At 40.4% G+C, this 139,324-nt stretch overlaps 5 protein-coding genes and 1 long non-coding RNA gene across 9 annotated transcripts; 5 read left to right on the forward strand and 1 right to left on the reverse strand.

The window, feature by feature from the left end:
• The first annotated feature begins 679 nt into the window (after positions 1-679).
• Positions 680-14,473, forward strand: LOC133102184 (UL16-binding protein 3-like). Its single transcript, XM_061207191.1, is given in 9 exon segments — positions 680-736; positions 6,765-6,849; positions 7,545-7,717; positions 7,719-7,809; positions 8,047-8,076; positions 8,079-8,321; positions 8,961-9,095; positions 9,754-9,944; positions 14,303-14,473. Coding segments are annotated over 9 exon segments (1,176 nt in total).
• Positions 14,474-14,762: 289 nt separating this feature from the next.
• LOC133102185 (uncharacterized) lies at positions 14,763-19,152 on the forward strand. The gene is given in 6 exon segments (XM_061207192.1): positions 14,763-14,912; positions 15,010-15,262; positions 15,319-15,447; positions 16,576-16,756; positions 17,402-17,631; positions 18,824-19,152. Coding segments are annotated over 6 exon segments (1,272 nt in total).
• Positions 19,153-19,266: 114 nt separating this feature from the next.
• Positions 19,267-23,102, forward strand: LOC133102589 (uncharacterized). The gene is made up of 3 exons (XR_009703002.1): positions 19,267-19,506; positions 21,037-21,125; positions 22,154-23,102. It is a non-coding gene; the product is annotated as an uncharacterized LOC133102589 (long non-coding RNA).
• A 2,713-nt stretch (positions 23,103-25,815) lies between these two features.
• On the forward strand, positions 25,816-78,113 carry LRP11 (LDL receptor related protein 11). Of its 3 annotated transcripts, none has more exons than XM_061207614.1 (7): positions 25,816-26,531; positions 32,204-32,361; positions 45,363-45,504; positions 49,860-49,985; positions 50,841-51,047; positions 63,249-63,344; positions 67,451-69,188. In XM_061207614.1, the coding sequence occupies exons 1-7, from the start codon at positions 25,898-25,900 to the stop codon at positions 67,603-67,605; spliced, it is 1,518 nt and encodes a 505-aa protein (XP_061063597.1). In that variant the 5' UTR covers positions 25,816-25,897; the 3' UTR covers positions 67,606-69,188. The 3 variants fall into 3 exon arrangements, with proteins under 3 accessions (XP_061063597.1, XP_061063598.1, XP_061063599.1); XM_061207615.1 differs by lacking the exon at positions 67,451-69,188 and adding an exon at positions 66,281-66,346; XM_061207616.1 differs by lacking the exons at positions 63,249-63,344; positions 67,451-69,188 and adding an exon at positions 77,424-78,113.
• On the reverse strand, positions 72,328-119,793 carry PCMT1 (protein-L-isoaspartate (D-aspartate) O-methyltransferase). 2 transcript variants are annotated; one of them, XM_061207618.1, is made up of 8 exons: positions 119,547-119,793; positions 101,036-101,140; positions 99,783-99,814; positions 89,842-89,946; positions 87,885-88,005; positions 85,743-85,828; positions 81,363-81,532; positions 72,328-73,372 (listed from the first exon to the last, which is right to left on the reverse strand). In XM_061207618.1, exons 1-8 carry the CDS (start codon positions 119,773-119,775, stop codon positions 73,360-73,362), a joined length of 861 nt encoding a protein of 286 aa, XP_061063601.1. In that variant the 5' UTR covers positions 119,776-119,793; the 3' UTR covers positions 72,328-73,359. The 2 variants fall into 2 exon arrangements, with proteins under 2 accessions (XP_061063601.1, XP_061063602.1); XM_061207619.1 differs by having other exon boundaries at positions 81,316-81,532.
• A 2,354-nt stretch (positions 119,794-122,147) lies between these two features.
• On the forward strand, positions 122,148-134,208 carry NUP43 (nucleoporin 43). Its single transcript, XM_061206913.1, has 8 exons — positions 122,148-122,274; positions 122,587-122,709; positions 123,365-123,442; positions 125,092-125,272; positions 126,563-126,698; positions 127,731-127,882; positions 129,902-130,024; positions 132,968-134,208. The coding sequence occupies exons 1-8, from the start codon at positions 122,155-122,157 to the stop codon at positions 133,195-133,197; spliced, it is 1,143 nt and encodes a 380-aa protein (XP_061062896.1). The 5' UTR covers positions 122,148-122,154; the 3' UTR covers positions 133,198-134,208.
• Positions 134,209-139,324: the final 5,116 nt, after the last annotated feature.

The following is a 139,324-nucleotide window of genomic DNA, read 5'->3' on the forward strand; positions in this document are numbered from 1 at the left end:
TTCTCATGTGTTCTTATCCAGCTTAAACTTCAAGAGAATAAAATCTAATCTGACCTGTGTCCGCTGAGTGGACTTTACTGTAGCAACATAAACATTAGATGTTTCTCTATATGTTTCCATCTTCCCTTCTCCCCATCTGAGCAGGTAGCTTTCTGGGTTCTTTCCTTCCTGGGAAATTCACAGCAAAGTAGAAAATAGAAAAGACTCCTTTCCACCACCAACCACCCCCCCACCCCCCACCGCAAATCCTAAGCTCTGAGAGAAAGTCTTAGACAATGTCTTCAAGAAATATCAAGAGAAGATTTCCCCCCACACTGGAGAGAGCCCATGGAGATGGCATTAAACCGCTCAAAGAACTCCTGGGCAAGTGTTCTTCACATGAGTAACAGCAGTGCACCACCTAAAACCTGTTTATGACTTATAGGATTCTATTTCAGGCTTCCTCCTCTTCTTTCATTTTTCTTCTCCTTCTCCTCTTCTGTTCCAGGGCATGTCTTGATTGTTCACGCTGCAACCCAATCCATTCTCTTTCCCACCAATGGCTACGGAACAAATGAGTAAACCTGGTTTTGTGAGAAAATGAGCATTACTTGCAGTAAACTCAGCCATGAAGTGCCAGTGACCAGCTTAATGTTCTCCAGGAGGGGAAGCAGAGAAGCTAAGCATTATAATCGCAAAGATGAATCTTATGGCTCAGAACGAAGACCAGGAGGAGTCCTCACCGAAAGAGGGAGAAGTAAGGGAGAATTCAAATTACCTTGGGTAAAAGGAATCTTTTGAAGGAGTCTTTGAGAAATCAAGCACATTCCTTTGAGATAAGGTTTACTTTTATGAAGAGTTAAGAAATATTTTGATAGTAATTTGAATGGATAGCATTCTCTGACAGGAGCAAATTTTTTAAGCATTCAATATTGTGGGGAAAAATAAGAGAAAATGTCTTGTAATACACATGAAAAAAACTCAGAAAAAAATGGAAAACAAAATTATTATCTGATTAGTTAAATACAAGGGTAATTAAATACTTAGCACATGGGGCTTCCCTGGTGGCACAGTGGTTAAGAATTCACCTGCCAATGCAGGGGACACGGGTTCGAGCCCTGGTCCGGGAAGATCCCACACGCCGCGGAGCAACTAAGCCCGTGTGCCACAACTACTGAGCCTGCGCTCTAGATCCCAAGAGCCACAACTACTGAGACTGTGCACCACAACTACTAAGCCCATGAGCCACAACTACTGGAGCCCGTGCTCCGCAACAAAGAGAAGCCCCCACTCGCCGCAACTAGAGGAAGCCCGCGTGTAGCAACAAAGACCCAACGCAGTCAAAAATAAATAAATTAATTAAAAAAAAATGTTTAGCACATGCCTGCTAATAAAGCAAAACATTTTCATGAAAAGTGTGTATTACTAGCTTTCCATTTTATGGCCATACACCTTTTTCTTCCCAGATAAATATTACTTCTTTCTGTTGACAATTTTTATCCATTATTGCAGAAATCAGAGGTTTAAATGTTGTTCGTCTTTGTTGCTATTCCTTGTTTGTTCCTTGTTCCTTGTTTGTTAGTTCATTGGGGGTAGGAGGGGCTTTAACCAAAATGTTTCACCAAAGAAGATTTGAAATCATTTGATTTCTAGCAGAAAAAAATTGTGATTTTCTTGCTCTGCTGTTACTGTGTCATGTGGTATCTGCCCACTAGAGCTGACAGTCAATTATGCAGCTTCTAGGCAGAAGAATGCTCATATTGCAAGGAAATGTCTAAGCATCCCATGAGGTAACTCTGGTAATATGTATTTGCATTGCTTATTTGTACTCTTAAAGGTACACTTCTCCTGACTTAACATGTTTTCCTATGGTGCAACTCTGTATGTTAAATCCAAAATTAATGATTTCTCCTCAAAGGCAAAGTGTTACTATAATTCACTGTTTAGATATACTCAAAAAATGTATTTTGAACTATTTTAAATTATTCATTAAGCTTCTGTGAGAGTCCTAAAACTATCTAGTAATATCTGATTAATTCAGCTGAGTTCAGTTTTTAAAGGATGCTGTTTTCTACAATGTGGCTATTTTTTATTTTTTATTTAATTATCAATATTTTTTTAGTGAGTTAACCTCTTTATTTTTTCTTCCAGTTTTATTGAGATATAACTGACATACAGCAATGTATAAGTTTAAGGTGTACAGCATAATGCTTTGACTTATAATACCATAAAATGATGACCACAATAAGTTTAGTGAAAACGCATCATCTCATTTAGATACAAAAGAAAAAAAGAAAAATGTATTTTTTACTTGTGATGGGAATTCTCAGGATTTACCCTCTTAACAACTTTCTGTTTTAAATAAAGTTATTTATTTATTGGCTGCGTTGGGTCTTTGTTGCTGTGCAGGGGCTCTCTCTAGTTGCAGTGAGCAGAGGCTACTCTTCATTGCAGTGCGTGGGCTTCTCATTGCGGTGGTTTCTCTTGTTGCAGAGCACAGGCTCTAGGCGCGCGGGCTTCAGTAGTTATGGCTCTTGGGCTCTAGAGTGCAGGCTCAGTAGTTGTGGCGCACTGGCTTAGTTGCTCTGCAGCATGTGGGATCTTCCTGGACCAGGGCTCGAACCCGTGTCACCTGCATTGGCAAGTGGATTCTTAACCACTGTGCCACCAGGGAAGTCCAACAACTTTAACATATAACATATGGCGGTGTTAATTATATTTATCGTGTTGTACATTACATCCCTGGTACTTACTTATAACTGGAAGTTTGTACCTTTTGGCTAACTTCATCCACTTCCCCCTCCCCTTTCCCCTCCCCATTTTCCCATCCGCTTCCTCTTGTAACCGCAAATCTGATCTCTTTTTCTATGAGTTTGTTATTTTGTTTGTTTTTCAAATATAACTGACCTACAACACTATGTTAGTTCCTGGTGCACAACATAGTAATTGAACATTTCTATATATTTCAAAATGATCATCACCATAAGTCGTTAAGTCGTTACCATCTGTCGCCATACAAAGATGTTACATTACTACTGACTATATTCCCCACACTGTAATTTTCATACCCTTGACTCATTTATTTTGTAACTGCAGGTTTGTACCTCTTAATCTCCCTCCCCTACTTCTTTCATGCTTCCACCCCCTATGGCAATCATATGTTTGTTCTTTGTATCTATGACTCTGTTTCTGTTATGTTTGTTTTGTTTTTTCGATTCCACATGTAAATGAAATCATACAATATTTGTCTTTCTCTGTCTGACTTATTTCACTTAGCGTAATACCATCTAGGTCCATCCATGTTGTCACCAGTGGCTGTGGCTATTTATTTTTTAAAGTATAGAATTAATATGTGTTTCCAATAATTAAAAGGGATTGGGTATTTCATTTAAAATATCTATCATACTTGTAATAAATCTAGTATTATGTGGGCTAACTTTATGGAATTCATAAACTATAAAAAATGATAGTAAGTAGAAGTGACTTCACCTAGTTCCGGCATTCACTTTGTTTAAAAGCTCAAGCGTGTTCACTGAGAAAAATCACTAGCTTTTTCACTTCTGCAAACCTGAAAATAGTACTGCTTGGAAATATGATTCTGTATAGAATTTACAGGTGGGTAAGATGATTCATGACTGAAATAGTATCATTCATCTGCTTTTACCTCCATAGTCTGGGAACTTGCCTTATAATTTTGCCAAATGCCTACATGTTTCTAATATACTCTCAAAGATAAAGGACTTTAAGCTACCTGTATTCAAAAAGAAGGGGAGTACTGTCTGTAAAGTATATCTCAATAATTGATTTACATAAAAGATGGAAAGAGAGAAGACTAACAATAGCTGAACAAAAGAACAATGAACTTGTCACACCTATGAGTGCATCTATTCATCTATTGGTTGAAAAACCTTCCCCCCACCTCCACAAGACTAGATGGCAGCCTAGTACAGCACAAAATCACTGGTCAGAGCTGGCAGTGAGCACAGCCTTCCAGCTCCCTCCCCCAAATGAACCCCGAGAAACCGCAGAAGTAAGAAGGAAACAGATGGGCAGCAGTCTCAACAGAAATCCTGGAGGACCAAGGAGCTTTATCGCCAAAGTATTGAAGGAAAAGAGCTTTGGGCCTAGCGTTTTATATCCAGACAAATTTTCATTTAAATGGGAAGGTGTGTGTATTAGTTCTCTATTTCCACCATAACACATCATCACAAACTCAACTGCTTAAATCAACACACACTTAACTTTCACACACTTCTTATCTGTAGGACAGAAGCCTGAGCTGGCTCCTTAGTTGCTCTGCTCTGGTTCTCACAAGACTGAAATCAAGTGTGGAAGAGCTGGGCTCGTGGCCAGAGGCCTTGGGAGGAATCAGCTTCCCACCTCATGTAGATCACTGAGAGAATCCAGTTCCTTAGAGTGTCGGGGCTGGGAATGCATTAGGACCCAGGACTGGGGTGGTGGTGCACCCCGCCTGTGTGGGTTTGGGAACCCTTCTTGCAGGGTGGTTTCCCCGCCCCAGGGTCTTCCTCCTCGGAAAATTCTCAGGGGCTGGTTGTCACCCTCTGGTCAAGGCCAAGGCCAGATAAGAGAAATCTGGCAAAAAATGATGTGTGGAGGAGGGGATGTGGAGCAGGGAGAAGAGGGGAAGAGGGTGTGGCAGGAAATACTGCTGCAGCCCCCCAGGCCCCAGCCTGCCCCTCGGGAAGTGGGAGCCCCTGAGCCATGCAGGGAACCGCAAGGCAGTCCCACCCCATGGTTCCCAGAAACGCCCTGAAAAGCACACACACACCCCCATCTGATCTGCTCGCACAAGCCCTTCTCCACACCACTGCTTCTGCCCTTGAACTTTACCAGTGGGAAACCGCAGGTGCAGCCCCGGAGCTCACTTCCCCAAACGCTGGCATCTTATCCCCTTGCCTGAAGACACATTCAGTTCCTAAACTGAAAAGTAAAGCCCACAGTTCCTAAAGTAGGAGTGTTGGGGAAGCACAGTTTCCCAAAGTATGACACAGGGAATGAGGGTGAGGAAGGGCACCCCGCCGCTTCTACCTTTTGGTCCCAGACCCATATATTCCCCTGCTGGGGACACAAACATCATAACAGTTATTGATTTAGAAAAGACTCTGCAAACTTTTCCTGTAAACAGAAGATAACGAATATGTTCACCTTTGCAGGCCCTTTGGTATCTGTCTCTGTACCCACCTCCATCTTCGTAATGCAAAAGCAGCCAAAGACAACGTGCAAACAAATGGGGAGCCAGATGTGCCACTGTCCTGGTTTGCCAACCCCAGATTTAGGGTATATAGTTTCCCAGATATGGGTGCCACGCCGCCAGTGAACCTGATGAGGAGGTCCTCAGCCTGGGTTTGAAGAGCCTTATCTTGGCTGTGGCTTCTGGGTGGAGTGAATGTGCTAAGAGCGTGGGTGTGCTGTAGAGTGCCTTCCTGGTCCAAGGTGCCAGGAGAGACAATTCACGACCAAAGGTGTGACCAGAGGGTGAGTGGTAGTGCAGCATTTCTGGTATGGGGTCTGGACCACCTGCTGGTGCAGCTTGTTTTTTCCCTGAAGCCCCGCTCATAGCAATTGGGATGAATCATTTCTATCTTATGACCACTGAGCCCATCTGACCTAATGAGTAGTGGGCTGAGGAGCCCAGATCACAATGGGCACCTCTGGGTTGCAAGGTCACTTGATATCCTATGACCAGAGGCCTCATCTCTACCAGGCCCCAGAACCATACCAGGAGCCACTTTTAAAGGGTGTGGTTTTCCCCACAGCAAGTGGCATGGCCTTGCTTCAGGACACAAGGGGTCTGTGTTGTGGGCATCCAAATGGAAATGCCATATACTGCATGTAGCACTTTTCCTACCACAGACACTTCTAATGTCATACGTTCCGCTCGGTTATCTGCCCAAGAAGCAGGTCCAGCCACACTCCTCATTCACCAATTGTCTGTGACTGCTTTTGTGCTAGCACAGCAGTTGCAACAGAGACCTAGGGTCTGCAAAGCCTGAAATAGTTCATGTGTACCATTCTAGAAAATCTATGGGTCACACTGGCAATTAAATGGAGATAGAATGGGGACCACATCCCTGCAGCCTCAGAGAGGTTGTAGGTTGGTACTCACCTCTGTCATTTCCTCCAGGATATGATATTGTTTTACACATACTATTTGGGGAATGAGGAGGCAGTGTCAGAAGTTTGAACTTGGAAATCACTACTATGGTAGCCCTCACCCCACGGTAATTTACTGACTACAAAGATTTTCCATTCTTATTGCAAATCCAATGCATATGAAATGAGCACTGTGTTGGATCTGTAGACCCAGTGACACCCCTGCAAGCAGGACCTGGGAGAGATGTCTATTCTTTACCTGGCCCTCATGCACCACTTCAACAACAGGGGGGCCATGATGATGCTTCAGATCCGGGGCATGATGTTGGTCACAAACTAGGTCCATATGAATGTGGCGGGAGCCTCTGCTTCCCAGGGTCCACTTACCTGAGTCAATGGCCATGTGGCTTCCAAAGATGGGGAAGGCCAGAAGGACTTCTGCACTTGCTGTGGTGCTGAAAGGGCCCTCCTTGCTGGAACTTGACAAGTCTCTCTTTCTCTCTCTCTCTCTCTCTCTCTCTCTCTCTCTCTCTCTAGTAATGGATTCTGGGTCTGACAACCGGCTCAGTTCTGGAAACTGGGCAAGGATCGGATATTTCGTTGGGATGGCTGCTTTCAGCCTTCTGATCATCCAGCCTTGTGTTTGTCTCTCTCTGTTTCATTTCTTTCAGTCAAGCAGTTGGTATCCGGGTTGGCCGCCCATCTGTTTGCCTCTAGGATTGCTCTGTGCTATTAGCCAGCATCACACTCTCTGCAGTCAGGCCCTGGCTGGCATTGGGACCCTTTAATCTCTTTGACCATTGCACCTGCTTTGCTCCTGACTCAGAGCACCCTCACCTGGCATCTGCTATTTCCACATTTTCCATCCCTAGTACAACTGGAAGCCGATTGGGAACACCATCTCCTAGCCCCATTCCTGACCTTCAGCAAAAGCGATCCTTGAGCTGTTGGAGATGCTTCTCATCCATGCTTTCCTCACAGGCTCGATAGAGTCCTTCAGGCTTTCCCACCAAGCGGGGTGGACTGGACACTTTTCTGCCCTTTCCTACCACGTCCACCCTGGCAGCTTCACCTCCCTGAGCCTTTTGATCCCCTCCTCTACTACATGCCTTGGAAGTTCTAGATTTTCTCTTTCATGCAATGTGGGCCAGGTAGCAGATTAGCAGCATCTCCCCAGGCCTTGCTGGCTCCTGTGCCCCGTAATTGTAAACTCCCTTCTCCAGCTTTGGACATATCCAGGATGTGTGATTTCTGCCAGGCGGGGGCCTCCTCCTTCTCCTCAAGGAAGGGAGGGGCACTGCCTATATGGTGAGGGGGAGGAACCAGCGGGGCAGTCCTTGCTCTGCCAGCCCAGGCCTACAGATTTATTTTGCTGTCCCATAACTGTGGTAAAGGGGGTATATGTGTCCTTCTCTCTCACCCCCAACCTCACCTGTGTTTTGCCTTCACAGACGTTCACTCTCTTTGCTACAACTTCACCGTCCATCCTAAGCCCAGACCTGGACAACCATGGTGTGTGGTTCAAGGCCAGGTGGATGGAAAGGTTTTTCTCTCCTATGATTGTGGTGGTGCTAAGATCCAATCCATGAGTGCCCTGGGTGAAGAGGTGAAAGCCACAAAGGCCTGAACAAGGGCAGATGGAAACACTCAAAGAAGTCGGAGACTTGCTCAAGGAGCAGCTCCCTGATGTTACCCCGGAGAAACACACGGCCAGGGGTGAGTTAGAAAGTCCAAGTGCAGGAGGAGCAGACTGGGGACTTAGCTGCATTCATTGTTTTTGGGTAAAAAATAAAATAAAGTTGGACTTGGTCCTTCCCTAGTAGACCAGTGGAAAGAGCAGACGTTGGAGGAGAGAACAGGGCCAGATTAGCTGGGCGCAGGGGAGGCGGACACAGGTGGGGGCAAAGAATTTGTCAAGCCCAGGGACTGAGCTCCTTCCCACGTTGGGGGCAGACCCTGTCACCCCGCAGGGCAGGATGACGTGTGGTGTGAAGACGATGGACGCACCAGTGGATTCTGGCAGTTTGGCTTCAACGGACGGATGTGGCTCCTCTTTGATTCAGAGAATGGACAGTGGACAGTGGTTCATTCTGGAAGCAGACGGATGAAAGAGAAGTGGGAGAGTGACAGAGCTGTGACCAAGTTCTTCAAGAAGACCTCCATGGGAGACTGTAGGGCCTGTCTTCAGCATTCCTTGGTGCACTGGGAGAAAATGTTGAAGACAACGGGTAAGTGAGAAGAGGAGGAGGAAGTGGCAGTCCTCTCAAGGGGACATGGACCCACCCCTGTGTGTGTGTGTGTGTTTGTGTTTGGGAAAGTGATCCATCCGAGGTGGGTTCTTCCTGGGAGGACAATGGTCCCGGGCATGTTCTACCATCCTCCCTTCCTCTTCCCACCTCCTGACACCTGCCTCAGTGCACAGGTCTTGGGACCACTTAACATGGATTCTTGCTGACCCCAAACATGAGGGCATCATTCTGATTTCAGAGATTTATTTCTTACTGTTCCCTCTTTCCAGAATCTTTTTTAAAATCTCACCTATTCCACTTCTGGAAATCTGTCAATACCACCTCAAACGTCAGCTCGTGAGAGGACTTCTCTGTTCCCATCCTCATGTGTCACCTCCTCTTCTGTCACAGCAGGAGTGAGTGGCTATATTGGAACCCTTGCTCCCCCATTAGCTGTCTGAGCCCCGTGGGGACATGGCTCATCCCTTCCCCCCATGTCCCCTCAGGACCTGTCACGGGGGCCGCCACGTGGTGGAAGAGAACTGCGTGCATAGTAGGGGAACCTGGGCCGGGGAGCTAAGGAGGGATCTCCTCAGTTTGGGGTCTGGACAAGGGCTTTCACTCTTCCTGTCCTTGCAGCATCACCCACCACAGACCCCCCGCAAAGCCCAAGTCCAGGGCCACAGCCATCAAGCCCATCGCTTGGATCCTCCCCGTGGTCCTCTCCTGGTCCGTCACAACTGGCATCCTGGGTGGAGTCCTCTACAAGAACAGGTGCTGAGGGAGGAATTCAGAGGGAAGGAAGGGGCGCATGGCCTGGTGTGAGGATGGGGGAAGGTGAATCCCAGCCCAACCCCTGCCCCTCACTGAACCTCCTCACGCTGGAAATGAAGCCAGGTGAATAAGACTTCATATCGCTCGAGAGCAATCACTTGGACGAGCTCAGCCCTGAGTTCCGATAGCTCCTCACCGTCAGATGACAGTGGGAAGGGGGAGAGGCCCCCACGAAGGCTTAGGGCCTGTTGATGATAAAAGAGTTTAGCAAAGTCTGCCTGACTCAACGCAGACACCTGTTCGGCAGGGCCCAGTGGTAGGTGGTGAGGGGACAGCAGGCACACACAGTGTGGGCAGGACTCACATTGGGTGAGAGCAGCATGGCGGCTCCACGTGATGTGTCGGGGGGAGGGGACTCATCCAGGGGGCTAAGAGGAGAGGGGCCGGGGTCTCATCCCAGGAGGAAGGGGCGGGAAGGCCTTTGCAGACCCAACTCCAAAGGCCTGTTCTCACAGGAAGTCGCTTGGGTCACAGCAGGCAAGACACAAGGCCAACAGTAGAGACTGTGCAGGACAGAATTAGGAGGGGCCAGCGCTCCGCGGAGCAGCGGGAAGTCTGGCTCAGCCTGTTGCCCGCACGTGGCCCCAGCCTCCTGCAGACCCCAGAGCCCCAGTCACTGAGCGGCCCCTGCCTAGAGCAGAGGTGACTCGGGAGATGGGTGGGACTGAGCTGGGGTGGACGCTCCCAGCTGGGCTGGCCCAGGAAGAGATGGCGTGCAGCAGGGACCCTCATACTGAGAGCTGGGTGTGCTGCTGGCTAAGAGGCCTGGAGAGGAGGGAAAAGAAGGAGGTTTGCCTGCAGCCCTCCCCAAGGCCATGAGGATGCAAGGCCCCTCTTCCACGGGAACTGCCACTGGGTCCTTTAGGCCCTCCTTCAGGGAGGATCAGGACCTGAGTAAAGGGAGCAGGTTGAGTCCTTACTGGCTTCAGTCTTGAGCCTAAGTGGGTGGTAGCAGGGCCTGGGGCTGACTCTGTGATGCAGGAAAGGAAGGAAGAGGTGAGAACAAGCTGCCGGACCCAGGGTGGAGGTGGGGGGCGGAGGACATACATGCCCCTCAGTGAGGGCGGGGCTGGAGGTGGGGAGGGACTGGGGAGGGGCAGCCCCAGGAGGGTGATGGAATTGCCTCCGTCCTGTGGACCAACACCTGTTTCTTTTCTGAAGGCTGACGGTGCTCCAAAGCCTTCAGACAGGTGCTCTGTCTCCCTCAGGGACTTGGCCTTTGCTTGGCCACCTTTGATCTCCTGCTGCTCCTGCCTTAGACCCCAGGAGATCAGACCCTATGAATCCCCAGTCTGCCATCCCATCCCAATGACATGGTAGAAGCACCATCTCGTGGCCTTTATCACATTTGGTGAACATCTTACTCAGCATCTTTTTTTTTCAAACATATTTTGCCACTTTCTCTTGGTGCTAAGTGATGGAATCCCTGCACTGAAACGTTCAACTGCTTGAACAAGAAATCTCCACAAAGAGGACACTTTCCAACTTCTTCTAGTTTGTGAAAAATCAGACTCTTCTCTGCATCGTGACCTCGTTCTTGCAAATGATGATATTGCAGGAAAAATATCATCTGCTATTACAGGACCTCAGGGATTCTTTCTATGTCCAGAGAAACAACCTCAGTGTATTATCAGCAGAGTGAAGTAAGTCAAAAAGAGAAAAATAAATGTCGTATATTAATGCATATATGTGAAATCTAGAAAAATGGTACAGATGAACCTATTTGCAGGGCAGGAATAGAAATGCAGAGGTAGAGGACAGACGTGCAGACACAGGGGGGAAGGGGAGGGTGGGATGAATCGGGAGATTGGGTTGACATCCACTACCATGTGTAAAATAGATAGCTAGTGGGAACCTGCTGTATAGCACAGGGAGATCAGCTTGGTGCTCTGTGATGACCTAGAGAGGTGGGATGGCGGGGTGGTGAGGGGGGAGGGGAGGTCCAGGAGGGAAGGGACATATGTAGACATATAGCTTATTCACTTCATTGTACAGCACAAATTAACACAGCATTGTAAAGCAATTATACTCGAATTTAAAAAAAGAACAAAATTTTATTTATGACTGTTTCCCTTAGTAATTTATTACACTATACTGATATTTAAATCAATATCTCTATATAGCAAAAAACTTAATTACTTCAGATTTCTGTTTTATAATCCAGGAGAGAATTCATGGCATTTCACCATTCTCCGCGTTATAGGATTATATATAACCGGTGATTCTGCTACATTTCTTGTGGAAACAGAGAACGTAAGGATTGCTCTTAAAGTAACATGCAGTCCAGCTGTCTGTCTCAGACATTATCCACATACCCTGGATGCAAATGTATATTCTGGAATTTAAACAATGAGATTTTTTTCGATTTTGCCCAGATCCCCGTCCCCCTCAGCAGTGACTCTCCTGTGATTCCTCCACCTTGACCTCCCTTTCTCCAGGGAGAAGTCAGTCTTCACAGCACAAACACGTCTACTTCGAAAAGTTGTTTTATTTCCCCGTGGGTAGAGGATCATATTCAGAATAAATAATGAACTCCTACAAATAAATAAGAATAAGTTAAACTCTCCTAAGTTTTGGGCAAATGCTTGAGTAGTTCACAGATGGTGAGTAAGCCTGTGAAGAGACTGAACATATCCCAAATAACCAACATGACAAAAAAAAACACTGGGATACACTTACACATTCATATAATTGACAGCATTTTATTTATTTATTTATTTATTTATTTTAACATCTTTATTGGAGTATAATTGCTTTACAATGGTGTGTTAGTTTCTGCTGTATCACAAAGTGAATCAGCTATACGTACACATATTTCCCCATATCCCCTCCCTCTTGCGTCTCCCTCCCACCCTCCCTATCCCTCCCCTCTAGGTGGTCACAAAGCACCGAGCTGATCTCCCTGTGCTATGCGGCTGCTTCCCACTAGCTACCTATTTTACATTTGGTAGTGTATATGTGTCCATGTCACTCTCTCACTTCATCCCAGCTTACCCTTCCCCCTCCTCGTGTCCTCAAGTCCATTCTCTACGTCTGCAGATTGACATCAGCCCTTGCTGCTTCACTCTGCACTTTTACATGATGGAGAGGGCTTCGTTCCTCAAACTTCATGAACCAACCTCTGCCAGCTTCAAACTTTTCTTCTGCAGCTTCCTCTCCTCCCTCAGCCTTCATAGAATTGAGGAGAGTTAGGGCTTTGTTCCAGATTAGACTTTGGCTTAAGGCAATGTTGTGGCTCGTTTGATCTTCTCTTCAGACCAGTAAAACTTTTTTCGTACCAGCAATAAGGCTGTTTTGCTTTCTTATCATTTGTGTGGTCACTGGAGTAGCACTTTTGATTTGCTTTAAGAACTTTTCCTTTGCAGTCACAACTTGACTGACTGTTTGGCACAAGAGGCCTAGCTTCTGGCCGTCTTTGCTTTTGACATGCCTTCTTCAAAAGCTTAACCATTTCTAGCTTTGGATTTAAAGTGAGAGATGCATGATTCTTCCTTTCACTGGGACACTGAGAGGCTACTGTAAGGTTATTAATTGGCCTAATTTCAATATTGTTGTGTCTCAGGGACTCAGGAGGTCCGAGGAGAGGGAGAGAGATGAGGGAAGGGAAGGTCAGTGGAGCAGTCAGAACACACCCAACATATATCGATTAAGTTTGCCATCTGATATGGGCACAGTTCCTGGCGCCCCAAAACAACTACAGTGGTAACATCAAAGATCATCGATCACACAAAAGCAAGATCAAGATGGCCGAATAGGAAGCCCTGAGCTCCCCTTTCCCATGAACACACCTCAAGTACAACTACATACAGAACAACTCTCTCTCTCTGTGAAGATTCTAATGCTAATGTCTTCCAGAAACACCCTCACAGACAAACCCAGAAATCATGTTTTACCAGCTCTAAGGGTATCCCTTAGCTTAGTCAAGTTGACATATAAAATTAACCAGGACAAAGGTTTCATACTGCTTGAACACAGTTACTTAGGCAAGCTCAGCTTTGAGTTCTGACAACCCCTCAAAACCGTCAAAAGTCTGTGGGAAAGGACAGAAGCCCACACCAAGGTTTATGGCCTGTTGATGCTTAAAGGGATTTTGCAAAATCAGGCCTGAGGCAAGCCAGCTTCTCCCTTTGGGAGGGGCCCACGTGGGGGTGGTGTGGAGACAGCGGAACACAAGGCATGAGCAACAGGCACATTTGGGTGAGAGCAGCACTGCTTACAGCAGCCTAGACGTGGAGCAACCTAGTGTCCACTGATGGATGCATGGTGAACGAAAGTGATATATATATTCACATAACAGAATAGGATTCCTCCATAACAGAGAAGGAAATCTTATCATTTGTGACAACATGGAAGGACCTTGAGGGCATTAGGCCAAGCGAAAGAAACCAGAAAGAGAAAGACAAATATCGTATTATCGTGATCGTGGAACCAAAAAAGAATTTTTTAAAAAAACTCATGGATAGAACATAGTGGTGGTGATTGTCAGAGGTGGGGATTGGGGAGGATGGGAGAAAGGGGTGAAGACAGTAAAAAGTACAAACTTCCAGCTATAAAATAAATAAGTCCTGTGGATGTAATGTACAGCATGGTGAGTATAGTTAATCAGACTGTACAGTTGACCCCTGAACAACACAGGTTTGAACTTTGTGGGACCACTTTAACTCGGATTGTTTTCAATAAATACAGTACTACTCCATCTGCCCTTGGTTGAGTCCGGAGTTGGTTGAATCCTCCAATGAGGAATCGCGGATACGAAGGGCTGCCTATGGGACCTGAGCACCAGAGGATTTTGGTATCCCAGGTGGGTCCTGGAACCAATCCCCAGTGGATACCGAGGGACAATTGGATTGTATCAATATATTTGAAAAGTGCTAAGAGAGTATAACTCAGAAGTTTTCACCAAAAGGAAAAACAATTTTAACTACGTGTGGTGATGGTTGTTACCTAAACGGTTATGGTTTTCATTTCACAATATATACAAATATCAAAACATTACATAACATGGAGGAAGAGTGAAAGCAGAACCACTGATTCTGCTAGATTTCTCATGGAAACAGACAATTTAAGGAAAAGCTAGATCAGCAAAGGGTAGCTTTTGCCCAGACTGGAACTCTGGGATACTCCTCGCGAATTCTCGGTATTTATAGTCGAACTGTCCCTTTGCCATGGTGGCTTCTCCACATGTTCTCATGACAAGTCACCAGCGGAGCCCCACGGCAGATGAGCTAGAAAGTGCTGATGAACCACAGCCGGTGAGACGACACTCTGACACATCTTACATCATTCTTGCATCAAACCGATACACAGCGGCAGTGTGAAGTGAGGGGTGCATGTGTGCTGGGGAAGACCCGTGCGCCTGGGACCCTGGAGGTTCAAGATGAATGTGGGGACCACTGTGGATGACGAGCAGGGAGGGAATGTTGCTAGAGAGAGTGGGTGGTGCCCTGCCCCCTCTGACTTGTCCTGGCCTTGATCACAGACGACCTAGAAGGGCGGTGAGATTCATGGAACCGAAAGCGGGGAGGGGCAGTCGGAAGAATAAATTAGATGTCCGGTGCCATGCACTTTTATTTATTTATTGTATCTATTTATTTAGCTGGACTTACGATGAACGCCACCCAAGAACGACTGCCCTGTGGCCGCTGCCAGGTGGGTGGGGAGGAACGTCTGATTAGGAAGTGTGGGGGCGGGGCCGGAGTTCTAGGAAATAGGGCGGAGCCGACCCGGAAGTCAGCTGGCCTCCGTGGGAAACGCGCAGTGAAGTCGTAACCTGTTCTCCCTGAGCTGCTCGTGGAGAGTAATTGGCAAGAAGTAGCTCTCGGTCTCCAGTCCCGGGTCCCCAAATCCCGCCCAGGTTGGCAAGAGGAAGGAAGCTCGTGGTCGCCCCGCGTCCCCGTCCCTTCTCGGCGCAGAGACCTCACTCACCCGGCTCCGCGGCCCGGGTGCTCCCACGTCTCCCAGAGGCTGTTTGTTCCCGGCCCCGCGAGCCTCCCCGGAGCGCGGGACCTCGGCCCGGGCTCCTCTTTGTAGCCGCGGCGGGTCCCGCTCCCCGCGACGCCGCTCGGGACGCAGCCGGCCGAGCTCTGGCCGAGCCGGGGCGGCGGGACGTCGGGGAGACAGACATTCGAGAGAAGACTGAGGGATTCAAACTGAAAACCCCGAGGAGAGAGTTTTCGGAACTTCTCTTGTGCTTGCAAACAGCGACAGTCTCAAGCTGGGAAAGCAGCGTTGGGTGGACCGGGCAGGCGAGGACCGCGCCCCACCGATCGCAGGCGCTCGGCCCCGGAGACGGGTGAGAAGGGAAGGAGTGCGCGGCGAGTAGACCCCACGGCGGGTCCCCCAAGGGTTCAGTCCTATCCCGCCATCCCCAAGCCACCACCCCTGAGACTGCTGTGTTTAGCCAACTGCGCGGGGGATGGCCGGGGCGAAGAGGGTGGGGTGAGGGGAGAGATGCGGAGGACGAGGGGAACTGCCAGGCAGGAGAGGCTGGGGGCTGCTGGTTGATAGGAAAGGAATGAAATTCCTACATCCTTGCTCTGAGCTTGCTCCTCCAGTGGCCTTGGAGGAGTTTGCAACGTGCAAAGAACAGAAGGTAGTGATAACGTCCCAGCTTTTCTCGAGTCTCGGCTCCAACAGGACGGTTGGACTGTATTGCGCACCCGCCTTCGGTGATAGACCAGGTGCGCTCTGCCTGCAGCTAGCTTGATTAACACTGGGGTGCACTTGGTGAGAGTGAATCTTAATCGTTAAAGAGAAAGTGGGAGAGGTTAGGATGGAGACTGGAGGTGGGAGAAAATATGGGAAGAGGGAGGGAGAGATGGGAAGGGGAAGCAAAAGAGGCAGCGGGGAGAAGGGGGAGAGGAAGTTAGTTGGAAGGTTAGAGGAGGAAGTGGTTGGTGGAATGAGGGAAGAGGAGATCATAACCCACAGCAGTTTTGCTCACGCCACAAAAGGGGGGTTTTGGGGGGTGAAGGGGGGGGAGGTTATTTAAAGTGAAATTTTTTAAAATTTATTTAATTATTTATTTATTTTTGGCTGCGTTGTGTCTTCGTTGCTGCACACGGGCTTTCTCTAGTTGCGGCGGGCGGGGGCTACTCTTCGTTGAGGTTCGCGGGCTTCTCATTGCGGTGGCTTCTCTTGTTGCAGAGCACGGGCTCTAGGCGCATGGGCTTCAGTAGTTGTGGAGCACAGGCTTAGTTGCCCTGCGGCATGTGGGATCTTCCCGGACCAGGGCTCGAACCCATGCACCCTGCATTGGCAGGCGGATTCTTAACCACTGCGCCACCAGGGAAGTCCTAAAGTGAATTTTTTTTTTTTTTTTTTGTAATATCATCACTTTAAAAAAAAATGAGGAATTAGATTTCGAATACTTGCAAAATGCTCCCTTGGTGTAGTTGTTCTTTGCATTGTTTTTAAATAGGGCTTCCTCAGTCTTGGACTGAAGACTTTGGGCGGTGCTCAGAGGTGGAGGTACAGATACACGCCAGGCTACCTTTTGCGGGTTACTCTCCTAAAACTGCTGGGAGGAATGTCGCTGGCTCGCACTACAGGTCTTCTTTTGCTGATACTGCTGCTGATAGAACCCAGGAAGACTCTGAGCAGTGAGTGTCCTGGGATCTGGAGACCTGGCTGGGGAGGGGGAGGATGGGAGGCGGGCAGGAATGGAAAGGGCTCCACAGTGGTAAGCACCTGTCCACAGTGCTCTTAGGATGGTGAGGGTGTGGTTTAGCTGGACTGGCTGCCCCGGAGGTGTGGGGACCCCAGCCTAAGGCAGGGTGCCTGACCTGTGCTCGTGTGGCAGCTCTCCCTCTCCTGCCAAGTCCCACCTCCTACTCTGGGAAGACTTTCCTGGTGACCCGGGACCCATCATGAATGTGGCATGTGTCGTCCTATGGTGTCTTTTTTCCCTTTTTTTGAAAGTCCTGTCTGTTCAGATAGATTTTAAGTCCCTGGAGTACAGACACTGTCTTGTATTTTTGGTACCTCAACAGTTGGTACATGACGCTAAAAAGATTTGTCAGATAAATTCTCCTATGTGCACCCAAGGGGTCCATGGTGGCATCAAAGTGTTTAATTAAACCTCAGACAGTTAAAGGTGAGGCAGGACTAAGGACGCAACAGATGGAGGGGGTCTGGGATGGAGACCCCTCCCTCTGCAGCCAGGCCCCTCATGGGGAATCTCCGGGGGCACACCTGTGTTTTTCTCTCATGGATGCTCACTCTCTCTGTCTCAACCTCACTGTCAGATCTCAGTCCAGACCTGGACAGTCCTGGTGTGAAGTCCAGGGCTCAGTGGACACAAAGCCTTTCCTTCAGTATGACAGTGACAGAAACAAGGTCAAACCTTTGTGTCTCCTGGAGGAGGAGGTAAATGCCACCAAAGCATAGACAGAATTGAGCCAAATGCTGGGAGAAGTGGGGCGAGAGCTCAGGATGGTCCTGTCTGTCATCACACCGGACAAAAGGGAGACCAGGGGTAAGTATGGGAAGGGGGTGGGTAGCTGGAGACAGTCAGCAAGAGAGGGGAAGGAGCAGAGAACGTGCAGGGAAGGAGCTTCGTGTGAAAGAACGGAACACGGTCCAACCTGAGAGACCTGGTGGACCTGATGGGCAGGAGAGGGCAAGTCACGGACAGAAGAGCACAGGCCTCTAGATGTGCAGAGACACACTTGAGCTACGGGGGGAGGACGGACTGTGGACAGTCCAGAATGCTTCTTTGTGTGGGGGTACAGATCCGCCCACCCTGCAGGTCAAGCTGTGTTGTCAGCGCAAAGCAGAGCGATGCACTGGTGCATCCTTGCATTTCAGCATCAACAGACACACAGCCCTCCTTGACGCGATGAACGTGAACCGGACAGTCATCAATCCTGAGCCACAGGGGTCAAGGAGGAGTGGGAGAACCAGGAAGTGGCAGAGTGTTTTAGGAAGATCTCAACGGGAGACTGCAGTCACTGGTTTAGAGAATTCCTAGCACACTGGGAGAACATGCTGGAACCAGAGCCCACGGGTAACTGAGCAGGCTGTGGAGGAGATGGTAGCTCTCTTCAAAGGTCTAGTGCCTTCCCTGTGTGGATGTGAGCACATATGTGTGTGCGATTGAAAATATGGTGGATAGATGGAGTGATTGATCTCTTGGTGGACTTCCTGTCTGGAGAATCAGTGACGGGCATAGCATAGGATTTCCCAGCATGCTCCTCTCCTAGCCCACCTCCCTCAGCACAGGAAGGACCCCCCTTCCCCGTTAACCAATGACCCAGTCCCCCGGCACTGCTAGATGGTCCCCAGATCTATATACGTATTGTGCTTCCAGGCCTTCTCTCCTTCCTGTTGTAGTGATCCTTTAACCAGCTCAGATGTCACTTAATGAAGCCCTCACTCCTCCCCAGACAGAATTCAGCACCCCCAGATGTGTCCTCCTCAAAAAGGACTCCCCACAGTAAACAGGGCCACCTGCATGATAATCAGATGGACACTTGCTGTCTCCCTCAGCAGTAATGTGAGCTCCGTGAGGACAGGGCACAACCCCTGTTCATCTTCCTACCCCAGTGGTTTCACATAATGGGTCAGTAACTTTGCGGGGGGGGGACATGTGCTGTCTGGGGACAGTAGCTGCTGAGGAAGGTGTACTCTTAGGTTTCACACGGCTTTTGCTTTATTGTTTGTTTTAGAACCACCATTAAATGCCCCAGATAATGACCAGTCTGCATCCATCCAATTAATTGAATGGATCATCCCATTGATTTTCACCTGCTTAGTCCTAATTGGCTTCGTTGTCATGAAACTTACGAAGAAATCAGGGACCACAGCAGGTGAGATTCAGGCTGGCCTCTGGCTCCTGGGCCTGTCATGTTCTGGTAAGGACTTGGGAGAGGTGAGCCACGGGTCTCACCCAAGCGCCTGTCCACTGACCCGTCTCTACCTAGAAATGCTGTACTTTCTCAGTCTTGGGCCCCCGCACTTCCCAGTAGGTCTGGGGATTACTCTGCTGTTGGGGTAGAAGAGGCTGGTATGGGCAGCAGGACAGTGCAGTGAAGGGAGGGGAAACCAGGCATCCACTCCTGTGGGGGGAGGGGGTGGGCAGGGTCTAAGATCTCAAAAGGCTGAGGGGGGTGTTGTCTTGCTGAGATGGTACCCAGGGTTCCCCCGTCCTCTGATGAAAATATTTTTTGTTCTCTGATGATAGAGTGATTTAGTTCAACAATTTACCTGATGTTCTAACAGCCGTTCCATCATCTGACGTTTCTTCCCTGGACCAGGAGAAGGTGGAAATGTTAGACCAACCCTTGGTGGAAAAAACTGACCCTTGATGACAGTCTGGCTGCTGATCTAATATATTATCTTCTACTCAGAGGTGGGTTTAGCAAGAAGATAAAGAACCCCTTGCTTTCCACGGCTGTTGATGAGCTCTTACTGCAGGAGTTAAGCGGAAAGGAAAGGTGTCCAACCACCTTCCTGTACCTTTGGGAGGAGCCTCTCCACTGTGTCTCATAGGCCTTCCCGTCAAAGGGAGGATCAGCACCTGAAATAAAAGAGAGCTCTGTGTGCCCAGTTGTATTGGACCGTTACCTAACACAGTACACAAAAATTCATTAAGAATGGACAAAAGACTTAAATATAAGACCTAAAACTATAAAATCTTAGAAGAAAACATAGGACCAAAGCTTCACGACATTCGATTTGGCTATGATTTCTTGGACATGACACCAAAGATGCAGGCAACAAAAGAAGAAAATAGACAAACTGAACTTCATGAAATTTAAAAATTTTGCACATGGAAAGACAGTATCGAAAGAGTAAAAAGGCAACCCACTGAAAGGGAGGAAATGTTTGTGAATCATATATCTGGTAAGGGATTAATATCCAGAATATGTAGAAAACTCCTAAAACTCAACAACAAAAACACAAACAAGCTGATTGAAAAATGGGCAAAAGACTTGAACAGACATTTCTCCAAAGAAGATATACCATAGGCACATGAAAATTGCTCAACATCACTAATCATTAGGGAAATAGAAATCAAAACTGCAGTGAGATTCCCCCTCACACCCATTAGGATGGCTTCCATTAAAAAAAGAGAAAATAGCAAAGAACATAACGAGGTTGTGGAGAAATTGGAAACTTTGTGCATTTTTTGATGGGGATGTAAAATGATATAGCTGCTATGGAAAACAATATGGCAGTTCTTCAAAAAATTAAAACTAGAATTGCCATATGATCCAGCAATTCCACTTCTGGGTATGTACCCAAAAGAATTGAAAGCAGGGTCTCAAAGAGATATCTGTACACCTATGTTCATAGCAGCATTATTCACAATAGGTAAAATGTGGCAGCAACCCAAGTGTCCACTAATGGATGAATGAATAAGAATAATGTGTTATGTAGACACAATGGAATATTTTTCAGCCCTAAAAAGAAAAAGATTCTAAAAAAAAAAGAAAAGAAGAAGAAAATTCTGACATGCTACAACAGGGATGAACCTTGAGGACATTCTGCTAAGTGAAATAAGCCAGTCACAAAAAGACAAATACTGTGTGATTCCACTTATATGAGATACTTAGAGTAGACAAAATCATAGGGACAGAAAATAGAAAGGTTGTTGCCAGGGGTTAAGGGGAGGGGGAAATGGGAGTTAATGTTTAATGGGTACAGAGTTACAATTTTACAGTCATAAGATCTATGGAGAAGGATGGGGGTAATGATTGCACAGCAATGTGAATGTATTTAATATCACTGAACTGTATACTTAAAAATAGCTAAGATGGTAAATTCTGTTGTGCATATTTTATCACGCACACAAAAATGTTAAGGGTGTCCACAGTTCCTGGCTCATCCCTGGTGCTGCATTCCTGGCAGTGAGCCTCTTTCCTGTCCCCTCCTACAGGGCTCTGAGTGAACCAGTTTACAGCAGGACTGGCTCCAGAGAGAGGTGACGCTAAGATGATGATGAAGTGGTGTCCACGGCTGAGCTGGGTTCGTAGGGTAGGGAAGGGTGGGGACAGCTCAAGAGTGCCTACAACAGGGAACTGAAAATGTGAGCCTGGGACCCTACCTAAAGCTGGAAGATCCCTGTTCCTGGTGTGGGTTCCCCAATAGGTCTCCCTGGTCTTCAGAGCCTGAGAAAGGGGAGGAGATTGTGTGACTGATACTTTGCCTGAACTCCCAAAACTTTTGGCAGCGGGGACTTCCATGGTGGTCCAGTGGTTAAGACTCCGCGCTGCCAGTTCAGGGGGACCCAGGTTCGATCCCTGGTCAGGCAACTAGATCCCGCATGCCACAACTAAGAGCCCGCACGCAGCAACAAAGATCCCATGGGCCGCAACTAAGACCCAGCGCAGCCAAATAAATAAATAAATAATATTAAAAAAAAAAAAAACTTTTGGCAGGGACTGGAATTAACTCTTGGTGGAATGGAAGAGAAAGATGGTACAAGTCAGTGAACAGAGAGGTGATGGGAAAACAAAAGAAGTGACTCTCTCCCTGAAGAGGTGAAGAGTCCGGCTCTGGGCTGAAAACCTCTGTGATCTCTCTGGCCGGCCTTACAGCCTCACGTGGAGAGCTGCCCTCCCCACCCCAGACTGGTGACAGCCAGGCACTGCAGTCTCTCTCAGGGCCCATGCCCATCATGCTCTTCAAATATTCACACTCCCAGCCCCAGAGTCCTCCTTCCTAGGTCTTATTTTCTCAGCCCCTGGGCCAAGGTTCTCTTCTGGTGCTTCTGCTGAGGCCTCCTTAAATAAAGAGGACGGAGAAACCTTGAAGACCCTTGTCCCCCCTCTGACTCAGACCCAGGTCTCTCTCCTCCGAGTCCTTCCCCTGCCTCCACCTCAGGGTCCATAAAGCTGCTGGAGCCTTTCACTCTGGTCTCTGAACAGTGAGGCGACCCTACACAGGCCATTCCATTGGGGAAAATGGAATAGGGGAGTTGGCACTGCCTCTGGGTTCAGACTCCGGCTGTGCTCTCACAGTAAATGATCAAAGGCTTAACTCTTTCATTTTAGGCTTGTCACCTTAATCAGCTGGAACGTCTCTCAGCTCAGCTGAGCTCCTTACAAGGAGCTGTGGGGTGTGGTCTGAGATCTGGAGAGACTTGGAACAGGCCAACCATGTCATGATCTGACCAGGTTGCCTCAGCTTTGAGACACCAACGGGAAGCAACACACAACTGGTGTGAGTCACTTGTGCCCCTAATAGCTGAGGGCCTTGGCTTCTAGCCACTGCTCTCTCCCCTAAGACCAAGAGGAGCTGCGTACCCCAAGCCAATGTCAGAGGGCGCCATCGGCCAGGCGAGCTGGGCGCAGTCAGGCTGCGGCTTGACCTGTCACAGCTGCTCCACTGGGCCCATCCGGAGCTTCCAGGGTGTCCAGAGGGATTTCTCCCTGAATCATCCCCAACTTCACTCTCTCTGCTGGTGCTCATCCGCACTCATCCGCAACAGTGACTTCACTTCCTACCTACATTACATGTCATACTGTCTTCCAGAGCTGCAAAGTAAATAACCATTTTACTGAAATAAAAATCGAGCCACAGTCAGAGGTGCCCATCCCTCCCCTCACCACTCCTTTCTGATTGTGACCTGGGTAAGTTGGCAGCCTCACTTAACCTCAGTTTCCTCGTCAGTCGCTCAGGGAGAGAAGCAGGACACTCTCACTAAGCAGTGAGGAAAAAGTGAGATCACATTTGCAAAGCACTTGGTACCCAGAAGATGCTCAACAAATATCATTTCTCTTCATTGATTGGGGAAGGCTTCAGTTACTTTTAAAATCTCCATGAACCCCCAGAGAGAAGCTCTTCTGACTAGAGAACCCCAAATCTCTCCCTTTACAGAAATTCTGATTTCCTTTCCTTCACTATTTGTTTTTTCTTTATTCACCTTGGTGCTTTTTCTTCTTGGTGGACTTGAAATACATTACTATAAATATCATATTTTAAAATACTAAATATGCACATGGTAACACAATGCACTGTTTCTTTGTGCTAATAGTAGCTTATATTTTATTTATTTTTTTAATTAAAAATTTTATTGAAGTATAGTTGATTTACAATGTTTTGTTAGTTTCAGGTGAATCACTGAATAAGTGATTCAGTTATGTATTATATATATATGTATATATACCATATACCAATCTATATACCATATAGATTATATGTATATATACCATATACCAATCTATATACCATATAGATTATTACAAAATATTGAGTAGAGTTCCCTGTGCTGTACAGTGGGTCCTTGTTGTTTATCTATTTTATATATAGTACCATGTATATGTAATAGCTTACATTTTAAATGGAAACTCTGAGCCCAACATAAAAGAGACATAGGAATTTTTTTTTTTTATTGGTTGTGTCACATGGCTTGTGGGATCTCAGTTACTGACCAGGGTTTGGACATGGGCCACGGCAGTGAAAGCACGGGTTACTAACCACTGGGCCACCAAGGAACTCGGGAAATATTTTTTTTAATTGAAGTAGAGTTGATTTACAATATTGTATTAGTTTCAGATGTACAGCAAAGTGATTCAGTTAAGTATATATATATTTATATAACATACAATAACCTATAATGGAAAATAATCTGAAAATCTATGTATACATTATAGATATATATAATGTATATATAGTTATATATAATGTATATATATTTATATTTAGTTTTTTATATATATGGTTTTTCAGATTACTTTCCATTATAGGTTATTATAAGATATTGAATATAGTTCCCTGTGCTATAGAGTAAATTCCTGTTGCTTATTTATTTTACATATATATAGTAGTTTGTATCTGTTAATCCCATACTTCTAATTTACCCCTCCCCTGGAAATGTTTTTTCTGGTCACCTTTTCTCTCATCCCTAAGCTAGATTGGATAAAATTTTTAATATCTTTTAAAAATTAGCAAGTAAATAACACGTAAAATTTCTTTAGTTGTTAAACACAATTGGTTGTATTTTACATTCTCCATTACCTTACTACACTGTCCATCTTTGCCAGAACTCTTTTCACTGTTTCCTTTGCAATCCCTGTTTGCATATGTATAATAGTTTCTAAAAATAGGGGTACCTGCAAATCAGTCTTTCCTTCCATTGTGGGTTTCAAACATATGTATTTCCCACCATAAATAGAAAAACTTAATATAGGTTATAGAAATGCAATTTTCCCTTAAAAAAAGGAAGGAGAGTATGTATATTTTTAACAAATGGGATTCCACTGTGCATACATTGCTGCCTCTTCCGTGTGTCACTTAATGATGTATCTGGGAGAAACACAATGCAAAGTATTCCACAGCATGATTACACCAAAATTTATTTAACCAGCTCTCACTTGTGTAGATTCAGGGTGTTTCCAGCTATTGCTTTTGCAAAAAAAGCAATACCCACCCAGAAATTTTAAAGTTTCACCCACAGAAACTTTAAAATTTCTCCTTTTTGTGGAATGGCAAGAAATACTAGGTTATTTTTTTTTTCTATTTTTACCTTCTAATTTCACCTTCTACAATGGGTTCCTAAACGTCATCTGTGAAAATAAAAGGTACAGGAGAGACTGCCATTTTCCAATCCAGTTATTTATTCTTACCCTCCTACAAATTACAGACATTTTTAAATGTAAAATTCACAATGTTCAAGTTTCTTAAAAAAAAAAAAAATTCTGGATGTGCTAAAAAGAAGGAAATGTGATTCATAATCGTGAGAAAAACGAATCAATAGAAACGGACCCAGAAATAAACAAGATGCAGAAGCTGCTCACGGGTAGCTAGAACTCTCAGGTGCAGCCTTCCCTGGATTGGACGTTTTCGTATACCTTATTAAGTCACGTAAAACACGATTCCTCTAGATCTTACAAGACCTCAGCTGAAGGCCTCTGCTCACGCTGTAGAGTGAACTCATCAGTTCCGCATAAGCGACTGTGTTCAGATTTCTAGTTAAGTTTGTGGAAAACTGAGTGAATGGGACTACTAGTTGTGTGTTTTCCCACAGCACTGCCCGCCTTCTGTTACCCAAGTGCATTTTGGGGACCTAAGATGGAAACAATCAGGGGCGCCGGAGGTGAAGGACTGAACGTGGTGCTTGGTGGTTCCCCAGTTGAGCATGTCCCTTCGCTAGAGCCGGCCCTGAGGTCACACGGATTTGTGGAGACCCCTCCTCCCCTTCTCCCCAGGTGTCCGTATCCCTTGGAGCTGACAACTGAGCAGGTCCGGCTGGTTAATAAAGCCTGGCGAGCTTAAACACGAGCCCCGCGCAGATGCGGAAGGCCCCGGCCGCAGAGCCCAGCTCAGGGGCCGCTACCCCACGACCAGGATACTTTCCGGGTCTGCAAAACAGGCGGGTGTGGGCGGGGTCCCTGCGAGCAAAGGGAGGGCCGGGCGGGGCGGGCCTGGGCGGGGCTTGACGCGCCCCGCCCCCCGCGGCCGCTTTTCATCCCCGGCTGGTGATCCTCGTCCAGGCCGCCTCATCCTCGCGGAGCTCGCGGCGGCTCGGGGTAGAGAGTAGCCGGGGAGCCCAGCAGCCCCGGGAAAGGACGAGGAGCAGGGCCGGGCCGGCAATGCCTCCAGCTGCTGCGGCGCCTGCCGGCGACCGAGCGCCCGCGGCCTCGGGGGCGCAGCTGGGCCCCGGGGAGGCCAGGCTTTGAGGCGCTGGGGCCTAGCGCCCGCTGCGGCGGCTCAGGAGGGCTACAGGGCCCGCGCTCCCCCGCCTCCCTCGCTCTCTGCGGCCCCGCTTCGGCTCGCTTCCTCCGCCGCCGACGGCCATGGCCTCCGCCGCCCGGGAGAGCGTGGGCTCTGGGCTCAGGCGGCCGCCACGGCTCCCGGCGCTGCGCGGGCTGCTGCTGCTGTGCTTGTGGCTGCCCAGCGGCCGCGCGGTGGGGTCGCCCTCCGCGCCGCTGTCCGAGCTGCACGCGCAGCTCTCGGGAGTGGAGCAGCTGCTGGAGGAGTTCCGCCGGCAGCTGCAGCAGGAACGGCCGCAGGAGGCGCTGGAGCTGGAACTGCGCGCGGGCGGCGGCCCCCAGGAAGGCTGCCCAGGCGGCGGCGGCGGCGGCTACAGCGCCATGCCGGACGCCATCATCCGCACCAAGGACTCCATCGCGGCCGGCGCCAGCTTCCTGAGCGCGCCGGCTGCCGTGCGGGACTGGCGGCAGTGCCTGGAGGCCTGCTGCCTCGAGCCGCGCTGCTCCGTGGCCGTGGTGGAGCTGCCCCGCCGGCCCGCGCCCCGGGCCGCCGCGCTCGGCTGCTACCTCTTCAACTGCACGGCGCGCGGCCGCAGCGTCTGCAAGTTCGCACTGCACCGCGGCTACAGCAGCTACAGCCTCAGCCGCGCCCCAGAGGGCGAGCAGGAAGGCCTGGAAGCTGGCGCCCCGGCCACCGCCCGGGCCTCGCCGTGGCCGGGTAAGCACGCCCCTGGAGGCCGGGGCCGGGCCGCTTGGGTCCTGCTGTCGCTGCCCTTGCACCTGTTGGTGGCTGCATCTGGGAGACCCCCCTAGGCAGGGCCGCTGGGCCCTTCTCAGTCAAGTCAGAAATGAAACACCCTCGATCCAAATTAATGTAACTTAGTTGCGGGCATCCAGAAGAGTGGCTTTGATTTCCCAGTCCTAGGGATGGTTTCTGAGAAACCGCAGTAGATTGATCAGAAGCGGGCACGATGGGCTGCTTGTGGAATTTTTCTAAGCTTAGGGAGGAATGCTTATCTGAAAGGATTCACAGAAATTCGATTTAATGGAGGAGAAAAGTTCAGGGGGAAAAAAGTCTATTTTAATCTCAGAGGTTCTCATAGGGAAGGCATGGTTTGTGTCAGGTAATTACAAGAGCAAAATCTAATTAGCTGCCGGATTGCTCATAGCGCACCCTAATTTCCTAGCTTGGCTCTCAGGATTCATGATTCCACCTAAAGTTGCTTTCATCAGATAAAAATAGGAAGGGAAATGTGTCAGATTATTTTGAAGTGGGTCCAACTGATTCCCATGAACTATAGTTCGCTTTTTTAAAGAGGGAAAAGAAGGGACTTGATTTGTTGAAAACAAAGTTTAAGGCACCTCTCTTTTGAAAAGGAGCTAAAAGTGATGCTTTTCATTTGATGGTTTTACTTTCTGGGGATGCTCAGAATGAGAAGACCCAAACGGGGGAAAAAAAAAAATTATAGCAGTTGGAGATTAAGGTCCCTGAGGGAATAAAACCTTGATTGGGCCTGCCTGTGGTCGACTCAGTGTGTTTGATTGCACTCTGTTGCTGTTTGCTTTATGATAACACAAGAGTGAAACCATAGCAAGATTAGAGGGGCGTAGCCTCTGGAGTCTTCATGACCTTCAGGTCCAAAGAGAAGGGTCTGGAAATCTGTGTCCACAATGGCCCACCTCCAGGGGAATAAACATCAAAGGTCACCCTGCAACTGCTCAGCCTTGAGGCAGACACTGGGAAGGACCCCACAGTTTTCTCCCTGTAGTGGAGGCAGGAGGCACTTTCACCTGGACCCTCACCAGCATCTCTGAGCCCGCCCATGGGTGTTACACACACATCCGTCCTCTGCCCAAGCAGGGACTCAAAAATCCCAGCACCAAAGAAACAAAATCCCTTTCCCTTTTCCTCATTGCACATCTGGAAGAAACCAACATTGCCAAGGAGAGCTTTCTTACAAGCCAGGAGAAACCAAAAGGACATTAAAGAAGGAAAGAATATGCCCATGGGGGAAAGAAACTTTAGTTTACTGTAGAAGTTTCTGAATCATTTTTTCTTCTACTTCGTTTTTTTGGCCTTCCCTTCCCTGGGGCAAGTTCGTCTAGGAATTCAGTTTCGTAGATGTTCAGAGGTACACACAGGTGACCACTGGGCTTGGTCCTTATTCTGGAAAAGAACTGCCTTGCTCACAGTTCTTTGGATCTCCCGTAGTATGGACACACGGAAGGGTGCTTCTTAGCCCAGTGCGCCAAGAAGCTGTCTGCAGGTAGGGCAAACGTTACCCTACCCAAATGTCCTGTGTTTTCCCTGCCCAGATTCTTAACCTCCTGAAGTTCTCTGTGCTTCTGAGACTAAGTTTTTCCTTCTTGAATGTTTTTTGTGTTTCTGAATCTTGTGAGCATGTGTAGTTTAAGGCTAAAGGAGCATGAAAATGGTTTAGAGAAGCTCTTGCAGAGAACTTGTTAGGGGTGCATTTGAGGTGAATAAGAAGATCATGAAGAAATGGTGGAGGGCCAGGTGGGGAGGGACAGCACACATTTATAGCGGACCCCATCAGCCCTGTTTGTTGCTGATGTTTATTGTTTAATGGGAAGCACTATTAACAAGCTCCTTAGACAAGTGAACTCACTCTGTCCTCACAGCACCCCAAATCTAGGTTCTTTCATAATCCCCAGCGTACTGGAAGGCTTGGTGAGAGAAAGTAACCTGCCCGAGGGTCTCATAGCACCTAAGTTGTGGAGCTGTGCGTTATGAGCTGTGTTCTGGGTCAGCTGGAATGTTTTTCTCCAGCAGCATCGGGCCACCTGGAAGCAGAGATGCCCTTGGTTGGGTTTCCAGGGTGGGACTGACGGGGTGGCTGCAGGGGATCATGGAAGAATGTGCGAAGGAGTGGAGGATGCTTAGAGAGGTGTGTTGAAATGACAGAATCTGCCTGCAGTTGCATGCAAAGGTCAGGGCTGGGGACTTGAGATCCTGAAACCTGGGTTTGAGAGCCGGCTCTTCTACATGAGGGTCCCTGCTCATCCTCTTAGGACTTGAGTGCTTGCCTTGCCTTCCAGCCGGGCTGTCATGACGATCAAGGCTGGACATGCTTTGTGAATTATAAAGGTGGCATTTTTTTAGGAAAATGATCCATGCTAAAGAAAAAGTATGAGCAAAAAAGTTTATTACAGCATTATTTATGATGGTGAAAAATATTGGTAACAAAATGTTCAGTAGTAGTTAGGGAATCAAAATGACAACTGTGAAGTTTGTGTAGTGACACAGGCAGTGGTAGGATATATGAATAAATATCAAAAATAGAAAATAAATTAGTAGGTTAAATTCAGGATGTAACTTTACATTTACTGTAACCAGAATACACATCCAGTGCCCCAAAGTATAGTGGGAAGGACAGAGCCTTTCAGTTTGACAGATCTGGGCTGACATCTGAACTGATAAATTTATCACTTGTGTGGTCTTAGGCAACTAAGTTAGCCAATCTGACCCTGGTTTCCTCTTGAGTATGATGCAGATGACAACACTACCTCAGAGACTTGTGAAAGTTGAGTGACTTTACGGTGCAAAACACTAAGCATGGTGCCTGGTACAAAGAAATCACCCAAGAAATGGTAACTATTAATTATTATTATCAGCAGCTCAGATGGAGAAAGACAAAGAGTACACACCAGAAATGATGATAATCATATTGGGGTTGTGAATCATTTTTTCCTAATGTGTTGCAATTAAGAAAAACACACAATGGAAGAAAAAAAGACCACAAAAGCCAACAGAAAAATCAAGATGGATTTTGACCTGTAGTATCTAAGCCTCTTCCCTTAGTCTGGCCCTACTTCCATATCCTCAGCCTCGGCTGTATCATTTGTACCCACGCAGCAAGACCCAGATGCCAGACCTCTTCCTTGTCGTTAAGGCGTTGGTCAGAGCAGCGTGTTGTAAATCAGCGTAGCTAACGGTATACTTCTCTGTATAAAATGCCGCCTTGATATGCTCCATCAAAATTGGTATGAGTTTTAGTTCGCCTCTGTGGATCTTACCAAGTGTGCTTAGTCTTCAAAAGAAATCAGTGTTTCCATAGTACTTAACATTGGCTTGTTACATTTTTATAACAAAAATTCCAAGTTACATTTAATCTTGTTCTTCATCGGCAAGTCAAATTTTTTGAATGATAGCACACTCCTTTCCTCTTCTCGTTGTCATTTGTTTATTTTTAAGACCTGTTTCTGGCTTAAGCCAGCTTTGCCTGGACTTGAACTGAGGAGGAAATATAGCTCTATTATTTCAAATACAATGACCAATTTAGAGGATATGAGAATTTCACTGTGTTCATAAATCATATCTTTAAGCTTACCTAAAGAAAAGTATCAATAAATGACTAACGCGATTATTTTTTTCTTCCAGGAGGGCCAGGATTAATTAGTTTTATAATATGTGGGATATTTCAGAGCTTACCTGATTTTTCCATCTTAAATCTTTCTTGGTTAAATCTTTGAGGGCCTAGGACTTCACTGGCGGTCCAGTGGTCAGGATTCCACGCTCCCACTGCAGGGGCGCAGGTTCAATCCCTGGTCAGGGAACTAAGATCCTACATGCTGCATGGCACAGCCAAAAAAATTTTTTTTAATTACAAAATTTAAAAAAGAGAAGAGAGTGTGAAACCTTAGTGGAAGTTCAAAAAAAAAAAAGGCAACATTTTAGAAAAAATCTTTGAGGGTCTAAAAATATATTATTAGTATCACTGCTGTTTATATCATATAGGTGTATTTTAGTTTGTTTACTTAAAATGGTATTTTAACATAAATTTTAAAGCAAATAGCTGCTAATTATAATGTATTACTGCTGAATTATAGGATTCCAGAATTATGGGACTTCTCTGGCTGTCCAGTGGTTAAGACTCTGTGCTTTTGCTGCAGAGGCCATGGGTTCAATCCCTGGTCAGGGAACTAAGATCCACCAGCTGCACAGCGCAGCCAGAAAAAAAAAAAGGTTCCAGAATTATAAAGTGGTAAAACATTGTGTGGAAAGTGATGAACCTTCCAGAAGCAAAGGAAATACTCTATAAAACTATAAAAGGGCCTATTAGTAATGCAGTTGTTGTCTCTCTCCTTACCCGGGAGGAGCAGAATAAAGTCAACAGGCACTGGATCTTTGCTCAGGTGGGAAAAAGCAGATCAGATGTCTTCTAAGGCAGGGGTTGCTTATGTGGCTTATTTAATTCAGTTACTAGTCCTCATTGTTTTAAATGACTGTAAAAATGGGACTCACCTTCTCAGTGGACACATGTACCCTTTGGCAATAGCATGTGTGCTTATTCCTTGTAAACTAGCTCATGAAAAAAAAAAAAGTCATCTCTCTTGGAGGCTCGCAGAAGCATTCTCATTCAGAAAAGCCACAGCTCTAAGACCCGCAAGCCCCTCATGTCCTCTGTTGCTGGGCGTTGAGAGGAACGATAGATGAGAAGATAGAGCTACACAGGTAGGTCAGGTAGGTCTCTGAACATCCCCTGAAGCAAGTCAATGACCCAATCAGGTTAGCATTCCGGAAGAGTCCTTCCAGCTGCAGTAACCACCCTTTGTTGCCTAATGAGAAGCCAATAGGATTGCTGCTAGCCCCAAACCTCAGGCACTGGATGTCTGGATTGGCCCTTAGAAGTTTACTTGGGAGGCAACTTCGGCTGCGCAGAAAGAGAGCAATGTCTTAGCAACATCATTCAGAATAAGCTAAGGAAGTCCCGGCCAGAATTCAGACCAAGTTTTGGAGCTGGAGGAGGGAGGAAATAGTGGATGCCAAAAAAGATGTATTACAAAAACCTGTAGGGTTTTTTTCCCAGCTAAATTACTAAGTTTCTTTAAAATATATCTGCATTTGTGTAAGCTTACTAATAAGATGCTTAAATCCATTAAAATATTCACAGTTCTGCTCTTAGAAATATTTTCTATATCTAATGGCTTCTGTCAGTCACCACTGGAGCAGCTGTCAGTCACATATTAATATTTAGTGAACACAGTGAGCCTTAAATTTAGTACCATGAAGAACAAAAGGTAAATACATACTCGTTTGCTATTTTAGGATATCTCAAACTCTGTGCCGGCTTCTCTTATAAAAACTAGTTAGAAGCTGTGAACCTCTTGTGTTTTCCTAGATGAAAAATTGGATTCCAGAAAATTTCTATGTGAGTTTTATTTTATGTGAATCCAAGAACTTGCCTTAACTTTCCAAATTTAATTTATTATATTACAATGAAAATAAGAAAATAACTTTCAGTTGCTATACATCCCCTGGCAGTTCTTTGCTGCACTACATCTATTCTAGCAAACAAGTTACCTCTCAATAAATTAGAAAAAAAATAGGGAACATAAGTCTTGTGAATTATTTATTTTCTTTCACAGAAAAAGACGAGCCTCCACTTAGCAAGGCTGGGCAAGATGTTGTTTTGCATCTGCCCACAGACGGAGTGATTCTGGATGGCCGTGAGAGCACAGATGACCACACCATCGTCCAGTATGAGTGGACACTGCTGCAGGGTGACCCGTCAGTGGACATGAAGGTAATTCATGTTGTAATTGTAATGAAAACTAATGTTTCAGTGCAGTGGTCTTTCTACTTATGTTCCCCAAATGTCTGTAAGTTGGCAGAAGTGTAAAATGGAGAAAGCATAAAAATGATTGTTGAAAAAATGTTACTATATGAATTTACTTTTCTACTGAGTAAACAGTGATCCTGACCACGTGTTTTGTTTTTATTTATTTATTTATTTTTTGGCTGAGCCTCGTGGCTTGTGGGATCTTAGTTCCCCAACCAGGGATCGAACCTGGGCCCTCGGCAGTGAGTGCATGGAGTCCTAACCACTGGCCCGCCAAGGAATTCCCTGACCATGTGGTTTGAAGCTTACCCTCGTTCTTGCTGCTTTTTTGTTGACTTCTCCAGAACACAAAAATGCTTCAAGGAAAAAGACTCATGCTTTGTTTTGTTGACTCAGATTACTTAAAAAAATTTTTTTCTGTCTTCTTTTTTGAGTTAAAATCCAAGTAGAAAATTTGAAAAATACAAAGGAACATAAAGAGGAAAATAACAATAGAACGAACTTATTCTTCACATGATCCAGAAAGCAACCATCTTACCTCGCGTTAGGCCTGCCTGAGATAGTTGAGTTAATTAAGTGCGGTGGGGTTTGGAGTCAAGGGCTCCTATTCAAGCGCTCCTCACTGATTTTCATCGGGCTTATCTGGGCTGGAATTGCTGCCGATGGGAATGTGCCACTTACCCAGTGGCTGCCTGTACACAATTAAGATACAATTGACATGTAACATTATGTGAGTTTCAGGTGTACAGCACAGTGACTTGATACATGTACGTATGGTGAAGTGATCACCAGAGTAAGTCTAGTCCACATCTGTCACCACACAGAGTTACAATGTTTTTTCTTGTGATGAGAACTGTTAAGATCTACTCGCTTAGCAACTTTCAAATATACAAAACAGTGTTGTTAACTGTAATCACCATGCTGTACATCATATCCCATGACTTATTTATTTTATAACTGGAAATTTGTAACTTTTGACCTCTTTCACCTGTCCCTTACCCCATGCCTCTGACAACCACCAGTCTGTTCTCTGTACCTGTGAGCTCGGTTTTTTGGGTATTTTTGTTTTCTTAGATTCCATAATAAGCATAAGATCATACAGTATTTGTCTTTAGCCGTCTGGCTTATTTCACTTAGCATAATGCCCTCATGGTCCATCCATGCTGTTGCAAATGGCAAGATTTCCTTCTCTTTACACACCATATTTTCTTTATCCATTTATCCGTTGATAGACATTTAGGTTGTTGCCATATCTTGGCTATTGTAAATAAGGCTGCATTGAACATGGGAGTGCATATATCTTTTCGAATTAGTGTTTTTGTTTCCTTTGGATAAATACCCGGAAGTGGAATTGCTGTATCAACACAGGGAGTCTTGAGTTGTGAGGAAAGTGGCTTTTTATTAACCCTGCCGGGACCCTTTGTAGTATTTCCTGGTTTAGGCAGATAAACTTCATCCAAATCACTTCAGTCAGAGGAGGTGGGGAAAATCTGTGTTGGTTTGCCAGGGCTGCCATAACAAAGTACCACAGACTGGGTGGCTTAAACAACAGAAATTTCTCACAGTTCTGGAGGCTAGAAGTCCAAGATCAAGGTGGCAGCAGGGTTGGTTTCTTCTAAGGCCTCCCTCCTTGGCTTGTAGTTGGCTGTCTTCTCCTGCCTGTGTCTTCACAGGCTCTTCCCTCTGTGGGGAAGCACTGACTTCTGTTTTCTTGGGACAAAGGCAAGAACGATAATCAGCTAGTCCCTCAAGACTAATTTAAACACACTGACTTACCCAGTGATTAGACAGTCTTAGAACTGGACCAGACCCTCGATCAGCATCTTACCCAGCCTCCTATCCATACAGGAGCTCCTGCTTTCACATCCCTTCCAGTGGTCATCCAGTCTCTGCCTGGTATTTCCAGAGATGAAAGCTCATTATTTCACATCACGTCGCATGACATCTTTAATCAGCTCTAATTGTTGGGCCAGTGGGGTGTTACTTCTATGCATTGGTGTTGAATCTTCTTTTTGGAAAAGCACTGAACACATCTTTTTTTCTGTGTGTCAGCCATTAAAGGTTTTTTTTTTTTTTTTTTTAATGAATGTCACCACTTGGGATGGTCTTCTCAGAACTAAACACTCTCAATTCTTTCAGATGTTCCTCATATGAATTGATTTTTAGACTGTCCACCATCCGGCCTTTTTTGGATTTTCTCAGATTCATCCATGCCCTTCTTAAAATCTGACACCCCTAATTGAAACCCATGCATAAACCGTGGTTCTTCCTGACACAGACTATTACATCCTGTGATGCAGACATTGTCTCACTTCTATTAATGAAGATTTATTTACATAAACTATTTTAGTAGCTGCTTCACACCATAGGTTCATGTTGAGTTTTCCATTAGCAGGATCACCTAAAACCTGCTTCATCTTTCTACATGAACTGCTGTCCTGATGGCCTCCCCCATCCTGTGTTTGTATAATTGATTTACTGAACCTGAGTGCAAGACTTTATGTTTACCCTTTTTATATCTCAATGTTTGGGTTTTCAGCTACAACAGAAATAATTTTGAACTTTGAGTGTCATCCATCATATTTATTATTCTTCTGTGCATTGTGTCAGCTGCAGAATTAATGTATCTTTACTGAAATCTCTGAGAAGTAAGATTGATCAGGAAAGGTGCATGGGCAAGCCATTGGTCAGCCTGCTATGAGAGTTCCCTTGAGATGACACTGACAATTAATTGGCACTCGTGGGATATATTTGTTCAGGCAGCTGCAAATCTGTCTCTATTATCATCTAGCTTTTCATAGTTGCTACTAAAGGCTTTACTCTGTAAACAATGAAGTATGTATATAAACGCTGAATAAAAATAATGCTGATGATTCAGTATTTATTTTATTGAAGATATTTATAAAGAAATAACAAGATTAGGCATTTCTTATAGACTTTTAGGGCTGACTATGATGCCATCAAGAGGAAAATGTGTGGGACTTCCCTGGTGGTCCAGTGGTTAAGACTCTGCACTTCCACTTCAGGGGGCACGAGTTCGATCCTTGGTCGGAGGAACTAAGATCCTGCATGCCGACAGGCGGGGCCGAGGGGAAAAAAAAAAAAAAAGGAGGAAAGTGTGGACTAATTCCCCAGCCAAGTGTATAACGGCGATGGCAGATAGACCTAAAGCTATAAAGCCAACATCTAAGTGACAAAGTCTGCAATAGAGGAGTCATTTGCTATCAAACTGCAACTGTCTTATAATGGTGTACATTCGTGAATGCCCCCAAAGTTAACTCAACTCTCATTGGTCAGACTTTCCGCTGAGTGCCTATCCCAACCCCTTCTTGAGCCCTCCCCTCTCCTCTCCCCTTTTCTCCACTGTCTGCAGGGTCCTCACCTCCTTCTCTCATCTTTGGTGGTAGAATAGTCAGCCCTCCCTTTGTTTTGGGATACTTTAAGACCAGGTTGTAGGACTATCCTTTCACATCCAAATGACCCATCAGGTATTCAAAAAACAAAAATCAATGAGGTTCTCACCCTAAGAGGAATTACGCTGCCAGCTTAATTATGATAAAATTAATTGCTAACCTTCTTTAGCATCTAGTGTGTGTCCAGTACCGTACTAAGCACTTTTTTTTTAAATTTTTTGGCCGCGTGGCATGTGGGATCTTAGTTCCCAGACCAGGGATCTAACCTGCACCCCCCGCATTGGCAGCGCAGAGCCTTAACCACTGGACCGCCAGGGAAGTCCCAGTACCAAGCACTTTAAATCGACTAAACATATGGGAAAGCTCATGTTCTGACTTGGTTTCCTCATTTATGAAGAAAATGAATAAGAGAGATGATCGGTCAGAACCAAGAGGTTCTGATTTTTTTTTTTTTTTTTTGGCCACACCCAGCAGCTTGCTCTGTCTTAGCTCGCCAACCAGAGATTGAACCCGGGCCTCCCCAGTGAAAGCACCGAGTCCTAACTACTGGACCACCAGGGAATTCCCAAGAGGTTCTGATTTTAAAGTCATATATTTTCTGCCCTCTAACAGGATATTCTACATCTATTTAACTGGGTATTAATCTATAATACATTCTTAAATGTAAGAAGACACATTTTTCAGGTACTCCATTAGATGTCACTGAGTTTCATAACATAATACATTTAAATCTGAAGTCAGAATGTAAAATATGACATTTAGGAACGTGATAACAGAGTATGAGGACGTTCAGGGAGATTTGAAATTCATAAATTTGTCGATTGATTTCCATTCATCAGATGCGGAAAATTTAACTAAACTGTTTTAGAATACCATGTGTAATGGAAGCTTACTAAAGGATGGATATTGTTTACACCAATAACTTCATTATTAACTTAAAACCAGTTGCACATTGGTGTGCCTGCTGTACACACTTAATTTTTAAAAACAGATAGGTGTATTATCATCCACACTGAAACATGTTTGGGAGTGAGAGGAGGTGGTATTAATAATTACACCAGGACCACAGAGATAAACTGAGACTGTCTTGAGCAAACAGAAACATGAGTCCTTCTTGATAAAACCCAAGTTCCACGAGACTGGATGGTCTATATTTCGTTTCCCCATTAGTCTCATTTTTAGACCACCCTCAACGCATTAACATAGTATTTTTAAACTGAGCCTTAGAGAAAAGGTTTTCTGGGCAAGGAACATAAATAGAAAGAAGAATATTGGCTTTTTGTCATAGGGAAAGAGAACGCAAAATCAATGTTGAATTTCAAACTGCCTTCTGTCTTACGTAGGAGATATTTTGTCATTTACTCCTCCTCAGTCAGTTTCCCTGGATATAATTTGGGTCAATACTGAAAATGCCTACAAAATGAAAGAATCATATACGTTAAGGAGATGATTAAAAAACGTATTGAAAGACTTTATAAAAATTTAATAAGCAGGATTTTCAAGGCAGCCTGGTTATTTAACCAATACACAAAGTACCAGAGAACCTATGGTGATCTTTGAAGATTAAAGGCTAACTGCATCTGTCTCCTGTTTTTCACCTGTGTTTGTTGATAACAGGTCAAAGATATATGTAAAATGTATAATATCACAACAGAATTTATAAGGATTATGAAGGATTTCTTTAGAATTATTTTCAGTGGGGGACTGAGTGATGGGTGGAAAAGGGATTTCAATCATCTGGGATGCTGTCAGGATTTCTCCCCCCGCCTCTTTCCCTCCTCTCGCTCCTCACTTCCTTCTCCCATTCCTCTCTTCCTTCTTTCCTTCCTCCTCCCTCTCTTCTTTCTTTCTTCCTTTCTTGATATTTTTTCCCTTTCTCTCCTAAAGCCTAGAACCGTACTTTGTACTCACTAGGATTCTAATAATACTTGCTAAATTGATTGGTTCCTTTTTTAAAAAAGTGATTGACTATTTTGCTAACCTTTCAAAAAGTGCCCTTTTAAGCCTCAAATTTTTATCATCCTTCCTAGCAAGGTGGGCAGGACAACATTTTTCCGCACTCTGGCCTCATACTGCTGTTAGGAAGAGCTGCTAAGTGTTGTCTAACAATGACTTTGCATCTCATCAAGGGAGATCCTAGACACATATCACCTATTATTTTTTCTTGGCTATTGGACAATATCTAGTCTTCATGAAAACAAAATGTAAATCCCTTCAATAAAATTTATCCTAGATATTCGAGGCCATGGGGTGGGGTGGAGGAGGGAGGGTGTAGACTGTTTGTAAATTTTAAAAAGGAAGAAAAATGATAAATAAGTGAGAAAGCTTCGTATCACATTTCAACTATTTCCTTCCTCCCTCAGTGAGTCAGTTTAACAGTGAATGAAAGAGGTCAAATAGGTAATACTTCCAGCACAGCTTCTACTTTGCTTTGGTTTTTGAATCCTCGCTTCACCACCTCCTCTGTGCAAGATGGGAATAACCAAAGCCCTCCTCTCAGGGTGTTATCACTGGGATAAAAGGAGGTAATGCAAATAAGACCCCTGGAACAGTGAGCAGCACATAGTAAACAGTAAACAAGTACATTATCATTCAATTTATTCTGAGATCATCTTTCCTTTGATGGTGTCCATGAGGTCCCTGGTAGCCTTGTCTTGCACCCAGGCAGGCTATGTTGGTGCCTGGGTAATGTTCTCTTAAAGATTCTCCCAAGGAACCCCAAACCCCAAATACTTATCCATGTGCTCACCAGTGCCCAGAAGGCCTTTACTAGGGAACAGAACCTCACTCCTCCAGTGCCTACAGAGGAAACCCTTCAGAGTCTGGTCTGAGTCAAAAAAGGACTTTTTAAAAAAATGCATTTTTTTGACACTGAAAAACCAGAGGGACGAGTTGTTTCCTGGAGGTGAGAGCAGAAGGGGAGAGGGAGAAGCAAAAAAACACCCCACCCCAGGGCACCAGAACAACTCCGAACCGCTGCGAAATTTCACCTACACCACTGCCCGTCAGCTATTTTATTCACCTGAAGCTTTGAATAAAGGACAAAAAAGTTATGGCAGCCCACAGAACATTTTTGAGACACAGAAGATTATCAAGGCTGCAAATTTCCTGAGTAATATCTGGGGATAAGTTGGTGCATATGGGGCTTCCTTGGTGGCGCAGTGGTTAAGAATCCGCCTGCCAATGCAGGGGACGTGGGTTCGAGCCCTGGTCCGGGAAGATCCCACGTGCCACGGAGCAACTAAGCCCGTGCGCCACAACTACTGAAGCCAGAGAGCCTAGAGGCCATGCTCCGAAACAAGAGAAGCCACCGCAATGAGAAGCCCACACACCGCAACGAAGACCGCGACTAGAGAAAGCCCGCACGCAGCAACGAAGACCCAATGCAGCCAAAAATAAATAAATAAAATAAATTTATTTTGGAAAAAAAAAAAAAAGTTGGTGCATATGAATGAATATTCCGTTGTGGCCTTAAGTGTTTCTTTGTATCTTGCTTCAAGAGTGAAGAGTGTGGACTTCCCTGGTGGTGCCGTGGTTAAGAATCCGCCTACCAGTGCAGGGGACGCGGGTTCGAGCCGTGGTCCAGGAAGATCCCACATGCTGCGGAGCAACTAAGCCCGTGTGCCGCAACTACTGAGCCTGCACTCTAGAGCCCGCAAGCCACAACTACTGAGCCCACGCGCCTAGAGCCCGTGCTCCTCAACAAGAGAAGCTACCACAATGAGAAGCCCGCGCACCTCAACGAAGACCCAACGCAGCCAAATAAATAAATAAAAATAATTTTTAAAAAAAGTATAAAGAAAAAAGAATGAAGGGTGTTATTAGTCAGGAAAAAAAAAAAAACAACAGCAAATCCTAGGACTTACTGCTCCAATTAAGCAGGAAAACACATGAGAGCATAATAGATGCATAATTCATACCAGTTGTGTTTCAGAATTAACCATGAGCCTTGATGTAGACTGCCCTTTAAGCATGAATTCATTTTACGCAATAGCTCAGGGCCTTGAATGTTTAACTGCATTTTTTTCTTTAAGAAAACTACTTATAAGGACATGATGAAAAATAATCTCCCTGGGAAAAAAAGTACGTACCTCATGAAAAATAAATCTGGGTAAATTGAGTTGTGAACGCTCTATTCCAATAGCAACAGAAGCTTTGAAGTCTTTTTCCTGTTCAGAAACACTCAGCTTCCCAGACAATAAATTTATAGCACAATAGGCTTCCGGCATCACAGGAATCTGCAGTCAATCTGGGCTTCCAGGTCCCCTTGGGTTTAAACCTGAATTCCTGTCACTGTCCCTTCAAAGGTCCTGGCACTTGTATTTGGGGGTGGGTAGTGGGGTGAGGATGTGGGCGGGAGAAGCGCTTTTAGAGGTTTTGAAGGACTTTGTGTGTGTGTATGAGGAAGTATCTTGCTTTTTCAGACCACAACAGCTAGCTGGTTTGTGTATAAGCTGTGACTCAGTGCTTTCTAGGAAATGATTCTTGAAATAAGGACCTGGAAGGCCTAGAGCTCTGCTAACTCAGAGGTAGAATTCTACAGTGGCTACGAGCATGGAATTTGGAATCCTATGGCCTGGGTTCAAACCCAGTTTTGCCAATTCCCTCGTGGGGTGAACTTGGGAAAATTACTTCATTCTTTAAGCCTCAGCTTCCTCAATTGTAAAGAAAATAATACCACCTGAGAGTGTTCCACTGGGGGTTAAAATGGGAAAATGCAAATAAAGTGCTTAGCGCATCGCACAGCACAGAAAGAGCACTCGTGGAGAGGTAACTATTATAGCTAATTCTAAACATCTTGGGATGTAAACTATTTGTGGGGTCTCTTTGACCAATAGTTTAACTGAACTACAGTCAGAATAAATTTACTTACTTGTATATAAACAAACAAAAATTATGAGAGCCTTCTACTGGCAAGGAGCAAGGGAGTAAGGCCCTATGAAGAATTTGCAGGGTATTTTGCCCTCAGGGAGCTGCCTCCCGTTGAGGAGATTAGATGTGCCCCTAATTAACGATAATACCAAATAGAAGGTGGCAAGGCCAAAAGAGAATGTAGATAAAGTGCCCCTGGAATTCAGAGGGAGGGAGAGATGATAATCTAGCTGAGGAACATCAGAGAAGACTTTGCAGATGCGAGCCCTGTGGTACATGTCTCTGTACTCTTAATATTTTGACAATAGGACTCATAATTATATTGATGTAAAAATTTCGGATTGAAAAGATCCACATTCTATAGTGCAAAAATTTTGAACATGTGTGAGGGCTTTCAAGTTCAATGTATATCCTCTGATTACAGTAACCTAGGACCATGAAAATCAGTATCCTTTTAAAATGAGAATCAGGTATGGCTTTCCCTGGAGGACAGTTGCCCATTTGCCCAGTGGTCTGTGCAATAACATACTTCTACAAACTTCCTTGGTTTGGAAGGAAGGGAAGGGCAGTAGGAGAAGAAGCAAGAGGGCAGCAGTGCTGATCTTTTGTCTGGAGAAACTGCATATGGCCAGGTGCAAGAAGATTGGCTCATGCTCTCAGGGAATGTCCTGCTCTTGGTGGGAAGGATGGGAACTTTAGTGTTACTCTCTTTCTCTGCTCTTGTTCCAGCTCTCTCTCATCTTCTTTTATGTTATTTGCCATTCTGTTCACTCTTTCGTTCATTCATTCATCAAATATTCACTAAGTTTCTAGTCTTAGAACTTAGGTTCTAAGACTGCTGGAGGTAAGAAGAGAAATAGGACTTCCCTGGTGGCGCAGGGGTTAAGAATCCACTTGCCAATGCAGGGGACCCGGGTTCAAGCCCTGGTCCGGGAAGATCCCACATGCCGCGGAGCAACGAAGCCCGTGCGCCACAACTACTGAAGACTGTGAGCCACAACTACTGAAGCCTGCGTGCCTAGAGCCCGTGCTCCGCAACAAGAGAAGCCACCGCAATGAGAAGCCCATGCACTGCAACAAAGAATAGCCCCCGCTCGCTGCAACTAGAGAAAGCCCGTACACAGCAACGAAGACTCAACTCAGCCAAAAATAATAAATAAATAAATTAAATAAATTTATAAAAAAAAGAAATGCATAATAAAAAAGAAAAAAAAAAGAATAACACAGAGGTAAAATTGGGTTGTAACAGGAAGAATAAGTTCCTTTTTCCTCTCTGTACTCTACTTCTAGAGGCTTCTAATCATGGCTAGTTTTATAAGTGGAGCACGATTTACATAACACATTTTGAGAGAATTTGAAAAGTAGGAGAAAAGCCCCAGTCCAAAAATATTTCTCCCTTTGATTCCTGAAACCTCAAGATAAGCAATGTAATTCTGTCTTAATTACTGCCTTTTTGGTTCTGTTCTTTTGAGAATGATCCTCCTCTGGTGAGGATAAGAGAAATCCCCAACTCTTGAGGAAATGCTCTTAAAATCACCTTCCTGCACAATTGGGAAAGATGGGCACATCAGAGTTATTTGTGACTATGATCTAACTGCATTCATTTGAGCATATATAACTAGGAAAGTACAGACAGTTGAATTCATTTTGCTTCTTTTTTATGGAACTTTGGGTCATATTCATGATGAAAAGTAAATAGAAAAAGGAACATATAACTGAAGAACAGAACCTAAGTATGTTCACCTGAAGTTTCTAGACAGTTGTGGTGCCAGTTTATGTTCTGGCCTCTGCTGATCAGGACAGCTGCCCCGTGTGTCTCCTTCACTCTGTATGTGTGCAGGGAGATGGCATTGGATTATAACAAGAATCGTAATGGCCTTCAAATCACTATAGAGCTCTCATCCAGTTTTGCCAGTTGAATTAGTTGACACGAGGCAGAAGGCTAGAATGCGTTTGGGTTCATTGGTTCAATGGAGTTTCTTACTGAAATATTTTGTACCACGTTATCTTGTCACTACTTTGTAACTGACATATGCCCAATGCCTTATATACTTTAGAAGCAACTGTGTGGGTAGGGGAATAGACAGGCAGTACTCATTTTGTAGCTCAGTATATATAATAATCATGTATGTGTGTGTGTGTGTGGTATATAAATAAACCCAAACGTGTATTCCTCGCCACTAAATTACTATTTTAGGGAGGTGCAGTTGAGCCAGAATAGCAGAGTGAGTTATACATTGATTTAGCCAGAGGCCAGCCATCAAAGGCTCTGTTACTGCTGAATAGGAGATCTTGGGCAGAGATTAGAAGCTCTTTGTTTTATTAAAGGTAATATCTCTCTCCAAGTTACAAATTGGGTATGTTGCATATACATTTATGTGTGTGTGTGTATGTATTTTTTATCCTGACACTTGGGAAATGTTTGTAAAATACTTTAAATCCTTTCCAGTATCATATAAATGTGAGGAGATGTTCAAAAAGATGACCTGGGTGCTTGAAGGGAAAACGTCCATCTTACAGTTCTATATATTCTAATATCTGATTTTGAGGGAAGATAGCCTTTGTTAGCCAAATAACTAAACTAAAAAGGGCCAGGGAATTAAAAGTACAAATTACTATGTTTGAAATAAATAAGCTACAAGGATATATGGTACAGCACAGGGAATATACCCAACATTTTATAATAACTATAAATGGAGTACAACCTTTAAAAATTATTTGAGTCACTATGTTGTACACCTGAAACTTAACCTGAAATTGTAAATCAACTATACCTCAATTAAAAAAAAAAAAGGACATGCCAAGCTGTGTTATGAAAGGGATTAAAAAATCAAATCAGATTAATGTTTTATCTCTTATGGCTTCAAAATGTTTACTGCCTTTTCTCACTGGCTCTGGGAGACTTAAGGTGAAACAGCAAAAGCTTTAAACAAATTACTGCAGAAGAAGGGGAGGGGAGCCTTTTGTAGAAGAAATTTCACAGGAGATTAATAGAATCTTATTGACTTTCTCAGTTATCAAAATAAGCCTCAAACAAAGACCTTGGTATTAAGTTACTGTACTTAGTTTCTGCTCATAGAGGCAAGGCCTGCAGATGTGGACCGGTGCCGAACGCAAAGCCCTCTTCGGAGGCCCTTCGGGCAAGATCCATTCTCTGTCAGCAGTTGTCAGCATCTCCCTTTTCTGTTGGTGTCCAAATCCAGCAGCTCTCAGAGCTTTCCCATCGAGACAGTTGATCGTCATTACACCCATGGATAGCTGAGCCGCAAAATCTGACAGAGCTATCCTTCTCCTATAAGCAGATTTTTCAAACTCTATTTATCTTAAAAAGTTTTTGAGACAAACTTCTACACACCTCGGCTATACTTGTTAGAGTGCTTTTGCCCCACGAGGGCCAGGTGGAAATTTGGCTCATTGAAAACCATATTAATTCTGCCAAGTGAATAAGGATGACCAGAGTGGCCATTTAATAAAGATCATCAACCAACTCCCAAAAAAAAAAAAAGGCACCAGGGAGGGGATATTTAATTTGAAAAGACCTAAATTTGAGTGCACCCAAGATGTTGAAGGTGATTACCATGGTCTGGATCTGGATACGGTGTTTCCTGCATCAGAGAAGAGGTACCTAGGAAGGCTAGAGGGAGGCATCCAAAGCCCAGGTGGAGGGACTGGCCCCTTAGACGAGGGATGCTCCGTCCTTCCAGCCCCAGCGTTGGAAAGAGGCTTCCCAGGGAAGGCCCGGCCCGCAGAGGTTTAGTTTGACACTGGCATGCTGAGTGTTGACACCCAGAAGCCCAGTACCTTACTCACCTTCCCAGAGATATGACCAGGGCCTGGGTGAGGATGTGTCTTGTGTGGATAGCCCCCCCAGCCTCCAGCCTCAAGGCTTCCCTGGTCTCTTAAAATCTCCATTAACTTCATCTCAGCCTCACTCCTATGGCCACACTCAGCATCCCCCTGTCGCACCCACCTTAAATCCCTACTCTGACTCAGTCCTACAATCTACCCTCTCCTCTCATACACCCAGGGCAGCAAACCCCAAGGCTGCTGGCCTTCGGCAGTCTTAGGTCTATGTTCTGGCAGACCAGCTGGGACAGAGGACAGAGCTGCTCTCTCACACCACCCTGCTCAAGGCTGCAGGGCTTCACGTCAGCACGCTCCAGTGTGGTCATCATCTGCTCCCATGTTCCCAAGCATTCCTGTCTTAAGTCCCAAGAAGCGATAAACAGTGGTGTCACCTGTTGCATAGCTGCCACCTCGCACAGCCTGCCTGATTCTGAGCCAGAGGTGGAGAAAGTGAGAGCCCACCCTGCCACCTCCACTTAGGCAGATCCATGCTTTAGCACCTGCACGGCCACTGGCTCCCCTCAGCTTAGCCTGGCACCCCCGTGGCCATAGGAGAGGTCATAACTGACCCTTCCAATGCAACCATGTGGATGGGCGTGAGAGGGGAAGTTTCCAGGAGAAAGGGGGTGTCAGGCCCCAGTCCCACCGGAGCTCAAGTCTTCTGACCAATCTGCCAGAACTGTGTGTGATTAGCATTCTGCAACCTTGGACCAGGAGTGGAGAAGTGGGTCATGGGACTGCTCCAAGGATGACACTGATTTCCAGTTCAGGATGATGCTGGACTCTGTGCCTCAGGTTCTTAACTAAATATGATGTTTCCTGTTTGGGTATCAGGTGCCTCAGTCCGGAACCCTGAAGCTGTCCCACCTACAGGAAGGGACATACACCTTTCAGCTGACGGTGATGGACACTGCTGGGCAGAGGAGCTCTGACAACGTCTCGGTGACCGTGCTTCCCGTGGCCTTCTCCACAGGAGGTGAGAAGAAAGTCCTTCCCTCACATTCACATTGGCCAACAGAAACCGGGTTATCGATGGAAGGATGGTATTAAATTGGCATTTTATATTCTGACTGTGCATTACAGGGGCCCTTTCATTTTATTTTGTCTGTTGTTGAATGGGAAAATCTTTACTAAAAATATGATTGCAAAAATAGGCTGCATTATATTTTGGGCAAAGTGAGACTGCTGAACTGGGGCGGGGTAGCACTCCACACCCCAGGGGATGAGAGTAGGCTGTGTGAGCCACGGGACCCGAGAGATGCTCCATCTTTCCGTGACTCAGTTTCATAAAAGACATCTGGCTTTTCCAGGAGAGGATCTTGTTTAAAGGAGGGTGGTCTATTTGATATGTATGTTCAAAGAATGCAGCCAAGGAGTACATTTAAAACAAGTTAAAATATATGCAGTGCATGTGTCAATTTAAAAGAACTGTTTAAAAACTTTCATGGACACTTTACACAGATGCACAGATACGTTAATAACATAGCTCGACATATATATAATGCTTCTCACGTTCTGTTGCCCAATGTAAACTCATTTCTCTCATTTACCTGTTTCTTACTTTCCCAAACATCTACATTTCTAAGATTAGCTCATCAAGTTAAAAAAAAAACTTATATGGAACTCAGCAGCACTAAAGATATGGGGGTATGGCAGAGGGAACCCCTCCCCCCAATTCACTCTGGAGAAGTGCTGAGATCGTGTATGTGTGAGGGTCCTGTCACTCGGTCAGCGGATACCTTCCCAGCATCTGCAGTGAACGGGAACTGTGTGCAAGGCAGTGGGCGTGGGTACTGCGCTCCACAGACCTGATCCCTGGCCATGTGTGGTGACCCTTCACTACCCTTCACTGCTAGCTCTAGCAGACTTGTAGCCTGTCCCCTACATCCTTGATTCCTCAGTATTTGGATGGTAATCAAGCCAGCAGTCGGGAGAATCAGAATAAAAAGATTGGATTTACTTGTACTTTGATCTTCCATCAAAGACATGGGTCAGTGTGCATACTGGACATGAGGAAGGAGACTTTAGAATCCTAAGAACTCCGCCACCTTGACAATTTGCCTTCCACAAGGATACAGCGCATTAGGAACATTCACAATTAGGTTGGCTGACTCCTGTCCAGCCAAGGTTTAAGCTGACCATGAGGAAGGAGGGGTGACCGCCAATGGACAGGCCAGACCCCAAACTCCAGTCCACTCACCACAGCACCGTGAGTCAGCCACGGGGAGTGAGCCAGCCCTGCAGCCCAGCCCACATTCAAGCAGTCCCTGCTTGTTGATTTATTGCAGCTGCACAGAAGAGCCAGTTACCCAGAACATACCTTGGAAAGCTGGCCATGTGCCAGGGCCGCTGCAAACAGCTGAAATCATCAGCAGTGGAAAACTCCTGGGCCCCGAGGGCTGTGCTCCTGGGAACAGGGCTCCCTGGGCAAGGACCAAGTCAGCTGCTGGTTCTGGGAGAAAAGTGCTCCTGGGAAGCTGTCACCCCTGCAGAAATTAGAAAAGGGTTGTTTTTGTACAACTGAGGTGCATCGGAGGGAGAAACGGCCTGAGCTGATGGAGGCAAAGGGCTGACACCTCACCAGCTGCCTGTTGCTCTGGTTTACTTACTCAGGCCATTTTTCTGGGGCTCCCAAGGCCAGTTGCCAGTTGTACATTTCCGGCCTTTCTCAAGATGACGATAAAGTGTATTTGAAGATGCAGAGAGTGAGTGATGTGATTCACCTTTGGTTACTGAAAGGCCAGTTGGGTACAGGTCTTACGTATGTAACTTTATACAGAAAATAAAAAGAATGCTATTGTATTAACTGCTGTCTGGAATCACTCACTGGTTAGACTGGAATAACAAACTATGAATTAAAGTTAATAAGATGCTACATCGACACATTGAAAACAAGAGGTGGGGATTGAGAGGGTTTCTGTTCCCTCTATTATATATATGGATCTTGTGGTTAATGACTAGCTTTCATGATAACCAAGGGTGACACTTTCTGGGGTAAACAGACAAGCACATACCCCTGCTTCTGTGATAAGTTGGTTCAGTTTTGGATATAGAGGCTGCATGTTTTCCAGCTTTGCAAAAAATAATCTATTCACAGAGCAAGCCAACAAGCACCTCTAAGATGATCCAGATGTGTGGTCTCCATAGAGAATCCCAAACAGACAGTCAAGACATTTTTAAGACGGAAAAGAAAATACCAGAACGTATATATTTTAATTAATTATTTATTTATTTTTGGCTGCGTTGGGTCTTCATTGCTGCGCGTGGCCTTCTCTAGTTGCGGTGGGTGGGGGCTACTCTTCGTTGCAGTGCATGGGCTTCTCAATGCAGTGGCTTCTCTTGTTGCGGAGCACGGGCTTTAGGCGTGCAGGCTTCAGTAGTTGTGGCACGTGGGCTCAGTAGTTGTGGCTCGCGGGCTCTGGAGCACAGGCTCAGTAGTTGTGATGCACGGGCTTAGTTGCTCCGCGGCATGTGGGATCTTCCTGGACCAGGGCTCGAACCTGTGTCCCCTGCATTGGCAGACGGATTCTTAACCACTGCGCCACCAGGGAAGCCCCAGAACTTATATTTTTATTAATTTTTAATCTTCTTTAAATTTTCAATCTATTTTATAAGATGTATAATATGTTAATATGGTGGCACATGCATATGATTTATAGATTGGAGATAAGTATAGTCAAAAAGGTTTGGAGACCACTAATCTAGAAATAGATGGGTGAATTACTAATATGGATCTAGCTCCAAAACTACCAAGGAGTAAGGAAAGCCTCGAGATAGTTAGGATTTTCATGTCATGAGTTTAAGAAATGTAAGCAGAGGCTGCATCCTGCTTGGTGTCCACAGAGTTTCCCTTTACTTTTCCTCCCAACCCCTTCCCTGTGTCCGAAGCAGATTCTCCTTTCTAGGCCCAAGTTCTCAGCCATAACTGCTGGTTTCCTGTGTCCTCTTCTTTCTGCCACCATTTCTTTTCTTTACCTCTTCTTCCTCCATAATCAAGGTATCTTCGAATTGCGTTCCACCCAGATGGACTCCTCTCCCAGCATTTTAATTGAACTTCCTTCCAGTAGAACGTTTCCAAGACTCTCTTGGGCGTGTATACTACGCTCAGCCATTTGTCTCAGAAATATCATCAGGTACCACTCTCCCATGAGCTGAGACAATTGTCTAGTCCATCTGTCCCTGGAGAATTACAGAATCCTTAAGACCTACTTTTAGCCTGATACCTTTAGTCTGCATCACTAATGTCAGCAGTTGTTATGTAGCTAACAACTATAAAGGAAAGTTGGCTTAATCTGGAGTTGGGGGAGTGCAGGGAATGCCTTTCAAGAAAATACATGTAGCTCTGAGCGTTAAAAACTCTTAAGAGCTCCAAAATGAAGGGAATTTCATTATTTGTAGAAAATAAATTCTCACCAGCTAGTAGCTAAAGATTCTGTTTATTCTTTACAGCACCATGGATCTATGGTGGCCAGCAAACAGGGTTCAATAGTAGAAAGTTGATCTCAGTAAAAATTATTACTTAGGAAACGTGAATGCAAGAATAGCATGTAGAAAGTGGTGTCTCTGATAAAACATAGTCAGCTAGCCAAGTACTGTGCAAGGGGTGAACCGGTGTTAGGTGGCCTGCTGAGGAGCTGATGGACGAACGAATGAATGCAGAGTGGGTCACCTGAGGGAGGAAACCCAGGGCTGGATGGGGAAGACCAGAGCTGCTGCTTCTCTGTTCTCACCTCTTAAGTATCATTGGCTTAGAGAAGGGCCCTAAGACGAAGAGCCGGGGAGGGGGAAGGGTGAGCTGGGATGAAGTGAGAGAGTGGCATGGACATATATACACTACCAAATGTAAAATAGATAGCTAGTGGGAAGCAGCCACATAGCACAGGGAGATCAGCTTGGTGCTTTGTGACCACCTAGAGGGGTGGGATAGGGAGGATGGGAGGGAGACAGAAGAGGGAGGAGATATGGGGATATATGTATACGTATAGCTGATTCACTTTGTTATAAAGCAGAAACTAACACACCATTGTAAAGCAATTATACTCCAATAAAGATGTTGAAAAATAATAATAATAAATAAATAAATAAGCTGGAAAAAAAAAAAAAAGACGAAGAGTCCATGGTGATTCCTAAGAATTAAGTCAGGAAGGTCAAGAAGAAACCCCCTAACCTTCCCAGAACCTATTGCTCCAGCACACACTGTTAGGTGTTCCCTCATTATCTGCATCTCTTTATCCAAATGCATTTCATTATATGTATAGTCTCTGTTAATCTTGACATGGTGGAAGTCTTTCTTTCCTGCACTCTTGTGACTTGAGACTTGTTTACGAACAGGATGCTCGAATGTTTGCTCACGCTACCACTTCTTTTGTGATGACGGCTGTTGCATTGACATCACGCTGGCTTGCGATGGAGTGGAGCAGTGTCCTGATGGGTCTGATGAAGCTTTCTGTCAAAATCGTGAGTTGACTGCATCACATTTTGGGGTAGAAGGGATGTCTGTATTGTCACAATAAATGCAAACTCAATAGTGCTCTTTTTCTGCCTTGTTTCAGGTATAACTTCATGTGAATGAGCTATGCCTTAAATTAAATGAGCATTTACTATGTCTTTAATGCGAGTTACGAATGTCAAATTTTGATATTACTTACGTTTTTAAGAGATTGTTTTCAATTTTCTAAAAGATTCTTCCCCATCCTAAAAATGCTGTTTAACATATGCTTTTTTAAAAACTGAAATGAGGGACTTCCCTGGTGGTCCAGTGGTTAGGATGCCGTGCTTCCCATGCAGGGGGTGTGGGTTCAAACCCTGGTCAGGGAACTAAGATCTCACATGCTGCGTGGCCAAAACAAAGCAAAACAAAACCAAAAAAAAGAAAAAAACTGAAATGAGCTAACGTTTTCTTTTGATAGATTTTTTAGAAAATTTATGACATGAGGGTGTGGTTAGTCAGAGCTGTAAATCAGTCTTATAATGCCGCGTATATAAACGCTCACCGCAAGAAAGGAAGAAGAGCTGTGGAAAGTTTAATGAAGTACTGGTTTGAGCAAGGATGACGAATCTCAAAACCTTAGGTTTAAGTTGTGTCTTTGTCTCTTTCTTTATGTGAACTTTCAGAAAGCTAATTATTAGAAGAGAACTGATTACTCATTTGAAAACAAGAACAAATAGTTTTTTATGGGGCTCTGATATATCTTAGATGAATAGGTTATCATTCCCAAATGTCCATGACTTTAAATCTACTGCAAATTTAGTGGTTTTAGCTAAAGTTCAGAAAAGAAACCCAACAACTGATAGTAGCTCTTTCACCCTCAGTGAGCCTTGACCGCAAGACGGTGACCCACACGGCTATGGCACAGCCTAGACCCACCAGACCAAGCAAAGATGCAGGCAGGGGCTCCTTGCGGGAAAAGTCCCAGGAAGCCACCGCCCCAAAACAGCCACCTGCGTCATCAACCACGGAAAAGAGGAATCATTCTGCCTTTTGGGGACCAGAGAGTCTCATTGATCCTGGGATACCAGGTAAGGACTTGAGGCAGATTTTCACAAAGAGTCTCATTTTCTATAATGACACTTGGCTCAAAATAAGGTTCTATTTGAAGAGTGTTAAGGAAATATCTTAAAAGAAAGGACGGAGTTAAAATGAAGAATTTGGCCAAAAAGAAAAACAACTTGACATTTTCTCTGATTATTTATAGTAAGGAACACCTACCAAATACGTTCATACATACGTACATATATACATACTCCAGAGGTATCAATACATTTATTTGTAAATAAGTTAGAGTTTAAAAGTTTCAACACCTATATTAAGGAATCTAATGCCCTAAGTGTTAAATTTTAGGTTATTTTGAGGCGAAGCAGCATAACTCCTACCTATTTATGTAAATCCTCTTCACACCAAGCAAGTGAATGTGAAGAAAATATTGTATTATGTTGAAATGGTTGCATGTGCTAGTATCTCAGTATTATGCCTCCAATTTAACTAAATCTATCATCTTTTGCTTTTTTAAAAATATGGCTAATAATATTTTAAAATACATGCATACTCCTAAAGCATTACAGGATTCTATTGTTTAAAAATTTTTCACACATTTATATTTGCATGATTGTATGACATAGGAGACAGAATATAGATTATCACATTTCTGTATGCTTTTGTGAATGTCTTTCAGTACTCAAACTCTGCATACATTTTACTGAAATAATCTGTCACTATTTCAATAACTACTTTATGAAACTTTTTGTTCATTATAGAAGATACAGAAGTTGCAAATAATAAAAAAGGAAATGACTTAAAATACCACCCCTTTCTTGATAACAACTTTTAATATTTTGGTATATTTCCTTCCAATCTTTTGTTTATCTACTTTGTAGATTTTTTTTTTAAATTTTTTTTCACACTTTACAAAGAGCATCCTTTATTGTGCATAAAAGTCACTGAGAAAAATAAGAATCAGAGCCACTGGGATTTTCAAAGAGATGAAATGCACATAAACAGAAAAAGGAAGAAAAGCCATCAGATATGGTCTAATATTTCTGTTCTGTTTCTGTCCAAATCAGGAAAGATACTCTAAAAACACTCAAGTAGTAGACATTTTCATTCCTATATATATTATGTTCTCAAGGCATTTTGTCTTGTTTGATTTAAATTACATATCATGATGTGGTCAAAAACAGACATATTTCTATTTTGAATTTTGAAAGTCAGAAAGGTCAAATAATTTTCAAAAAGAAACAGGTCAATACCAGAGTCAGGACTCACAATTAACATTACTAATTCTCTATCTCAAAATTTGACCATGAATGTAATCCATTATAAAATTTGAAAAAAATACAGTTGCCTTAGGTTGTCCTATTTAAAAGTTAGATCACAAAAATGACTTGTAAAAATTGAGCATTGAGGATGAAATGTAAGATAATTTTATTTCTTCACATTTCTGCTCTTATAAGAGTCATCTAAAGTGAGTATTTCTACAAGACTCCATTCTGACCAGGGTATGTATTCTGGATAATGTCTCTATACATATATCCACTATGTGGTTGTATAACTTACTATTGATTTAGCATTTATTTAAATGTAAGCAATAAAGTACTTTAAATTGTTATAGACAAAAGAAAATCAATAAGTAATCACCAAAGAAGAATATCTGTTCTACTCCGTGAAACAATATATTATCTATAAAATGTATTTATGTTAGAAATTGAAAACTTGAGATGCTCTGTCTCTTCAAAGCTTCCTGTAAAATAAATGTATTAAATTCTTACTTATATTTCCCAACACATGTGCATGCTCACATACAGATGCACATACAACATACAGATGCACATACAAACATTCAATAAGTAAAGGGAAAAATCACCTAAATAATCACATAAGAAAGATCTTTTTAAAGCCCTCAGAATGTGTACTATCACTATACAGGTTTGTGATTTGTTAAAAATAGATCTAAATTCACCAAGTAAGCAAGATAACTTCATGATCAGTCTTCAGAATAGTTCTTAGAATTTAAAAATTTCCTATAAATAAAATGACTTACAGATCTCTTTGTTACATCACTCTGTTATTGGTCAAATCAGTCATACAATCAACTGGGTCATTCCATCATTGGATGACTTGAATAATTTTTTATTTTTATTTTTTTATACAGCAGGTTCTTATTCGTCATCAATTTTATACACATCAGTGTGTATATGTCAATCCCAATCGCCCAATTCATCACACCACCACCACCACACCCGTGGACTTTGTAGATTTTAAAGTGCTTCGATACAAATATGTCTACAAAATATCCTACAGAAGGCTTTTCTTTCAGACAGTTTAGGTTAAGCGCCCTTCGGATGCCTGCTTTTGTTTATTCCTTGCTGGTACTGCCACCTAATGGGAGAATTTTGCCACCCCTTCCAAACCTTGGGATTTGTTTGAATCTATTTTCTCCATATGGAATGTTTGTATGGAGAAGACAGTCACCTAAGAAACAGAGTAAGGGGAGACCAGGTGTTTTGGGCAGCAGGGATGAAGTTGACAGAGAGAACTGAGTTCTCGGAGGCCACAGTGGGTGAACTCTTGCTCCGTCACTGTGGACGAGAGGCACACATGAACTTGAATGAATTAGCTGAAGGCAGAGTGGAGACCAAAGGCCAGTCTCCTTCGTTAGGTTCTAGTCATGGCTCTGCCTTTAGAACCCTGAGTAGTTGCTTCATGTCTCTGGACCTCAGTTTCCTCATCAGTTAATAAGAGCTTCAACCAGATGACCCCTAAGGCCCTTCTAGCCTGGTATCTGTTTTGGGGAATATGAAAAGCCTGCCGCTCACGCAGGCCTCCATCAGCCCTTATCCATGCTAGATATTGCTCTGTGATCCCAGCTTTATCTCCTGGGGGTTGAGGACTCAGCCTTAGAATCCTTTTGCAAATAATGCTCCAGGCTGCCACCACTGGTTAATGATAGTTGACACCCAATCTGAAATATTTTTGCATCTCTATTTTTTTTAAATTTTTTGGCCTTGCCGCATGGCGCAGCAGCATGCAGGATCTTAGTTCCCCGACCAGGGATCAAACCTGTGCCCCCTGCAGTGGAAGTGCAAAGTCCTAACCACTGGACCGCCAGGGAAGTCCCTGCATCTCTATTTTTGTTCTTTTTGATAATAAGCCTTTGACTTGGGCTATGAAGATGTAAAGAATGGAGTTTCACAGATGCAGAGAGATTAATATCCAGTTATTATTTATACTATGTATTATTTTTCCTAATCACTAAAGTAATATGTATTTACTGTAGAAAATTTGGAAAATATAGAAGACTATAAAGAAGAAAATTTAAATCGTCTAGCAAAACTCACCATTAACATTTTGTTGCATTTTCTTCCAGTTACTTTTACTTATATACATACACACATACATTTTTTCACTTTTAACAAAATTAGGATATTATTTTTACAAAACTTTTATTTTTCTCACTTATGAGTATTTTTATACGTTATTAAATGTCCATCAAAAACACAAATTTTGAAAGTCCAGGGTGGGAATTCCCTGGCGGTCCAGTGGTTAGGACTCTGCACTTCCACTGCAGGGGGCACGGGTTTGATCCCTGGTCGGGGAACTAAGATCCCGCATGCTGCACGGCACAGCTAAAATATTACAAAAAAAAAAAAAAAAAGTCCAGGGTAAAGAAAGTGGGAAGGAAAGAATAGAACCTTGAAAGTGTTAGAAAGGGCTCCCACAACACGTGGTTTCTGTTTGGACTGCATCCCCCTTCTCCCTCCTCTTCTGTTATCCCTGAGACCACCAGACTGGAATCCCCAGCCTCCAATTTCATGTGATTTGAAATTATGTTATATTCAGCATAACATAGTAGACTTAAAAATGCATTATTGTTTGTGACCTATGCCTGAGTTTTACAAGGATCATCAGCTAGTACAGTAAATATGAACAAGTTAATTTTTCTGCTGCCTCCTTCCCCCACAGACTTGTGAGGATAAATAACACTTAACTCATTGAAGAGACACTAAAGAGATACTAAGATTAATACTAATAATGTGTACAGAAAGTAATGAGATGCAGTTTTTCATGTATCACATTGGCAAAGGTGAAAACATAATAATAATGCTTATAAGAGTACAGAGAGGGAGGTACTGGTGGTCCAGTGGTTAAGAATCCATCTTGCAATGCAGGGGATGCTGGTTTGATCCCTGGTCAGAGAACTAAGATCCCACATGCTACGGGGCCGCTGAGCCCGCGAGCCACAACTAGAGAGAAGCCCGCGCACTGCAATGAAGAGCCCATGCGGTGCAATAAAAGATACCATGTGTGCAACTAAGACCGGATGCAGCCAATAAATACTAAAAAAAAAAAAAGAAAGAGTACAGGACTTCCCTGATGGCGCAGTGGTTAAGAATCTGCCTGCCAATGCAGGGGACACGGGTTCGAGCCCTGGTCCGGGAGGATCCCACACGCTGTGGAGCAACTGGGCCCGTGCGCCACAACTGCTGAGCCGTGCGCCACAGCTACTGAGGCCCGCACGTCTAGAGCCCGTGCTGTGCAACAAGAGAAGCCACCGCAATGAGAGGCCCGCCCACTGCAGTGAAGAGTGGACCCCGCTCACCGCAACTAGAGAAGGCCCACGCGCAGCAACGAAGACCCAACGCAGCCATAAATAAATAAATAAGACTTGACCTTTAAAAAAAAATCTTTAAAAAAAAGAGTACAGAGAAACAAGTCTCACATACTTTTGGTGGGATTCAAATTAGTATAGTCGTCCAGAAGGCAGTTTGTGAAGCTTTGTATGTATGCCTTGACCCAGTTATCCTGCCCTTGGGAATTTATCCCAAGCATGTTACTAAGGATGAAGTTAAGGGTGTGTGCGAATATTCAGTTCCACCAGTGAACACACACTCCGGCCTCTTAGAATCGTCGGAGCGGATCACAGCGTCGCAGCGGGGCTTGCGCTTGCTTGGGATGAAATAGCACAGCGGCTGTGCTGTTGAAGATGGTTGCAGTTGCAGGGCCTGTTGCCTGCGTGGCCCAAGTCATCCATTCAAAGGCTGTCTGTCCCCTTGTATCTGACCCAGCCGAAGGAAAGAAATCTGGTTTCCAGCTCTGCAGAGTGCTAGAAAAGTGGCAGTGTATCCACATTCACACTGAATCTGCTTTTTTGTTTGTTTGTTTGTTTTTGTTTTCGAAATGAGAATTCATGTTCAGCCCAGCAGGTTAGCCAAATTCTTTAAGGATCCAGATTAAGGCATGGACTTAGTAGAACGCACAACCTTCTGTATAGAGGTGAGGGTTTCTGCCTGCACTTTCTCGGATTCCCATGCTAAATATGCCAAAGCCTCGCTGTTTGCCTTATCTCTGGAGGTAATGAGCGAGCAACTTCTACCTTTGCATTACTATGGAAATTATTTTATTCAGAGAGGACATTCTCACAAAGGATATTTAAAGGAATTTTTTCACATGCCCCTTATTTCATATTTTCATTCCGTTGAACTATCTTTATTCTAATTGAGAAACCATTTTGAAACTATATAGCAACACTTCTGGGAAGGTGGTTTGAATGTGTTGAAGCCTATTAAGCAGCACAGCTGAATAGTCTATTATGTTCCAACGTGGTGGCAGGAATCAACTGGATTCTCAAATGAATGGAAATCCAGTTAAAGGAAATGTACTTATCACAAATGAAGATAATCAGATGGTTATTTCCACAAACTTATTTTGAAAGGAGTCGTCCTCTTTCATTGACCTACTCACTTCTTTGGACAATGTCATCTAATGAGCTATAATCAGCAGATGCCTTTAAGCATACCCCAAGTATTCTGGGGCACTGAGAGAAACGTTGGTCTTGGAAAAGGCACCTCCTACCTTCTACGAGGTATCAGTCTAAAAGCTTTGGTCACTGTAGTGGGGACTACATAATTTTATTATTTGAAATCAATAGATGGTTTATACAGTAAATTCTATTTTGTGACATCTGACCCACTTGGGTCAGTCCCAAGGAACCACTTGGTTTTAAACAAAATGACATGGTTTATTTTATCTAGAAGTTAGTTGAATACCTGCAGCATTCTGCTAGGATTAAAATATTACCCTCCAGCCAAATACAAATATGTATTGGCTTCCATCCAGCTTCCAGCTCTCTCTGTGAATGCGTAGCTATGCATGATAAACATAACACAATAGATCATTCAGAAGAGAGGAAAAATAATTTCCTAACCCTTCTAAAAGGATCATTACCAAAATGGATTATTTACATAAGTAAATGATGGAATTTTCTTGTTTTGTTCTGACTGCTGCGTTGGTTAGAGCCTATGATAGGATGTATGAAGGTGAGGCATTTTTCTGTGCCATTCCATATGCTGATGTCTAGGAAGAATGAATCAAGCAGTCTGGGAAATTATGGTCAGTTCCTTCAAAAATGTAGAAAACAGAAATTCACATTTCAAATACCAAGAGGGCAGGGCAAGTCCCCTAGGAAATTCTAGAGTCCGTGACGGTTGTGTCTTCTGAAGTTTCCTGTGTGCACTGCCCTCTCCCTAATACCTGATCTCTCCCAGATCCTGTATCACTGGCTTTCTCTCCCCAGGGAATGAAGGCATTTAAGAAAATACTTTTCAAATGTGACAACTGAAGATTCAAAATGAACTTGTATAGTTTTTTAAATGAACCCATCTCCAAGGCAAGGTCTCCTTTCCAAGAACAATTAACCTATTTCTCTACTGCATCCCTAGTAGAGCCTTGTCCCAGACCTTCCTAAGGAAACGTAAATTTGTGATTTTGCCTAGATTTGAGTATTAATTTGCTAAGATATGAGTAAATAAATATGGTATCGACTATCAGTTCTCAGAGCTGTGACTTTGAGAGCAGTATGGTTCAGTGGAAAAGCTCCTGCTTTGGATCAGTCCTGGGTTCTAATTCCAGTACCACTGATTACTAGCAACCAGGTAATTAACATCACTAAACTTCATTTCCTTACCTGTAAGAGGATAATATCTTCTCACAGTGTTGCTACAAGGATTGCATGAGATATTATGTGTAAATATAATTTATGTCTCTCAGTAACTGCTAGCGCTATATGAATTTTTGCTAGAACATTCAACTCCAGTGGCAAGAGAGCTACAAGCCTATAAGACCGTTAATTCAAATAAAAAATGGAAAAAGTGTAGGGGTGGTCCCAGTCCTGAGTTCCTCTCCAGAATTAAGATGAACGATCTCTCATCTTCATTGGAAAGAGACAGAGGGGGGAAATTGTGAATGCATTTATAGGCATACCTCGTTTTGTTGCACTTTGCAGATACAGCATTTTGTACAAATTGATGGTTCATGGCAACTTTGCATTGAGTAAGTCTATTGGTGCCATTTTTCCAACAGCATTTGCTTACTTTGTGTCTCTGTGTCACGTTCTGGTGACTCTTGCAATATTTCAAACTTTTTTTGTCATTATTATTATATTTATGGTGATCTGTGACCAGCGACCCTTTTTTTTTAGTTGAAGTACAGTTGATTTACAATGTTGTGTTAACTTCTGCTATACAGCAAAGTGACTCAGTTATGCATATATATACATTCTTTTTTTTAATATTCCTTTCCATTATGGTTTATCATAGGATATTGAATATTGTTCTCTGTGCTATACAGTAGGACCTTGTTTATCCATTCTATCAATATATATATGAGCTTACATGTGCTCACCTCAACCTCCCACTCCATCCCTCCCCCAACCCCTCCCCCTCGGCAACCACCAGTCTGTTCTCTATGTCCGTGATTCTGTTTCTGTTTCGTAGACAGGTTCATTTGTGTCATATTTTAGATTCTACATATAACTAATATCATATGGTATTTGTCTTTCTCTTTCTGACTTACTTCACTTAGTGTGATAATCTCTAGTTGCATCCGTGTTGCTACAAATGGCATTATTTTGTTCATTTTATGGCTGAGTAGTATTCCATTGTATATATGTACTACATCTTTTTTATCCATTCATCTGTCGATGGACATATAGGTTGCTTCCATGTCTTGGCTACTGTGAATAGTGCTGCTATGAACATAGGGGTGCATGTATCTTTTTGAATTGTAGTTTTGTCTGGATATATGCCCAGGAGTGGGATTGCTGGATCATATGGTAATTCTATTTTTAGTTTTCTGAGGAACCTCCAGAGTGTTTTCCATAGTGGCTGCACCAACTTACATTCCCACCAACAGTGTAGGAGGGTTCCCTTTTCTCCACACCCTCTCCAGCATTTGTTATTTGTTGGCTATTCTGACTGGTGTGAGTTGGTACCTCATTGTAGTTTTGATTTGCATTTCTCTAATAATTAACGATGTTGAGCATCTTTTCATGTGCCTCTTGGCCATCTGTATGTACGGCCAGTGATCTTGATGTTACTATTGCAAAAAGATTTCGACTCACTGAAGGCTCAGGTGATGGTTAGCATTTTTTAGCAATAAAGTATTTTTTATTAAGGTATGTACATTGATTTTTTAGACATGTGCTTTTGTACACTTAATAGACTACAGTATAGTGTAAAAACAACTTTTATATGCACTAGGAAATCAAAAAATTCATGTGACTCAGTTTATTGCAGTAGTCTGGAACTGAACCCATAATATATTCGGGGTATGATTGTATTTTATATTTTTCCATTGGATGAAAGACAAGCCAGTTAATCTTCTGAAAAGAATTGGAGACTGGTAAATTTTGGTGTTTTTATTTCTGGCTCATTATTTTAAAAAAATTAGACATGAGTTCTCAGCCATGTGATCTTTCCACTTCCAAATTTATTACTGGTGACAGTACTCACTGAGTGCCTGTCACTGTGCACTACTGTGGTCTTTACAGCAACCCAGTGATGTGTTCAGATCGTTATCCACATTCTTAGATGAAGACAATGAGGCACAGAGGGTTTCAGACCTCAGACAAGGTCACACAGCTAGTAAATGATGAAGCCAGGATTTAACTTAACAGTCTAATACCAGCCCCAGCAGGAGGATGGCTTGTGCAGCAAGCCTTGCTGTGTGCTCAAGGACCTTCTCTCTTAGCTACAGAGCCAGGAAGCAGCTACAGCTCCATTGAGCCCTGCTTGTATGTACTTTCTGTTAGGGCATTAGAAACACAGAAGAAAGAGATCCATGAGCACTGGAGTAGTTGGGTTGGCTACTTGTAGAGCTGTACTATGACTTTCTGGGCCCTAGGCACTTCATGGGCCCCTTTCTCCATTAAAAAAAAAAAAAAATATATATATATATATATATATGTATATATATAAAAACACACACACACATATATACGTATATGTATGTGTGTGTGTGTGTGTGTAAAATTACTGTGTTGGTATAGAGATGAATATGACACCGGCTGGATTCACTATTATATATTTATTATTATTATATTCCTGTTTTTTGTGATTTTCTTTTTTTTTTTTTGGCCACACTGCCCTTGGCAGTGAAAGTGTAGAGTCCTAACCACTGGACTACCAGGGACTTTCCTGGTTTTTGTGATTTTAAAAGAAATTAAAGGGAATTCCCTGGTGATCCAATGGTTAGGACTCGGCACTTTCACTGCCGTGGCCTGGGTTCAGTACCTGGTCAGGGAACTAAGATCCTGCAAGCCTCGCATCGTGGCCAAAAAAAAAAAAAGAAAAGAAAAGAAATTAAAACCTTTTTGTGGGCCCCTAAAAGTAAAAGTACCATGGGCTCTGAGCTCTGTGCCCATTGTGCCTAGGGGACAGGTCAGCCCTGGCTTTATGATGGTTGTAGGCATTCAGTCATGCTCCAAGGTATGGGTAGAAAGAACCTGAATAAGTGGAAAGCCAAGGTTTCAATTAATGGCGTGAGCAAATGGAATTGGGAATGAAAATTGCTTAAGCAGGGCACCCCAGCTGCCCAAACTGATGAGTGCTTGTCGGGAAGAGAAGGCAACATGGAGAGCCTTGACGATTTGACCAAGGCTTCTTGCACAGGCTGAGTCAAAAAGGATAATAACAGAATTTAGCGACTTCAGTACCCAAAGCTAGTTGAGAAGGAACAGTACCATCCATGATAAAGCTTTCATCCACCCATGACAAAATGAGAAAAGTAAGCACAATGTAGTGAGTTTTTTATAAGGCTAAATTTATTCAGTTTAAAGAACTGTCCTTTTTATGTATTAAATCCTTCATGATTTGGGCTTTTAGACTTACCCTTACTTTACAATGAAGTGAAGGTGATAGCCTTAGTAAATGGTCATTTCTTTTAATGTCTTTACTTGGCAAAATTAAAAATTGACAACCCTAAATTGGCCCCCAAAATTACTTTGAATTTTCATTGGTCCACAAAATCCGAAGGTGTTGAAATCACCTTGCCATGTGGACAGGAGCCTAACTTTACTATGGCCCCAGTGCTACAGCAGCCCTATCATTTAGATTCAATATTCCCTGCCCCCATCTTACTGGGACACAGGTATCCACAGCCTCAGGTGACAATCACTTTCCTCCATGGACTGAGAAGCCCAGCCACAGTAATAGCAGTTACCTGGCTGTCTCTTTCCCCTTTGGTTCCTCGATGGTCACTGTCTTCTTTTACAGTCTCACCCTAGATGTTCCTCTTCTTTTTCCTCCCCTCCCTGTTTGGGAGGGAGTGGGGTTTCCACCACTACAGTAAAGTAGACAAGGGTAGAATTCAATTTGAAAGATACATCTGGTTCTCTAGCCTACAGGAAATTGCTTATGCCTTACTCATCTCTCTCCTCGCTGGGCTCGAGTTTACGAAGGAAGCCCAAATTATCGGCTATATTTAGGCTGGCACGCATGGTCTTTTAGAGGCACAGTAGAATGCAGTGAACCTGCTGTGGCCTTGGCCGAGAGGAGCAAACATGGGCTGATCTAACTGCACTGATGCTGCGTGAGTGGGATGAGTAGTCTTTGCAGACACACTCCAGTAGGAATGTCTAAAAGCAGAAAGGCCGGGGAGGAGGCTCTGGCAGTTCCCGAGGCATAGGTGGTGGAGACCTAAGGCTGCGTGCGGCCGAGAGGCAGAGAAGAGGTCTGCTTGCCGTGGTGACTGATGGGATGAAGGGCTGAGTGAAAAGGAGCACTAAGGATGCCTTAATGAAATAAAGGTATTGACAGCCCCTTCTGTTTAACAGCATTAACACGTGACTACAATGATCATTTTAAATCATTGCTTTTTCTGGCTCTAGTAGGTATCTGGAATAACTTTGCAGTTGATTTTGTGATCCTTAGTGAATTCATGTATACTTCTTATTACAAATTACCAAGGAATTTTAGGTACTACTTTTGAATCGTCTTATTTTAGTTGCAGGTGTTATGAACATTTCTGTTGATGCCATATGAGTAAAGAAGCTTTAATTTTTTGGTTTGTTTCTTCATAAAATTCCTCATGTCAGCAGATCACTTCCAGTTCATTTCCATTAAGCAATATATTTTGCAAAAATCTCACTTGAAATTACACTACAGCCTGAGGGTAACTCCTTAATTACCATACTGTCAATATAATAAGCACACAAATGCTATGAATTCCTAGATGGCAAATAGTAGAATGACACAGCCATGGCTCGTCAGAACCTGAGATAAAAACCCTGAGATCTGATCTTTCTTTATATTTGCTCTCAGTAGTATAACTGAATAGAACAGTTAAACAATTAACAGCCTGTCATTAAATCAGAAGTGCTGGTCTCCACCAACAAGCAGTTAGACACACCTGAGTTTAAATCTCAGCCCTATGACCCACTGACTACTTGAATGAACCCGGGTAAGCGCTGAACCTCTGAGTCTGACCAGAAAAAAATGCAGCTATTAATGCCTGCCAAGCAGCGTTGAGGTAAGAAAGTGAAGTAGCATGTCTGAGTGCCTTGTGTATGCTCACCGTTCATTTTCTAAAGAAAAACATTTCTGGACTGTTTCTGCATTCCACGGTATAAAGTCCAAGACTACCCTTGACTTCTCTAGCTGAAGTCTTTCCTTCCTTCTCTGGGTCGGGGAGGGAGTTCTGGGACAGTGTGCTTTTTCCCCCATCTCTGTCCAGTGGTTTTTCACTAGCCTCACACTCTGCTCTATTAAGTTGGTCACATTAGTTATCTCGAGTTTTAGTATCAAACATAGACCTATGTTTATTGGAGAAATAAAGCCCGTAAGTCCTTTCTTTAAGTCCATCCTTAAAAAATAAATAAGGATCTATTTTCATGTCTGTTCCCTGAAGTTTCTGATGTACCTTCAATATGTTTTATTTATTTTCCACAGATAGTGGTTCCTCAGGGAAGCACAGAAAAGAGGAAAATTATATTTTTGAGTCAAAGAGCAATCGAGGAGGAGGGGAACACCCAGCCCCAGAAGCAGGTAAACGTTTACCTTGGAAATTCATTGCAGAGTAGAAACATTTACAGAACCACATATCCGGTAGCTGAGGTGATTAGATGAATCTGCAAGAGTTCATGATAAGAACAGGGATCTATAGGTCAGAAGAACTAGTATATTCTCATCTCCTATATCATACTTCATCTTGGGACTCTTGAACTAGTATCTTCACATCTTTGGACCTCAGCTTCCTCTTCTATAAGTTGATTGGACTGTGTAATCACTACAGTCCCTTCCAGGTGTAACATTGTGTGGAACGAGTGATACTCAGGACATAGTGGTTAAGAACCAGATGCCAAGTTTCAAATCCTTCGCCCATCACTAACTCGATGACCTTGGGCAGGTTATCTTCTCTCTCTGGATCTCAATTTCCTCATTGGTCGATGAACATAATAACTATACCTGCCTCACAGAGCTGTTAGGGAGAATAAATGGGACAGTCATTATAGAGCATTTAGCATATTGCTTCGCTCATGCAATAAGCCATATAAATGATGGCTATTGTGATTGTTATTTGTGATCAACAAGGGCAGAGGTCTTAGAGTACCCAAATCTCTCTCCAAGTGCTCCAGTGACAAAGACGGAAGACAACAGGAATGGGGAAAGGGTGTAGGTGGTACAGGGGATATTTAGTAAGTGGAAGAAGAATACTGTAATTTCATAATTTTGGTTATTTTTAACTAGAAAGAAAATACTTTCAAGATAGTCCTGTAGAAAGGTAAGTTTTAATCCTGAATCTCACAAACTAATTAGTAAAAGAAAATTTAGGAGAACAAAATATGATTATTAAGCTATGGATCTAAACATTGAGAAAACTTTCTTTTTACCCTAGAAGTAGTCTTTTTAAATAATAGATGGCTAAAATAACCCAGGTATCAAGTACCTAGATGCTGCCCAGGCTGCTGGCCTGCTGGACTTAGCCTGTCCCAGGATGTTTGAATAAAAACACCCATCCCCTGTCGACATACAGAGGGTAAGGCCTGCCCCTTACCCCCATGCCCAGATGTATCCAGAGAGCCTCAGTTCTGATTGCCCGGTGCCTGTCCTAATTGTTACATATTTGAGTGTCACTCCCAGTCTTAGGAACAGAATACCCAATTCATCCCCTTAGCTGGTTTCTAAGAAAACTATCGTGATGTGTTTTAGAAGGGGTTGGGAAATTTTAAATCTCAAATTACCTAAACTAAAAACACTGAAGAAACTATGCCAACTGAGTATTTAAAAGTCAAGAATAATTTTCAGTATCCTAGCAAGTACTTTATGGGAGACTTCATCTTCTTTGTCATCAAAGCATTAATCAGGAATCAGATTTGACAGTTCAGCAACCTCATATCTGACTTTGGCAAACAGAAAATTCCCCTAGATTGTATGTGGTTTTATTGTTGCCATAGCTACCTCTGAGCCCCAGACTTGGGATTGGGGTCTTCAGCCACAGCTCCCTTCCCCTGCAGCCTAAATGCTGGTGTTTTTAACAAGTTGCATGCACTTAGAAGGGCAGCCTCTAATCATTTTCCTACCCTGAACAAGCAGAACTGGGGCTGGGTATTGGGTTCCAGTTGGTAAGAAATGGTTTGGGGTTCCCAGGGTTTCTTTGGGGGTTGACCAAAGTCTCTTTTTTTGCCCAATTCCTTTGTAACATATCCATCTTCTGTGGCTAGTACAGGAAGATGCAGGGGGAACTGGCACCCTCAGGTCCAAACTTAGCCCTTTCAAAACTTCTTTCCTCAAGGTCGCCATTAGGAAACTGGAATGTATGCGCCATCTCTAGAATCAAATTATAGACTGTAGGTTTATCACAGATTTTTATCTTTCATAATTCTCTATGGGAATACTGGCCTCACCCAAAAGTCTGTCTTGTACCAAGAGTCACTAATGCAACTTCCTCATCCCACCTTCCTGAACCCAGACTGAACTCTCAGACTGTTCCTGAGAATCTTCTTCAGGAGTTTTACCTAGGATTCCACAAATAAACCAGAGGTTGAAATGCCATTAGTATGTACTCAGCTCCAGGCCCTCTTGTCTTGGAGAGGAGGCCAGCTATACCTGGGACTGGTTTTAAGCTCAGAAAATCAAAGCTATCAGGAGTGAACTTCCTCAGTTACTTACCCCCAAATGTAAACACCTGTCGGTACCCACCCTCTCTTCTTTTCCTCCAGCACTGAAGGAAAAGGTGTCCCCTCTTTCCAAGGTCAGTATCTCCCCCTGACCTTGACGCAGCTCCTTATCTCCTCATCTGTTTCTCCATCATTTATTAACTCCCAGTTTTTATAATCTCTACTGGTTCATTCCCCTAGATGCATTCAGATCTCTAAAAACATATAAAAAACAAAACAGCATCCCTCAACCTTCAATCTCCCTGTAAATGAATTCCCAGTTGCTAAGTGCAGCGGCCTCTCCAGGCTTCACCTCACTTGACCTCTGCTTAGGATTTGATTCCGCTGACCACTTTCCTCTTGAAATAGCCTCGTCCCTCTGCCTCCAGGACTCCCTTCTCTGTTGGTTGCCGACCATTTCTCTGACCTGTCTCTTCCTGTGCTCCTTGGTTCTCCTCTTTGTCCGCCCTCTGAAATGTTGGTGCTCCCTGGGGCCTTGTCCCTGGCCCCCTTCTCCCTTCCTCTCTGGCGGTCTCACCCACTTTTTTCCCTGCAACCATCACCTTAACGCTGAAGGTCCCCACATGTTCAGGCCCAAATCATCGAAGAGCCTAGAGAAAATTCTACCTGGGTTGGCTGTCGGCATCTCAATTTGAAACTGTCGAAAAATAATCTCCCTCACCCACCCCAAGCAAGCTCCATCATACATCTAAGTCACTCGAGCAAAAATCCTAGGAACGAGATACATGGACCACTCCTTTTTATATCTGTACTTCGTATATAATTCTACCATAGTAACTGTAATACTTTATTGTATCTTTTCAGGTAAATGTCTATCTACCCAGACTTGAAGTCATTAAAAAACAATCTCATTTAACTTTTGGAGAAGTGGTATACCATAGTAGTTCTGGAACAGTACTGTCTGTCTGGGGCCATATCCTGACTCTTCCATACTGAGAGAAATCAAGTCACTTAATTCTCAATGCCTTAGTTCCCTCATTGGTAAAATGGGGATAATAAAAGTACGAACTCATATGGTGGTTGTGAGAATTAAATTACTTAATCTATAAAGCGCTCTTTATTATCTTTGATTACCAGTGTCAGGCACATGGCTGTTAATTTATGCAAAATGAATAAATAAATGAAAGAAAATGTTATGAAATCAGCTTATGCAATGGAGGTTTTTGCTCCTGTAGTTCCACCAGTTGGCAAGACCCCTGTAGCTAAAAATAGTTCCACCATATCATCTCCAAGCCTGGCCTGACTACAGAGCAGATCAGACTAAGAATAGACCCTGCTGAGCTTGATAAGAAAGACTGATCTGGGGTACACACTGTTCCTTCCAGACTCCTGAAAGGCTCTAAAAGCTGCTTCTAGTCTAGGTATCTAGGATCAATCCCACAGGGAAAAAAACCTATGAAGGAGAACTAGAGATTTTTTTCCCTCAAAGTTTTCAATAATGGTTCTACTGGCTGAGAGTAGGTTTTCTGGATTTAGGAAACAAAAATTTCTTAAAGCCCTAACCAGAGCAAGAAATCAGGAGTTAGTCCATACTTATTTTAATGGTGAATGATCATGTATGAATCCATAGATGTAAGCTATGACTGCAATGAAGATATTTCCTATGGTCACAATGTCTTTACAGTTGTCTATTTACAGAATGTCTGTTACAGTTGGATATAAGGGTAATCTGACTGCAACGTTTATACCCGCTGATGGCATATAAATTTTATAGGAACCTGGTACACAATTTGGTTTTAAGGAACTCTTGGTTTGAGACCTAGACCTGCAACTTACAAGCTATGTGCTCTTAGGCCAATTACTTAATCTTTCTGCACCTCAGTTAATCTGGAAAATGGAGGTAATATAAGTACCTACTTGAGTTGTTCAGATTAAATAAAAACAGTGCATGCACAGTGCTTATCATATAGTGGATTGTGGCTGTTATTGGTATGAACCACTGACCTACCCTGTTCATTTCCGACCTTTGCACAGGTGCAGTGCTACCCCTGGCCCTGGGTTTGGCTATCACTGCTTTGCTGCTCCTCATGGTTGCTTGTCGACTACGGCTGGTGAAACAGAAACTTAAAAAAGCTCGTCCCATTACATCTGAGGAGTCTGACTACCTCATAAATGGGATGTATCTATAATAAGTGTAATTTAAATAGCTGAGGGCAAGGACATGTTTCACTTATAATTTGTATATATTTTGGGTTCTGATATTTATAACCTCTTCTGTGTTTTGTTTTGTTTTGTTTTGAACCTCTTCTGTTTAACTAAGAAAACTACTGAAAACCCTGAAGATTCTGCAAATACTAAACCTTTGTTTTTATTTATTGATTTTCCTTGGGAAGTATGTGAAATATTTTGAAATTTAGAGAGGAGTCCATATGATTAAAGACTTTTACAAATCTAATTCTGATTTACATAAGCTGTCCCTAAAAACAGAAATTTGCAATTAGCCAAGGCAGAAAATTCAGAGTCTCTAGAGGTTCCTGAGAAAGGCAGTGTTAACTCTTTACTTTCTAGAAGCCAGCCATTGGCACTTTATACCACCCCACTTCCCTTGTCCTGTGGCCCTCCCATTTCTCACTTTAAGCTTCCAGTGTTCTCCTTTCTCTTCTCCTCTTCAAAACCTATTTCTGAGGATGGAGCTCAAGTGAGTGTACACCTTCAATGAGATGTTATCCACGGCAGGAATATCTAAGTTATAAACCTAATGAACAGGTCAATAAGGCCTAAGGAAGGTGAACATGCGTTCTTCCCAATGCCTGACATCGTGTCATGTAGGTGGCTCCTTCATTCTCCAAAAGGAGAGTGACTCAGACTTTGAATTACAAATAGCTCTAACATGGTCATGGAAGCCGAGAACCTGGCAGGTCAAAAATTTTAACAGAAACCTAGCTGAGGGAAAAATGAGCAAGGAGGATGATTAGTTCTTGTATCTGCTCAACACTGCTCGATGGTCCAGAACACAGCAGCTCATTTATATAGTCACTGGTTTTCAGCATTAGTATGTGTTGATGGAAGAAAAAAACTGCATTCAAATTGAAAAACAGAACACTGAATGGATTTCTGGGTACAGCTTTTGTAAAAATGTCACGTGTTTAAGTATCAGCGGTTCTTCCATTCAGTGGAGTGATGCAGTTTTTCCGTTATTTATTTAATGCTCTAAAATGTTATAATGTGCACACAGCTAGTGTCAGGCTTATGTACTCCCAGAGCATAAGGGAGTTTAGCACGAATTCATCTTTACAGAAAACCACCATCTAGCTTAGCATCTTTTACCTTTTAATCTGTAGGATTTTAAAGGCATATTATTTCCACCATTGCTTAATGCTGGGACTATGCACATTCTAGAAATTATTCTACTGAGAGGAATGTATAATGTGATGTTCCTATTCACATAATAGGTTTTTTGTTTTTTTTACCATAAGTGGCAAATCTTTTAAAATACTTGAAAACCCTCTAGAAAACTATTTTTAGACTGGACCTGATGTAAGTTGTTCCTTTAGCAAAGACTTAATTTGGGTCGGAGATAAACATTAACAAATGGATAGTTAGTTCTAGGAAAACAAAGAAATTGGTTATTTTTATTTCCTAAGAAACTCAAGCATGAATTTTAGAATTGAGCAAAGATTTAAATTTCTCCATAAGGAGTTTAGAGAAATGACTGTGTGAATGAACTTAAGATGTCTGTACTCTATATGTGATGCTGTGCAGTTTGTTTTTATATAGAAGGATGTCACCTATAGCCATATCCAATAAAATAAAAACTGATGAGGCATGCATCTTTCAGCACATCGTTTGTACATGAAGAAGCTAAACACAATTTAGTATTGCTATGGTGTTGAAACACTTGATAAAAGATGTCCCATATCTATGTGTACAATATTCTTTAATAAATTTTATTATATTCCTAAGCCTTTTTTACAACTTTTAATATAATCATAGCTGCTAGTACAGATGGTCCCTGACTTACGTTGCTTCGACTTACATTTTTTTTTTACTTCATGATGGTGCAAGAGTGATACATTCAGTAGAAACCATACTTGGAATTTTGAATTTGGATTTTTTCCTGGGCTAGTGATGTACTTACTGTACATCCTCTCTCGTGATGCTGGACAGTGGCAGCATAGGTCTTTTTCCCTAGAAAATATCCTTTTTACTGTTGATTTAAAACTGATACAATAGTGTTAACAGGGAAATTCTGCAGGCTTTTTGATCCATAAGGTAATTTCTAGGCAAAATCCTGACAGGATAATCACCTAAAAATTAAAATAAACAAATAATGCTGGCAAAACAAATTACTCAGTGTGATGCAGTCCTTTAAAGGGCACAGTAAAAAGTGTTCAGGGCATGGAATTCAAATACAAATGTCCTCAGCTGCCCTAGGCCCTTGGACTGCTGCCTCTTATGCTTAAGGTGCCCTCAGTATTGCCGTCACCTGCCCTTTGGCCAAAAGTGTTATTCTGTGATGCCCATCCTACTGGGACACTCCACCCAAGTGAGAATGAGTTCTTGAGACCCAGCAGCCGTAGAACTTCCTCTCACGTTAGGAAAGAAAAAGGAAAGGAAAGGAGGGAAAGGGAAGAGAAGAACAGGAAAAGGGGGAAAGAGAGAATGAGGAAGAGGGGAGGGTTTCACTGGCCCAGCACAGCACTCTGTAGGCACTAAGGCGAGGGAGCACTTCTCAGAGTCCTGGCCCCAGCAACACAAAGTCAGTTAAAAAGATAAAGCCTAAAGTGGGGAACCAACAACTACCGCTGTAGCGATGATATGAGAAGGGTTAAACAAAAGGAAATTATCAGACTTTTTTTCCTTTTCAGTACATTATAATTCATAAACACAAACTTCCTTGGGCCCCATGGGCCAGCCAGTTGTCTTCAAGCAGGATTTTTTAGTGGCACTCTATTTGGACCACCCTTTCAGTACAACAGGGACAAAATATTGTCATCTTCCTGGAAAGTGGTAGGAGAAATTGAGAGAGGAAACTGAAAGCTGATTAGAACTTGTTTGTTTTACTGAATATAGTTCTTTAAGAACACAGTAAGCTGTAGGAAATGATTTATACCCTGAAAGAATTTTACTACTTACCTAAAATAAGTTATTAGCCTTTTGAACCCATTTAGAACATTTAAAAAATAACCCATATTTGTTATTTCATTTGCAATACTAGTTTTCAATTACCATAGTCATATGAGTTATTTTAGTGCTATACCAAACTATTAGAAAATTTGTTAACGTTTAGCTGAAAATCAGAAATGGCTACCTCTCTAACGAAACAAAATTAAAGGACCTTTATCCCTTGCTGACAATCAGATGCCAAGAATACCTTCAAAGAATTCATGAGTATTATTATTTTAAAATGTTATTGTATTTTAAAATACATTGAATTTTTAAGATGCTTTAGTATAAGTAGCTTGTAGTCAATTTAAAAGTGTAATCAACTTTTTTTTTGAACAACGCAGATTTTAAAAATTAGGGCAATGGGATTTAAAATATTTGTACAATGTTAATGTATACTTTTAACCCAAATGTCATTTTTAAATACTACTTGGGAAAGGGTTGAAGCCCTCGTTAGAAAATAGAATTCTTAATTTAATTCTTAATTGAGAGCTAGACTTGGCTTTAATAAAATCAAATCTGTAAAAATCACCTTGTTTCAACAGGACCTCGCTAGACTGGAACTTTTAAAAATGTTTTTATTGTTGTCCTTCATATTATGTAAAGAAGTCCTTCTAATAAGGAAAAATGAAATGCTAAAATATTTTAGAAATTATGAATACTAAAGATTAAAGACATTTCTTCTCTCTGACCAAAACATATATTAATTCAAGAGAAAAGTTCATAGATAGAATTAAATTCATTATTTCCATCTTTACCCATTTATTGATGCTCCCCTAAAATTTATTCAACATTTTAAAAAAAAATTTTTTTTTTTTTTGCCACGCCACGCAGCATGCAGGATCTTAGTTCCCTGACCAGGGGTCAAACCCCGTGCCCCCTGCAGTGGAAGCGTGGAGTCTCAACCACTAGACCGCCAGGGAAGTCCCTAAAAATTTTAATTCAAAAAGTTTAAAGTCCAAGAGCAATGCTTGGCATAGCATTTGTCTGTACCAATCAGATGCCACTTAGTTTGTCTTATCAGATTTATAAACTGTCCCCTCAACCAGACTGCAAACTTCTTGAGAGTAAGGGCCTTTTTCTATCCCCAAGACCTAACAAAGGGACTTACATAGAGTAAAATGTTGATAATGGCTAGGAAGGATACAGACTAGTGAATATGTTGAAGAATTAATTTAAAGTCCTAAAGAATACTTGATGTTTGAAACTACCGCCCGCAAATGCAACACTAACAACAGCAAACTTGAAGCCAGCAATGAATTCACAAGTTTTGGCCACCAACTAATGCAAGTTTCCTGTGCCTGAGACCCTGCCCAAGAAGAGACACTGGTAAAAACATGCATGCATAATTTTTTAAAAGCCATTTTCAAAGAAGTAATGTTTAAGACTTTAACTTAAGATGTGGGGAGAGGTGCCTCATCCCCTCACTAAGGATCTATTTGCCAGAATCATACACACTTGCACACAGCAGAGGGAAGGGCTCTGCTGGGAGTGCTAGTTCTGCTAGCTCTAGAGCTTATATCTCTTCAAGTTCTAGAACCCTTAGAAAAACTAAGATCCTAATATAAAGGTATAAAATCACAACATTTAAGCAAGATCCCAACGTGTTACTGCCTTCTTAGAAACTCATTTTACAGTCGTTATATTAATAAATCTATTTATAGGTAATGGATGGGTTTTGGTAAATTTATCCTCAACCCTGTTCTTTCTTGACATTAAGTCAGTGCATTCATTCATTCTTTCATTCATTCAGCATTTATTGTACATCTACAAGAGGCCCTGTGTTAAGCAAAGAACAATAGTAAATGAGGTGTAGCTCTTGTCCTTGAGAAACGCAGTCACATTGCACAAATGTACAGTTAGATTAATGCTCTTAACCTGCTCGGATTTCACAAAATGGAGCATCAGAGAAACAACCTTTTCTCTGTGATCTTGGCATTGTGCACCTGGTGGACACGCGATTCTTCGATGTTCAAACACCGCCAGTGCCTTTCACTTTTAACTTTATTTGGCAAAGCAGCACTGCATCAACTGTTCAGTGACTAGGACGCAGCTTACACAGCATGTTAAATCCATACACATTATGAGCAGCAAATCAGAAACAGAAAAACAATACTGAGCTACAAGTCTCCTAGAATTTTTAAAGAGAGAAAGGAAGAACTATGTCAGTTATGTCCAATCTGAACAGCTGAGTGTTTTAAGGGACATCACCTGTCATCTTCTTAAGTTTTAATATTTACAAATGCTTAGTTTTAAGGTAACAAAGCAGCCGATTGTATCTACAACATGCTATTCTATGACACCACACCAAAAGCTTTAAAAAGGAAGCTCATCTCTATTTTCTTAGTAGCATCTAACATACAGCCAAAAACCAAGAATCTTAACTTATGAATGGTGGTGTTACCTGATGCACAAAAGCAATCTGATAAATTAACATCTGAACAGAATTAAGTGTCTAAGAAAAGAAAAACCACTCCTCAAAATCAATTCACAAACTATGTTTTCCATTTTGCAGAACCCTTTCTTTTAACATTTAAAGTAAAACGTGGGCATGTTAAAGTAATAATACACAAATTTATATTTGCATCTTTCTTCTACCAATTTGGCTTCTGTGCCTCTTTGAAGAATTACAAACCCCACAAAACCACACATTTTCATGCTGAAAATAGTGTAAGAAAGTCCAAAACAAGCTGTGATGCTGTTGATTTTCAAAAGCTTTGAGGACTGAGATGAGCAATCCACTGTAATATTATATACTGGTCAAGCTGATGTTGCTTTTACAGTTCGTCCCTGGGGGGGAAAAGGAGAGAAATATATAAGTAGGAGTTACATATTACAAAACTTGGCTTTCTAATAGTTTAGATACAACTAATAAATCAATAAAAATACACTGATCCCCAAGCATTATTAAAAACAAAAACAAAAACAAAACTGAGCAAATGATCCAAGTCAAAGCAAAAATGGAAATCAGCCATTTCAGACATCCTTTGTGCTACTCCAGAATGAAGAATGAAAACTAAAGGACCTGAATTCTTTATTTTTTAATTCAAAAGTAACTTTCTTCCTTCAAGATCAAATATTCAGAGAAATGATAACTTTTAGATCCAGGATCTTGCTAATACTATTTATTGTAAAATAATAACGAGTATTTAGAGTTCAGATAATTCTTTACAGCTACATTCACAAAATCGGACAAAAATTTAGTCTTTTGTTTAGAGTATCTGTTAGCAATTGTCGAGTGGGTCAATCTCAACCCAAACTCTTTGTGAGAAAACGCATCATCTGTAGGTATAATATACCTGTCAGCTGATTTCATAAGGCAGCTTTATCAGCTCCAAAAGAAACCATTCGCTCAGCCAGGTGCAGCACTGTACCAGCAACTGCCAGTGAGAGGAAGGAAGGAATAAAAATGCAGTCTAAAATAAATTGTATGGTATATAAATTATACCTCAATAAAGCTGTTAAAAGTGAAAAAATAAAGCTACCAGAAAAGCCTAAAGCTTCTTATTTGAGGGTAATCTGAGTAACAAAAAAACATTGTTAAAGATTCAAGTACTTTAGGGGTAAAGAAGTATGATGTTTGCAACTAAATCTCAAATGACTTAGGAAAAAATGTTACATGTATGTATATATAGAGAGAAAGAGGGAGTGAAAAGGAATGTGGAAAAATGTTAATAATCGATAACTCTGGATGAAGAGATTCAGGAGCTCTTTGTACTATTCTTGCAACTTGTCTATAATAAAATTTTTTAAGTTTTTTTAAAAGCTGTTAAAATAAATTTGAAGGGAAGGTAAATAAAGAGCTAAAATTTCCCAGGTAGGTGAATTAAGGGATTATTGGCCAGTACAGTATTTTTTATAAAATATGAATTTATAAATTGTGCAAGAAAATATTTTTAAAATGACTTCTCCCATAAGCTGTGTTTGTCATACAGCACTGGATTATCTGTTAAATGATAAGTTATCAGTTCTTGTTCCTCTTAATATATCCTTCCAAATAATTTAAGTACTGTAATTCTCATAAAACAGCTTTTACTTAAATTCATGCAAGCATTAAAGTACTTAATCTTCAAAGAGTTCACTTGCAAAGTGCTCTATTCATAAATTAAATTCACTTGTGCTTTTTAAAATATGGATTAAAGATACTATTGTTGTTTTTTAAATAATTTTACATTTTATTTACCTGTTGCAAGGCATTAAGGATTTTGTCAATAAATATCCTTATTGCCCAGCAATACAGTACATATCCTCTCCATTTAAAAATTTTTTTGAAAAGGGAAAAGGATAAAAACTCTCAACAAACTGGGTATAGAGGGAACGTACCTCAACATAATAAAGGCCACATATGACAAGCTCACAGCTAACATCATATTCAACAGTGAAAAGCTGAGAGCTTTTCCTCTAAAATCAGGAACAAGACAAGGATGCCCACTCTCGCCACTTTTATTCAACATAGTATTGGAAATCCTAGCCAGAGCAATTAGGCAAGAAAAAGAAATAAAAGGCATCAAAATCGGAAAGAAAGAGGTAAAACTGTCTCTCTTTGCAGAAGACAACTAACTAAAATTAGTTGTTTCTATATACTAATAATAAACTATCAAAAGAAAAATTAAGAAAACAATCTTATTTACAATCATATCAAAAAGAATAAAATATCTAGAAATAAATTTAACCAAAGAGGTGAAAGAGTTGTACACTGAAACCTATAGAAAGTTAATGAAAGACACTGAAGATGATACAAATAAATGTAAATATATTCCGTACTCATGGATTGGAAGAATTAATGTTGTTAAAATATCCATACCACCGAAAGCAATCTACTGATTCAATATAATCCCTATCAAAATTCCAATGACATTTTTCACAGAAATAGAACAATCCTAAAACTTGTATAGAACCACAAGAGACTCCAAATAGCCAAAGCAATCTTTAGAAAGAACAACAAGACTGGAGGCATCACACTTCCTGATTTCCAACTATATTACAAAGCTGTGGTAATCAAAACAGTATGGTATTTGGCATAAAAACAGACACAGAGACCAATGGAACAAAGAAATAAACCCATGCATATATGGTCCATTAATTAAGGAGCCAAGAATATACAATGGAGAAACAGTCTCTTCAATAAATGGTGTTGGGAAAACTGGACAGCCACATGAAAAAGAATGAAACTGGACCCCTATCTTACACCACACACAAAAAAATTAACTCAAAATGGATTAAAGACTTGGATGTAAGATCTAAACTTACTGTGGTGATCATTTTGCAATATATACATCTATCAAATCACTATGTAGTACACCTAAAACTAATACAATGCTATATGTCAATTATATCTCAATAAAACTGGAAAAGATCATATTGTTAAAAAATGTTTAATGATGTGGGACAATGTTGATGACATTTTATTAAATAAAAAGAGATTACAAAATAATGCTACCATATGATCTCAGGATTACAAAAGAGATTTATACAGATCTATGGATAAAAGAAGAAAAAATCTACAAAATGTTAATAAGAGGTTATCTCTAGATTCTGGGATTATGGGTGACTTTTATTCTTTGTATTTTTTTCCTATTTTTACAATGCATATACATTACTTTGGTAGTCAGGAACAGTATTGTTGAAAACAAATAGAAGGCAACTTATAGCACCCCCCTCCAAAAAAAAGGAAAAGAAATCAAGTTTACAGACCTGAGTTCGTAACATTTAGGGTGCCAAGAAAAACCAAAAATTTGCTGCCATGGCAAGTATAACCTTGTCACATCCTAAGACTCCAAAATCCATTAACCTTATTAATTTTTCCTAATATTTAAAATTCTACATAACCATATTTTTCTTTATCTGACTTACATGCATAGATCATTTACAATAAAAAATAGTACATCCTAAATTTCTAAAAAGGCTCTTTTAAATTGTATATATGTGCTAATATTTCATTAGATTAAGAACTGTATATATTTGTTACTTTATTGTATAATAAGTAATTATACATAATTTAATTATTAGGTTAATAACTCTAAGTTACTAACATTTAGTATTATATATTCTTTATCAAGAACAACTGAAAATATGTACTACCAGGAAATAACAATCAAAATCCATGAACATTTTCTAATTAATGGGCTTTCTGAGGTAATAAAAGCTTTGTACAATTAACTTTGTACAAAGCATTATGAGAGACATAAAAAGAATTCCAAAAGCAACAGAATATATTCCTGCCTTTAAGGATGCAAAATATATCATAATGCTGTAACATAAGTAAAGAAATTAAAAAGGGACAGTATAGAACAATATGGAACACAGGATCAGCTGGATATCCTTGGATCTAAACTGTCAATCCTAGAAATGCCAGTCAATTCATAACATTTTTTTCATGTGTACATGGCACTTTAAGAAGACATGGATAGACAAAGTACTTATGGAATGAGAACCCTGAAACATTCCTCAGTTTCACAAACCAGAGGTGGACTTATTCCTCTGACTCTTGTGGCTATTAAAAACAAAAATAAAATAAAACTTACCAGAAGATTAACAAAATGTTGATTTCTAGATACATAAAATAAATATACTTGTATAAAATAAAATACAAATTTAAAAATCATTAAGTTTACAAAGCAACTAATACAACTATTACATAGCCATAGTCTTGAACATAATACCACAGATTCTAAGTCTACAGCCTATCTCTCTGACATTCTCTCCCCTTTTATTAATCCACCAAAATTACAAGGAACAATTTTCCAAGTATAAAGGGACAAAAGTCTACATTCAAGTTTTGGGCTTTATTTGGCACTAGAATTCAGCATGCCCACTAAGTTCTCTTTTTTTTTCCATCTAGTTTCTATCACACCTTCCAAGAAAAGATTGGATCTCACTCTCACAGAGCACTCCAACTAGCTCTGGATGCCTCAATTAGAGAAGGATGGAAAGCTGGTGAGAAACAAGAGAATGTTCGTAAGAAAGCACTAGGATGAGTTCTTGAATTAATCCTGAAGAAAATCTGAAAGAACAGAAATCATCTAGCCTGGCAAGAAACTGACTAGGGAGCTTTTTACATAATTCTCATGTGAGCTGAGAAAATGTAAGCAACGCTTTTTAACCACATTCTATCCTTACCACCACTGCCTTAATTCAGGCCACCATCACTGTACCCCTGACTTGCTACGGGTACCTCCTATTTCTGACCCTAGTTTTGTCCCTTTCCAATCTACTCTCTACCCCACTGCCAGAATTATCTTTCTGAAATGGAATTCTGATTGCTTCACTGCCTGGCTTAAACAGTCACTCCCTACCACCCTCAAGGCAGAGACAACACACCACACTCTAATTGCCTATTTGTCTTGTCTTTGGATTTTTTTTGGATCCTCTGCTTGACTGTAAGTTCCATGAGAATGGTCAGTTTCAAATTCACAGCTGTATATTCCTGGCCCTAAAGCAGTGCCTACATAGTGGGCACGCACACACTTGTTGAATTAATGATGTATTAAGAAGGTCCTCACACTGAAAAATATTTAACAAATTAAACAACAGAACAAATTGCCAAAGAAAAGTATTAGATATTGCTTTTCCAAAGGCAATTTAAAATAAAGGCTTTTTTCTTTTTTTTCCTGTCTAGAACAGTTTAAGCATAGATTAGCCTGATGGGGATAGAAATAGGGCACACAAAAACTAGATGTCCTCTCAAATCTATTCCACACCTAAATTTAAAAAGAAGCAGAGGGGGACTTCCCTGGTGGTGCAGTGGTTAAGAATCCGCCTGCCAATGCAGGGGACACAGGTTTGATCCCTGGTCCGGGAAGATCCCACATGCCGCAGAACAACTAAGCCCGTGCGCCACAACTACTGAGCCTGCGCTCTAGAGCCCACGAGCCACAACTACTGAGCCCACGTGCCCCAACTACTGAAGCCCTCGTGCCTAGAGCCAGTGCACTGCAACAAGAGAAGCCACCACAATGAGAAGCTCACGCACCGCAATGAAGAGTAGCCCCTGCTCACCGCAACTGGAGAAAGCCAGCACGCAGCAACGAAGACCCAACGCCGCCAAAAATAAATTAATTAATTAGTTAATTTTAAAAAAATAAAAAGAAGCACAGGTATTTGCTGCATGGGAGGAAAGGGGAAGGAAAGAGGTGGTGAGAGCTGACTTCAGACTACATCTGGCACAGGGCCTCTTCCTCTCTGACTTCCAGTTAAGTCTGCCCCATACGATGCCCTGGCAGAGAGAAGAGGGCGGGAGGAGAGAAAACTGAGGTGATTCATAGATGTGGGAGTAGCTGCTTCCCTCTATCGCTACAGCTCCTGTCAGGGACCACACCCCACCCCCGCTTCTGCTGTCCCTGCTCTCAGTGGGTTCCAGTAAAATTGTTTCCTTACCTTTAGGTCTAGAGTGGTAATAGCTTCCTACTATCACCCTGGGAACCCCTGGTCCCTGGGTATGTCACATTCTTTACTGGTTCCCATAACCTTTCCCATATTTCTTTGAATAGTCCCTTCATTAAAATCACTTCAAAATCCTAGCTGAGCACACTTTCTGTTTCCTGCCTGTGACCTTGACTGATAGTTTATGAACACAAACAGAAATAGCAGATTAATGGTCTCTTAAGATTTTAAGTTAACCGTTGATGTTTTACCCTTTCAAACATCCTATTTTCTAGTGATTTCTTTCAGTACAAATTTTTTTTTTAATGTGGCAGTTGTTTTTTTCCAATTTCGTTTCCAGATTTTGTTTTACCTTTATATTCTTTAAACTTCATGATTTACAACTAAGTAACTGATTATCTCTGTAATTAGAACTACATCTTTGGATATAGGAAAACGTGTTTGAACAAACAGAAAATCTGCAATAGAAAAAATTAGAAAGTCCTCCTAGTACAACTAGAGAAAAGTTTCCAATGATGCATACATGTAAAATTGCTCAATGTTTTAAAAAGTTGAAGGCCAAAAAGAAAACCAAGTGTGTATATATATTTAAATATTTGGTAAATGATTGAACAATTGTCCATAGATTTAAAAATTATTCTAAATTTAATACAAATAGTTCAGTCTTATCAAGGGTAAAATACAGGTGTGTGGAAGCCTGAAGCTTATATAATTGGGTAAGGGGGGAACCTCTTTATGAAGGAAAAAAAAAGGTAGACTAAAAATAAGACTATGCATATAAAATTTGGTATAAGGCCATGAAGGACCCAAAGCAAGTGAGGGTCCTGAAGCTTAAGTTTCATTAGCTTCAAGCTAAATCCGCCTCTGGTTATAAAAACAAAAATCCTTTTTGTAATTCCTTCATCATTAAATTATGGTACTAATAATGTGTATAAAAGGAGAAATTTTAAACTTATTAATGAAAATCTGAACTCTTACTTGATACCAAATTTCAGTAATTTCAGTGATATGTTTGCCCCTTTTATACAGCAGCAATCATACAATTATGTAGTTATATAACCACACTAGAAGCAAAATGAACTTCGTAACTATATCTGATTCTAATTGACAAGACTGATAGCTTTTTAAAACTTTTTTTTTTTTAAAGAAGTGGCTGTGCTCCAGTTAGAATTCAAAGAAAATAGCTATAACTACATTAGGTGAAGAATTAAAATGCAATTCCTAGTAAGGTATCCCAGAAATGGCCAATCAAAATTAGTCAAAAGTAAAACTCAGTTTTGAACAAACTGAGTTAGATTCATTACCATTTTTGCCATTACCATTCATTCAAAAGGTGCCTTTCCTCTTTCCAGAAAACAAAACTGAGAGGTCTATTAAACCTATAATCACCAGTTTACTTATTAAGAAATCATCTTAGAATAAGTACCTCTGTCAAATAAAAGTAGATTCTAAACCAAGGAAGCAGTAAGGCCTTTCTTATTTCGGCATTTAATTTCAAGTAGTCTTGGCTAATGTCACTCTTACTTACTGATCTCACTCCCTCCCACTGGAGAGAGTGGGAAGGGAAAGAAGGAAGAGAGGAAAAAGAGAAATCTTGGCTTCAAACGAAATACCCAGATTATGTTGAGACATAGAGACAAAAGCGGGCGTTAAAGTGAGCCATGCTGTACTGAAGATTCGGCTGCATGCTGCTGGCCCTTTGGGAAGGTGTGTGAGACCTGGGCACTCACGTACAGAGTCCCCTCCCCTCTCCGGGAACTTAGAGTAGATTAAAAATTGGCCAGCCTGTTCTATAAAATGGTGAGTTTCTTCCTTATAGTGGTTCTGAAACAAGAGTGGAATGTAAAACAGGCACAGGTTGTCAGACGTCTATGAACCTGATTGACAGAGAGAAATCAAGCTGAGAGGGAGAATGTCCTCTCTGGGATTCTGACACCTTCGAAACTGGGACAAGAGTATCTTTTCCCTTCTTTCTCTTTACAACAATGGTATAATAGAGATGAACTGGGGCAGGAAATGATGACCCCTTCTCTTCAGATGACAGCCTTTGTTTCCATGACCGTACAGCAGCTATAAAAACGAGTTGCAAATATAGAAACAGAGTGGCTGATACTAAAATAATCTTAGAAAGTGTGGCTGAAAGCCTCTTTAAAAAGAAAAACACCTTTGTGCCAACCAAGTCTCACCCCCCTTTCCCAAAGATGAGTTAAATCAAAAGAAGGACAGACCATGCAAAATTTTTCTATGTTTTTAATGTAGTGAATTTCTGATGTTAAAATGGAGCAGCATAAAGGTGACAACCAAAAAAGCGGCTCTTGTAGTCTAATCTCTTAAAATCCACACCCTTTCACCTTGCATGTGTGGAAGAAGAAAGAGCAGAAGATAAAATCACTTCCACCTGGACCACTGCTTTTCTTTATCTGTTAAAGGCACGTATATCACTCCCATCAGAGGTTTCATTTTGACACTGCCATCTTGTAGCTTGTCATACTGCTCCAACATCTGGTTTCCACCCGCAGGACCAACTGGCAATATCAATCTTCCACCAGGCTTTAACTGGTCTATTAGCTAAAAGAAAAAGAAAAGCACATACACACCAAGCTATAGATTTTATGTTAATAGTCATTTTACATCACTATACACAACTTTCAGTGTCCATGGGCAGAAAGCAGAAATGTACTTTATTTAGTACATACATACTTCCAGTGTTAAACTTGTTACTCAATTACCCACTCACTCATTTACCTACTGACCTTCCCTACTACAGTACAAATGCTCTGATGACAGGGACTGTGTCTTATTCATCTTTGTGCCCTTAGCATCTAACACAGTACCTGGTACAACTGCAGTGCTCAAAATGTTTGAGTTGAACCACATAATGTAGGACTATCCTCTTGGGAAGGTCAAAGGCAAAACAGGAAATTTCAATTCCTGTATGCCTATTTTGAATCTTTATAGTTTGGAGGGGAGGAGGGGAAGTGTAGAAAATCAGCAAGGAATCCCTATCCTATCTAAGAATTTAAGGCATCACTGAACCAAAAATAAGGCAACCTTGGTTTTATGACTGAACTTAGGATTACTGGCACCGTGACATGACGAAGGAAGGTAGGGCTGGAGTCTCTGCAGCATTAGAACAAGGATGCCCTGTCAATGAAGAACCAAAACTACTCAGTGAAAGCCCCTCTAGTCAGAAAATTTTTAAGTCGCATGTCACAATTTGAATGTAGCCTGACAGGTGACCACTGATCAAAAACGGTAAGGAAGAAACCTTACTTTGCATAGTATTATCCCAGGGAAGGGTGTCCTTAATTAAAATTTTTGTTGTCAGCAAGTCTACCTTATTTTTTCCCTTTTAATTTTTCTAAATGTCAAGGTTTTTAATGAAAAAATAGCAGACTTCTTCCCCCTACTCCAATCTTGCTCCCTAAATCCACTCATTTTAAATCCTTTTAGCTGTCTTCTTTTATAGTGTTTACTTCTAAAGCATGTCTTTTATTTTTTTTAACTGAAATATAATTGGCATATAAATATTGTATTAGTTTTAGGTGTACAACATAAAGATTTGATATATGTATATAATGTGAAATGATCACCACAATAAGTTTAACATGAGAACTTTTAAGGTTTACTCTCTTAGCAATTTTCAATTATATGGTATAGTATTAGTAACTATAGTCACCATGCTGTATAATATTTCCTTTTTTATTTCAAATTATATGCTAGATGAGGACTAAGCTCTCATACATAAATAGCTGTCCCTCGGTATCCAAGGGGGATTGGTTCCAGGACCTTACCTCTGATACCAGAATCCGCAGACACTCAAGTTCCTTATATAAAATGGTATAATATTTGCATATAACCTATATATCCCATATACTTTAAATCATCTCTAGATTACTTATTATACCTAATACAATGCGAATACCATGTAAATACCAGGTGTGACAAATTCAAGTTTTGCTTTTTGGAACTTTCTGAAATGTTTTTTTCTGAGTATTTCGATCCATGATTGGTTGAATCCTTGAATGTGGAACCCTCAGATACAGAGGGCCAACTGTATTCTGCTCCTTTCCCCCAATCCAACCAATATCATAATTTTTTATTAAAACCATTTTCAGTTATGACTGTGTAAATGTAATTTGCAGCTGAGCCAAGAGGTACCCAATGATTGTTTCCTTTCTTATATAATAGCTGTTTTCCCTGTAGTTAAAAACTGAAGGTTTTTCTTTTTTCATTCACTTAATTTTCTTTGCAACTGTTTCTAAATCTTGGTACCCTCCCAGCTTCTTAATGAAATTTTCACACAGTCAAATCTATCTAATTAGTGCCTGCCTTCCTTTTTTTTTTTTTTTTTTAACTGCTCTTTTTTCTTTTTTGGTAGGCTCCCTTCTAGTACCTTCCTCCTCTGCTCTAAATCTGGACGGGTTATTCTCCAGGCCTGCTGCATAGCGTTCATACTGGGACTTCCTTTGCAATAATCCTGGAATCCTGGGAACTCTTACCACCTCTCTCTTGAACAAGATGTCCTACCTTCCTAGATACCATGGCTGCTTCTTTTCGGTTTTTCCTACTGTCTCTCTACTCCCTCATCTTTTGATGATATAATTAAAGCAATTCCTCCAGAAGTATTCTGTGAAACAGTATGTGGAATATTTTTAAAGACAGAGATTGAGATAGGCAAATCTAAAATTATCTTTATTCTATGTATTTAGTGATATGTGTGGGTATAGAATTCAAGATTGGAAATCATTTTCAATTCAGAATTGTGATGGTTTGCCTCTGACTTGTTCATTCTAATGTTGCTTTTCTATAGTCTGATGCCTTTCTGATTACTGACCCTTAAACGGATTATCTGTTTTGTTTTTCTGGAAACTTTTGGAATATTCTCTTTATCTGTAACATTCTGAAATTTCATGGTGATATTGTGGTTTTTTTTTTTTTTTTTTTTTTTAATTCATGGTACTAGGCACTCAATAGATCTTTTCAAACTATAGAATCATGTCTTTCAGTTCTCAGAAATTTTCTTAGGGCTTAGGGCTAACTGTTCCTCATAAAGAATTTCAAGTAGCAGCCCCTCTTTTCAGGCCAAGGCATCATCTCTGGTTTCCAAGGTCCTGATGCCTCCAATTTCTAAGCTTTTTCTGAGTTCTGCAGAGCAAACTGCTTCTGCATTGATATACCCCTCTCTGCAGTCTCTTTGGTTCAACTTCCTTTACCCTTCCAGGTCAGTTATTACTCCAACTGCTTTCTGTCTTCACACACTGTAGAGTTCAGGATTAAAGGTATAATCTCCTAGATAACTGAATATGGAGTTTGTGTTTCCGTTTCTTGTTTTTCTAGTTGTTTTGGGGTGATATCCAAAGGAGGCATAAACATCTTTATTCTCTTAAAACTGGAAAGCCCCTTCAGCATGCCTATCTTCAAATTTAATCATATGTAAAGAGCCCCCCCGCCCAATAATACTTCCAAGTGCTACTACAAATGTTCAAATTCATTCTGAGCTAAAGCCAGAAATACCCTTTGAGATCATCTTAAGGTCTTAGTGGGGAAGATGAGCCCTGTACCCAAGACCTTTCATTTAAACACAGTTCTGTTTCAGATTTTAGGTGTTCCTACTAGGCTGCCAATATTTAAAAAAAAAAAAAAAAAAGTTTAAAAAGTTAAGAAACCTACTGATCATGTGTTCATACATGAAAATTCATTACGTTATTCATTTATGACTTGTACACCTTTCTACATCATGTTAATACTTCAATTAAAATATGTTAAAACCACTGGTTTGGTCTTTTTTTCAAACAGATAACAGGGCCAGAGAAAATAGCTGATTTTCCTAAGGTCATTCAGCCAATGAACAAGTCAGTGACCAGAACAAATCCCCTAACTTTCAGCTTCTCATAACTGTGTAAACACACAAAAAAAACCACTTGCAGGTTGGGGAGTAGATGAGACTGGGCAGAAGAGACACTGTCACTTTTAGCCCCTTGCCATCTAGTCAAGAACTATGAAAAAATCACATGTAATAGAAACCTAAGCCAAGGAATATTTGGGCTGACATAAGTTTATCAGAGTCTTACTAAAACGAAAACTCAATTTCGTACTTAAATATTTCCTTGACTATGTAATATATACTACTGGAATATCCTTCCCTCTCACTGCAACTATGCAAACCCTACTAGTCTTTAAGATTCAGTCCAAATTCCATTCCTATAAGAAGTCTCCTTGACTATTCTATGCAACATACTCTCCCCCCCTTGAACTCCTACAGTACATGTTTTCTTTTCCCTTCAATATCTATCATACGCTGATACATGTATGACACAGCTCTTCTAGAACATAAGGTTTGTGAGGATAAATGTATGACAAATACTTCCTGGTCTTACCCATGCACCTAACATAGTCTTGCACGTTCTGGTATTTAACAATACACCAAGTGATTATCAGATCATGAACTCCAGAGGGGCTGTCCCAATTCTATTGGTGTACTAGTTCTTAGCCGAATCAAATAGTGCTTTAAATAAGACAGCCATGAGCTGGGGCTTAGCAATTTTCATGTCATTTATACAACTGTCTGCATATGAAAAAAAAATGCCTACTAACTGCAACTAAAATGCACAGCGTTTCAATTTTTAAAAAGTTGAGCATAATTATCAACCAAAAAGAAAAAAAAAGCACAACATAACATAGATGATATTTTGAACATCAATAGAAGTCATTTCCTATAAATTTTTAAGAGCTTTAGTTGAATAAAGCATACAAACACAGAAAAAACCCAACTCACTGCCTGGGGCACAACTGGGGCTGCAGCTCCTACATGAATAGCATCATAAGGGGCTTCTTCGGCATATCCCATTCTTCCATCCCCCACTGAAAGAAAAAACAATGCTTTAAAAATCTGTTCAGATAGAACTACCCAGTGTGAAGAATTATAGGAGATTTAAAGCAGGGAAAGGATAGAGTTTTAGATAAATGATGCTGGGACAACTGGATATTCAAAGAAAAAATAGATACTTGGACCCCCACCTCACACATACACAAAAATGAACGTCACAAAGATCAGAGGTCTAAATGTGAAAAGTTAAAATGATAGTGCTTCTGAGAACTAATATAAGGACATATCTTCATGATTTCAGAGTACCTTAAACAGGATACAAAAAGCACTAGAAAAAAATTGGTAAGTCTGACTACGTTAAAATTAAGAATTTCTATTTATCAAAAAAGTACAGGATGAGAGTGAAAAGGCAGTTCACAGAGTGGGAGAAGAGATTGATAATATGTATAAATAGACACAGGGCTAATATAAGTAACTCAATATCTGAATAGGCATTTCACAAAAGAGGAAATCCAAATGGCCAAACATATGAAATAGTGTTCAACCTCACTGATTAATAGGAAAATACAAAATTAAAATCACAGAGATACTGCCATACATTAAGTGGGCAAAAAAAAAAATCTAATAATACCAAGTACTGGTAGAGATGTGAAGCAATAGGAACCCTGATACATTACTGTTGGGAATGTAAGTTGGTTCAGTCACTTCAAAAAACAGTTTTTGCAGTATCTTTGGTCACCCTATGAACTGTAACAACACACCTACAGAAATGAGTGCTTGTATGATGAGTGTATATAAGCATCTGGACTTACGTACATTGTGAATACATCTCCAAATCAGAAACAACCCAAAATATCCATCTACAGTAGCATTAATAAACAAATTCTGGTAATGTTCCTACAATAGGATGCTATACAGCAATAAAAATGAACTATATGCAAAAAGAAGGATGAATCTTACAGACATAATAATGAATAAAAGAAGTCATTCATCATAGAATATATACTGTATGGTTCCATTTAGCTGCAGTTCAAGATTAAATTAAACATCACTTATGGAAATGCAATTAGGTAGTAAATGCATAAAAGTAATAATACTAGTTACCGCTAGGGAAAAGGGAGGTAGTCATGATGAGGAAAAAGCAAGCAGAGAACTTTCCAGGTACTAATAATGTTCCATTTCTTGATCAGTGTGGTGATTAAACAGGTGTTTGTTAAGCTTCACATTTATGTTTTATGCATATTTTGATGTCTGTTCTTTTTCACAATATAAAATGTGCTCACATGGAAATGTGTCCATGCATACTGCTGAATGGAAAAAAGCAACCTAAAGGACAATATGTAGAGTATGAGTCAATTTAAAAACCATGTGTCTGTGCAGTTTATTCATATGTACATTTATATGTCTAAAAAACTTCAGGAGGAAAAAGAGGGGCTTTTTTATCTTACACATCTCTGCACTGTTTAAATTTTTTATATTCGACACTTGTTACTTTGATACTACTTCTTAAAAAGCAATGAAGAAAGAACTCAACATGGCATTTTCTGAAATAGTTAAGTCATGTCACCCATGGTCAAGGTAGAACCAGTGTAACATTTTAGAGTAATTGCCTTTTCTTGCTTAGTACTTAAAACTGAATGTAAAAAAAAAATGCAATAATTAGCTCTGAGTATTATTTAGCTTGCATGGGATTTTTCTGAAAACAAAAATTCTCCAGAGAGGGGGCTTCCCTGGTGGCGCAGTGGTTAAGAATCTGCCTGCCAATGCAGGGGACACGGGTTCGAGCCCTGGTCTGGGAAGATCCCACGTGCCGCGGAGCGGCTGGGCCCGTGAGCCACAACTACTGAGCCTGCGCGTCTGGAGCCTGTGCTCCGCAACAAGAGAGGCCGCGATAGTGAGAGGCCCGCGCACCGCGATGAAGAGTGGCCCCCGCTCGCCGCAACTAGAGAAAGCCCTCGCACAGAAACGAAGACCCAACACAGCCATAAATAAATAAATAAACAAATACTTAAAAAAAAATAATGACTCCCTTCTAAAAAAAAAAAAAAAAATTCTCCAGAGAGGAAATTTTTAAAGTTTTCTGATACTTACCAACCAGTTGCACTCTCCCTGAAGACAAAAGCATTGGATCATCCTTTCTGACATTATTTACTGAGTCGTCTACTAGCTCTTTAATGTGGTCAATTCCTATGACTTTTCCACTAGGTCCAACCTGGAAGTGAAAGAATAATTCAATAGTTCACTGGTCTAAGTTTATTTTTCTAAAGCGTCATTAAAGTATTTCTTTATCCAAAGTCATATTCTGCAATGAGAAATCAGGACAAATAAACAGCTTAAGCCTCCAACTAGATTGTTAAACATTCAGTTTATTATAAATTATTTGGCAAATACAACTTTCTCAACTATAACCCTCAAATGAATAATGATATTTCAGTAATTAAGAAGCTAGAATAAATTACAAAAACTTGTAATACTAAGAAAAATGATAGCTTTCTTCAATTTCTAATTTTTAAATCCAGGATCTTGAAGTGGGACTTAGCTACCAATATTAAATGGTACTTATTAGTGCAACCATTTTTTATTTAAATTTCATTTAAAAGTGTGACTTTAAATATTAAAATATTACATTAAAAAAATTTTTTTATAGGGATTTCTATACCTGATTCTACTGCCACATGTGGGAAATATAAAAATACATAAGGCCCCAAGTATAAATATTAATTGTAAAATAAATTTAACACAATAAAGACTCTGAAGTCGGACCACCTGTGTTCACATCTAGGTTTCACCACTTACTTACAACTATATAACCTTGACAAGTTATTCCATCAATCAGGTTCCTCAACTGTAAAATGAGGAGGAAGGCGGTACATACCTCATAAATCATGTGAGGAGTAAATAAGAGAATACAGGAAAAGCATTGAGAACACAGACTGACACATGGTAAATGTGTGAAAAACACTGATTAGTATCATTTTCAAAAAGATAACTCAGAAATCTAATGATATTTTAAAAAATGATTATGCCTCTGAAACCATAAACATGTCAAGTATAGAGAACAAGTCATTAATTAAATACCATTTCTAGTATTTAGTTACATCCCAGTAGTGAGGGTTTAACTTGTACAAAACAAGTCAAACAACTGAAAAGAAGTATCTGAATCCTTATTGTGTGCCTGGCACTGTTCTGGATGCTTAGGATACATCAATGAAAAAAAATCAGACAAAATTCCCACCTCTCTGGAGCTTACATTCCAGTAGTCTGCCAATTATATATTCATAGCAAATTAAATGGATTCTAGTCCTAAAGGATCCATAAATCCTAACTTAACTAAACCATACCCTTCCAAGCTGGCCTACAGGTACAAGATTTTTCATAATCAACCTGATTTGATTATCTGAACACAGATAAACCTTTACTTCAAGGTGCTTGAGTGGGCCTCCAGACTTATACTCTGGATAGTCATTTACCAGATAAGCCTCTGATGATAAAATCTGAAGTATAACAAACAACGCATTTTTATAAGAGCCTTTTTCTTAATGTAAAGAAAGCTCTCCTTCAATCCCAATAAACCTGTAGGAGTGTTTGGAAATCAGGCTGTATTTTGTTCTGCCAGAAGAGTACTTGGAAGACTGAAGTTTGGGAGCTACTGGTTGCCACTTTGTGATCACAGAGAAGAGCATATCTGAAAATGAAGCCAACATGTGGAGGAAAGCAAAGTCAAACCAAGAACCAGAGAGAAACCCATTGTCCATAACAACATCTGATCTTCTTCTGAATCCAGCCATACAAGAAGTCAGATATACCTCTAGACTTTTCCATTATATAAACCAAATAAATTCCCTTCAAGTTCTGCCACTTTGACTGAATGTTCTGTCACTTCAACAACAACAAAAAGAAATCCTAGGTGATACATATTCTAACTGCTATCTTAATAGAATTTAAAAAGGAACATAGAAAACCTTCGAAAACTGCTAGTGAAAACAATACACAGCCAAATCATATAATATGCTTCTGTTGAGGCCAGAATGGTAAATAAAGCTCTTACCATACGTGCAAAACATGCAGTAAGGATTCCACTTCCAGATCCTACATCAAGAGCTTTAGCTCCTTCATGCAGTTGATCAAATAGAAGTTCTAGTGCATATGCATGCTGCCAAAAGAAAACAAAGCAAGTATTCATTTTTTTTTCAAGACTCTATAAAGTATATATACCATGGCATACAAATAAAGTTGCTAACTTGTCACCAATTTTTCTACTATTGTCATCTACCAAAACAATGAAAACATATTATATACTTATATCTACACAGGAATTACGTATAAGAAAATTCTTGTTTGATTAAAATTCTTGTGTTTTAGATAAAGTGTTCAGTAATTTTAGATCTCCAGTGTGTGAATTTTTTAAATTTAATTAATTCAAAGTCAAAAGCTACAAAAAGATTTACAGTGAAAACTCTGCATCTCACCCCTATCCCCAAACAGTCTCACTCCCTAAAGGCAACCAATGTTACCAGTTTCTAGTGATTTCTTCCAAACATATTCACTTTATGCATATATAAGCAAATACATATGCATTTATAAATTTATTATACCTTGAAGGAGCTTCCTTATCACTATTTAGTCAGTGTGTTCACTCTTTTTTAAGGCTGAAGAGTATATTTTTGTATGAATGTACTGTAGTAATAAATATACCTGATGAGAGATATTTAAGTTAGCTTCAATCTTCTATAACAAAAGAGATAAAATAATCTTAAAAGGTGTACCTGTAAGATAATGTAATAACCTTTTTAATAATCTTATAAAGTATATCTATAGGACAAATTCCTACAAGTGGAATTAAGGGGGCCAAACGATATATATTTTTATATTTACAGTATATATAAACGACAAATCAAATAAAATCATGTTGGTTATACTTTGGACCAAACCAAGAAATAAAGCCTTCTCTACTCCATCCTCTTTATAAACTTACATTTTAGTGCTTTTCCAAAATATGAGGTTAGAATTAATAAATGTTATCTCAAAAGCTGTCCTTAAATGCCTGGTATATTCATTATTAAAAATCATCAGATCCAGTAGCAATAAGCACATTCACTATCAGATCTTGGTTGATAAAAATACATATCCATGAATCCACAGTGACAGTAAGTAAATACATCCTTCCATACATACATAAATGGAGAATAAGGAGAAACTGTTCTCAACTGTTTTTGTTTTTTTTTTTTAAAGTTAGGGGTTTTTTTTGTTTTTTTAATTAATTCATTTATTCATTTATTTTTGGCTGTGTTGGGTCTTCGTTTCTGTGCGAGGGCTTTCTCTAGTTGCGGCAAGCGTGGGCCACTCCTCATCGCGGTGCGCGGGCCTCTCACTATCGCGGACTCTCTTGCTGCGGAGCACAGGCTCCAGACGCGCAGGCTCAGTAATTGTGGTTCACGGGCCCAGTAGCTCCGCGGCATGTGGGATCTTCCCAGACCAGGGCTCGAACCCGTGTCCCCTGCATTGGCAGGCAGACTCTCAACCACTGCGCCACCAGGGAAGCCCTCAACTGTTATTAAATATAGATGAAATGATGAACTTAGAAAACTGCCATTTGGCAACCATTTCAGTAATAACTGATTGAGGCAAAAATCACAAATGGATGCTAAAACTAGTGTATTATCATTTGAAGAGTAACAAGATACTTACATACTCTCAAAGTGTTTGCCCTAGACACTTATTAATTACAAAAGGGAAAAGTAGTAACTTTCCAATGGAGTTCAGAAGTTTCTTGGTGGAGAAACCTGATTGACACGACCTCAGTCAGATGATTAAAGTTAATATCACCAATAATGGGACACTCTGACATCACATGACATCTGCTAAAATACATCACTTCTGGGATATTCCAGGCAAAAATGCATAACTCATATCTAATCAAGAAGAAACATTAGACAAACCTAAATTGAGAGGCATTCTATAAAATAACTGGCCTATAACATTCATAAACATTTTCAAGACCATAAAAGAAAAGACTGAGGGATTGTTCCAGATTAAAAAGACAAGGCAGTTGAATGAAACTCCTGATCTGCAACTTCCTTTTCCTATAAAAGACATTACTAGAACAACTGATGAAATCTAAGTAAGGTCTGTAAATTGGCTAAGTGTTTAATCAATGTTAATTTCCTGATTTGGACAACTGCACTGTGGTTATTTAAGTGAATGTCCTATTTTTAAAGGTAAAGAGCATTCTGCCTGCAAATTACTCCTAAAGAGTTCATGAAAAAGGAAATATATATATATGTATATATATATATGTGTATATATATATGTGTGTGTGTATATATATATATATATATATATATATATATATATATATATGGGGGAAGGGAGAGAGGGAGGAGAGAGAAAGAATAAATGATAAAGCAAATGAAGTAAAATGATAACATTTGGGGAATATGGGTAAAAAGTATACGGGAATCATTTGTACTATTCTTAGAACATTTCTGTAAGTCTGAAATTATGCCAAAATTAAAAAAAAAATTTTTTTTTAATCATCAGAAACAGGTAACATTCAAAATGGAGGATAGAATGGAAACTCCCTATTCTGGAAAACTAACTTAGGTGATAAAAGCTAGAATACTGGTTACCTTGAGGATAGAGGTTGACTAAGAAAAGAGGCCTTTCTGACTGAGGGAGCCTTTTGGGGTGCAGGAAATGTTCTGTATCTTGATCTGGGTAGTGGTTACATATACGTACACACGTAAACATTCATCAAGCTGAACACTTAAGATGCGTGCACTTTATTGTGTGTATATTATAATTTAATAAAAATTTTTTGAAAATACTATTTATTCCAATCACTAAAAGTGGAGAATCAGACATTTATGTACCTCCTGATGTGATGAACAGAAGAATCATTAAGGAGTTTTCTTGAAAAGAAAAAAAAAGGAACAAGTTAAACACCGCTAGGAAACATTTAACCAAGTTCAGAATATGGGAAATTCTATAGGATAAATGAATAAATTTTGTCAACTAATAAATGGCATTTTAAAAAGGGGGACTGTTAAAATTAAAAGAGACTAAAAAGACTAAAAAAGACTAAAAAGGTGCAATGTAAGGCTCTTGTTTGGATCCTGATTTAAACAAATCAACTGTAAAAGAATTTTTTGAAACACCTGGCAAAGTTTGAACACGGACTAAATATAAGATAATACTAAGGAACACTGTTAGCCGTGATATGGTATTATAGTTGTGCTTTTAAGTCTTTCAGATCTATACTATTTAGGGGTAAAATAATATTAGGTTTGGGATTGCTTTAAAATATTTCAGCAAAAGAGAAACAATTATATAAGACAAGATTAGCAAATTGTTGGTAATTACTGAAGTTGGGTGATGGCTACTTGAGCGTTCATTATATTATTCTATTTGCATGTGTGGTGTTGAAAATTTTCCATATTAAAAAGTTAAAAAGAAAAGACGTTAAGGTTATCTTTTCCCACAATTAACGTAAAAAGGGGAGAAGGCCATTAATAGATGGAGCCTCATATAATCCGAGGATTTTCAGACCATGTTCCAGAAAGTCATTAAGGTTCCACAGAACCCCTTTAGGAGTAACACACAAATGTAGACCAGTGGTTGGTGTGTTTGGGAAAAGGGTAACAGAGAAATAACTAAAATTTTCAATTTTTCATATAGATTCTTTTGCAAAGAGCTTCTTGCCTAATGAGTGGAAACCACTAGTACTATGAAAAAGAATCCTGGATTAAGTGTTCAAAGTACTGGATTCTACTGGTTCTGCATTTATTACCCCTTGACTTTGGAAATTATTTTTAGCCCATTGTTCCTCAGTTTCCACATCATTAAAACGGAGAGAAAAAAGTTGTTCCTATTCTGCCTTCTCCATAGCAGTACCGTTGTGAACAAAAGTGATGAAGTATGAAAGCACTTTATAAATTCTAAAGGATTTACGAATAAAAGGTATAATATTCACATTAATGAAAATTCAACCATTACAGCTCAATGACCTGATGCTGCTATTCTTTAAGGTACTTCAAAGTCATTTGTAAAGGTAAAATTAACAGTTAATTGATCTTTTACTTCCATTTAGTGTATTTTTGGAAAAACTCTCTCTTAGGAAATCTTGCATATAACTGTCAAATAATCAGTGGCTTCCCTCTTTTGCTTGGTTAGAGAACAAAATGACTTGGTTAATCAAAAAATTCTGGTTACTACCCTCCTTTCCCTTTTCTCGTGGTATCCTGTCCCTTCCATTCCCTTTGTGAACAAGTCGATCCTAAAGCCATTAAGTTGGGCTGAGTAAGGTAGTTGCCCATACCCAGGTGGCAGAGAGAGTAGCTGCAGTGTCCAGTTAGAAGTGTCAGAGCCCAAGCAGGATGAGGAGGGCATCTGTGTTCACACAGGGAAGCAGATCCAAACAGGAGTCAGAATCCAAGCTCGACGAGGAGGATTTCTGCACAACACAGTGGACCAGTGCCAGGTGTCAGACATAAATGATGGAGGACGGGGTGGTATGAGAAGGGTCGGGGGAGAAAGTGACAGCAGCGGGAAATTGGCTATATACAGTCGGATTGATCAAATAAATAAATATATCAAGGAAAAAGGAACCATGTTTTTCACTGTTAGAAGTTAAATATGGAAAGGGAAAAGACAGGAAACCATGCATACTGATATAAATAAGTAAATAAATAGGGAACAGACACATAATCTCAAAGTACCCCCTCACAAAATAATTATTAATTACAAAAGCCAAAAACAGTAACTCTACAGCGGAGAAGGCTGGCAGACACCACCTTAATCAAGTGAACAACATCAGTAATGGGACAAATCAAAATTGTATTGTGATACCATGTAATGAAAACCCAGCATCACTTCTGTGATCTTCCCACCAAAGAGGCATAACCTGAACGGAATCATGAGGAAACGCTAGACAACCCAAACTGAAGGACATCAACAAAATAACTGGCCTGACTTCTTCAAAAGAGTCAAGGCCATGAAAGTCAAAGAAAGGCTGAGGATCTGGTTCAGATTGAAGGAGACTAAAAGAGCAGTGGTTCAGCACCTGATCCTTCTGCTATCAAGGACATCATAGGGACAACTGGAAAAACTGAAAAGGAGTCTGAAGATTAGATGGTAGTAATGTGTCAATGTTCATGTCCTGGTTTTGATGGTTATGTTGTGGTTGTACAGCAGAATGTCCTTTGTAGGAAATACACTACACCCTCAAGTATTCAAGAGTGATGGGGCATCATTTCAGCAACTTACTCTCAAAAGAAGTAAAGAAAGGTTCGTGACAGTGTCCTTGCAACTTTCCCATAAGTTTGAGATTGTTTCAAAAATTTTTAAAATATCTGACTAACCTTATCTTTCTTTGATGCTTCAAAATGATACAGTGGAATACTATCTCTGAATCATCATTATGAACATCAACCAGTGGAACAAGAAAGTGTTAATTAATGAGGTTTCTATGAGACACACTGGATTAACTTTTACTGAGGAAACTACTGGGGACATTTTATTTAGTCAAAGCTATTATTCTTAGACAAGAGGCTTAGCCCGAAGAATGGAGTCTCTAATAAGAGAGAGTTCGTGAACTTTTTTCAGGAAGAAGCTTTCATCGGATTTTTTAAAATGATCAGTATCCCCTGAAAGTTTAATAATTTCCATTAATAAAATAACAAGTATCATATTTGTATGAAGTAATCAAAGAAGCAAAATAACTCCTGTAACACCTGGGCTTTCCTGAGTCCAAAAAAATGAAAGGACTAGAAGGGACTTCTTTAAGGTGCCAATCCCTAATCTATAGGCAGTACTGTCCCAACTTAATTCCAAAAGAAACTCAGGAATGTTTTTTCAGTACTACATTTGCATAAGATTTGTTTTTTTAAAGAGGGGTATGCTAAGTTATTATTAAAGTCCCATTCAGATTTAAAATGTCAAGGCCTTCAATCACAATTATTAGCTTTTTACATGCTTTTATCACTACAGCTAATATTCTTCTGGATAATCCAGGCTCATCTCTAAATCTAAAAATTAAGTTTTTTAAAAGTTCATTTTTATAATTATGAGAAATTTCAAACCCACAGAAAATACAATGAACATCCTTTTCTCCTCATACAGTCACCAACTATTTATACTGTGCCATACTATGTTACCAAGCCATCTGAAAACATGCTGCGGACATCATACTACTACACTCCTAAACACTTCAGCACGCATCTGCCAAAAAACCAAACTAGCACATCCGCCTTTGCAACCACATCACCATTACCACACTCAAGAAACTCATTAATTTAGTGTCATCCAACATAAACACCACACTCAAATTTCCTCAGTTGTCTCCCAAACCTCCTTTACAGCTGTTCCCCCCACCAATCCATTCAAAGTTCATGCACTGCAGGTGCCAATCTAGAATATTCTCCCCCAACTCTGTTCCATCCACCACTTTCCTTTGTCTATCAGAACACTGACTCCTTTTAACAGACCTGTCCAGTTGTCCTACAAAATACCACAAACATTCTAGATGTGTCAATTTCCTCATGGTTAGATTTAGATCAAAGAACTTGAGCAAGAACACCACACAGGGCTTGCAGGGCACCTCCTATTGCATCACATCAGGATGCACATAACACTGGACCATCTCACTACTGGACTGGCCAAGCTCAACCACTCAGTAAATGTGGTAACCACTAGATCACTCTATTTTCAAGGCATATTTTTCTCTTTGTAATTAACAAGTAATATGTCAAATAATAATTTGAGACTACATGGGTACTTTTGTTCCCCAACAACTTTCCTCTTAATGGTTTTAGATTAATTGATGATCTTTGCCTAATTCAATTATTACACTGATAATTACAAAGAACTGATTTTTAAAAGTCTATTATTGTTTCCACACTTAATTGGTATTCTTCTGTTTTCCATTTTTTTCCCATCTTGCTATTTTTTTTTTTAAATCCCTATGGACTCAGAGATTTTTGTTTCTGAATTCACTGTGTTATAATCCATTATCTTCACTATCTACCATTTTTTGATTCTCAAATTGTCCCCAGTTTGGCTTCTGGGAGTCTCTTTAAACCTGCTCCTATGTCCTCCTGACATTACCCCATTAGCCTCTGAGTACTTCTTCACTTTCTGGAATTTAGTCACTTTTCCATGAAGCTCTAGTCTCTTTTAGCAAGAAATGGAATTTGGGGTTCAATATCTGGATGCTAAATATGTTCACTGCTACCAGGATGCCATTTCACATTTTTCTGTAAGTAAGACTTTGGAAAATATTCCAGGGTTGTAGTTACTTCCAAACCTGTGACTTTGAGGTTCATTAAATGCAGATATAGAAATGGTCAATAAGCACGTGAAAAGATGCTCAACATCATTATCACTGGGGAAATGCAAATCAAAACCACAATGAGATACCACTTCATAGCTACCAGGATGGATAAAATAAATAAAACATACAATAACAAGTGTTGAGAAGGAAGTAGAGAAATTGGAAACCTCATACATTGCTGGCGGGGTTGTACAATGGTGCAGCCACTTTGGAAAATAGTTTGGCGGTTCCTCGGAATGTTAAACACAGAATTACCATATGACCCAGCAGATTCCACTCCCAAGTATATACCCAAGAGAACTGAAAACATATGCACACAAAAACCTGTAAACTAATGTTCATAGTAGCATTATTCATAGTAGCTAGAAAGTGGGAGGAACGCAGATGTCCATCAACTGATGAATGAGTAAACAAAATGTGGTATATCCATACAATGCAGTATTACTTGGCAATAAAAAGAAATGAAATACTGAAGCATGCTACAACATAGATAAACCTTGAAAATATTGTGCAGAATATAAAAAGCAGTCATAAAAGGCCACATATTGTATTATTCCATTTATGTGAAATGTCCAGAATGACATAGAAACAAAAAGCAGGTTAGTAGTTGCCAGGACCTGAAGAATGAGGGATGGGAACTGACTGCTAAACAGGTATAGGGGTCCTTTCTAAGGTGATGAAAATGTTCTGAAATGAGATAGCAGTAATGTTTGTACAACTCTGAACAGACTAAAAACCACAGAACTGTATACTAAAAAGGGATAAATTACATCTTAATAAAGCTATTATTTTTGTTTAAAAATGCACCATTTGCCGTGGAGTTAGTGCCATGTCTCATTTGGTAGTGAACTGGACACTCAGCACCACACTTCAGAGAAAAGAAAAATTTCATGCAGTCTTTCCCATTTATCTGAAAAACACCCCTCCAGGCAACTTCCCAAACATGTTGGGTACCAATTCTCTAAAATAACTTTTATGATTAAACGAATACTTCCATATACATTTTTCTTTTTAAGTAGCACTTCAAACTGTATTCAGGGATCTTAAGACTACAATTTTTTTGTTAATCATTAATTTCTTTGAATAGGTAATGCGTACAAAAACCATTCCTACTCCATAACTAAAAGAAAAACTCTAAATACCCTTCTGCACTCTACTTTTATGATGTTTCTTGAAGATCTTGCCATATTCGTATTTACAGAACTTTATTCATTTCACTTCACAGTATTTCACTGTATGAATCTACTATAATTTATTAACCATCCACTATTAGTGGACTATTAGTGATTACTGTTAATTTTTTATTATAAATAATGTACCAATAAATATCCTCAGTTATTTTGTACTTGTGCAAATATTTTATGGGATAAATATCTTGAAATAAAACTGGAGAGTCTAAGGTATATTCATCTCACATGTTTTATTAGCTATTGCCAAACTGCCTTCCAAAAACACTATCAATTTACTTTCCCAACCAAAAAAATAATTTAACTGTCAGTTTCCCTTTTCTAATACAAAGTAATAAACGTTTGATTTCTGATGATAGGAGAAAAATGGTACTTTATTGTAGTACTAATTTGCAATTTACTAAATATAAGTGAAGATGACATCTTTTCATTTGTTTAAATGCCAATGTCATTTGTATTTCTTTTTCTATGAACTACATTCTTGTACTTTACCCACTTCCTTTTGGGCTTAGTAGTATTTTACTTCTTAATATATAGGATACACACATACACATGTGTATATATGTATTCCATATACGTAAATATACGGAGATTTGCTGTATACTGTCATATGTATTTCAAATATTTCCCTCAGTTTTTCCTCTTTTGATTTTGCTTATATTTTCCATCTACAGAAATCCAAGATTTTAATGTTTCAAAATATTGAATATATCAGGTTTTTTAATGGCTTCTAGGTCTTTTGTTAGGTTTAAAAAGTCATTTTTATTAAATATTTATAAATACATTGCCTATTTTTTTCTTAGAATAAAATTATTAGTTCACTATGAATATACATGTAGAATTTATTTTAGTATAAAGAAGGCTTTAAGTTTAAATAAGAGTTTCTCCAACCCCAAATACTTGCAGAGAATCAGAAAAGCTATTGTTCTTTTCACCAAAAACCAATAGAGTACTGATTCAAATAACTGACATTTAAAACCCAAGAAAATTCGCAACAGATTAAAAGTGTTAAGTAACTTAAAACAGGTCCTTCTCAGAGTTATACAGCTTCATAACTGCTATACGTGACCAGTCCCTAATGAATTATCCAAATAAAATATGAAACATTATTCAACTTGAGATTTCTTTTATATGTCTATTATATTTTTAAAATATTCTCTCCCTTAATTAACTCACCTCTAAGTAAATAACCTTTTATATCCAATTTTTTTATATACAATTTTTACATGATTAGATACTAATGACAACCACCAAAAACTTTAATGAGTTTCTACCAAAAAGAGTTCCTTCTACACATCTTGTATTAAGAATAAGATTATTCTTATTAATTCATTACCAATTTACATAATTCATAGATGATAAAACTAATATAATTAAAAGTTTAAAATGTTCTTTAAACCGTTTTTACTGAAGAAAGCACTCTTAGAGGAAAAATGTGATCCATTTGTACCCAAATGACCAAAGTTAACTTACCATGTGTGGAGCACTGATTGTTGCTTGGAACCCTGCAAAAGAAGAAGAGAACTACTGATACATTCAGCTGTAAAAACATACGAAATAACTCCATGTAATTCCTTTTCTAACATCCATAAGTTGTTTTTCATAATAATTATTTTCACTTTTATGATCTCAAGAAATAAAACTCTTATTTTGTACTTTACAGGGCTGTCATGCACAGTTAAAATTAGAAAATACAATCATGCCAAAGGCTAGCATGCCCAGTACAACAGTCCCACTATTTCCAAAAATTTCTTCTCCCATATAGTTAGTTAAGGAAGAATTTCATTAGGTTGAGTTGATGTTTTATGATGTTTTTTCTTTAGATTTATAAAAAGAAAATAAGCTTCCATATATCATAGAGTATGCAAAATCCTTGCAAAATTAAATGGCTTCATATTTTTGGCACCTTAAAAAAAACTAGAACTGGCAATCAGAGTAGCTTAAGAGACTAATAAGCTACTTCAATTTACTCTTTACACTATCAACTAATGTTAATTAAAACAATCTTTTCTCCATTTTTAGCTTTTAGTTTTTTCTTCCAGTGTTGCTTTCTCAAAACTTATTTACCTGCTTCTGCGTCTGAAGCAATTTTCACTGAGCGGTGGTAGCAGGTGCCTTCGGGGTTCAGAAGCTCCCCAGGATCTTCTCTGCTGACTGTTAAAGTGCTTCAAAAGAAGGCAGCACGGCAGCTGGCCCACAGAATCCTGAGGCACTTCTAAGCCTCAAAGGCGCCCACTGCCAAGGCTCAGCAGTTCAGCAAAACCTGCTTCAGGAGAAGGAGTTAAATATGGAACTTTCTAAAAACAAGCACAAACCAAAAAATTCAGGGCAAGTGGAGCAGAAAAGTCAGTAATAATTTAGTTACACATTCCCTTTAATACTGATTTTTAAAATTGATGCTAAGGCAAAAATCAACCTTAGTCAACACTGAAGACCCTAAAGAAAACTCAGCACATAGCTTAAACTGTAAGTTTTCATTTAAAGTATGTTTTAAGAATATTTTTATAGAATTCGTATATGTATCGTTTAAGAAAATAGAAAAGACACTTCATATATAACATCATTTTATTAAACTGGGTAAGTTTGGGATTATGAAACTTACTAAGGCATAAAACTCAAATTAGCAAGGTACTAGATACACATCTGGGTCCCAGCCTATTTTTACTTACAAAGACTACAGAGTAAATGAGTAAAATTTGTGACGTTTTCAGAAATCCAAAGCTTACCTATTGATTGTGGAGAATCCATATAAGGGTTACACTTTGCATAGTGAGAGCGGTCTGTGGCCAGCATTACTTCAAATACTTTATCTGTCTTGATGATTCCATTTTCTGAAATGAATGAGGCAATATTTTAAGCTGGAAGTGGCATCATCAGACATATTTTAGAATAATTATTCTGGCTACACTGTAGAGACTAGATTGGAAGAGAGCAAAATTGAAAGTTGTTGCAATGGCTCAGGTAATCACAACCTGGTCTTTAATAATGAAAGTAAGGATGAAGAAAAGTAGAAGGATCTGAGTTATATTTAGTAGGTAATGTATACCTGACTGACTAGATTTGGAGGTGGGAGGGGGGTAATGGTTGAAATGTTGATGTCATATACTGATTTGCGAAATCCTAGACAAGGATCAGAGCTAAGGAGAAAAAGGACAAGTTATTTATTCAGTTAGGAGCTATGGACCATACACATGGAGATATACAGCGGTCAGTTGGACAAATGGATCTGGGGCGCAGAAGAAAAACCTACAACAGAGATATAAATTACTAGTTGTACAGATGGCAACTAAAGCAATGGAAGTGAACTAAAGTGGCCAGGTAAGAATACACAAAAGTGTACATTTAGGAGAAATGCAAAGGAAGTAGAGCCTTCAAAGATTATGACAAGGAGCAGCCACAGAGGTAGATGAAAATCAAGCAGATATACTGTTACAGAGCCCAAGAGAAACAAATTTTTCAAGAAGGAAAGCAAGGTCAATATGGTCTTCCCTCAGTGTCCATAGGGGGTTGGTTCCAGAAACCCAGCAGATACCAAAATTTGTGGATGCTCAAGTATCTTATATAAAATTGCATAGTTTTTGCATATAACCTACGCATCTCCTCCCATATACTTTAAATCATGGTTAGACTACTTATAGCACCTAATACAATGTAAATGCTATGTAAATAGTTGCCAAACATGTGGCAAATTCAAATTTTGCTTTTTGAAATTTTATGGAAATTTTTTTTTCTTCAAATATTTTCAATACACAGTGGGTTGAATCCATGGAGATAGAATCCATGGGTATAGAAGGTTGACTGTATATATTTGCTCCCCCAACTATCAATTCTTTAAGATTAAATATAATATGTTAAACTTCAATAACCCTTATTAACCATGCACACAGTAATTATTCAATAAAGGCCTTATTAACTCACTCAATAAGTTTACTGTCTGTCTAATACATACCAGACACGGTGTTACATACTTAGGGTGATAATAAACAAAATGGCACAGTTCTTGTCCTTACAGCTCTAAAATCTGTAAGATTAAATGTATCAACTTGACTTTAACAATCCAGAAATAAATTTTTTTAATCAAAACATGCTTTGCTTAATTTGGCTACACTATGAACAACTTTTTTTTTTCAGATTTCTTTTTTATTAATTGAGGTATAATTGACATACAACATTATATTAGTTTCAGGTATACAACATAATGATTCAATATTTGTATATGTTAGAAAATGATCACCACAATAAGTTAACATCTATTACCATACAGTTACAGAATTTTTTTTCTTGTGCTGAGAATTTTTAAGATGTACTCTCTCAGTAACCTTCACATATGCAACAGAGTATTATTAACTATAGTCACCATACTGTACATTCCCATGACATTTATTTTATAACTAGAAGTTTGTATCTTTTGACCACCTTCATCCATTTTGCACCCCACGTGCCTCTAGCAGCCACTAATCTGTTCTCTGTATCTATGAGCTCGTTTTTTTGTTTATTTTTTTAGATTCCACATGTAAGTCAGATCACACAGTATTTGTCTTTCTCTGTCTGACTTATTTCCTTTCGCATAATAGCCTCAAGGTCCATCCATGTTACAAATGACAAGATTTCATTCTTTCTTATGGATGAATAATACTCCATTGTATGTATACATCACAGCATCAATATCCATCCATGGATGGACATTTAGGTTGTTTCCATAGCTTAGCTATGGTAAATGATACTGCAGTGAACATGGGGGTGCATATATCTTTTCAAATCAGTGTTTTTGTTTTCTTTGGATAAATATGCAGAAATGGAATTGCTGGATCATATGGTAGCTGTATTTTTAATTTTTTGAGGAACCTCCATACACAGTTTTCTGTAGTGGCTGCAACAATTTATATTCCCACCAGTAGTGCACCAGGGTTCCCTCTTCTTCATAATCTTGTAAACACTTGTTATTTCTTGTCTTTTTGAGAACAGCCATTTTAACAGGTATGAGCTGACAGTACCTCATTGTGGTTTATGATTTGCATTTCCCTGATGATTAATGATGTTGAGCATCTTTTCATGTACTTGTTGGCATTCTGTATGTCTTCTTTGGAAAAATGTCTATTTAGATCCTCTTCCCATTTGTTTAATGGGATTGTTTGATTTTTTTTGCTATTGAGTTGTATATACTTGGGATATTAACGCTTTATCAAATATATGATTTGCAAATATCTTCTCCCATTCAGTAGGTTGCCACAGCTATTTTAAAATGAGACTTAAGCATCATGAGAAGTTTAAAATATTTATGCAAATGAATTTATTGTATTCATCAACTGTGGAGCCTCCAGGTTCTAGAGGGTAATGGTGGCCACCAGAATCTGAATTTCTCCACATAGCCATTCAAAAAACACCTAAACCTAAGATCAAGAAGGGTCATAAACAAAACCACACATGACCCATGCCTTCACATTACTAGGAGACAGAGAATATCCAGACTTCATATTACTTATCCGTAGAAAAATAAACAACACATTCCAACAAAGCTTCTGCTATTGCTGCAAGCTTGTGGGTATAGAAAGCAAAGGTAGGGACTGAAGTTTAAAAGACTAAGTAGAAGGAAGTAGGGAATGCAGATGAAGCACAGACAAAATTATTCCCAGAAAGAGAAAATACAACACTAAGTACTAAAATAGTGAACACAGGTCTGGGACTTAGAAGTTCACTGTACTGGCTACAAGGAAGGAACTTAAACTTCAGTAGGTTAACAAAGGTCCCAATACCATTCAATGGCGAAAGAACAGTCTTTTTCAACAAATCCTGCTGGGACAACTGGATAGCCACATGAAAAGAATAAAGTTCAATCTTTACAAATACAAATCTGTATCAAATACAAAAATTAACTCAAAATGGATCAAAGATCTAAACATAGAACTAAAATAATAAATATCATAGAAGAAAATACTGGGGTAAGTCTTCATGACCTTGGATTTGGCAGTGGGTCCTTAGATATGACACCAAAAGCATGAGCAATAAGAGAAAAAAAAATGGATAAATTGGATTTCAGCAAAATTAAACATTTTGTGCTTCAAAGGACATTATCAAGAAAAAGGTAACTCACAGAACAAGAGAAAAATAATTTGTAAATCATACAACTGAAAAAGGACTTTTACCTAGAATATATAAAGAATTCTTATATTTCAATGTAAAAGGACAAATAACTCAATTTTAAAATGTGCAAACGATCTGAACAGACATTTCTCCAAAGAAGATATACAAATAGCCAATAAGCACATAAAAAGATGCTGGACATCATTAGTCATCAGGGAAATGCAAATTAAAGCCACAATGAGATACCATTTCATACCCACTAGGATGGCTATAATCAAACTGTCAGATAATAACAAGTGTTGGCAAAAATGTGAAGAAATCAGACCCTTATGCACTGCAAGTAGGAATGTAAAATGGTGCAGCCACTTTGAAAAACAGTTTGGCAGTTCCTCAAATGGTTAAACAGAGAATTACCATAGGACCTAGCAATTCTACTCATATGTGTATACCCAAGAGAAGTGAAAACGTATGTCTATACAAAAACTTGTACACAAATGTTCACAGCAGCATTATTCATAATACCCAAAAAGTGGAAACAACCCAAATGTCCATCAACTGATGAACAGATAAACAAAATGTGGTATATATCCATACAATGGAATATTATTAGGTCATAAAAAAAATGAAGTACTGATTCATTCATCCTATTAAGTAGATGAACCTTGAAAACATTATGCTAAGTGAAAAAACTCAGTCACAAAAGATCATATATTGTATGATTCTATTTAATGAAATTTCCAGAATAGGCAAATCTATAGAGAAAGAAAATAGATTAGTGGTTGCTTATGGTTGGGGGAATAGGAGGGCAAAACAGGGTAACTTTTTGAGGTGATGAAAATATTACATGACCATGGTAGCGGTTGCACATATCTGTAAATATATCCAAAACCACCGAATTTTACAATCTAAATTAGTGAATTATATGGTATGGAACTGTACTTTAGTAAAGCTATTTTTAAAAAAAATTTAGTGGGGCCAGGGGTGGCAAACACAAGAAGCACTGCTTCTGGGGGAGAATCATACAGGCAGGGAAAGGATGGTGCCTCTTGATATGGCAATGAAGGGAAAGAAGGAAGAAAATTAAGGATCCTACAGAAACAGAAGAGCAACAAGATATGCCAACTCCCCCCCTTTTCTCACCACTATTACCAATATCATTATCCATTAAAGAAACTGCAAGTCACTATACTGACAGAAGTGCTCTTGAACTGTGTCCACAAAATGCCTAAAAATAGGAAAAAGAAAAACAAACAAACAAACAAACACTCCAACCAAAGCTACTATAAAAAGTGTAAAAAGAAAACAATACGTGGGGCTTCCTGGCGGCACAGTGGTTAGAAATCCACCTGCCGACAGGAATAAAGACACAGATGTAGAGAATGGACTTGAGGACACATCAGGGGTGGGAAGGGTAAACTGGGACGAAGTGAGAGAGTAACACTGACATATATACACTACCAAATGTAAAATAGATAGCTAGTGGGAAGCAGCTGCATAGCACAGGGAGATCAGCTCGGTGCTTTCAGACCACCTAGAAGGGTGGGATAAGGAGGGTGGGAGGGAGACGCAAGAGGGAGGAGATATGGGGATATACGTACGCATATAGCTGATTCACTTTGTTATACAGCAGAAACTAACACAACATTGTAAAGCAATTATACTCCAATAAAGATGTTAAAGGAAAAAAGAAAAAAAAACGTGAACTACCTCTGTAGGCTAGAGATTAAAGCAAAATGACCATTTAAAAAAAAAAAAAAAAGAATCCACCTGCCAACGCAGGAGACACAGGTTCCAGCCCTGGTCCAGGAAGATCCCACATGCCGCAGAGCAACTAAACCTGTGCACCACAACTACTGAGCCTGCGCTTTAGAGCCTGCGAGCCACAACTACTGAAGCCCACAAGCCACAGCTACTGCAGCCTACACGCACCACAACTACCAAAGTCCGCACGCCCTAGAGCCTGTGCTCTGCAACAAGAGAAGCCACCGCAATGAGAAGCCCGTGCACCACAACGAAGAGTAGTCCCTGCTCGCTGCAACTAGAGAAAGCCCGCGCACAGCAACAAAGACCCAACGCAGCCAAAAATAAATAAATTAATTAGTTAATTAATTTAAAAAAAAGAACACTGTGAGAAAGGGAATAAACTTAAAAATAAAAAAGAAACCAATATGCAAATCAAAACATTTCAGCTGGGGGGGTCCAGTGGTTAGGACTTGGCGTTTTCACTGCAGGGGGCCTGGGTTCGATCCCTGGTCGGGGAACTAAGATCCCACAAGCCGTGAGGCATGGCCAAAAATTAAAAAATAGAAAACTATCAGACTAAAACAAGGGAAAAAATGTCAAGTCTCAAGGCCAAAAAAATCAAATTACCTAATAAGAGTTAAAAAAAAAAGGCAACCATTAGCTTTCTTAAGAGCAACGTTCAAAGCAAAGCAAGAATGAAGCAGCAGAGTTTTCAAGAAATTCAAGGAAAGAAAGTGCAAGTTAACAATTAAAAAGGAGCAAACTATTGATATACCCAACAACATGAACAAATCTCAAGAGCACTAATCTCAGTGAAAGAAGGCAGGAGATTTTACACTATATGAGTCCATCTAATATTAAATTCCCGAAAAGTCAAAACCATAGTGTCAGAAGGCCAATCTGCAGTTGCTAGGAGTCAGGGGTGAAAGGAGGAGATTAATTGCAAAGGGGCACGAGAAAACTTTGTGGGTGAAAGAAATGTTCTATATCAGAGATCAGCAAACTTCTGTTAAGATCCAAACAGTAAATGTTTTAGGCTTTGCAGGCCGTAGAGTCTCTGTTGCAACTATGCGACTCTGCCATTGAAGTGCAAGAACAGCCACACACGAGACATAAATGAATGGGTGTGGCTATGTTCACATAAATCTTCATTTCTAAAAACAGGCAGCAGGCCAGATTTGGCCTGTGGGATGTAGTTTGCTCACCCGTTTTACATCATTAGGGTGGTGGTTACACACCTATATTTGTCAAAATTTTCAAATCATACTCCTGAAATTGGTGCGTTTTTACATAAATTATATCTCAATAAAGCTGATTTTTTAAAAGTGTAAGCCAAGGATTTTATACGCAGCCAAAACTGTTCTTCAAATATCAAGGTTATAGGAAAAAAAGTCTTGAACGTGCAAGAACTCAGGGAATGCTGTACACACAAGCCCTTCCTAAGGAATCTTGTAGAAGATGTGCTTCACCTAACCAAGAGATTACCAGGGATACATCAGAAAAGGACACATAACCAATTTTAGAGCAAAGACTAAAATTAAAAGGGTGGATTGGCCTGCCTTCAGCAAGAATCCTGTCAAGTTATTTTAGCCAGAATCCCCCATTACCCCTGATGTTTCCTCTTAGTAATTTTCCACCCACTGACGCCCACCCTGCTCCTAGGCTATAAATCCCCACTTGTTCATGCTGTATTGGGAACTAAGCCCAGTTTTATACTGCGGTCTCTTTTCCCCTATTGCAATAGTTTCTGAATAAAATCTGTTTCTAACTCTTTTAAAATTATTTTATACTATTTTTTAAATAGTTAATAGTTTTTTAAACTATTTTTTTAAAAAAACTAGAAGGGTAAAGACATCAGTGGAATAATAATACTTAAACGTTATTTGTTCTGACAAAATAGAAAGAAGGCAACTAAAAACAATGGGAAGAGGAAAAAAAGGGGAAAGTAGAATTAGATCATTGAGTCATATAGGTGACAGGAGGAATCAAAGGATACCACTTAATACTGACTGACCAGACAGTAAATAGTTAAGAAAAGGTGGTTTAAGGACACTATAAAAGGTATAAATACAGACTCTCCAAATAACAAAAGAATATTTAAAAAAATCAGCAAACAAGGCATACCAACTAGAGAAACACTTAAATAGTCACAGACTAGGTTATATTAATAAATCATCTGTCCATTTGAAAATATTATAAACTTTGGATTAATTAACCTAAATAGAAAGTACTGTTTCTACACAAATAAGCTTAGGCAAGCTACCTGTAAAGGTCATTAAAATAAAACAGTGAAAGCATTTTTTTAAAAGTTTTAAAAGCAGCGTAATAAGAGAGATATCGGACTTCCCTGGTGGCGCAGTGGTTAAGAATCCGCCTGCCAATGCAGGGGACACGGGTTCGATCCCTGGTCCAGGAGGATACCACATGCCGTGGAGCAACTAAGCCCGTGTATCACAGCTACTGAGCCTGTGCTCTAGAGCCTGTGAGCCACAACTACTGAGCCCGCATGCCACAACTACTGAAGCCCACGCGCCTAGAACCCGTGCTCCGCAACAAGAGAAGCCAATGCAACGAGAAGCCCTCGCACCGCAACGAAGAGTAGTCCCCGCTCGCCGCAACTAGAGAAAGCCCGCGCGCAGCAACAAAGACCCAACGCAGCCAAAAATAAATAAATAAATAAGTAAATTAAAAAAAAAAGAGAGATATCATTTACTAAATATTTACCATGTGCCAGACAAAATCCTAAGCACATTACATACACTATCTTTTGAGGTACGAACTTAGGAACTATGAAACAATATTATGCTGTCTCTAACAATCCTATAAAGTAAGCACTATTATTAATCCATCTTACAGATAAGAAAATTGAGTTCAGAAAGACTAAGCTGTTCCAGATCACAGAGCAAATAAGGGGTAGGGCCATTCAAATTGAGATGTTAGACTCCTGTTGACCAGTTCACTGTACTGCTACTACCATATTCAAATAGCTTAGTGACTTCTACTAATTCATTTCCCAAAATACTTCTCGAGTGGTTCATTTGCCCTGAATTCAATTCAAATTCCAGAGGGGTGATTCATAGACTCTCAAGGTCAGAAGGGTCATCAAGTCTAACTTCTTCATAAATTGGTACCATGATCTCTACTTGAAGAGTTGCACTGATGTGGAACAGCCCTTTGCACATTCAGACCATACTAATTATCAGAACACTTCCCTGTATTAAGAGGAAATCTCCCTCTTTATAACTCATTTATATAAACCCTTAGTGCTACGCTCTGCAGTCACAAAGAATATACTGAATTTTCTATGCAACCAACACTTTTTACACACCTGAACATATCATGACCATTTCAAGCCTTATCTTTTTCAGGTTAAGCAGCCTCACTCCATACATCCAATTACCATCATATTCACTTACTCATTCTTCTCTAGTTGAATATTTGTGACATCTAAAATCAAACATATTGCTATAGGCACATTCTAAAAATAAAGTAAATTAAAGAGATTACTTCCCTTAAGCTAGATAATATACATCTACCAAACTCATGTGAGTTTCTTTGGCTGATTTCTTACTCTACAGAGGGACACAGAATTTACTAAAAAACCCTAAATAGTTTTAAAAGCATGTCACCAGTCATTTATTAAGAAGCTGAACACATAAAGCTCAGGATAAAGCTTCCTTAGACCATTATTGGGTGGTTTCCAAAATTTTCACTACAAGGTTCTTATTATTTGCTTTTTCCCAGGATTCCATATTTTGAAAGATGCCTAAAGCAAGCTACATTTACTAAGTTATTAAATCATTTTCCCATTTTTGACAATCTGACATATACAATTGCCAATGCCCTGAAATATTTCTAGCAAACAGCAAAGTAATTTACCATTTCACTTTGCGTGTATAGCCTAATTATGAGTAAACATGCAATTACCGTTAGGCTTTCTGAATTAGTGAACAGTTTTAAAACTACCCATGCCCAATTTTCCTGCACCCTAAGGACCAAGGACCCTAATTAAATAATTATAATAATGGCTAATGTTGATCCAAATATGCAATGGATCCAAATGAGAAGTTAGCAGAATTCAAAAAGGAGAATGCAATAGAATCCAAGCTATAAACCAAATAATTTAAAAAACTTGAAAAAATTAGAGCCACGTTAAGAAGGTATCTGTTCCTCTTCTCAACCTGAGAAGTGGGAAGGGTGAAGAGGGAGATAAATTCCAGGAAAAAGACAAAAATACTATAAAAGAGTCATGATTTAGATAAGAAGAATACTAAACTGTGACATGATTTCAAGCAACTGATGAAGTGTAAAAAAAGGAAAAACAAGGAATTCCCTGGTGGTCCAGTGGTTAGGACTTGATGCTTTTCACTGCTTTCAATCCCTGGTCAGGGAATCAAGATTCACAAGCCAGGGCTTCCCTGGTGGCGCAGTGGTTAAGAACCCGCCTGCAAATGCACGGGACACGGGTTCGAGCCCTGGTCCGGGAAGATCCCACATGCCACGGAGCAACTAAGCCCGTGCGCCACAACTACTGAGCCTTTGCTCTAGAGCCTGTGAGCCACAAATGTTGAAGCCTGCGCACCTAGAGCCCGTGCTCTGCAACAAGAGAAGCCACCGCAATGAGAAGCTCGTGCACCGCAACAAAGAGTAGCCCCCGCTCGCCGCAACTAGAGAAAGCCGGCGCACAGCAACGAAGACCCAATGCAGCCAAAAATAAATAAATAAAAATAAATAAATTTATAAAAAAAAAAAAAAAAAAAAAAAAAAAAAAAGATTCACAAGCCACGTGGCCAAAAAAAAAAAAAAGGAAAAACATTTGACTATTGCTCCTCAATACTAGAGGAGACTGTGATATTAGAAACAAAGAGCAGGGAATAAACTCTTGCATGCTACGTAGCTCGGCAAAGTGTTGACCCAGTCATTAATGTTTGTGATGATGGTTATTAATTTTCAACACAAAAATCAACAAAGTGCAGAAGATTTATTTACTGCTCAGAACAAAATGAAATGCTATCAACTTTGACAATATAAAAGAGCCCCTAATAAGTTGGAAAATGAGTATCCTTTCTTACAAAGTGGAAGGGTTAAGGGATAGTGTCAGTTTATAAATTATGGAACAAAAAATTGAGGTTAAAGTATATTACTCAAAGTTACAAAGGTAACCACAAAAGAGGAAGCAAAAATTACGGTATAACTATATGTGGGGAAGGGAGTAAGTTTAGAGGGTGTAAATACTCATGCATCTTGGCAGGAAGTCAGTAGATGATGTCTAAAGTTGATAAAGAAATAGCAGTTTAAGCATATGCTTTAGAGACTGAAGACAATCACCAGAAGACCCAAATATGTAGTTAAAAGTGTTCACTCGAGGCAGTCTGGGAGCGGGGAGGAGCAGGGCAAGCAATTGTTATTTTTCATTATAAACCCTTCTGTATTATTTTATCTTTTAAACATCTACACGTGGTTACTCGACTAAAAATTAATCTTAATTCTCCTAACCTTGTTATCACAGATGGATAGTACCTATAGAGATGTATATACAATGTGTATTTGCTCTAGTGAGCAAGACATAAGACGTGGCAGGGACTCCTTTTCTTTTCTTTTAATTTATTTATTTTATTTACTTATTTTTGGCTGCATTGGGTCTTCGTTGCTGCGTGCAGGATTCCTCTAGTTGCGGGGAGCGGGGACTACTCTTTGTTGCGGTGCACCGGCTTCTCACTGAGGTGGCTTCTCTTGTTGCGGAGCACAGGCTCTAGACGCGTGGGGTTCAGTAGTCGTGGCTCGCAGGCTCTAGAGTGCAGGCTCAGTAGTTGTGGTGCACAGGCTTAGTTGCTCTGTGGCACGTGGGATCTTCCCGGACCTGGGCTCGAACCCGTGTCCCCTGCATTGGCAGGCAGATTCTTAACCACTGCACCACCAGGGAAGCCCCAGGGACTCCTTTTCTTTCACAGTGGTAGAACTGGGTGCATTATCTAGCCTCTCTGTAGTTATGTGTAGCCTCATGGTTAAGTTCTTGTCAATGAGAACACAGGCGGAAATTATGCATGCAACTTCAGATAATGCCCTTAAGAGGAATGCGCATTTTCTCCTTTCCCCATTTTTCTCCCCACCAGCTGGAATATGGAAATGATGGGGGTAAACTATCTTCAACTTTGTAGATGAGGGAAAGACTTTAGGAAGCACAACAAGAAAGAAGGAGCCCAGGTCCTCAAGACCATGGAACCACCATATTAGTTCTGAACTGCTTATACTTGGATTGTTACAGGAAACAGAAACTTTCATTTTGTTTAAGCCATTGTTATTTTGGTCTTTATTAGAGCAGACGAACAGGTACCCTAAAACACAAGGTATCTGAGGAGTAAAATGAGATCAGTCTGAAGAACAGGATTGGAGTTGGAGTATGGCAACAGGTTGTAGAAGACCCTTAAAAGGCCTGAAAGCTAAGCAAGAGGTGTTTACAATTGATACAGTAAGCAATAGAAGTCTAGGCAGAAAAGAGACATAACAGAAAGCAGTACACTAGGACAATCAGTATAATGTATAGAATGAACCTGAGGGGAGAGAAATTGAAAGTGTGATGACCAATCAGACACTTGAAGGCATATCACTCCAAGTGACAACTAAGAACCTAGGCTAGGATAGCATCAATGAAAATACAGTGAAAGGGATGACTATGAAAGGTATTTGTAATAACTGTTGAGTTAATTTGGGGACAGTCTGAAAGAATCAATAGCTATTCCAAGACTTTTGATCTTGGAGAATAGAAGACTAGAAGCAATCCTGGCAGAGATGGAGAAAGAAGAGATCCTGTGCTGGTATGAAGCACTGAAAACACAGGTAAGAAAATAAGCTGCAGATGGATTTCAAGTCATGTGGAAACATTCTCTAAATTTCTGTAAGTAACTTGTTACAAAGTTACATCTCAATAAAAGAAACATTACATAATTATATAGTTTTATGACTTGAACAGTTGTTAATCATCTACTCTCTATTTCTCCTCCACTAACAAAATGCCAGGGAAAACAGTAAGAAATGAACAAAATGGTCCCCTTTTATTTCCCATCTAGAATGATTAGGTGTGATAAGAGGTAAGTGGAGCCTGAGACACTCTCCATACAGAAAATCTGAAAGGGATTAGTTTTAAATTCACACTATAATCAAAGAAGAATTTTAAGTGATATCAAGTTATGATAAAGCATATCATCTAAGACCAGAGATTATTCAAAAATACACCTTTCTCGGGGAGGGGTTGTGGTGATGAATTGGGAGATTGGGATTGACATATATACACTATTGATACTATGTATAAAATAGATAACTATGGGCTTCCCTGGTGGCTCAGTGGTTAAGAATCCGCCGGCCAATGCAGGCGACACGGGTTCGAGCCCTGGTCCAGGAAGATAGCACATGCTGCGGAGCAACTAAGCCTGTGCGCCACAACTACTGAGCCTGCGCTCTAGAGCCCGCGAGCCACAACTACTGAAGCCCGTGAGCCACAACTACTGAAGCCCACGCACCTAGGGCCCGTGCTGCGCAACAAGAGAAGCCACTGCAATGAGAAGCCCGCGCACCGCAACGAAGAGTAGTCCCCGCTCACCACATCTAGAGAAAGCCCACGCGCAGCAACGAAGACCCAACACAGCCAAAACTAATATATAAATAAAATAAAATAAAATAAAATAAAATAGGTAACTAATGAGAACCTACTGTATAGATCAGGGAACTCTACTCAATGCTCTGTGGTGACCTAAATAGGAAGGAAATCCAAAAAAGAGGGGATATATGTATACGTATAGCCAATTCACTCTGCTGTACAATAGAAACACAACATTGGTAAAGCAACTATACTCCAATAAAAATTAATTTAAAAAAATGCATCTTTCTCTAAACCATTATCAGTCTTAATAAATACATGTAATTAACTATCTTGACAGTTTCTCAAAAGAGGATGTTCCTTGCACTCCTCACATCTCTGACAAACTAAAATGTTATGCAAAACTCTAAAATATAGGTAACCAAATGTTAACTTCTGTGGCTCTCTCCTAAAACACACACACCCACCCACCCCCCAACATACATACCCCACAGGTGATTTCATGCAAACCATGATGTGATTAAATTGACAGAATCTTGGATTTGGAAGGGTCCTGAGAGGTCTAGTATACAGTGAAAGCAGATGACAAATCTCTTCCACAATATCCCTTACAGTGAAATGGTCAACCATTCTTTGCTTCAACATATCCAGTGACAGAAAACACTACTTTTCAAAGCCAAATCTTTGACTGTTAGGATAGCTTTGTGAATACTTCCTTATAATGAGCCAAAATGTGCCTCCCACTTGTCCTGGTTTTACCCTCTACTACATGATTTCCTTCAAGTATTTAAACACTACTGCTCTCCATAACTCTCTCATTGCTAAATCAAACAACCTCCATCTCATCAAATCATCATATAAAATGCTGATGCTCTTGTCATCTTGACCACTCTTGTCTGATAATCTTCGGTTTTTCACTGCTACGCTTAAAGCATGTTGGCCAGAACTAAATGCAACACTAATAAAAATATGTGGAACAGCACAATGGAACTAAGATCACATTGAATAGAATGTAATACAACCTATTATGTAGATTTAGTGCTGCCCAATAGAACTTCTTATGATAAAGGAAATGTTCTACATCTGCACTGTCCAGCAGGTTAGCCACTAGCCTCGTGTGGCTACTGAGCTCTTGAAATGTGGTTGGTATGACTGAGGAACTGAATTTTTAATTTTAGTTAAATTTAAGTCGACACATTGATATTAAAATTCTCCCTCAAAGGCCACGATAGTGAGAGGCCCGCGCACCGCGATGAAGAGTGGCCCCCACTTGCCACAACTAGAGAAAGCCCTCGCACAGAAACGAAGACCCAACACAGCCAAAAATAAATAAATAAAATAAATTAAAAAAAAAAAAATTCTCCCTCAAAATCTTACCTATTAAATCTTATTCAAGGCACTGTAAGTTTACTTACTAGTATATACCCATAAGACTGACTTGATATAAGTTAAAATGAGGAAGTATTTTCTGCATTCTAAATGAAGCCCAAATTTCTGAAAAAAAGTCACTTAGGATTTTATTACCTAGCTATATTTGGCCCATGAATGCACATGATAAAACTAATAGAATATTCTCTGTTCCACTATTTATGCTACTAGTTGATAAGAACTGACACTCTAAATAGAATAAGAATAATTTCAATTTATTTGCAGAGATAAATAAGGATACAAAAGCTATAAATTATCATAATTCTTACAAATTTAAGTGCCTGCTGAAGGTCTCCACTTTAATGTCTTATAAGCAACTCAAACCAAACATCTCCCCAAATAAACCCCTGATCTCCCACACTTCCTTGCATCTCCCCACCCCCCCAAAATCCCTGCTGCTCACTCACTTATTTCCAACTCAGAAAATGGCAAATCATTCCCATTGCCCAGGTCTAAAACCTTAGTGTCATATCCTCGACTGCAGTCTTTCTCCTACACCACAAATCCAAATCTAGCACGTTCTATTTTCTCTGTCTAGAATGCCTGTTCCCCAGCTCTACCTGCATGGCTTGAATTTCTTCCCCTTCACCAAATCTTAACTCAAATGACACCTTAGTGAGGCCTTCTTGCCTACAACTGCCAATCTACTACGCCATACTCCCTATCCTCCTTCCTTACTTTGCCACTTATCATGTGACATATATTTTATTTGTCTGCTCCCACAAGAAGTAAGCTACAAGAGAAAATAGATGTTTGTTTCTCATTGCTGTATCCCCAGTGTCCTGCATATAGAAGATAGTCAAATATCAGTTGATTGATTTGACAAACTCTATATACATTATACATGCAAAATGACACAATCAAGGATGCAAAGGAAATATAAGTAGATATAACTGAAGGATTAGGGTAGCGGACTGAATTTTTTTTTACAAAAATAAAATAGGTAAAAGAACAATTGTTAGCTTTGTTTTAAGTGGCCAGTGCAGCATTTGAAGTCTGTTAAGAGTTAACCTTCCACAAACACTCTGGTTTGGACATCCCTGCTCTAGGAGACCACCTATCTCAAGCTCATCCACTCCTGCCCCCTTCTTTTCCTTTTACCATGGTGTGAAATTATCCCAACAAAAGTAGAAAATAAACTCTAATATAAACATTACTTGAATTGTCCCATTCCCTGGACTAAGTAGGCTCACAGTTGTTTTGAATTAAGTTAATTTGTTTCATGAGTACCTTATCAGCCTATAATTATAAAATAATACTTTTCATTTCTAAAGACCTGTAATGTCCAACATGTGGCTAGTGGTTAAAGTTAATTTAAATAACACAAAAATCCAGTTCCTCAGTTGTGCTAACCACATTTCAAATGCTCAATGCCCCATGTAGCTGGTGGCTATGGTATTGAGCAGCACAGATAACAGACATTACAAGCAGCTCTGTTGGGCAGGACTGCTACAGACTTTTTTCCTAAAATTTTATTTTAAAGCATAAAACTGATTCAACTGAAACACTGGCAGGGTTTAATCTTGTAATTTTCAGTTCTCTATGTCAGTGATTCTCAAGTGTGGTCCCCAGACCAGCAGGAGCATATTACTTAGGAACTTGTTAGAAATACAAATTATCAAGAGCCCCAGCAATCTGTCTTAATTTGTTTTAACAAGCTCTCCAGATGATCCAGGAGATTTTGAAGCATGCTCAAGTTTTAGACCACTGTTCTCAGTCACTTAGGAGCATTTATCATCACAACATAAGCTATGAGATATTATGAGATGTACCATTAGAGTCTAAAGTAATCTGTAAATGATATCTCAAGTATGAAATCATAAACAATCATATTTCTATTACGTCTTAGAAAAACCTCAGTAGGTATTTTCAATAAAATTATTATAATAATATTAAAATGAAACCAATCGTGAACTTTATATCGTTAAAAAAACCCGTTAAAACTGTAATTTGCTTCCTCTTCCAATTTGCAGACCCTTTTTCACTTCAATATCAGCATAATCACATTTTAATCTTTTTCTAAAGATTTAGTTAGAAGTCTTTAAGTTAGGAAGAATACACAAGGGTGGAATAACCTGTAAAGAGTGAGAAATTTTCAATTTGTGCCAACTGAAATTTTCCCATGAGCAAACATTACTGTTGTAACAAACTAATAAAAATGAAATCTATTGGCTACAATCAATTCAGCAAGAAGTTGAAACTAAAGTTGCACAAGTGTTACAAAAGAGGCTAAACAATTTGAGCACTCTTATTTCCTCTTACCAATCACAGATCTAGTATAAAATGAAATATCTGCAATATCAACATCCATGTATGTTAAATATTTCTCATTAAATTTTCTGATAGGAAAACATCCTTAGAAATTTCAACTAAGAATAGTAATGCAATACATTAAAGTAACTATAAAACCACTGGGAAAAGATCTAGTTTTGGCTGACTACAAATTTGGCCCAGAAAGGAGAGACTTTAAGAGCCTGATTGATTACAATTTCTGCCACAGCCAAGTGTCTACTGCAATAACCAACCGGTGGAAAATTACTTAATCACAATTCAAGTACAGAATGTTTCAGGTGTGTATCCTGTACTAGCAGGCACTAGATCATTTTAAGAAATTTTATTAAAATATTTACAACATATTGAGCTTCTGCTCGATCCGTGGGAACCTAAATCACACTTAATATTGTCTCAGCACATAAATTTCCACTTCCAATCAAATATCCTTCCATAAAGTGAATACTGGCAATGCTTGACAGGATTTTTAAATCTAAACATCCATTACTAAACGCTAAGGAAACAAGTTTTAAATACTGTTTAAAAAAAAACAGTCAAATGACTAATATTAGGTATTAATACTAACCATGTGCCAGCCAATGTTATTCATTTCTCTCACTAATCTTGGTATTCCTAGTATAGAGCCAAGCATATAATATATATTTAATTGGCATTATGAAAAAAGGAATGATTATTAAGTTGTTTGAGAGGATTCAAAGATACTAAAAAAAAAAAAAAAAAGCCCCAGCCCTCACGGAGGTTACAAATCGAATTAGGAAACATGACAAACACATGAAAAGCTAAATAATCCTTAACAATTAAAAATATCACGTAGGGCTTCCCTGGTGGCGCAGTGGTTGAGAGTCTGCCTGCCAATGCAGGGGACACGGGTTCGCGCCCTGGTCTGGGAAGATTCCACGTGCCGCGGAGCAACTGGGCCCGTGAGCCACAACTACTGAGCCTGCGCGTCTGGAGCCTGTGCTCCGCAACAAGAGAGGCCGCGATAGTGAGAGGCCCGCGCACCGCGATGAAGAGTGGCCCCCGCTTGCCACAACTAGAGAAAGCCCTCGCACAGAAACGAAGACCCAACACAGCCAAAAATTTAAATTAAAAAAAAAAAATCACGTGGCAGGATTGTGATTATTTGCAAAGTCAGTGGCAAAGAAGAGTGCTATAAATTCTGACCAGAGTGAGAGTATGATGGACTGCGGTCCTTCTGGTCTCCCGACCAGACGGCGACACTACATTTCGATTTAAAACAAGAAAGTGACACAGCACTCGTCCCACCCTAAAATTATCATCAGAGGAAGGAATACAATAACTAAAGATAATGGTGTAAAGAAACTTCCATACAAGGCTTTTAAAGCATATGGTAGCCCTGAAAAAAGAACATTCCACACACACAATCGTTTGCTGGATCCCAGGACCTCTAAAGGCTCCTGAAATACGCTGTCCCTCAGGAAGAGCATCCCCTAGTTATCTCTTCCTCCGCCCCCCACGAAGCTTTCCACTGGACAGCCGCCCCAGAAATTTCTCCCAGCATCCGCAATGACATTACTCTCATCTCCCTCTCCCTCCCCTCGCCAGTATCAGACGGTGGCATCTCCCGCCAGAGGAAAAAACGAAGGGCGGGGGAGGCAGAACAGGGGAGAAAGCTTGCAGCTAGGTCGACTGATATGACAGAGGAGGAAGTGAGAAGACGCGGGGGTCGAAGGGGGGTCCCCTCAGTTCCAGCCCAGTCTCTACGAGCCCTGGCCAACATCCCACTCCCCAAGGCACGCCCCTCACCCGCCGGACCCGGACAGGGAGGTGGCGGACTCGAGTGACAGCCCCACCACCTGTGCCGCGCCCCCTTCCCCAGGCCCGCGGGGAGACGCCTGCCCCTGCCCCACTAGCAGCGGCCCCTGGCTCTTTCTCTGGTTCCTGTGCACGTCGCCGATGAGTGACAGGTCCCGGGGGAGGCAATCGCCAGCGCTTGCCGTTCCGGACCGCTGGTGCAACCGTGCGCCGAAGCCCTCCAGCAGGCACGGGGGTAGACGGAACGTTCCGAAAGGCCCAGGGGATCCGATCCAGGCCTGGCCTTCCCCAGTTGCCCCACACCGGGCGGGGGTGGCACTTACTGCGGAGGTTGTGGATTAGCTCCGAGTGGCTGGCGCCGCCGGATTTCCAGGCCATCGCTAAGCACACCCGGAGCAGGTACAGAACCACCTTCAGCGCGGCGACAGTGCCCAGCAGCTTCCCCAAGAGTGAGACCACCTCCCACACGGTCACCGCCCCGCTCGCGTCCCCGCTGTAGCTGCCGCTGCTACTGCCGTCGCCGCCGCTGCCGCCACTGCGCGCTCCCGGCATCCCCCGCGGCACGCATGCGCTTTATCACGCCGCGCGGACTCGGGTGCGGCCGGGTGGGGCAGGAGGCGGGGGTGGCCTCACGCCCTGCAGCCCGCGCGAGGGGCGGCTGCGGCCGCCCGGGACTGGCCGGTTGGTCCCGCTGAGTCAGCGCCACCGCCACCGCCATCTCTGAGTGGCCTTTCTGAGGCCTCGGGCTGCGCAACGCCTCCTTGCTGAGTTTGTCCTGCGGTCAGGCGGGGTGGGCCCTGGCGCGGTCGGTGGCGAGCCTTGCTGCGGCTCTGGTCACCGAGCGCGGTGGCGGGATGGCAGGGCGTATCTCGTTCCGCTGCTGCCGGTGGCTTCGCAGTCGCAGCTAGATCAGCTGTTGAGAGCGGCGGGTCTGCTCCTCTAACTGTCCAGATTGTTAGACGGTGGGCTTCCTTCGTCCTGCCTCACCCAACCCAATGAATGACTAATATTTAGGTCGGTTGGAGACAGAGCTCCCTATGGTGGAGCCTCAATAATCTTAATAGAACTGGAGGGCAAAGGTCTTCTCTAACCCGAGTAACTCCAGCCTCTGGCTTGTGACAAGTACGTTAGTGTTTCGTTAGCAGAGACTTTGGGACCCTGATTTGTACTCAACTCTAAAGCACAAATTCAGAGAGTGGAAGAATACCGAGACCTGGGGTGGGGGGGTGGAGCATGGGGAATCCTTTGCTCCTTCGGACAGCGCACTTGGTTAAAAATACTACAGTATCCTATGGCGAATGTGTTATTCGCCCAACACAAGTGTGCGTTTTCAGCTATTTAAGCCTCACAAATTCCACCGTTAGACTGGACACCAGGTTTGTTGCTATCAGCTGTGCAAGACATTGAGTGAGACGCTGACAAGGAACATTGCCTGTAGCATCCAACTTGCTGACTCCTGGTCAGAACTGAGACTGGAAGAATCCATTCACATTTAGTCCAATAAACTTTTAAGGAAGGAAACAAAGCTACGTCAAGACATCGATGCTACTGCGTCAGCAACAATTTTCATATTCTAACCACACCTTAGCAAATGTGGTATCTAGTCTACTTCCAATCCTAAATATATATTAACTATTTCCCTGTGTTCTGCGATAATAAATGAAACAGTATTCTTTACTTCAATATTGGGAATAAAATTGTCAGTTTGGGACTAATAATTTTCTATTTCATCTCTCTGCAGTTTCCTAATAGTCTTCCAGTTAAAAACAAAACAAAACGACACCAGTCAATTTTCAATTAAGAACCTGATAACTCTCTCTAAAGCTGACCTAGATGGACTGCATTTCCATGAGGTGCTTCCATTAGCTGTGGCTAGGAAGTAGGACTGCCAATATCAGAAACAAAATCATGGCCCCTTTTAAAGAAACAACCAACACAGTTATGAATATAGTATAAAGGAGTGTTTTTTTTAAAAGATGAATAAGTCATACCTCCTGTATGTAATAAGATTTACATTCAAAGTGGGGACATTTGCATCAAAAGAAAATTAGCAACAGGGGGCAAAATATAAGTGCTATTAGTGGTCTAGATATTAAGGGACATGTTTATTTAGATCATCATGGGCTGGAGTAATAGGAAAAGATAGAGGAAAGAACTGGTCCTTGAAGGATGGACAGGATTCTGAGAGACAGGAATTTTTTTAAAAGGGGGGGAGGGTGTATCATAGGTCTAATCAAAAGCACGAAGGAACCTAAGGCTCTGATTCCTGAGCTGTCGACGTTACAATTAAAAATCATTCTTAATTATATACATAAATGAATTGAGGATGGTCACACAGGCCATGGGAGTCCAAATTAGAACTGGGGTCCTCAGAATTGCAACTCCAGTTTCTGACAGTGTGTATTAACAACGTTGAAGAAAAGGATTTGTTTGGGGGACGGGGAGGGAGAGGTTTTGAATAACAAATTGGTACGTTGATGGACGTACTTCCAGGAGAATTTAAGAATTTTGAATATTTTCTATGCGCGGTGAAATGCAAGACAATGCTTAGGTGTGGCTACTAGGTCGTTTCTCTTGCATCGATTTTGTTTTGTTTTTGTTCTTAAATTTGTCTTACATTGCAAAGTTATTGCACAAATGTATTGTCTCGGTGTTTCTATACCGATTTTGCAGATTAGGAGCAGGTCCTACAGCACAAGAACGGGCAACACCCTTGCCTGGGTTCAGAGCCTCCTGGGTGGGGCAGGGCGTCCCAACTTCCTCCCTCTTAAGGGTTGGTGGTTCGTTCCCGCACTGCCGACAGAGGAGAATTGGCTCTCTGCAGCCACCGTCCCTCGTACGGTCTGTTCCAATCAGGGCTCAGCGGGAAGGGGCGGGACTGAGTGGCGCGCGCTTGTGCTTCTTGCTGCCCCTGCTCTGGTTGCTTTCGGCATGGAGGAAATTTATGCTAAGTTTGTGTCACAGAAAATCAGCAAGACCCGCTGGCGACCGGTACCTCCGGGGAGCCTGCAGACCACGGAGACTTTCGCCACGGGCTCTTGGGACAATGAGGTACCCCCGCTCCCGGCCCGGGAAGCCCCTGCCTTCTCCTTCCCTCCTGGAACCGCGCCCCCGGCCGCCGGCGCGCGAACCCTCTTGCATTCTGGCTCCTCTCGCCCTTCTCTGTCCCCCGAATGCACGTCTCAGGCTCGGTTGCCTTGTACCTCAGAGCCATCGATGGCCCCGTATCTCCTGTTTTTTAATGATTATCATTCCATTTGCCTGGGATGCTTTTAAAGCAAGGTTGATTGAAGGCAGTGCAAATTTTAATTTCGGAGAGTTTGACGTATATTTCATCTCAAGATAAAATTTTCTGCTTTACAGGAAAATTATGTTTCACTGTGGTCTATTGGAGATTTTGGGAACTTGGACTCTGATGGAGGATTTGAAGGAGACCATCAGTTATTGTGTGATATCAGACACCATGGTGATGTAATGGATTTACAAGTAAGTCTGTGTAATATCCAAAAACTAACTTTAAAAAAACTGAGAGTGATCTTTACATTTAGAGATGTAAAGGACCTTAAAGTTTGTCTAGTCTCACCCCAGGTTTACAAGAAACTGAGTTCCCTATAGGTTACGATTTGCCAACATCATATAGCTGCTTAATGGCAGAATCAGGACTGGGGAAGGGGATGTGGAATTAATCCTAGCTTGTTTGTTTGCCTAATTGACCATCTACTATGTGCCAAGCACCGTTTACATAAGTTAATTTCATTCTCATCGCATGCTTGTTGAATCAAGTACTGTTATCTCTGTCTTAATGAGAACACTGAGACTAAGATCTTTGGAGCATGTACTATGTGACAAATACTGTGCAAGGCACTTTACGTGTTTTTGCTTTTTGAGTTCTCATAACAGCCTAGCAGGGATTAGTTCTCTGTTTTGCAAGTTTACCAAGCCTTAGAGAACTTAACTTGGCCAGGGTCTCAAAGCTGGTAGTTAAGTGGTGGGAATGGAATTTTGACTCTCACATTTTATTTGCTTAGCATTTATAGGCTCTTTGCATTTTAAAATTGTTATACTACTAATTGAGTCAAACAAATGGCTTCCTCCCTGCTAATATTTATGAATCTATAACAAGCAAGAATCTTCTACTTAGTTTTTTGACCAGGAAAGAATTGTAGCTGCTTCATCAACAGGATGTGTAACAGTTTTCCTTCACCATCCGAATAACCAGGTAAAGAACTTTTGTTTGAAATCTCAATTTGCATTTTAATTGTTTTTAGGAAGGTTTAAAGAAGACTGTACTTAATAATGACACAAATAATAAAGTTTTTATAGTCTTAAAACATGGAGGGGAAAAATCATTGTATTACCCATCTTTTAGTAGATTAATTCTAGAACCATGTTTGTGTGAACCTTCATTCAAATTGGGTATCTCTTATATTCTCTTAGGTTAGATCTAACAATATGGTATTCTGGCAAGTACTTTTCCTGTAATTCTCTTTTAAGATCCTAGGTCTTTTGAAGAAAGAAAGAGCACTTTCTAGCTCAAGCATCATGAGAGAGAACAGGAACAGCTACTTTGCTTTAGATAGAACCTAAGTTTCAATTGAAAGAGAGGATATACTATATGAAGGCTTGACATTTTTTACAACGCCTTTCTTGTGTGTGCCAAAGCCTGACTGCTGATCTTCAGAGCATAGTGGTAAGGGCAGTCCTTTAAAATAGCCCCACTTGAAGTAAAAGTTTTAAGTTGCTAGAAGGGAATGCTTACTTAGATTTGGGGATTAATAAAGGTCATCTTACTAATAGGCACGCCTAGTAAATACAAGAGCCAGATCTAGTTACATATTTTTCTTTTTTTTTACTGTTTATTTTAGCAATGCTTTTATTTTTTATTTATTTCTTTTTTTGGCAGCGTTGGGTCTTTGTTGCTGCATGCGGGCTTTCTCTAGTTGCGGCGAGCGGGGGCTACTCTTTCATTGTGGTGTGCAGGCTTCTCATTGTGGTGGCTTCTCTTGTTGCAGAGCACGGGCTCCAGTAGTTGCAGCACGTGGGTTCAGTAGTTGCTGCTCTCGGACTCTAGAGCGCAGGCTCAGTAGTTGTGGCGCATGGGCTTAGTAGCTCCGCAGCATGTGGGATCTTCCCGGACCAGGGCTCGAACCCGTGTCCTCTGCATTGGCAGGTGGATTCTTAACCACTGTGCCACCAGGGAAGTCCTATTTTTCTTTTTCTTTTTTTATAAATTTATTTATTTATTTATTTTTGGCTGAGTTGGGTCTTCGTTTCTGTGCGAGGGCTTTCTCCAGTTGCGGCAAGTGGGGGCCCCTCTTCATCACAGTGCGCGGGCCTCTCACTATCACGGCCTCTCTTGTTGCGGAGCACAGACTCCAGACGCGCAGGCTCAGTAGTTGTGGCTCACGGGCCCAGTTGCTCCGCGGCATGTGGGATCCTGCCAGACCAGGGCTCGAACCCGTGTCCCCTGCATCGGCAGGCAGACTCTCAACCACTGCGCCACCAGGGAAGCCCCTATTTTTCTTAATGGAGTCATTTGGAAAGCACTACAGAGATTTTCTCTTAAATGTAGGCCAGTTCCCTTAAGAATTTAGAGTTGCCTTTGAACACATAATTACCTGATACCTAAAAACCATTTCTTTAGTTTGAGATAAGTTTGGGATGTTATTAAAAAGCGTTTCTTTTGAATCTAATCCGGTATATACAGAGCTTTAATAGAAGTAGTTTCTAGACCTTAATGCTTGGAAGTACAAAGGGAAAAGAGTTACTATGTTTCTAGAAAGGTGTGAGACACAGTTTTAGTTGGGGAAAGCTCTAGTGGTTTGGAGCTTTGCTTTGATTAATCGTAGCCTCATCTGTGACATGTAGACTCTGTCCGTCAGCCAGCAGTGGACAGCAGCTCATCACCACACGGGTCCGGGCAGTCCTTCCTGCAGCAGTGCGCCATGCACAGGTGTTGTGTGCAGCAACCCAGAAATTGTCACAGTTGGAGAAGATGGTCGAATAAATCTCTTCAGAGCTGATCACAAGGAAGCTATAAGAACTATAGGTAAGAAAAATCCTATTTCTTTGGTCTATTGCATAGTAATTGAGCAGCTACCATGTGCTAAGTAAATGCAATGCTAGATGTTTGAGGGATTTAAAAATATACAAAGCAGGATCCCTTTATCAAGACAGTATGTTGATAAGGCCTGTATGAAGGAGTGACTAGAAGAAAAAGAAATTTGTGGAGAGGAGAGCCAGAGGGGATTATCAGATAAAGAATTGAGGGGCAGGTGGCAATCCATTTAATCTAGGTTCCAAACCATAAATAATACTAAAAGGTGGCACACCAGATAAAGGGAACAGCATGGAGGCAGGGTAAGGCCATTCAGAGAATGACAGAAAGTGTAGTTTGACCTGACTTTAGATATTTGTATAGGAGAAGTAAGAAATGAAACAAGAAAGGTAAATTGTGGTCAGGTTGTGAAGAATCTAATGCACAGCCGTAGAGGTTACGTTTTGTTAGGTGGGCAACTATGGAGCCATTGAAAGTTTTTGAGCAAAGGGGTGATGTACCCCCTGTCATGCTTTAGAAGGATTATTCTAGTGTAGTAGTTCTCAACCATACTTTGCACAGACTTGCCTGAGGAGATTTTTAACAGCCCATCACCGTAGACCTCCTAAATCAGAACGTCTGGATTGAGCCCATGAATCAGTTTTTTGTGTTATGATGTTTAGTTCTGAGGAACACTATTTGTTTAGCTTTTAGGGACCACTGCCTGGTGGCAGTTTGGAGGAGGGTCACAAAACAATTTAAGTGTATAGTAAATTAAGTGGTATAAGTTTAAACACACTATGAAAAGGAAAAGGACAGGTAAAGCAACCAGGAAGGACTTCATGGAGGAGGAGAGAGCTGATGAGGATAAAGATGAATAGATTTGAGATAAGTCAGCGGAATAATATAGGTCAGAATGAGCTCTGTAGGAAGCAGTGGTGTTTGGCTCAATAGAATGGAGGTTCTGGGTTAAGCAGTAGAGGGAAATAAAATTGGATATAAAGGAACCTGAACAGCTGTCTCAGAAATGGAGGGTAACAACCTAAAGTGGAAATAGAGAAATAAGTGAAAACTTAGCCCTCTATTTGGAAAACAGTTCAGATGTCCTGTGAGTGATATAATTTTTCTATTAAAGGAGAATCCATTTTAACATGTATATTACTGCATTTTTCCATAGAAATTAAACTGTGACTTATTTAAAATTTCATTTGTAATATTTCAATCAATGGAGGGAATGCAATTTAAAATTTTCATGGAAAAGGGGGACCTGTTAACACACAATGCTGTTTTCTTCATTTGTAGACAATGCAGATAGCAGTACACTCCATGCTGTAACCTTCCTTCGAACTCCTGAGATTCTTACAGTAAATTCAATTGGACAGTTAAAAATATGGGATTTTAGACAACAGGGAAATGAGCCCTCTCAGATATTATCACTGTAAGTTTGATTTGTAATTTCAGTAGTGTGAAGCAAATTTGTTTGACTGTTTATAGCAACTGACTTTAAACCATATTGTATTTTAATTGCATGTTAAGAGAATAATCTCTGACTAAATTTGATAAAGCAAATACAGTTGACCCTTGAACAGTGTAGGGGGTTAGAGTCACTGACCCTCTATACACTTGAAAATCCCTGTATAACTTATAGTCAGCCCTCCATATACATGGAATCCTCTGTATCAGAGGTTCCACATCCCCAGATTCAACCAACCTCAGATCATGTAGCACTGTGTATTTACTATGGAAAAGTATTCATATGTAAGTGGACCCATGTGTTCAAGGGTCAGTTGTATAGTTGGATGGGCTTGATAGTACCATGCTGCGTTTGGTAAATATTTGTTGTATTGACTCAGAAGTTTATATTAATCTCTTTGAGGTTTATGTTATTTAATGGGGAATTTCTTTTTGCTCATCAAATGATTCTATTAATAGTGGGAATATTCTATTAATATATTAATGGAATATTCTGTTCTACTAATTATATACTCTAGATGTGATTGGGAGAAAAATACAATCCAAGATATTTTTTCTGAGCCGAAATCCCCTTTCTATGTATGCAATCTTCTCTTCTCTAATTAGAAAACAGCATGTGTCAAGCTGGAAAAAAAGTTATATAAACTAAGCATTAAATAAGGTAGAGTAGAAGTAAGGAATATGCTGTTTAGTTGATGTATAATGTTTTTAGAAAGCCAAGAAATGGAAATGTTTTGCATATCTTACCATCAAATTATCTTGCTCCTTATGTGTCCAAATTGAAGAGAGAATGAATAACTCTGGCCTTTAATTCCCCCTCAAAATTTTAATATTTAGAGATATATTTAACGTCAGTTTTTTGACATGATTTAAGTTTAGCCAGTAGCTCCAGCCACAAAATTATCGTTTAGTTACTGGAAAGAAACAGGTTTCATAGGTTATTCAAAGATAAATTATACTTTACAACTGTGTGAAGTCATTGTATCTCCCATTAAAGGACTGGTGACCGAGTGCCACTCCACTGTGTTGATAGACATCCCAACCAGCAGCATGTTGTAGCTACCGGTGGTCAGGATGGAATGTTAAGTATTTGGGATGTTAGACAAGGTACAATGCCCGTGTCTCTACTGAAGGCTCATGAAGCTGAAAGTAAGTATTGTGGTGATACATAAGTTTTTGGTGGGTGAGCTATATAATGTATTATAAGCAGCTGTCCATAATGATACCTATGGATCATTCTACAGCAGAGTTTTTGACTGAATTGTATAAATTTATAATAATTAACTAATCCCTTTTTATTTGAAATTTACATTCTTTAACATGTTTGATTATTGTACACAAAACCATCGTGATTATCCTTACATATTCATCTTTATGTGCTTCTTTTCGTAGGATAGTTTTTTAGAAATAGAATTGATGAGTCCAAAAGTTTGCATAATTTTAAAGCTGTGATTCATGTTGTCAAATTGTTCTACGTAAAAATAATACGAGTTTATATTGCCACACACAGTATGTGAGAATGCACTTTTCCCATGCAAATGCAGGCTTTTATTTTTTATATTTGCTAATCTGTGTGTTCTTCAATTTATTATTGTACCTTTTTCTTTTTTTCTTTTAACAAGAACAAAAGATATAGGCTCTTGCCTTGTTTTAATGTTTGTCATTTGATTTTGGTGGAGATTTTTTGGCTGAACAGAAATTTTTCATTTTATCACCACATGTCAGGGTGGATTATAGTTTTAAATTCTGACTTAAGAGAAGTTGGTATTAATGCTTCAATAAAACTATAAAAGAGCAAACATTATACCAGTATTGCAACTTCTAAGTTTGTTTCACATTATTAATACTTTGGAAAGATAAATGATTTTTAAGATTATATTTAAGAAGCAAATAGAAACTTTTTCCCTCTTCCAGGTATGGCTATGTCCAGGAAAAAAGAATAAAAAGGAATAGGTGTGCCCTTAGAGTCTGTTGTTGCTAACCTAGTGGTAGTTAGAATTACAAACTTTCAGATCTCTTCTCACCAGCCCATTTTTAAACGCCAGCCTGTATTGTTCAGCAAAACGCAAAAGTGTAGTGGCTTGTAGTGTATTTTGAATTCATCTTGACTCTTGGCTAGAAATAAGATGTTTTATAGAGGTTTGTTTTCTAATTTGAAAGTATATAAATACATAAGAATCTAGATTTGGGCAGTCTGCTAATGGCTCTATAGGCTGTTTTGTTTTACTTTGTTTTAATGAAACAGTATGAATGTACTTTACACAGGGACTCACCCAGCATACATTCCTTCCGGAGGAAGGTTACCTTTTTGTTTTGCAGCATGTTTAATTGTGGTAACTGTCAGAATGAAAATGCCAGCTTGCAAACATGTGCCTTGCACTTTTTATGCTACACTCTGAGCACTTTCTATGCTGCCTCTCTAAGGTTACCTAACCCAGAATCACGAAACCCTTGTTCACAGACTACTGTTTTACCTTCGTGCTGCAGCTGTCTTCCTAAGGAGTCCTGGGCAGTCCTTGGCTCCCAGATATCTATTGGCACACAAAGTTCCCTTAAAGTTTAGAGCTTGAGGAGTCCCCAGTCCCAAGCTGGCTTCTTAAAAGTCTTTCATCTAAAACCGGATCCAGATTTTTGGAGCAATTCCAGGTTTTGGTTTGCTGGGAGCTAGTTGCTATTTCTGTGATACAGGCCAGAAGTATCCAGAGTCTTGGCATGAGCCAAAATTGGACTATGTCTCTTAGAAATTCATTTGTATTCTACTTTTATGGTCTTCTCTCTCTTTCCAATAATATAACCTTCATGTGTTAATGACACAGGAATTGAAAATAAGAGAACTTAACAATTTTCAAAAAATCTTTTCAGAATTATTCCATTGTCATACTTTTCCATAAAAAAATTGTAATAGGTCAAATGACTAGCATTTATTTTCATTCATTTGCTGGCCCAATACACAAGTAGATTTACTTGACTTCTTTATCTTATCTACATGTTTTAGCCATTTGGAGAGTTATGTCTTTTCTTTGATCCTGAAGCCTTTGATTTTTATCACAGGCTTGGAGTTTGAAAGTGTGTGATGGAGGTTAATGGAAAGTGATGCCTAGAGACAGGGTTTTGATGTTTGTTCAACTAATCTACACAAGAATAAGCTTCTTGGTTCTTATCTTTTAGTGTGGGAAGTTCACTTTCACCCATCCAACCCAGATCATCTATTTACTTGTTCTGAAGATGGATCTCTCTGGCATTGGGATGCCTCCACAGATGTACCTGAGAAATCATCACTCTTTTACCAAGGTAAAAAGTTTTAATGAAGATTCTTGTGTGTAATTTTATTATAGTTTTAAATACCAAATTAGAAATTCTCATATTTTTAACATTAAGGAATGACAAAATGTTTCCATTCTCTGGCCTCAGGGTAAATTCTAGTATCACAGGGCTTGAAATCTGACTGTCAGCTACTGACCACTATACTGCTGATGACTAGAAATGCTGTTAGCTGGCTAACTTCAGACAGCCAGGGGTCTTGTTTGTGAGTACATTGTTGTGGGCCCTCATGCCATAGGATAGGCATTGACAGCTCTCTTATACTACATTGTCAAGGGTGTATGGCAAGACAAAAGTTGATCTTTTATGTATTAAGGTACTGGTTTCTCCTCAGACTAAAAGGCCCTGTCTCCTGATTAAAGACAGAGGTAAGTAAAGGTCAGCCAGAAACTATACACTTAAAATCAAGAGGTATTTTTGTTTCTGTTTTTTGCACTTTCTAAGCTTCTTGTTTTTGAGTTTGTCTGTGGTTCAAAAGTTTATTTGTTCATTCATTCAGCAAATGTTTATCAAGTGCCTACCACGTGCTAGGCACTCTTCTAGGTGTTAGAGCCCATGACAGTGAGCAGAAAAGCCTCGAGGCACATAGAGCAAATATTCCAGTAGACAGTAAGTAAAATAGACAATGTCTCAGTAAAAGTCCAATCAGAAAAACAGAAACTACCCTGGATTTAGAAGGAATCAGTTTCACGTGTGTTAGAAGGGCTAGAAGAACAAAAGGGAATGGGAGGGATGCTAGAAGAGCAAATAGCAAAAAAAGAGGGATGCCCAGAAATCAACAGTTGTTAATACCTCTGCTGTACTGTTGGAAGTGCTGTCCAGGTTGGTCCCGGATAAGCAGAAAAGGTGCCACCTCAGCTGGGGCTGGAATTACTGCCTGTGTTGTCGTTGCCAGGAACCTGGAGCCTTTTCCTTCCCCGACCCCACCCCATCTGCCTTCCAGTCACCCACAGGAGTACCTCCCATGGGCAGGGTCTGCCTGGAAGGCAGATGGCAAGGGAGCCTGGAAAAAGGAGTTTGTCCCTGCAATACATAGTAGAGCACAGCAAAGTAGGAAAGGAGACAGCAAGAAGGAAAAGATCTGGACCAAATACCCTGATGCCTATGAAGAAGAGTGAAGAGAACAGGAGGATGAAGAATTAGTGGAGGAGGGGCCGCTTGGCAGGGAGAACATTTGAGCAGAGACCTGAGGAAGTGGAGGTACGAGTCACAGGAACGCATGCCAGGTAGAGGAAACAGCAAATTCCAAGGGCCTGAGACAGAACAGCAAGGAGGCCAGCGTGGCTGCAATTCAGCAGGCCAGGAGTGCGAGGAGGTAGCAGGAGTTGCGGAGCAGGACTTTGCAGACTGGGATAAGGGCTTCAGGTTCTATTCTGAATGTGACAGAAAGCCACTGGGGAATTTTGAGCAGGGGAGTGGGGTGATCTGTCTTAAGTTTCCAAAGAATCACTTAGGCGACTGTGTAGAAAATAGACTGGGGAGAGGGATGGAAAAAGCAGAAGCAGGGAGACCAGGGAGGAGACTTAGCACAGTGGTTCTAATGTTAATTTTCACAGTATTCAAGAGTAATATAAAATATAGGAGCAGTAAAAGGTAAACAAAAACTAAGAAGGAAAAATCTAAAACGTCTCCAGAAAAATTCTGGAGAAGTATGGCATGTGTAGAGCATGCGGCACGTCTATGCTAATAACTTCATGTATGGAGAAACTAAGAATTTTATTAGTTTCTAATAAATAATAAGGATTAGCTAAGCACTTGGTTTTTTATTTCTTCTTCCCCTACCCCCACTATCTTGCATTTGAGATTTTACTGTTTGAAGAACCTTGGTTAGACTGGAAAGAGCCATTTACTATAGTCTGTGCCTAGTATCGCAAGGAACAATATTAGACACTGTGAAAAGGTAAAATAAATATAATCTATACAACCTGCTCTTAAGAAATACTTAATTTAGTTATAGAGAAGGGGGCATGCAAAGTTAAATCATATAAGAAATGTTACAAGGTAGTATGTTATTAGTGGTGCATATAAGTGCTGAGGGTTCCAGGAATGAAAAGAGAAGCATGAACTAGAGTCATCTTCAAAGGCTTCTTAGAGAAGGAACTTGAGCTGGGCTTTAAGAATCAGCAAGATTTAAACTCACTAATCTTTAAGCTTCAAGATATGAGGGACTTTGCCTTGTATTCCCAGCACTTAGCACACAGCCTGGCATATAGTAGGTACTCAGCCATTTATTGAGTACATGAAATCTGTCTTTATTTGATCTGGCAGAAAGTTGAAAGGAAAGAAAATTTCAAATGAAGGCTAAAACTGAAATATACTGCTTCTGCCCCACTTAATCCTGTATTAAATGCAGAGCACTGTCAGACATAAAAGTTTATAATCTGGTAGTGTTCTTAAATTCTACTTTTAAGAACATTTACCTGAAATAAAGGCGAAGAATAAAAGGAGATCTAAAGCAAGTTGATTATATGTTTAGACATATAGAAATAAATATATTTTTAGAAATATTCATCTAGAAATACATCCAGAAATTTTCATTTTTTGATTACCTAAGAACTTAGATTTCCATATGTTATCTACATTTATTCTACTTGTCTTCTAGGCATTTTGGTACATTTCTGAGACTTTCCATTAAAGAATAAACAGGAAGACAGGGTCAAAATGAATCTTGCGCTTTGCTAAAGATTTCAAGTTTGATAGCCATATTATCCCATGGAAATTTGAGTATTTAATATCACTGACTAAGCCTTTAGTCAAAAATGGTGATGTGTTATAATGGAATTATCAGCCAGTTATTCTTGAGAATTAAAACCAATATATATCATCACCTTCTTTAAGTATTAGAATTTCAGATGTTTACTAGGATAAAATTAGTCTTGAAAGAAGTTTTCACCTTTTCTTTTCTTTTCCCAGGGGGAAGAAATAGTACTTTTTTGTCTCATAGCATTAGTAACCAAGCTAATGTTCATCACGCTCTTATAAGCTCCTGGCTCATCACTGATCCTACCAAAGACCGTATTGAAATCACAAGCTTGCTTCCCAACAGGACTTTGTCTGTGAACAGTTTGGATGTTTTAGGTCCTTGTCTTGTTTGTGGAACCGATGCAGAAGCAATTTATGTTACTAGACAACTTTTCTCATGAAGATACTAAAAGATTTCATGTGAAACATACAGTTATAGCCTTTCAAATTCCAGCTTCTCTATGCAAATTTTTATTATTGGAAAATGTGAAATTTGCAGGGGAAGCATCCATAAATTATTTTTAATTTTGATGCCCAGTTTCAGCTTTTGTTAGTTGAATATTCTTCTAGTAGTTAGTAGCTAGAGTCTGATTAATGACTGATGGCAAAAGAATTGGACCGTGTGGAAGAACATCAGACGGATCCTTGTGCTGATAAATGCACTGCCTTCAGCACAGTTCTGGACAGCTCATGGGACCAACTCTTCATTTTTGATGTTGTAGGGCTCGAAAATGTCAAACCACCAATGGGTTCCTATCCTTTTTATCCACGGTATGCGGGGTATACCCCTCCCTGGTGGCCTTAGCTAGTATTTATTCTTTTTACTACAAGTATTTTCTTCAGTTCTTCCACATTTTATTTCCTTAATAATTTTTGTATACTTTTTTCAGAAAGAATTGAGAACAAAAATGGCAAAATTTTTGTAGTGTTCAAATTTTTTTAAAGGTGAAAATGTTTTGACAGTTTCCTTTATTAGAATGGGTTTGAACAGAACTGTCAACTCCTTAGACCCAACTTTATTCCTCTTGAAAAGAAAAAAGATAAGTACATTTTTCCTAAGGATTTTTGCTTTTATTTAGTTTTACAACGTAGTTGAAAATTGCTGAGTTGGACATTGTGCAATAAAATAGGATTTGACATTGATAATGAGCTGACTTACAAACTAAAATTTGATAGGTAACATGCAGAGACTAGTATGATGATGTGGTAGGAGAACAGAGTTTTGCCATCTTTATTTTTAATGTTAATGATGACCTAACATGCAGTGTTTTAAGACAATTTTATGATATTGTCTTTCTAAAGTTTGTTAAATTAAATGCATTATTGAACTGTTAAGACCTTAATGACAAATCACTCCTATTACACAACTGAAGTATATGTTTATTTACTTTACAATTCCAACAATTACTATGAAGTTTTGTCTTTCCGTCCCAATAAATATTTGCAATTTTTTTATGCCACCTTACCTCAGGGTTTTTTGGATTTTGTTTTTTTGTTAACATTTAAAAATGGAATACATATATGTATCTGCTGTTTTATATATATTTGGCTCAAAAATATTTGACTGAATGGACTTCCCTCGCGGTCCAGTGGTTAATGCAGGGGGCACAGGTTCGATCCCTGGTCGGGGAACTAAGATCCCACATGCTGCACAGCACAGCCTAAAAAAAAAAAAAAAAAAATCGACTGAAGATAATTAGTAACTTTGAATTCCAAAGAATCAGAGAAGGAAAGAAAATGTTGCTGATAGGAATTCTTAATCTGTTTATAGTTTTATTGCTGGGGCTAATTTTTAAAACTTTCTGTTATTACAAAAGTCATTCATTGTAGAAAAGACAGTCAAAAGAAAATTTTAAGTATTTAATCTCAAAGAGAGAATTCTTTTCATACTGTCTTCTACCCATCAATGTATATAGTTTTTCTGTAAAAATGAAGTATACATGTTATATTTGTAGATGCACATTCTCTAGCAGTCAACACATGAATTCAATAATAAAAATATAGCTAAGAATTTTCTTCTGACTTTATATTTCCCTTTGTATGAATGTCTTGCTGCAGCCTAAGCTACAGTGTCCCTCTCTTCACCCAGTACAGGCATCCTCCCATTCTACTCGGCAGGCTAACATCTTTGCTTTGAATGGCCCAGAGTTGATCTCATCCCTGGACGACCCTAGCTCCCAGGTGGCACATTTTCCGTGTACAGTGAATGGCAAACTTGTTGTGCCTCTGCTTCGATCCGTATTATCTGCTGCTGAAAAGTTTGAAGGTTACATGTATGTTGTTAGCACCCTTCTCAGTTTCCAGCAGCAATGTATACAATTTCCCTTGATCATTACAGTAAATAATTGGTAGAGGGAGGGAACCAGACATACAGGCTTAGCATACTAGCTTGGAATGGAAGCAAGTTTGAAGCTTTGATTTGATTTAAGGGTATTTGTAACCATAAGTAGAAGGAAGTACATTTGAATAGTGTTACATTTTCTATCAATTGAAGAGTTCTGCCAGACTTAATAAGAAACATAAGATTTCGGTGGTATAAATAAAACCCTAATTTATGAATTTGTTAATTCTTACTGTTTTATTCATGAAACTATCAAATAGAATTTCTTTTGAGGGCTGTAGGATCTCAGAGGTGAAAGATATCTTGGAGGGCATCTCCAACCTAAATTTAATCAACACTTCCACAGCATTCCCAACAAATTATCATCCAACCTCTACTTGAAAATATACCATGATAAAGTGTCCCGTTTCCCAATGTAGCCTCCTCGTTTGGACGGCTGTAATTGATACTGCATTATGGCAGGGTTTTAGTGTGTGAGTGGGATCCAAAACAATCCTATAAAAAAAGGTAGAATCATATTATTGTGGGTTAATGAAATGATCATGTGAACCTATGAGATGGAACCAAACACCAATCATTTTATCGAATTTGCATTCTGTTGGGGTGCTTTACTATAAGGTTCAACTAAATAAATGAATTTTCACATACTGAACTGAAATTTGCTTCCATTTGTCTTCTTAGGAGCCACAAAAAACAAATTTAATTCTTTTCATCATATATTCAAATATTCAGAACTACGTATTGTAGATTCTTTGGGGTAAACTTTTAAAATCCCTTCAATGGTTTCTTGTGGGCAAGGTTCCCTTCCCCAACTTTCTTGCCCTTCTTGGCTAAATCCTCCGTACCTTTCTGGACTCCTCTTAGGTGTCATTTTCTCAAGAAAGCTCTCCCTGGCCTCTGACAATCTGGGCTAAATTGTACTCTGCATCAAAAGCCCATTGTGCAGAGCTTATATTGTGCTTACAGCCATTTGCTAAGCAGCCTGTCTCCCTCTACTGGACCACAAGTTCAAGAACAAGGCCCATGTCTGAGTGTTGTATTAACAATGTTTAACACAGTATCTGATACATAGTAAGCCCTGAATTAGCCTGAATTGAACTAAACTCACAATTTTGTTTTCCCTTTAAAAAATAAAAAGGCCATCATTAAAGTGTGACTTCCAAAATGAATACTTTTCCAGTGGTGTCTGCCTTGCTGAGAGTATGTCAGAAATCTACCATCCTGGTTCTGGGTACGATATTCCTTTTTAATGCTGTCTCAGCTTATTTTACCTATTCTGATATTTGTTCAATTGACTGCTGACTAGTTTAACTTAAACCCTTAACATTCACACCTGATACTCCCTAAACCATACCTCCCTATTCTTGAGTTAATGCCGATGATTTTGATTCTTACTATAGGTCCATCCTTCCTGTTTAAGAAGACAAATTTTGTTTCACTTTAGGAAAGAGCTAACAATCACCTTTGAATCTTTTCTGCAGAAGCTGATCGTTTTCAGAATTGCCCAGCGTGCTCTCTACACCCTCATCCCATTGGTAAGGAGATAGGTTAAATGGACTTAGGCCCACTTCCCAATTATCAGTGACATACGAATCATTGGTATTTGGCTACAGTTGTTGAAATATTTATACCCCAACCTAACTTATTGACACTCTGCCACATTTATCTTGTTCACAAGGCTATTGTGAGAAAACACCTGTGCTACAGCTATCATCCTATCAAAATTTTGGCATAATTGAAAAATTCCTTGTCCTTTGTGAATAACACTTCTATTTCACAGTATTGTGGAAACATCCTTTTAATAGTCCATTTTAGAATCTTGTCTAAGAAGCATACTAAGTTTATTAGTGTATAGTTTATATCAAGCCTTCATTTAAACGTATGGTATCTATGATATCTAGCTCAGACTAATTAGATGGTCTGAAGCAGGAGCGGTGCCGTGGTTTTACAGATAATGTAACCTGGGGAGAGCCAAACTATGATATGCAACTATATAAACTATTTCATTGGTATCATTCTGAACCACAATTAATGTTAAGTGGCAACACAGAATAATTAAATAACTAACAGCCTAGACTACAGTCATCTTAGCATCAAAACAATTACAACATTTCACTATATTAGTAGAGGGAGAAAACCACAAAGGGGGTGGGGGTGAGAGGGGAGAAGTAGAATGACTAGAATCTAGCTGATCAGGTAATAAACTTTAATTAATTAAAAATAAACTAATGGTCAATTCCAAACTGTCATGACTAACTGGACTTTTGGGGAACAGTAGCTGACAGACCAGCCTAACATAGCCATCAGACATGCATCAACTGTCAAAACAATTTTTGTACAGACCATGGTTATAAGAAGCTAAACTGTAATTAATACTAGACTATAAAATACTAGCTGCAACAAATCAAAACACAGATATTACTCCTGCATAGTATGGAATCAACTTATTAGCCAGAGAGATCCTACAAGCAAGGATTCCCCAGTAGCAATGAGCACACCAAGAACCCAGATTTGGTTTCTAATACCATTCTCCAGTAAAAGGAACCAAGGCTCCTTGGAGGGGCAGGAAATAAACGAGATAGTCTGGAGCATTTTGTAGTCCCAGAAAGGAAGAAAGTTAAAAAAAAAAAAAAAACAATGATGGGAGTATGTTATAGGGACACAGAAGCTAACTGGAAGAGCTCCAATAGCGAAAGCTGGAACAATTTGATCAAAAACAATACCCAAACTATTAAATAAATATCCATGAGTCCACATTGACAAGAATAAATGTTTGAAAAAAATGGATGAGAGACAAATCTGCTCAGAATTCCAAATAATTTATGTAGATTCTCCACTCTCAAGGAGGTGGAACACAATTCACTCCAAAGTGTGGGCTGCTCATAGTTTAGAGCCTTCCCCTAAGATAGTATGAATTCCTGGGAGAGCCTGTGTTCTCAGGACCACAGTGCTCTCCAAACTTTTTCCATGTGTGCTGCCTCTGTTCCTACAGTCATCCAAGCATGAGACTTGCCCCTTACATCTGTTGATAAAAACAAAATGAGACAACCTACTACACATAAAATAGATAAGCAACAAGGATTTGCGGTACAGCACATGGAACTACATTCAATATCTTGTAATAACCTATAATGGAAAATAATATGAAAAATATATATATTTAGAACTGAATCACTTTGCTGTATCCCTGAAGCTAACACAATATTGTAACTCAACTATACTTACAAAACAGAAACCACACAACTACAACAAAATCAAAATACCCCTCTTCCATGAAGCACTGAAGAGCTGAATAGGCTGAAGCTGGACCAACGGTTTTCCATCACAGCAACACAAAGACCTTCAAACACAATGGCAGGTATTGCCATTCTTAGACATCAGCACCCTTAGTAGGCATTTTCCTGGTCTTTCACCTCCACCCACTCCCAGTCTCTGCCACGTTTTATCTTGTTGGTTGGTTCTTCTATCCTGAACATTCCTTCTCTCCTTTCCCTGCTCTTTTCTCCCCCTACTTCACAGGAGTAAACCTCTTAATATATAGCGCAATTCACTGAGGTCCTTGAATTATCTAGGAATTCTCCTAAAGACAGTAGTTTTTGGAGATACCCATCTTTAGGTTTAGAGAGATGAAGAGCTTAAGTAAAGAAGCTCTGAGGGTTGGTGACAGAGGTGACAAGGTTTAGGCGGCAGTCTGCTCTTCCTGATACATAATCCATCTAGAAAGGACAAGCAGGCCTGTGAACACATTAGATTCATATAATGCATATTAATTTTGAGGCTGAAAGATACCCTGCAGGTTACTTAGTTCTCCAGCTGAAGAAAGTTAAGACCTAGAGCTATTAAGTCAGCCACTTTGGGCCATGTCTTCTACAGACTCTGTGATTGTGGAATACAGATTTTCAACCAAGTGGTCGTGGAATGTAATCTTTTAACAGGTTTTCACATTTGAACTTCTGGATACAGTAGCCAGCAACTAATTCAACATCAGAAAAAAAGTCTTAAAAAAAACAGTCTCTAGTAAAAAATGATGAGATATTTGAAAATACTAAGTGTATATATTTTCTAGAGGCAGAATTGGCAAAGGCGCTCTTTACAATGGGTGGGCGGGACCTTTAAACATCATACAACCACTGATCCCGTCCCAAACTTCTAATTCAATCTAACAAGAAATAAAGCCTCTTCTCGCA

The sequence above is a fragment of the Eubalaena glacialis genome, chromosome 12 (assembly GCF_028564815.1).
Source record: "Eubalaena glacialis isolate mEubGla1 chromosome 12, mEubGla1.1.hap2.+ XY, whole genome shotgun sequence".
NCBI classification, from domain to species: domain Eukaryota; kingdom Metazoa; phylum Chordata; class Mammalia; order Artiodactyla; family Balaenidae; genus Eubalaena; species Eubalaena glacialis.

Bases quoted from the DNA above. Each gene is read 5' to 3' on its own strand.
- LRP11 (XM_061207614.1), top strand. From the start codon at position 25,898: ATGGCCTCCGCCGCCCGGGAGAGCGTGGGCTCTGGGCTCAGGCGGCCG. The intron at 45,505-49,859 runs GTGAGAAGAAAG...GTTTACGAACAG, and splicing joins CGTGGCCTTCTCCACAGGAG to GATGCTCGAATGTTTGCTCA. The intron at 49,986-50,840 runs GTGAGTTGACTG...TTTCACCCTCAG, and splicing joins TGAAGCTTTCTGTCAAAATC to TGAGCCTTGACCGCAAGACG.
- PCMT1 (XM_061207618.1), bottom strand. From the start codon at position 119,775: ATGCCGGGAGCGCGCAGTGGCGGCAGCGGCGGCGACGGCAGTAGCAGC. The intron at 89,947-99,782 runs GTAAGTTAACTT...TTCTTTTGGCAG, and splicing joins CAATCAGTGCTCCACACATG to CATGCATATGCACTAGAACT. The intron at 81,533-85,742 runs GTGAGTTGGGTT...TTTTTCTTTTAG, and splicing joins CCCCAGTTGTGCCCCAGGCA to CTAATAGACCAGTTAAAGCC.
- NUP43 (XM_061206913.1), top strand. From the start codon at position 122,155: ATGGAGGAAATTTATGCTAAGTTTGTGTCACAGAAAATCAGCAAGACC. The intron at 122,275-122,586 runs GTACCCCCGCTC...TCTGCTTTACAG, and splicing joins CGGGCTCTTGGGACAATGAG to GAAAATTATGTTTCACTGTG. The intron at 126,699-127,730 runs GTAAGTTTGATT...CTCCCATTAAAG, and splicing joins CCCTCTCAGATATTATCACT to GACTGGTGACCGAGTGCCAC.